Here is a 129,506-nt window from a genome sequence, read left to right as displayed (position 1 = left end):
TACAATCGTTAAAACTTTCTTAGTGTTTCAATTTAGCCAATGAGCTTTTTAGGGGTGGCTTTTTAAGTAGTTGGGCAGTAACCACTAAGAACCCACGCAGGAAACACGCAATTGCCCATGAAGCGGAATCTCATCAAAAGGGCTGGATCACTGACCTGTATATATTAGATGTGAGATGAACGAATCAATGCTCATGCACTAACTTATACAGATCAGTGGCTTGAACACAAGCCAAGATCCCTATATACCAGCTTTGGGACGAGGCTTAGGGCACAATCTAAGCATCGCAAAATTTCGCTTTCTGTCGGACCGATTGGCAGCCGACAAGCGGAAGGCTTTTTGAGATGATTTTATTCTTTACCGTGGTTTAAAATGCTGCGAATGTTAAAAAAATAAACCCCAAGTTAAGGCAAAGAGTTATTGTAAGTCAGTTTAACTTCATTTTTATAAACCTTCTCATAAAATCATCTTATTTAAAGTACCATTCACGAGTAAAAAATCTGCTGACACACATGATAAAATGATCATCTTTCAGTGTGGTGAGATTTGTGCTGGTGATGAATGAATAATCTAATTTATATGACGTAATCCAGTGTGAAACAATTCAATATTAAGATCAGTCGTGCTTATATCTGCTAGGCTTGAAATATGTTTTAAATGCTTAATGTTTTCCTTGCAAAACTGGACAAAAATAACACATCAATTGTTGGATTATTGCTCAATTAATTTTTGTTTGGATTCATTCCCGACTGGTTTTTCTCCTCTGCGTTTTCATTTGATATTTGTAAACAATGGCTGGCAAGTCACGAGTCCCCCCCTGAGTCTTTCCAGCTGTTGAGAGCATGGCAACAAGTAGTCAAAACAACAAAGAATTGTTTTTGTAATAAATTAGCCGCATCCTGTCTATAAACACTTGTATTCATGCAAAAAATCACACATGCATGTGAGAAATAGTAAGAACTGAACTCTAGACGCTTGCTGCGTCTAAAACCATATGAAAAACGTTGGGAAATAACGAATTGAACGTCAAGTGTTATATAAAGTGCTTGGTTTTTTATTCATTCATATATTAATCCTGAGATAACTTTTCTTTTCAATCTTTCTTATTTGCTTTATCTCTTCCTGTGTCTGCCAAAACGACTTGACGGCGTATAAAACAGAAAACTGATAAATATTTTTTTCAGTTAAAGCGATTATATCTTTGCAAATGTTAACCCCCCTAGAAAACCGGGGTGGTGCCGTGGTGGGAATATCCTATCTTGAATTAGCGCTATACAAAACAAAACTTTGTGCTTTATACACACTGTACTGCATAGATCCGTTTACCCAATTTATTTGTTTACTGATAATTAAAATATGTACATCAGTTTTATTGTTAAACTTGCTGGAGAGTTATATTCCCTAACTCGGTATCATGATTAGTTTATTAGTACGTCAATTAGTAAACCAATTCTTCGTTATAATTAAACTTATTCAAAGCTATACAACCAGGACAAAACACTTTCTATTCATCTCCAAGTTCGGTACTTATCGCGTTACCTCAACGGACCCAGATCATGTAGATTCTCCTGTTGTTATGCCCACAGGAATGTGATAGCAAAGGTGCTGGAGTCGATGTAATTAGATCTCATTATTACCTAGACGTATATTTGCCTTGATAATTGCTAAACGACGTTATTAATCGTCATCGTATTGGCTATAACGTGGTTGCCGGCAGACACATACTTTACCTCTCTCGCACGACTCACGAAAAGCGTGCGAAAAATTGAAGTGTGAAGGACATTAAGATCACATCAAAAAAGACCGCTGTTTTGACAGGCAATAAAGGAGGGTCCGGAAAGAGTTGATAGAGGTTTTTCAAGTAAAGCTTCGTGCAGAAATATTCGCAATAAACCAAAGAAGAGTGAAGCAAATCTTGGAAGGGAAAAGTTGATTTTGGTGAAATTTAATGATGTTCTCGGCACGATATATTTTGATATTTTGTCTCCTGTTTGCACTTGTGTCACGCAACATCGCTCAAACCCGTTGTGGAGGTGCTTTTGGTTTTGGCTGCAAGACGGTAAGAACACGCTATTTTTTCTTCATTATGTAAAAATAAGATCTAGTAAATCTAGTTTAACAATCAAATACGAGTCGATTATATCCAAGTCTTTATATGCGAGTCTTTACATCTCTCTCAATTGATCTTATAAGTAATTCAGTCATAATCCAGCTGTGGATATGCAGCATTCGAAGGTGTAACCTTAGGCTACAGGCTTTTATTTCCCTTTCTTTGGTGGTGTGGGTGTTCTGGTACCGGCAGATGACCGCCGTTTTTAATTGCGTTCGAGACTCTGACCACGCATTATTAATCAAATCGAAAACACTCCTTTTTTCAAAACACCTGAAACGACTCGTACCTGCGCGAAAGGGAGGCGTGCACGCGGTTATCGATTCACCAAGTTCACCCGTTATATCGCAATAATAACATATTAAAGGCCTCCTAACCGCATTTTACCATCGTAAACAGACCAACAATAACAGGAATGTTTCCATGTTTAATAACAACGATTTCCTGTACATGTCGATGAGAATTATACATCAGCAATTGCCTGTGTAAGATAGTAACTTCTAGAATAGTCCTGGTGTGGTCATCAAGCCCTCAATCATTGGAATTATCTATTACGTTAAAGCGGAATCTTCAGCGTATGTTGTCAAAGTTGGCTGGTGCAGATCTAGAAAACTTGATGCCTTTTATATGGATTTAGATATAATTATATTTGATATAGTTTGCCTTCACGTTTATTTATTTTCTCTAAAAACATAGCCCAAATTTTTATCTTTCCTTGCCTACCTTCGCGGGACTGTGACATAATTAAATAAAAAATGTAGACAAAGCATCGCTCATTTTTTTTACCTCGAAATCATTATCATAGATTGCGCAAAATGATTCTCCCCCTACGCGCTTTAAAAAGGGAATCACTCATTCGCATAGGGTTTTATTTACCCAGTAAACGATGCATATAATGGGATCATTCATTGCCATTGCTTCATGTAGATCTCAAGAGGCCAACGCCCAGTTTTAAGAAAAGTATTTGAAAGTTTCAACGTAGCTCTTGACGAATAGCGTAGTAATAAATCCAGTTATCGCCGCTTTGGTTCGCGATTACCATTAAGACTTCATAATTTTAATCTTTCCTGTGAGAAAAATGCTGAATAGTTCTGGACGTGGATTATCAAGCTGGCCCGTGAAATATCTGCACGTGCGATTAACGTTGTTATAGCTCAGACGCAGACGTGATCTTTGCGTCAATGACAGACGACATTTTTACTTAAAACACATTCCGTCTTCACAACAAGCACAATTTTTTCAAAATTTCAAAACCTCGCAGGAAAGACATTTACAGCAAATAATGCTTTATACTGGATTTCGGCTTGAAGCCTATTAGATGGGTATGACCTAATCCTATGTCTAGTGGGGTGTATATTCACTGGACATTAGTTGTGATCTAAGAGCCAAACTTTGCGTTTCAGTGCCAAAAACATCACTCAGAGAACGTGCAAAATAGCACAAAGCTTGCGATGTCAATCATACGTCCGCCACTCGGCCCTCCCCGAGTTCAACTCCGTCAAATCCTAGACGATTTTACTCATCGACTGAAGAGCCTCACGGTGTTTGCTTCTTTAATAAACTCAGTCATAATTCATAAAATGAAAATTCTATCATCTCTCATTCTATTTCTTTTGCTAATCTTAACTGACCACCTACTCATGAGACACATTGACTACCTCTCAGTCGAAAGAAATGTCTTGATTACGAACAAAATCGTCTAGCACTTCGTACTGAAACCTTTCGGATCACTATAGCCATTATAGCATGTGTGAGGGAAACAATTTGTGTGGGGTGGGGGTGGGGGAACACTGATAAGAAACAGACGCAACCTGGTGCCTCCTCAAGATATCCAGCAGATCCTTGTGCATCACTGACAAGATGAATTAATTGTAACCTCACTGAATGTTCTTTTTCCATTCTTAAAAGCCTGAATGGCACTTTCCACAGAGGAAGTTGAGATGATTTTGCAAAATGTCTGATGAAGAACTTTCATTTATAAGCATCATTTATAAAGGAACTGTTTTCATTTTTCAATATGGTCTTTACTATTTTCCAACCACTCTCCGTCGAATCCATAGTTTTTCTGTATATTACAGTAAGCATTCGCTATATAGCGCCTGGTTCCTGGTTATTTTGGAATATAACGATATTATCGGTCATTTGCCACTCCTTTACATGTGTAGAATAATTCGGTATAAAAATGACGGATTAGTGCAAAAAATGAAACAAGTCTGTGTAATCCATGGCAAAGAAATGTTCTATCTAAGTAATCTGATCCGAAATACAATACCAATATCCCATATACTGGATCAATAAGGAGAGTGGATTTTGATATACCTCTCAAAGTTAGATATAAGAAACATAATGCATGCATAATGAATCAATAGTGTTATATATAGTTTGGTTTGCTTTACTGCCAGCCAATAAAATTTTCAAGAGTCGTAAGAAATACGATGTAACTTTTATCATGCTGTGTTTTGCGCCCGAGTATTTGGGACCTCTCCAACAAATGAATTGCATGTACCGATGACATTGGTTTCGGGGCCAACGCGTGCGTAAAGTATCATAAAAAAATACAAGAATTACGCGTTGTTCTCAACATACCTTTCAACGAATCTTTCGGGTCTCCCATGCAGTTGCTTTTCAATTAAGATCTTTCAAGGAGACGGGCAATTGCATTGATGAAAATTAAATAGTAAATACATTAAATGCTTAATTTTATATCTGTGGTTTTTAATCAACTATTTCCGTAAACAAGGTATTTACTCGATTGTGTTTGGTGAAAAAAAAATAAATGGTAGCATCTCCTTGAAGTAACGAGATAATATAACGGAAATGGAACATAGAGAGAATGAGGCATTCATGTGAGCTTGTAGATCTTATTTAACTGCTTATTGCAACCGCGCATTTGAATTTTTGAAAAATATTTTTCGTGATTGCTGATTTTGATGGTTTGCACATGCAGGAAGAACGGCGGAAGAAATAACAGTCCCACATGCTGAAAACATTGTTTATTCTCACGTGAACCCGCGTGCTTTGTTTTGATTAACAAACAAAGGAAGCAAAGAGTTGATGATTTCTTCCAATCAATGGCAGTATTGCTTGCCAACATTTTCTTCGATTTTTGATCTTCTGCTCAAGTGTTAAGTACGTTAAGAAGCTTTTCCAATCAACGTCCGGACTTGAAACTAATGGCCCTTTTCATTTTTTTCTAGGGAATTTCTAGAAGTAAATTACTGAAACGTTTGGCAAGCCAGAAAATCTTCTCAACAAACAACAAAAAGCATCGAATGAGCACTTTCCGATTGTTACGACGAAATTCTTTTGTTATCTAAAAGAACTCAATTGTATAAGATTGAAGTCTGGATTCTGAAGCTTTGGTCTTTGCAGATATTAAGATACAAAGAGTGGGTTTAAGTCTTAAAACTGATTTAAGTCCTATACTATAATAATATATTACTAATGAAACAAATAAGTAGATATATTAACCATATATATAGATGGAAAATGGTATCTTTGGTAGCTATATTATATATAGCAGTTATATATAGCCAGGTAAAAAACTGCACTGAAGAATTTGCATGATTAAGCCTTGTCGATACAAAGAGGCTATATCATTGTTATTAATTCAAGCTGAGTATACCTTTGGCCATATAATTATTTTTTAGTGACAAGTCTTCTTAATTTAGTATGTAGATAAGGAAAAATATATATACGTTGTTTGAAAGTAGTGTTAATTATTAATCTGCTGTTGAACTGGGATATTTTTTACAGTATATGTAGCTAGTATAGTTTAGAGCTTCAACGAATGATCAAACATAGATTTTTCATGAATATTATTACTTCCATTTCATCATTGCTTTTTGATCCACCAACAATAGGGCGCTTTACACAAACCCAACTCTTGGATAGAAAGTAATTTTACTGAAACGTTCTATATATGCTTCATTACCAATTCTTTGATGTTTTATTTAACAATACTTTAAGTTGAAGCATGAGAGGTAATTTTAAAAATTGAACCGACTTTTTGGCGGCCCGCGTTTGTTTGTTACATTATTAAACAAAGCTATAAAGGCATACGTTTGTCGCCTGTTAACAGCTACATACAATGCGTTTTAAAAAAAATAAATATACATTTTGAAACATGTTCTACACAAGGGCTTTTAGCATAGTCGATAATGTGGAAATTTTAGTTTCCTCTCTTCCAGCGTATATAGTTAACTGTTTCTCGTTCATTTCCATGACGTCCATCGAGCCTATGGCTATGATATGCATCCTAAAAATTCCATACATTTTAAGTGAGTGAGTGGCCATTTGCAGTGATGAGTTAGAGACTAGTGACGTCTGCTGCTCAGTATAATTTGAAAGAAGATTGTCATTGTGTTGAATTCAATGGAATCAACCTCCGTCATATATGTATAATTATAATAATTCGTTTTCAACCTATCTCGTCTGAAAGGGCTGTGTTTATTTGAATTAAATTTACTGGGAAGTTACCCAGGTCGTAGTTTTAACTAGGTTTTAACTAGCGAAACAGATTGGTAAACATATAATCAAATGAAAAACAAACTGACATATGAAAGGGATATGTTTATTTGTTTATATGCATGAATCAGTCTCACTGCTGGCTATACAAGTGTGTATATGAATTAAAATTAATCAGTTTTTTATCGTGCATGTGAGATGTACCAAATGTGTATGCTAAAAGCTCTACAGCTTTATATAACTAGCCACGTACGGTAACGGTTCGTTCTTTTGTATATATGTTAGTAAAGTTGAAAACATATTCGTCCATGCATATTGTAATAGAGTGTATTGACTTATATAGTCACTTAGGTTTAATAATAGGCTTATAATTAGCCCTGCAGTCGCATGCATGTAAAAATTACACATTCATGGATTTGATGCTCGACTGTACGTATGGATTAAAATAAATGTCAATCTTATATCTCAAGCTTGCTTCACGAGCTTCTTCGAGTATCACACTGGGTAATATATGGCTATATACACTTCTCTGGATGTGCTGTATACGCACGTTTTAACTAAACAGTCAATATTAAATATTAACGGAAATCTCATTTAGCTCCTCCTTGCTTGTTAACTCGTTAAGCCGACAATTTTCAAATGCTATATGTCTGTTTTAATGGAATTAAAACATAGAACTCAACAATTAGATAGATTACTCGAACCCCCTTTTTTTCTAGTAACCTGTCAGAAGCTTAAATTAGTCAGTTAAAAGTCAATATTTTACTCCCCTTATCTTTTTACTCTGATCTTAAATGTTCCGGATTGGCCAGTTAAATTCGTTTTGAAAACAGTGAAAACTTAATTTAGGCTGGAATTTAGAAGGGAATGCACGAACTCGTTCTCAGGGCCTTTTCTGTTAGCTAACTATATAGTGTATATTGAATGCCTATACTATTGACGTTGAAAAGCCAATATAACTTTTTGAAACAATATACAGTCAGTTTTCCCCGTGAATATACTCAAATACAAACATCAAACTTTCACTTGAAATGTGTTTAAACGTATGTGCTGATAAATTACTAATGAGCATAGTGCTTTCTAATTATTAGTTGCTTTCAAAAAACATCTTAAGCAAATGAGTGTACATTGCATCAGCAGAGAAATTAAACTTTCATATGAACAGGCATAAAAGGCCAGAAAATAATTTCAAACCTTTAAAGTGTGCCAGGCCAAGTCTTCGAAAGAGCTGCAGAAATTCACTTTTCAAAGTCGTCGAAAAGCAATTTTCCCAAAGGAAAGAGAAATGAATAAGACACTCATTGTTATAACCGTGTTGATGTGTGGAATGCTTGTGGCTGTCAAAGGTGGACAAAAAAAAGGATGGTGCAGCGTTAGGCCAAAACAATGTGCCGGAAAACGAGCTTGGGTAAGATAAACTTAATTTCTATGTAAGGCAATGCTTAGATAATGCCGATAAACACTTTTAATACCCGACTTCAATAAGAATGCGGCATGCATCACGGGTACTAGTTATGTCAAAAAGCCTGCGTGCGTTTTTGTATGGGGGAAAATGAGCACATTTAAAAAGTCATAAATAAGTTTCTGCATGTATATTGCTATTGCATTTATCATTTTTATCTGTGCATGTGTCGTCCCTCGCGGAAGACAACTGTAACTTAGTGAACAAGGTCAGCGGTTTTACATGAAGTTTTACATTGTCACTTAGCTTCTACAGTTCAAAAGAGCATGCAGTCAGACTAGCTATTGTGACTTTCTTCTCTGGCTGTAACCTGCTTGGATAATTAAATAAATTATTATCCACATCGTAATTAACACAACCCATGTGCATGCAGGAAACTTGGAAGAATGCGATGAGAGCAGAGAACAAGGAATTCTATCCAAATGACGAAGAATTCAAGAAAGCCGTGGAGTTCTATGAAAATAATTTCGAGGAGTTTCCGAATAGAAAGTAAACTTCATTTGTTAAAAAATAACGTGAATTATCTGTAGTACCGAATAGAATATGTGGCGTTTTTAATTTTAGAATGTATGGTGTTTAGAATATGTGGTGTTTCTAAAATACTTTGTGTGGTTACATGTCTGTAAAATCATCATATTACATTATGAGCTATGACAAATTCTTCAACTATATACCCGCGTATGTTTCCTGTTCTTTAATTGTCGTGAAACTAGAGTTTTAAAACTAATCCAGGCCGATTTTCTTCGCGAAATTCATTGGGGAAGCTAAATAACATCGGGATATATTTGTCGTTGGGCAAAAATAATGAAATCCTGCCAGAACCAGCCGAGTTTTCCGGTTGGAACTAAGTCCCACGCGGCCAATTGTGATTCTGACGAAGACGTACACGTACACGTCTGGCCCCCTCCCAGAAAAGCTGTCGCCATGTTTGTTCCAATATTTTTCTGGTAGTCATGATAATAGCATGCGTGGGTTTTTTAAGGACTCGCCGGTTTCATAGTCGACAGGATATATCATGCTGGGTTTTCTTCCTGTTTTTATCCACAATACTGAATAGGAATTTAAAACCAAATTTAAGAGCATTCTTTATGTTAATGCATGCATGCTTTATTCTTACATAACAGCATTTAACAATTAGTACAAATTTGAAACCGTAAGAGGTCTGTAAAATATGCTATATGCATGCTCTTACGTTATTGAAAGGGTAATAAATAGTTCAGTTCCATAGTTCGTAATTTACAGAGCAAAAGTGATTAAGATGTGGATGGCTTTATGGCAAGATATGGCGGACCTCCAACAGGCCAATAAAATATTGTTTGGTCACTGATTTCATGCTAGTGTCAACTTAAATTCCCGGAGTCACGCCACCTCTTCCAAAGTATGATAAGAGACAGATTGCGTAAAATAATTTCATTTATACGAGCTATGCTGAGACCTCAAGCTAGGCGCTAATGTGTATTAAAAACGTAAAATACATCAATGCAGTGACCAGGGACTTATCACTATGTGGACAATTCGTTAAAATTGAGCCTGAACTATATCCGTGTTCGGCAGCAGAGACTGGGACACTGGATATGACCTTTGTATATCTGAGGCATCAGTTTACCATCTTCTTCTTTAATATGCCTATACTTGCGTTTGTCGTTCAATTGACCGAATCATTCACAATCATGAAACATATAACAGGACTATACATTTTTCGACAAAACATTGCGAAAATAACCACTTTTCCGACAGCAATGCATTCTGGTAAAACTAGTATATAACCGCCCATGGGCAATTCAAAATTTCAAATGGAACATATTCTTTAGTTCTTGCAATGTTGGATTATCCTGACAAAAATATCGGTTTAAAACTTCCGTGTTTTTGGTGCTTGATGCTGGTCAAACAATTCCCAGGAAGATTTGACTGACGTACCAGCAGTGAAAGCTATCATATACACGTCTGCTTCACCTAATATGGTAAAGTTTAATCACCCACGGGTCCGCCAATCAGGTTTTATTACACGCACTTTAGTCCATGCACCAACATTAAAATGAGCCAATTCATTCATTGTTGTTTTTATACATTTGGTTCTATTCAAATAACACATAACACATGCGCGGGCATGAACTATAGAGTGTGATTGATCAACCCCATATTTGAACACATGGAGACTTGTCAAAAATAGCCAATAGTTTCATGTTCCCACGCACTTTATTAAATTTTTCATGAAAGCAAAGCGTTTTGAATCGATTCAGGTCCTATGTAAATATAGCAGATCCTTCCAATCTCAGCAACGTTGTTGTATATAAATAGCTGTCAGATAATCACAAGCGACAAGTTATTAAAATTCAAATTCTCTTTCCACTAAACAATTTGATGAAATGAAGGCAACAAGTTGTACAGTGGCGAAGCTAGAGCGTGTTGAACGACGCGTACTGAACACTGCTCTTACGGTTGTTATGCAACGAGAGTTTTTACGACGGGAAAATAGAGGTTTTGTATAAGACCAGCACTCACAAATCATTGAGTTTTATAGTTGATGATATGCAAGACAACCAGTGCACAGATTATATAGACATTTGCATAATTCTTTTATTTTTGACAGTTTATTATCGACGGTCTGCGTTAAAAATGTTTGTGTCATCATTATATAATTTGACTTCTCTAATTTAATTTTTTTGTCAGAGTGACATGTTTTGTCTTGACCCAATAACAACAAACACAAAACGGATCCATCTCACTCACTTGTCCGGAATTTCCTCGACAGAAATGTTTAAATTTCGTGTAAGCAGTGAGCTAAATTGTCCAGAAATTATATATAGATAATGCATATAGGCACTAGCTGTTATCAACGACTTCATATAGTTCAAATGAAAAACATAATTAACGTATTGCGTATTAAATTGTCAAATGGATGATTGTTGCTTGGTTTTGATCCCTTTAAAAAGCAAACACAACGCAACTTTTAATACAAGATTATGTTTTGAAAGATCAATCACAGCTGTAGTTCGCGACAATGTGACAATATTTTTTGTCTTGCAACAAACGTTTTTGTTTAACTGTGGTTTAAGGAAGGCTTTAAATCTTATAACTTAGTGAGACGCCTTTATTGTATGCATGATACCCGAGAGATATATCGTAGACAAGTTAGAAATTAGACCATGCAAATCTTTCATCTTCGTAGATTACCATCAGGATAGGATGTTCATCAAATCTTCGTGACGCATTACAGCACCAGTCTTGATATTATCAGCGTACAGTACAATCGAGAATATATAGCAAGTAGAAAAGTACACTAAATGCGGATGAAGAGTGTCTGACATGCTTCTGCTGATAAAAGAGATTATTCTTTCTGGCATGCTTTACACGCGATATTTGCATCAGAATTTTGCAATGAATTTCGTCTTTTGCCTAAAGAAATCTTACGTCATATTTTGTAACGTTTCGGCATTTTTAAAACGATGACCTTTTCCATAAACTGCTCGAAATATATTTTTAAAACTTTCAACCCTGTGGCAGAAATTAACGTATAACTAAAGATTAAAAACATTAAATGATTGCACGTGTGTTAATATTGTGCTGAAGGCGACCAAATGGTGATTTTCGAATGTGGTATAAGAAGCTAGCTAGTTACGTAATTCAGATAGCATTCGATGGGAAAGAACCCACGCTGGCAGGAACGGAAGAAAATTCGACTTTTAGTACTTTTCAACAAAAAAACATGTAGGCAGGTGTATATAAAACAAAATCCTCTTCATTCTCGAGATAAAAATGTTTTTCACTTTGAGAGGATGATAATTTGAAGATTACTTTCACAAGTAGCGTCAACAATCCATTCCACCCCGGGGTACAAATATGCACATTACTAATTCAACATCCAACGCAGTTAAATTGCCGAATATGCAGAAACAGCATATATCTAAATCCTCGCAAAATTTATCAAATGTTGATTGAGATCAATTCATAGGTTATAATCGCTCTAAGATTGAGTATATATATTGACCAAAACCGGCCTCTCAATCGAGAAATCGCGCTCAGTGTTTTTTTACCAAATCATGCATGCATTAGCCTTTTTTAGAGCTAACTGTTTGAAAAAAACATTAATATATACTAAAACATGCCATTAAATTGTATAGAAAAATCAATCACAGACTTGTACCTGTAGTAAATATTTTTCGCAGACTCATATGATCATATATGGGGTGAATGCAGAATGCATAATTATGGTTTGCATGGCGATGTCTCAAAATGCAAAGTCAGCATATAGCTACTGTATTAAATATGCTAAATACAAGGAGCATGTATACGCAGCTGATTGTGAGAGGTATATTGTTAGGCTGGCGGTTCTTTTTAGCACGTCTCAGTATATTCCAACGGCAAATTGTTCAATCAAACTCGATTTGCATATGAAACACCACGCCGTGTCGTGTGGGTTTGCTGGATTACCGATACTAGCAAACTGCAAAACACCCCGAGGAAGGAGCCATGCTGAGAAAAAATGTTATCAGGGAGAATCAACATTTCTGTCGGGGTTCTAGGTGCGAAACGGAGTGATTTTTGTTAACAATATGCTATGCTCTTACAAGGATATTGGGAGAGTGCAATCATTCAGTTGCATCGCACTCAAACAACATAACGAGAGCTTTTTTTGCAGTTGGAGAATACCGCCAATGTCAATTAATCAGACACAATTGAGTCTTTCGTGTGTAATCCAAGTCTGTTCTGTTAAACACATAATCATTTCAAATTTCGTAGGAAAATTCTTTTCTCAGTCAGCCAATTTTCACCGCTCATTCATCCTGTTCCGACAAATTAAAGAGAAGGTATAGATATTATATTCATCAAGCCATGCATCTGCTTTCAGTTATATTCTGGCAAAAACTCAAGATTTTTTTCTTATAATCTCCGTGTCTATAGAATAGGAAACAATGCTGGCACTGCAGGAAAATTAACTTCTCTCTTGAATCACAGCTATTCATCTTATCTCGGATATGTCTAAAGAAACTAGCTCTCAATAGAAATAGACAAAGTATATCTCTCGTTATTCTATTGAAGATTGACAGGCGCCTTTATCAAAATATTTGAGAAACAGTTTTGGGTATATAGTCAAATGCAGCAGAACACATGAGCACGTTTTCCTCAAGTGGTCTGGTATTTTGAGGTTACTGATGTAAAGTAGGAAAAACAAAATACTTAGAATACTTATAAAACGGGTAATTACTTTTCATTTCAAATTTCAAAAGACATTATCGGAGACAGGAGCTATTTGCAGACAGAAATATTCTGTTATTAATATCCCACTTGAATTAATGATGTTTTTGAAATATATGGAGATAAAATAGAATGCAATAATTGCCTTGTTTTCCGCGTCAGACAGTGTTTGTCATTCAGCTGGCTGTAATATCATTTCAGCTTTCAGCTTCATTTCTGAATTTTATGCGTCGAGAATTTCAATACTTCATGCGTCGAGGATTACTAAGACATTTTATATCAACTAAAATTTATAATTGTTTAACATTTTCCAACCATATATACACATATACAGGAGGTTTGTATTCATGCTGTAGTAATTTATTTACAATCATAGAATCTATAAGATTCCTTTTTCTACACATATAACTTACAAATTGACTGGTTCAGAGAATATTTCTTCTCTATCTTTCAAATTATTATTACATTAATAATAAATAGTTTAAGTGTGTTCAAATCTTTGAAGTGGCAAGTCATACACTTATTCAGTATTCCTTATTGAAATTAATCCTGGCTCAATAAGGCATACGCTATAGCCTATAAGGTTGTCTTGTACGGTGTACAAGACTAATATTTATCTAACTAGTTTAATTTTATTGTTTTTATGCCCATGACAGTGCAATATACAAACGTCTTCTAGAAAGGTAGTCATATTGACTGTATGAAAGAACGAATCTTCACTAATATATCGCAAGGACACTCAGCCAAACTGAAAGATGATTCTTTTAGAGGTTTTACCATCACATATATGGTCGGCCAAACACGCTTTTCTGCACAATTGTTTTCCATCTTTTGCACAAAACGAAAAGCATAATACTATTCATAAAAACTTAAATCGTCAAGTATAAAAAAAATGCTGATGAGGTGACTTGTGAACGTGACATAGCAAAAATTAGAGTAAAATATTCTGACCTCTTTCTTCCGATAATTAAAACCTCAAACATGCATCTAGACTTATTTCAGTTTCATGAATCTAAAAGCCAGCGTTTTAAACAATCCTACTCGTATATCACAGGCCGAGAGAGGGAAATTTCTGCTGACTCTCTCATGTATTCTACTTGGGGGTCCGGTGTGGGAAACTAAGAATGACATTGGCTTGTTTTGTGGTGATAATAATTACCAAAACAAATTAAAAGTAAGCTTGTGTCTCAAAGATCTGAAACGATAGAGTTACGCTCCCATTTTTGGGCATCGCTTCAAATCGTCGTGTGTTTTATGAAAACGCACTTTTAAAGTAATCCCAGTACCCTACGTTCAACCCACTTACCTATGCAATCTTTATCGGAAGGCTTTGGCAAAATTTAATGAATTTCAAGTATATGTAGTTTATCTAATATATGAGGGATTTGTTACTACGAGACATAAACATGCATCAGCCATGGAACATCTGCTACCAAAACACATTTCGTTATGTTAAATGCATGGCAGAACTCCCAGAATCAACTTATCAATAATTCCAAAAACAATAAATTGACGAATGATGTTCCTTTTGGAACAAAACCATATTTTGGCTTTTAGCCCAGTAAAGGCATATGTTTTGGTGCGAGATTTTTAGTTACGAGCATTTTCAAATCCCACTTCATATATAAATATATATATATAAGGCATGCCTCACTATGTAAGTGTATGAGTTTCAGGTGATAATATATAAGTGGGATTACAAAATTCTTCAGATATGTTCTGAGCTATTGAATAATCGTGCTGTCAATCAGTTGAGTCATGTATCATCTGCGTGTAAACATAATAATATTTTTGCTCGGGCCACCGTATATTCTACTGTCATGCATGCATTAATCTCACTCTCGTCACTGCCGTTAGACTTTAATCTGATATAGGAATTTCCCTTGCAGTCACAATATTCCCACCTTCATAGGAAAACAACTTTCTCTTTCACTTGCAGTATCCCGGCGGACTAGAATAGCAGTAATGCTGTTTTTCTCACTTCTTTTTTCCTGAGTGCTGGTTTTTGGGAGTATTCTTCTACACTAGCTCTCACTTTCGTAGTATTAAAATTAATAGGGTCCGATCTCCTTTTACCGGCTCTCCATACGGTCAAAGCTACGTTTCAAAGATGTAAATAAGTCCAAATTTTTGCGTGATTCTCCTGTATCAAAGAAATAAATAAAATATCGCATGAAGAAACTTCATAGACTCTTTTGTCAGACGTTACTTGGGAGTTCGTAAATTCTGTAGTAATCTGACGTCTCATTACAAAGTAGGCAGACGGTAATCTCCAGTATTATTAGGTCTACTCCCGTAGTTCTTCCGCATAGTTTCTTAATAATTCCCAGGGCAATTACATGCAGTGTCTCTTAAACATTCGCGAGTCCATCTTCCCCCGAGTGCACTCCGGAGCCAGCTACAGATCCTTCATCGTATCTATGCGCAGCAATCGGGCTACGCAAATTCACACCAGATGAAATCCGTCTTGAGCGTTCGGTCATAGAGGTCGATCTTGCGTAGCGCCAATCTCGCGGTCTGATGATTCTCTTTGCACCTTCCCTTAGCTCCTTAATCCTTGCAAAGTACAGAAATGGATTGATCACGCCACTTGTATATTGAAAAAACAAGCTTAGGAAATCAAGCCAAAATGATCTGTAGTTCTGAGAGCGAAGTAATGTCACGACCATGTATAGGATCCATAGGAAGACATAAGCAGCGACGGTAATCGCAGTTGTCTTTGCCGTGTGTATTTCAAGCTTTCTCACCCTCTCTTCGACTCGATGTGAATTTTCTGCACTGACAAATTGTATCCTGCGCTTCGCTAGTTCCCGTACGCTATTAAAGAGCAAAGCGTATAAAACAATAAGAGCAAACAGCGAGACAATAAATATGGTAAGAGAAACAGCAGTGGTTGTTGTGTTCGCTAGAAATTCAGCTCTATAACGCGTACATGTCTCCTCTCCAATGTTCACGTCGATGTGAGACCCGATGTATATCGGAAACACCACAATCGCTGCGATTAGCCATGGGGAAAGTACAAATAAGCTTCGAATACTTGTCTTGCTTTTCCAGCTTTGCTTGTAAGCGACAGGATGAACAATTGCGATGTAACGATCCAAACATATTGTAACGTAGGCTAATACCGTCACCGTGCTTGCGAAAGCACTAAACGACAAAAGTATTAAACAAGCTACTTGCCCTTTAAGTGGGGAGTCAGATGGATGCGTTACGATCGTTGCAGTTAGTAAAGGAATGAGAACACCGCTTTTGAGCAAATCAATACAAGCGAGATTCGCCAACAAAATATTTGACAATGATCGCAGTCTCTGTTGTAGAATAACAATAAACGCGACAATGCCATTGCCAGCCAGACTTGCTATAGCGAGGGCAACCATTAGACTCGCTTGTATAATTCGTTCTTCTTTTGAACTGTTATAAAATGCATTTGAAGTGTTATCATATTCGCTGTTGTTTCCATTCTGGGCTGCCATAATTTACACAATGTATAATTAATCTATATCTGTTCTTCTTCAATTCGCCTTAGCGCGTCTCTTTGAACGGTTTAAGGTTCGAAGACGACTGAAAAACACTCCGTAGACAATGATTCCACTTCACCAGAGTTGAAGAGTCAACTTGAAGCAGATGTTTGACATTGTTTAGTTGAAGCCTAAGCCTTTCCGAAGTTGTTATGACAAAATGAAACGATGTTCACCACCCGCTGTCGGCAATAATGCTTGCTCAGTGAAAGTATTTAGCGCGTCCAAAATATACGCGATAATATATGCAATCTGCATTAAATCCTCCTCAACGTTGCCGTTAAACTCGCACTATTCCGACGCACGGACTAGAATGGGAAACGAGTGCTATGCCTCGGTCTTCGTGTAATGTCACGTTAACAGAAGCTCAATATTTCGAGTCTGTGTCAATTGATAGGTCGCATGAGCTATACGACAAGTGACGTTGTTGTTGATGCTTAAATGCTGATCACTAGCAAATATATATTATAGTCTCCCGAAACGACCTATAAAGTCATTTGGCAACACTTCACACATTGATAACTCATTCCTGTCTTCCCCTTATCGTACACCGCAACAATGGACACGCGAGGTATTTATATCTGGTGCCAACTCGTAAACAACATACTTCGAATACGATAAAGACTAAACCTTAAGCCTTATCCAAACACGCCAACTTATGTGCACTTTAAGAACATGACATGCAAGGCTTAAATTTAATAAAAAATATGCTTGAAAACGTAAGGAAATTTCAGCTGCGAATTGCAAAACATTGGCGGTTTCAAAATACGTTTTCCAGATCTTGAATTCCTTGCATGCCTAGACGGTGTCACGTTTCCGCTTGCTGCGGGAAAACAACAATTTTTGTTTAGAAATTTTTTGCATGAAGCGGTTAGCTTTTTCTCGAGGATAGCGAGTCGTGGGAAAATTTTTAAGGAATGATGCTATATGTGGGGGAATCTCGTTCATATTAGACGAACTATATAAAAAAATGGAAATAAAAAAGAAAAAAATTGTAAAAAGTTTTATTAAAAACAAGCAGCTGGTGATATTGGCTGTCCAGTTCGATAGACTGACATATATATCCCCTATGCACTCAGTTGCATACAGGGATGCAAAACATTTTGTTTAGAAACACTTCTGAAACTATCGTTCCAATCTAAAATTGTCAAATCTCATGACAAACTGCAACAAAAATCCCAACACAATTCACAAGTATATAACACAGAAAATCTTTCATATTCAAACATAAATCTTTCATATCACAATCTTTCTTATTTAAACTAGTTTTTAATATTGAACAGATCAATATTTAAGCCTAGAACCATGTAATTTTACGACTTTCACTAAGTTCCATAGAATGAAGTCTTGTTTTTCCACCGCCTCTATATGACCATTATTCCTTGCCATCTTCCACGCTTTCGTTTCCTTCATGTTACAGAATCATGATCCTCGATCCTCCAGCCACGATCTAGTTAGTGTTGTCGAGGAAACGAGTTTTCATTTTGGATCTGGCTAAATTAAATTCAGATTGCTGTTTATTTAGTCGCTTTGCGGCAAAATTCATTTTGCCATTGACCCTTGCCTGGTCCGTGGTTGCATCCCATGGACAAGCCTAACCACATCCAAGGGAGTGAAACCCGCTAAAATATAACAATATTGTGGCAAATATTTCTGGAAATCCCCACATTTCGATGTTTTAAGGCTCGTTATCCCTCGTAAACGATAGAATATATTGTATTCTTCATTGAGATTAAAATGCGGTGAATATATTCATTTCTGTAAAGCAATAAATATGAAGCCAAGGAACTGCGTGGGTTTGTATATATATGTACACATTATACATAATATATATAATATATATAAATGTACATACGCCCCCAAGGATACTTATAGCCTTGGTATTAAACCTATATAGTATATTACAGAAGGAATGAATGTTTACACTTTAAAATTTTAAATGCATGGAACCCGTGATGGAACGAGCTCTGTTATTGAAACAGTTGCACGATTGTTTCAGCATGCAACAGCCATATATTGAGATGCGTGGAGCCTTAATTTGTTAAAATGGTCGCGCCCAAAAAACTCTCTGCTTATCTTTTCAATAATATAAAAATATTTTCTTATCACTTTATTTATACCCAAATTATGCTTAAGAAAAATGAAGCTGTGCACAAGATCTTTAATTGCAATAGTCCGGCACCAATGCCAGACACATGCATCCAGGATGGCAAAAAGCCAAAACGCTTTCTCTAATTGCCAAAAACACTTTCGTTATAAATATCTTTACCATAGAGATGTAGATTGGTAAATAATAATAATAACAATAATAAAGGTTTGTCAGACTATAAACAAAGCACTTGTACTCGATCGGACTTATCTCACAAATATTATCCCAATTTTACCGCAACTTAGCGACCGTTTGATTCTCGTTATTGTTGAAGACCCACGAAGCTCGTCTTAGACGGGAAACTCGTCTAATGCGAATCCGGTCACAGACGGGTTTCTCGTCCGAATTTACCCGTGTAACTTAGACGGGTAAATTGGGCGGGAATCCCGTCTGGACGAGAAACTCGTCTTAAATTCGCATTTAGACGGATAAATGGGACGAGTTTCTGAAATGGAACGGAACAAGGCTAAGTAAGAGAAAACGAACAAAATTTTTATCGTAATAATTACGATACCCTTTTTGTATTACCCGACCCATCACATGCACGTATACATTTATCCACTCCTATTCATATTTAGACGGGTTTTCACCATCAGCTTTCCCGTCTTGAGGTTCAAGTCTTACAATGACTTACCTTGCACGTAAGTAAGGAAATGGGATGTTGTGCATGGTCATGGGTCGTATATATATATAAATTCATGAGTTTTGTCCATAGTGCAAAAGAAAAACGACCGAACCTATGCAAAAAAAAGTCATAAAATTCTAGAAATGGTCAAATGGACCCGGGTCGTCGACTTTACTGCATGACGTTCATAAAGTCACGTACCTGGTATAAGTTTTGAGACAAACAGTTCGTGACTAATGATTCGAGCTCCCTACAATATTGGTATGATTTTGGTTAATTAAATACTCAAATTAAGTTCTCAGTCTATAGTTTATGATGTGATTGTTATCTTTCCTCGGAACTGCGAACTCAAAATGACGCGCTCTTCAAATTGATAATTAGGTACCACTCGAAATATTGTCCAAGTGAGCCCTACTCAGAATTATGTTATTATATCCATGCAATGTTTGTTCAACACTTTGCTTGGATAACCAGCTTGCACTTGCATACCAAGTCAAATCTTCATACAATGACATTACTGTATTTTTGTTAGCTAATGGGATATGCTAGCAGCTCGGAAATGATTATGGAATGCCAGCAACTTGCAAGTATTCCATTGTTATTAAATTAGCCACACAGCGGGCTGCAAAATCACTCGTTCAATTTAGCTGTCTGGTTGTATGCTATAATTGGGACATATGAGGTACGCTCTTGGGTAAAATCACAGCGGTTTGACGTCAATGGTAGATTGTATGTCAATGCTGGTATTGTGTGTCAAGCTATTGCTACAAACACGGTCATAATGATACAGTCTCGACTAGATTGACAGCGTTAAGTCGTCACGAAAACCCAGTTGGCTCAATATAACTCATTTATTAGTAGAGTGCATGGCTGATTAGACGTCGAAGTTAAGTTAATGTTTTTGACTTTTTGTTGTTTTTGATCAGCTTTGAAAATGTACAGATATAGATTTATTTGAAGCATGAAGTTTGATAAGTTAGTTACTTGACAATGAAAGTGTTACAATGTGTTCATTTAACGTACATCGCGATTTATCGCGATTCGTTTTTGATGAACGTTGATATACATCATCTACAAAATCGATCTGACAAATTTTAATGTCCACAGAGTACCAGGAATCGCACACGCAGTTTCATTTCGGTAAAACAGTTTCAAAAAGGATGATTCATTCCAATAACCTCAGCCTTATAACTAGGAATAGATGCATGTCAGGATCTGATAAAAACAAGAAACGAAATGAAAGGTTGACGATTGATTTTATGAAGGAAAGGACATTTTTCTAAACTTGCTTGAAGCACCGTACAACATATATTAATACTAAAATACCAACGTTTTTGACACAAGCAATCAAACGTATATCCCTCATTACCATCACATAAAATGAATCTATCTTTGACGAGATTCAAACAATTTGAAAAATGGCCGAGGGATATGTTTTGATCACAGAGTGAGCGCAGTCATATGTGTTCGTTATTCGACACCAATTGACATTCATTCATCGGTATTATTTCTTCCATATCATGCATATATTTATTAGCTAAGTATTTTTTAAGATGGATATATTAAATTTATAAATAGGAAGGATCTTAAAATATGTAGACTCATGCAAGAAAGCCATTATGATAGATCAGTTCCAACCTAATGTATGCTATGAGACGAAGATGAAGAAGAAGAACTGTAGGTAGTGTAAGTCTATTCTACGACCATTTTAATTTGTAGAATTGTCAATTGTGGATGCCGTTTGCATGCGAAATACTTTTCACATGACACATGCAGTTCAGATATGTATTATGATAAATTGGGAACATTATGATATTGTGGATCATTACAGACAAGCTGTATGACTGCATGATTGATCTAATAGCGAGATAGTACTGATCTTAGCCCAAGTGTTATAATTGACCATTCAAAATTCAAATTATGTCTTGGTATAGAGGACTTAAGGCCCGGTCATGGTGCAATTTTTCCTGCAACTTGCAAGTCTTCTTTTGAGAGCTTTAAATTTGGCAACTACCAAACTTCTGTCTTTATTACACTCCATGCATGGCGTTTCTTACACTTACATTTTGAAGACTCTTCACTAATTTACATCTCGTAAAAGTAGAATTGTATTGCAAGTTGCAAGAAAAATTGCACCGTGTAACGTGGCCTTTAGTGTAAGAAGACAGAAACAATAAATAATGCGAACAATGTTTATTTTGCAGTGAGGTTTTACACGAATCTAATAGCAATTTTTTTTTCTCGCCACGTGCACTAAGTTGTGTGCATTTAAATGCAGATATAATTGAAAGATAACGTGTTGTTTTTGTCAGTTTATATCGCTGAGTTTTGAAATTGATCGAATTATTTTATGATCATTTATTGTGAGAGGTGTATTGACACATGTGGCTTTGGTATGAACGATCAACTATGCCAAGTAAACTGATCATGGAAGATAAACTATATTAATAGACACACACACACACATGTGAGTCCATGTGAGTGCTAGTGCAAGTCCGTTATCATCCTTTCGGATAATATCTGAAGAAATATTTTGTGAATTGTGATTAAACATACGCGAAAAGAAATATCTTAATAACCGTTTTGCCTAAATTAAACCAGATCCCGTGCCATTGCTGAAGCTACGTACGTAGCTTGAATCATGAATATCAGTGGAACGAAGTGAGGAAAATTCAGCCAAAGCGGGTTAGTCAAACACTTTGTTTAACGCCAACTGCCAAATTAGTCCGATAAGAGAAAAAATAAATCATCAACTTTTACGGAGTAAACAGTAGATATGAAAATTTAATTCCACGAAAGCTGTGCATGGCTTTCTTTTTGTTCATTTTTGACAATTTGGCACCAATTTATTCGCAATCGAATGATCATATATGTGACTAAAGGAGGTTTATTGACTTATTGTTACTAGATTTAAAACTTTCAAAATTTCGCACATTTCTCAGTATATGTAGTTTTTTCACCTACAGGTAAAATCGCAATCTTGAAGATTTTGAACGAGCCGAGTCTACTCCCCCCCCCCCAACAGGACGACTCGAGTGCCCCCTCGAATACACCCCTGGCTGATACACCTCTTGCATAAAATTTTACCGTAATTTTAGTTATTTTACCTAATTTACAAGGAAGAAATTGCTACCCAGCTTTCCCTCCAGTTTTCTCAATTTCGCAGACTCGAAGTGTAGAAATTTCGCGCTCGTTTTCGATCACGTGACGGGACTCGAGTGCAAAAGAAGTCGGCCATTTTTAAATGTAGAAACAACGGGAATAACAATAGATTAAAAACTCTTGTTTTACAAGGATACCTTGGCAATGTGTGAGTACATTCGAGTGGCTGAGGACGAACACGTTCCTGAGGATGCTATCGAACTACCCAGCGACGAAGATGGTAGTATATTATTGTCCACAATTCAAGCGCAGTTTCCCGGAAGCACCGGACTAAGATTTCGAAACGAAGAAACTCAGACATGGCGAGGTGTTAGAATCGCTGATGGCGTCTTATTTCCGCCCGTGACCGGCTGGGGAAACAATCTGTATATTGTTGTTGCAAATAAATCTGGTGGTGTGTACTGTTTTAAAACAATAATGCGCAAAAGACTTTATATTATTTGAATACTAAACATTAAATGTTGACATAAGTTATTGTGTTATAATAAAATTTAAATATTATAAAGCCAACCACTTATTATGCTTGAATATACCATATTTGTATTGATATTCATGACTGTCTTTATATTAGATTTATTTTAAAACTTCAGTTGACAGTTCATCAAAGAGAAAGTACGAGGAATCACCTACTGGACGAGAGCTTCATACCAAAATCATGAAAAACTACTCAATGGAAACAGATGAAGAATTGCTGAGTGATATGATTATCCTAGGACTCTCTTGGAAGGCTAAAGATGAAGATATCCGAGATTATTTTTCACGTTTTGGAGAACTTGATTACTATGAAGTATGTTCAACGATGGTACCATTGTAATCCATTCCTTTCTGTCGACTGGAAGAATACCATGCACTGAAAATGATTCTACATTGTTTAGGTGAAGCGTAATATACAGACTGGCCAGTCCCGTGGATTTGGTTTCATTCGTTTTAAAGAAGCAGAGGTTGCAAAGGCAGTGTTATCTCGTAGTCATACTATTTTGGATCGAAGAGTCGACATAAGGTTATCAAAGGGAAAGGTTTGTTTCAGTGTTCTTCCTGTGAATAGCAACACATTTTAGTACTTTCTTCTTCATTACCATACTCCAAAAAATCTTTTTTCCAGGATGAGTCACCAAGAAAGATTTTCATTGGTCGACTTCCAACCAATTGTACAGTGTCAGATGTTCAAAATTACTTTGAGAAATATGGTAGACTGTCAGATGTATACCTACCCCAGCCCTATCGGCAATTTGGTTTTGTTACATTTACATCATGTGAAGCTGCTCGCAATGTACTTTCACGTGTGCATATAATTAATGGATCTCGTATCAATTGTACACCGGCAGAGCCAAAATCACAAAGTAAGGGTCATGGACACATGACACGTTCCCATGAAAGCCCTGCATCCCCACGTGAAATGAGAGGGTTTTGGAATGGAAACATGGTACCATATGGGAGCTTCCCTGAGCGTGGTGGATCAACTTCCTTGGCGAATCAGATGAATGCAATGTGGAATATGGCAGCACTAGCCCAAGGAATGGCAGCTGGAATGGCTGGTGGTATGGGAGGTAGTATGGGATCACCAATGACTATGAGTGGTATGAATGGTATGGGTAGTACAGGTGGTGGAATGCCATCATCGCATATGGTTAGCAGCATGAGTGGAGGGAATGGGATGGGAATGAGCCATGCAGGATCAAGTGGGATGGATGGAAGTACCAGTGAAAGGTGGTAGATAGTAAGTGGAGAGGAGAAGGTCATGTGAAAAACCAAGACTGCGTCAGATAATGAAAGCAGACTGACGTTTTATATGTTTTTCAGTGTTGTGAATAAAGTAAGGAAAGTAGATAATAGATTATATTATTTGGAGTTTTACTTTTTTTTCAATTTTTCTTGTGAATAAGAAACAACTACATATATCACCCATCACTAAGATCCATTCAGAAAATATTGGTGTGTTCTAAATCCCGATTACTCAGTAAATTCTTTGTGGTGTAAGGTTGAAATGTGGGAATAGAATTCTTTACGAGGAAAGAGAAAAGATACAAAGAAAAGTGAGCATTTTGCATTGATTGAGGAAATGATTTTGAAAGGAAATTGTATGAAATTGTGAAGGGAAAGTTTGAGGAAAGAACGGCAGAAATGTGAGCACTCTGTATGAAAGGTGTTAAAAGAGAATTTTTAATTTTGTCAATATTAAGATAAAATAGGCAACAAAAGATGTATGTACAGATTAAAGCTCATAAGGAGATAAAGGTGAGTGGATCTCTAGCTTTGTTGAAAAAATTTACTTACAGATGTAATGTTTTTAACTAAAGATGTTTTAACAAAAACTCCAGCTATTGCAATTATATATTTCTAGAATCAGGTAATTTTGATGGTGGAGCAAAAAAGGAGTGAAAATTAAACTAATTGTACAAGGTAACAGTGAAATTTTGGAGTTTATTGCTTCATGTTTCAGTATAAACAACCACCATACCTAACATTGTACTAGGCAGTTAATCATGTTGAAAAACATATCATTTTTAATGGGCACAAGCAATGTTTGGAATACATTTCTAATGATTTTACATACAAACTAAATCAGATATCAATAATATACATCAATTTCTATATTACTTATCTGGTTTGTATTTTTTTACAAGAAATAACATAGCATAAAGTATACATCTACTATGCTGCTGTCTTTCATTGGTAAATAATCAAACCAGTCAATTTAAATAAAATATGTCACACTTTTGCCTCCTCTGCAGGTTTCTCATAACTGGCCATCATTGTCTTGATTTTTCCAACAGCTTCTCCTGGATTCAGGCCCTGAAGGAAGAAGAAGGAATGAGATGCCATTAATCTTCTAATGTGTACATCATTTGGTCTCCTTGTTTTTTTCTGAAACCCAGGTAAAGCTAGGATATGGCAATACAAACCTTAGGGCATGTCATTGTACAGTTCATAATTGTGTGACAAGGGTAAACACTATGATGATTATCCAGCATTGCTAATCTCTCATTCTGGTAGTGATCCTGAAGAAGAGATATAAATATGGTAGCTTTTGATTGCTGTGTTTTTTATAAGCTAGAAGATTTCTCATATACAGACAATGTATTTTACATACCCTGCTGTCAATCATCCATCGATAAGCCTGCATTAGTACAGCAGGTCCCAGATATTTCTCACCATGCCACCAATAGCTTGGACAGGACGTTGTACAACAGGCACACAAAATGCATTCATACAGGCCATCCTAAGTAAGAAACCCAATATATTTGTTGACAGCATACATCTTTGTTGACAGCTATTGTCACTAATATCTTTCCTTCGAAATGTCATTTTCCCGTACCATATAGTACCGTTTTGTGTCGTATTGTTGTGTGTCAAATGATGTAGTTATACTATTGTTGTCATTGTGTCTAAATTTGTCAACACAATAACATTAAATGTAAATCATGTTTAGTGGAATAAGATTTTCATTGCATTAAACCTTCAGGAATAGCATGAAATGTTTTTAAACTCATTTTTTATTATTTAATTCTAATCTGTGTTTTGTTTATCGTGATGATTTTACTTGCCAGTTTCGCACGATCTTCTTGTGTTTGTAATAGTTGTTCTTTTCCTGCTACCATGTCATCTTTGCGCATAAGGTATGGTTTTATTGAACGATATTGGTCATAGAAATGAGTCATATCCTACGTAAAATAACAAATAGAAAAGGATAAAAAAGCCAGGGTATAATAGGATAACAAATTTCTAATAAAAAAATTAAGCCTACTTACTGGAACAAGATCTTTAATGACGTACATATGAGGTAAAGGATATATTTTTTCCTTTTTATTTGATGCACCGTCAATGCGACTTTTAAAACACAAACAGACAAAAATTAAATTGTTTTTTGACATGTTGTATTGACGCAAAAAAATTGTATCTTACCAGATACAAGCTAATGTATTCTTTCCACCAATGTTCATTGCGCATGATCCACAAATGCCTAAACAAGAATTGCGTCATCTCGTTTTGCACCCAAATGTGAAACGATGTTCTTTAATTTTCTTATTAATATCCCTTAACTCTTTTTACCTTCACGACATGATCTTCGAAATGTTAGCGTCGGATCAATTTCGTTTTTTATCTTAATCAAAGCATCGAGTACCATAGGACCACAGCTATAAACATGCACAAAAAAGCGATATTTAAAAATATTGTAATCGTAATTATGCGTTTGTATGATAGCGTTCTGGTAGTAGTAATATAGACCTATCTAAGTCCACTTCATAATCTTGCATTCGTGGTTTATCTCCAGCCTTTTCGGGGTCCTAAAAATGGGATAAGTAAAAACGATGTTGTATAAAGTATAATATTGTATACAATGCGTTTTAAAAATCAATTTATAGTTACCCAGCGATAAATCGAAAATGTTTTTGTCCTTTTTGCTGTACTTGCTGCTGTGGAAGCTGCTGCAGTTGCCTGTAGGTAGAAAAGTAGAAATTTCTATGTTAATCTTCATTTCTACCGCATTTTAAATTCATAAAATCTTTACAAAACAGTACAATCAAATCGATACACATACGTCATTAAAATTGCAATAAAATATATGCTTTGCAAGATAACTAATGCTATGCACAACAATATCCTTCAATAATACGTATACTCAAATAAAAATGTACCTGGATTAAAGGTAGGGTATTGTTTTTAATCAAGTTTCGACCAAAATATAGTCCTCTCAGCGTCGCCATTTTGGACGTGCGTTATGTCATCAGTTATGTCATCGTCTCATTGATTGCTTAATCACTGAGCCAGCGATATATATGGTGTACTTGATGTAGGCTTGTTCTTGTGTCTAAATAAGGTAAGTTCAGATTTTGGAATTAAACAGGTTTGAGAACTTCACTCGTTTAAATTAAATAAAATTAATAGAGTAATAGCATAGGTTGAAAAATTTGAAATATTTCCATTGATAAAACTAAATGTTTTAAAGAAAGTCCGAAACAAGTTAACAATGACCTATATTTAGACCAATGTAATATAAAATGTAAATAGTAGCGTTTTTAGAAAATATACTAAACACAAATCAACAAATAAAAAGCTCTTTTATTCTTAAATCATTCTTTCATCATAAGTAATTGCTGACGAATCTATTATAAATGCGCAGTCACGTCCTTTTTATGAGAATAATATTTATGGGAATTGTGGAAAACACTCAAGTCAATCCTGCCGCCGCCATTTTGCCATAGTAACCAGGCAAATATTTCACGCGTGGAGCTGTGTAAAAAGTGCGTGGGATAAATTTATTATCCTCGGCGCGTTGTGCTTTTGTCAACATTTATCTCATCGTATTACTTGATCTTGGCACTTGATTTGAAAATATGGGACTTAAGACTAACAAAGCAACAAAAACCACCAAATTGAATTGTCAGGTATGTCTTAACATTGTAAAATATCCCACAATATAGGACAGAATATCGTCTGTATTCATGTGATTGACTGAAGTTCGTATTCGCAGTTGGCAGACATTGTAATTTGGTCTTATTATATATTTATCCATTCATATTATCTGTTTCCAAGTTGACTATCCATTAACTTTGTATACTAGAAACGTATAGTTTATTTATTCTTATGTTATTTGTATTATTTTTTGAAATAGCGTACATATATTTTGAAATAATTTTAAAAATGTCTCAATTATGCAATGAATGAATTTTGTAATACCGACTTGGCGTTTGTATGAGAATAAACACTATTGTTGGCTTTATGCTTCATTGTAAATAGCTAGCTGTGTATAATTACGTGATCATATAAGACCTACACACCTTAAAATGTAAATTTGTCATAACATGTCCAAGGCAAAGCTATAAGTAGTGCTGAATATGGGCTAAGAGCGGAGATCCGGAGCCTACTTTGGCTTACGGTTACATCCGACAATAATTAACTGTCTATAAAATATTTACATTTTCTAGTTCGAATGCCATAGTTCTCCTGTTCCGAGCGCAATAATAACAGATTTAAGTCGATAATTAGGCTTCTAAACTTTGATATTATGCTTAATGCATTCTCGGGATATGGGGAGTACGGCAATTATAAGTATCATGATGCAGTTGATCTATAAGATACCGATTAAAAAATGCAGTATTCTGTTTTAGTATGTTGGGTCTTTCGCTGTCAGAGATGGAGATAAACAATTGCCTTCTTCGGAGCAAAGCAAATTTGTTGATGAAAAACTAAAGAAATGCACCAAAGTAAGTAAGATATATCTTAAATTCCAAGTAAGAAACATTAACTATAGATTACAGTCATTTTATAAACATTAACTAGATTATAATACGTTGTTTTGAAAATAATCTTCTATATAGTTTATTGTGTTTTATTGTTATCATCAACCAATAGCAAAGCTTGTTCATATAGGTAGCTACCGATCCCCTAAATCCGATCCAATGTATGGGGAAGATATAAACCTCTTTTTTTTTTTTAGAAACTTCTGGATGGATCGCCAGTTTGCTTGCAGGTTTCCCCCGATGGCATCCAAGTCTTGACTTCTGATGAGAAGGTTCGTTTAGTGATATCTTTTGGAGTCATACGCTTCAACGATTTTTGTTGATTAAAAGTTTATAAAAGATATATTTTACCTATTCTTACACTAGACGGTCAAAATGGCGCACACTTTACGGCGTGTCTCCTACGCCACAGCGGAACCCACGAACAAGTTATTTGCCTACGTCACTCATCAACCTGGGACTGACATGGAAATCGTATGTCACACCTTCGTCACAAAGAGAAAAGATTATGCCGAAGGATTGAGTGCAGCTCTTGGAAAACTTTTTAAACAGAGTTTCGCCTATACTCTTAAACGAAGGGATAAACTAGAAGAGGCAGCCCAGAAAAGAGGGGGGAATCGACGCTGGGCAAAACACCAGGTGGGTTGTATTTGCTAAGTTTCTGCATTCTTAGGAAGAAGCAGATAAGCGCTTCTCGCTAATTGATCAGTGTTCTTTTGCTAGGTCGCCGCAGGACACGGCGTTAGAGCAGTGCAGCCACGTAACGAAACCACGAGGTCTGCCAATACCGGTGAGGTGAAGAATGAAAATGGTGCTACATCTAGAACTCCAGCGCAGCAAAGACCAAACCAAAATGCATCTCCTGTGACTAAAAGTGAGGAAACTCGGCCAAAAAGGAGAACCCCACCTGGAATTCCAAATAGGTCACCTTCCAGTGAATTAGATGATCCATTCTCGACCCCTCCTCAGGCTGATACTGTTCCTTCAACTCAAAGTGTTCTTTCAACTCCTGATGCTCATCAAACTTCTGATGTTCACCAAGCTCCTAATTTTTATCCAACTTCTAATGTTCATCAAACTTCTAACTTTTATCCAACTTCTAATGTACATCCAACTCCTAATTTTTATCCAACTTCTAATGTGCACCCAACTCCTACTGTTCATGAAACTCCTAATTTTTATCCAACTTCTAATGTGCATCAAACTCCTAATGTTCATCCAACTCCTAATGTTCACCCAACTTCTAATGTTCATCCAACTCCTAATGTTCATGAAACTCCTCATTTTTATCCAACTTCTAATGTGCATCAAACCCCTAATGTTCATCAAATTCCTGGGCAGACACAGCAAGTAGGGAGTCTAACCTCTCCTAACCAACAAGAAACCTCATTTACTCCTCCAGTCCCCTCTCGCTCTATGCAGCAATCATCCTCTTTTGAGGACCAAGCTCCTCCTTTACCCTCGCGATCGCAACCTGGCAGACGTCGACTTTCTTCTCCCTCTAGTCAAGAAGCGGACATTCCCCCAGAATTGCCTAGCCGTAGTCTCCCAAGAAGATCAAGTGCCCCAAATTCACCTGAAAGTGTTTATCCACCTTCCTCACTGAAACACTTCACATCAGATTCAAGCGTTGGTTTTCAGGCATTAGGTCATTCTCAAGTGCCTCCTAGTCATGTTTCTAACGGCGAGCGTAAGTTTAGTGCCCCACCAAACCTTATGCCACCCTCACCAAGACACCCCCCATCAAGTATGCTTCGCAGATCATCCTCAAGTGGGGATGAATACCCCACCCATCAACCTAAAGATATGGAGAACGCCGCTGCCGTGGCGTTACCTGGATTAGGCAATATGCCGCCGCCGTTACCACGTAAATCAAGACAGCAAACTCCCCCAGAAATTCCTGAAGAAGTTATAACACCGGAAGAGGATGACAGACTGAGACAAGGGGTGGGTCAAGAAGCAAGAATCTCACTTACATTGGAAGACGAGGATTGGTATATTCCAAATGTTTCAAGGTACGACAAGGCGTAAAATTTTCTTCTATACTTCCAGTGAATCTATGTACGATATAATCATTCTATGTCTTTCAGGGATGCCATTACTGAGATGCTAGAATGTTCCGATATTGGATCATTCTTTGTCCGGGACAGTCAAAGTTGTCCAGGATGTTACGCATTGACTATGAAAGTCGTCAAAAGTAAAAATAACCCTACAGGTTTTGGCCATTATTTGATCACTCCTAGTGGAGGTGGATTTTCACTACAGGTAAGGTTATGCCCTTCAAATCATCTCTGGTATTTTAGGCCCTCACGCGATGAATTGGATAGTAAAATACTTTGGGGATGTCTTTAGACAGATTGTCTTGAGCTTCCATCCTTTGATCTACCCAGATGGAAGTTCTTCTCTTATATATATATTTCTTCTTTTCTTCTCCACTTCCATCATTCAGGGATTTGACAAAAGTTTTCCTGACATTTCAACTTTAATCCGTCACTACTCCTCCTGTGACGATGGTCTACCGTGTCAGTTGATACTTGCTGGTTCGAATCCTCTATTTCATGACGCCAACGGTTACCTGGTAGAATTTATGGATGACGAAGAAGATATGTATGGCAATCTATCCGACTGTTCGTCAATGTTTCGGGAACTCAACATGAATGATCCATGGTAAACCAGCAAGCTGCCAGTTTTATATGGGCACTCCGTAATCATAAAGTTCAACGTTTGAGGTCAATTGATTCACATGATTCAATTTCTTTTAAATGTTTTATACAGATTTTGCCACGAATTCTAATGTGAACCTCTGTACAGATTTGTAATCATTTGTACAGAGTTGTCCCCGTATATTTTATTGTACGTTATAAAATCTACTAATTTGGAGGGTAATGTCATGGGAAGTTAATATTGTTTTTATAAGTCATTTTAATCTAACCATATAAATAAGGTAACCATACGACTTAGGGATGATAATTAGAATAACCATTTGTATAATTATTATATATATAATGGGTATATTTTTCATTCTCTCTATCAGTTCTCAAGCAGACGGCAATTTTATGTCCATAGCAAAATAACATTGAATTTATGTAGGATATCACAACCGATTTCTAGGAAATTGTACACCAAGACTGTCTAGCTGTTGATCCCGCACTTTCGTTTTCGTCTTCGTCATCCGACGATTCATCTCGGTTTTCGTCGTCAGACTCGTCGCTTGATTCTGTGTCGATCTGCTCTGTGCTGCTGTATCGTTTTATGTGCTTGGACGTTATGAAGGATGAATCGCCATCCGACCTAATAAGAACAAGCTTTTCGTAACTCTTGATCTGTATACTTAGTTGATCTGTAATGGGATTGCATGCAACACAGAGAAATACCAACTCATACAATACCATCTATCTACTTCTCTCTTTTTGGTGACATATTTACCTTGTTCTCTTTCTAACTTTACTTTTGGCCATCTGGTCCCATATTTTCAATTCGTTTCCGCCAGTGCACAATCTTTGGCACAGTGTACCGTCCTTTTGAACTTCAGCGCAACATAAACACGAGATGTAACTCGTGATTTCGTCGTCTAAAGTCGCCAAATATTCTTCGTCTGGTAATGTGCGGACTAGAGGCAATGGTAGAAAACAAAAATCAACTTGTTTTCCAGCTGTTCACCTTGAACTTTATGCAAAATTTTACACTTACCGTTTAAATAACCAGTTCCCTTATCAAGATCGTAACCAGAGCTTACGAGTAACGAATCTTGGACTGTTAAGGCACTGGTTGTACCAAATTCAGTGAGATGATTCCTCAGCTTTCGAACTTTACCTGCGTTTCAATAGAGAGTGGTGTTATCATATCGGATGAGTATAAAAAGAAATTTTGGCACAACCAAACTTTTCTACCTGCTCTAATATCCAATGCTTTGACATTGGCGCCATCGTCACCCCAGTAAACGACGTCATCTGTTGTTGCTAGGCAACGAATACGCCGCCTTTTAACGAAACCTGTACTCTGATCATGAGAAGATAATGATGGAGATAGGGATTTCTGTCTGACGTCCCAAACTTTAACTGTCCCAGTACTTGATCCACTTACAACTCTCTCTCCCTGAAACTGAGATACGAAAGAGACATGTTCACGTTCAAACTGAGACATATTTGGAGGAACTCGCCTGTGTATAAGCTCACCTTTACACAACTAACAGCATCGTCATCAGTGTTTCGTGTCGAAGAAAGGTTTCCACCTACTTCAATATCCCATAACTCTATCTTTCCTCCTTCTGAGCATCAAAAAATAAAGAAAAACAGGAACTTCTCTCAATATATGTAATATTCTGAGCCAATTCTATTACTGTCACTCATATGGCACATCCACTCACCAGATCCGGAAACCAGGGTGCCTTTCCTTCTGTCCAATGACAGTACCGGTGAATAGGCGTAAATTGATCGGAGAGACGTGCCTGAAAGAATGTGGAATATTACCATGCGACCGTCTATAACTCATTATATTCATTACGAGTCTCACAAAGATGTATAAAGGAAATAAATCAATCACCATCAGCTAGCGACCAAATCCTGATAGAGCAATCATGAGAGCCAGTCACACCAATATATTCTCCATCACCTTGTATGAAAAATAATTTGTTTATTTCTTGAACTATTTCCTCTTGCTGCGCACATTACTGCTTACACATTCACAGATTTACCATGTATTATTCTGACATTATGGGTAATGGTTTTACTAACCCTGGTCATCTTTTTTTACCAAAACTACTGAAGTTATTCCACCAGTATGACCTCCAATGCTACGAACTTCTTCTCCGGCGTCTGTGTCCCAGACCTTTAGCATCGTGTCGCGACTGTTTAAACAAACGTTTAAAATCATGAAATGCCTTTTAAATAAGTTGATTTAAAAACAAACGGATTGAAACGATTGTTAAGTTTATGTGCTACAGACAAGTGTTCCTGCAGAGCTCCATCTTTATAAAAGATATCCAAAGTTGTGCTTACACAGTGAGCATTTCTCTACTCTCACAGAGAGACTCGTGTCTTCAAAGTGGTTTTTAATCATTGCATTCTATATACCAGAGCAACTAGGCCACACCAAAATTTCGTATGCCACAACCAATTCCCCATGAAGCAACAAATATTCAAACCTTTTATGTTTGCATGGCAAGTAAACAATCATGATATGACATCTACTATACGCTACGGTTTGAATTTGAAAAATATATTTATCCCGAAAGAGGTTAACCACTACCTGCTGTGATTTTGAAGTGTCACGATTAATTATACAACCTCGGTCCCTTATTTGCCTAGTATAAGTCTCGTAAGAAAAATCTCTTTTAAGTGTAAAATTCGGTTTACACTTTCACTTCAAAAAAACGGAAAGTATTAAGAGTGTAAATTCCAACACAGATTTCGTTCATGATAATTTACATATTGTCACTGATCACCGGGTCGAGGCTGACATGCCCAAAGTTGAACGTTATAGTTATACTTATTATTTTCTCATTGCTTAGAAACTTTGGTGTTTCAGATCATTAAACTTCACGAACCTGCCAGTTAACAGAACCGAACCATCCATTGCAACAGAGGAGATGAAATCGTTATGCCCCTCAAGGCATTTTATGGTAAATTTCTTATCTTCCCAATCAGTGAATTGTGCTGCCTTGTCGCGGGAGTTTTTATTGCCTTTCATATCCTCGAAATGACCGAATGTAGTCTGTGGCTTTGAAGTCACACTTTTCTGGGATGTAGTGCTTGCAGTTGCGGGCATTGCTTCTGTCTTCTTGAGAGAAACATCGCGTGTCTCAGTGGAAGAACTTTCTGAATGGTTGCCATTTTTCTTCGTAGGCAGCTTTTTCTCCCCATCTTGCAAATTTCCATCAAAAGCCTCGTTATGCGAAGCAGGTACCCGTTGTTGTGGCTGGTCATTTAACACCGTGGTAATGTTTCCCGCATTTTGAATACTTTCTCTGTTTATCTTAAGATTTTTCTCATTATCTTTAGCCATTGTCATGACATCATCTACTTGGATTTCTTGAAGTTTCTGTTTCAAAATTTCTCGTATATTTGATTTCTTGGAAACCTAAGAAAATCGAAAAGTTGCAATTTTGCTAGCTTCTTACAAATAGCCCAGTAAGCCACGTGTTTGTATTTTTTTTACTACATCTCATCTCTACACTCTATTTAACCTTTTCGCGTTCCTCTTGGGTTAAATCTCTTTCCAATCTCTCTAAATTCTCTATTTGTCGTAATTTTTTCCTGAGTTTTCGAATATCTCCTTGACTCCCGGCATCCGCCATCTTGAATTACTCAGACGGCATCTTTTTCTACGGAGGGAGCAATGAACAGTGAATTGTAAATAATACGTACATATCCCCACCCACCCCTACATAAATTGATTTTGGTAACTTGTGTTTCCACTTAAATATTTTGGAATTCAAAACATAAGTTGTCAACAACGGTGATGCATGACTATTTCGTTTTAAATTCTCTTGAATTTCTTGCCCAAAACTTACAAATCGTACGATCTAGAAATTTGCTGTGGTCCGTACAACCTTCTTTTAAAGTTTGAAGTAAGTTAAAGCTGAGAAAAACTGCAGAATTTGGACGAATTTAGACGAGTATATTTCACATGGCAACAACATCAAAGGATTCAACTGGCACGACATAGATGTCTGCTCAAAATAATCGTTCAACTGTTCGATATTTATCGGATTTTGAGAAATCTGTCCTTCTAAACAATTTTGAAAAGCGAGGATGGATATCATGTGATGCAGAAGATGACTGGAATTTTTACTGGGCCAGTGTCCATAGTGTCCGCAGTATCTTCAATGTTGAAACTGGTTACAGGCTGAATGATGACCAGATTGTGAATCATTTTCCCAATCATTATGAGCTCACTCGCAAAGACCTGATGGTAAAGAATATTAAAAGATATCGGAAAGCTTTGGAAAGAGAAGGCAACTTGATAGGTCTGTTAATAGCTCAATCCTTGTAGTATAATCTTGGTAAACTACTGTTCAGAGTGGTATAATCTGTTTACTCTAGGTCAAAGCACCATTAAGACATTTGCTTAGGCAAAGTTGCACTACCCTGCAGCCTGACTTGCCTGCCTGATTTACCTGCCTGACTTTCCTGCCCTGCCTGCCTGCCTTCCATATTTATTCACATGCAATGATTTGTCAATGTCCAATTTCTCTAAAAATGCTTCAGTGTCATGAAATTGTTAGTCTATCTCATCAACTGCTCACATATGTTGATAGCTCTTGGCAAAGGGCTACCTATGTTCTTTTTCTTTATTTTTGATTGAAAGAATGAAAGATGTTCATCATCTCAAAATCCTCTTTAAATCTTTCATCACTTCCTTCAGTTCAATGATGATCGCAAAGACACAAACTGCTGCATCCATCTTTTCTAAATTTCTCTGTGCTGTAATGTCCAATGAAAAAAGTCTAATTCCTTTACAGCGGAAAAAGATGAACTTGGTCGTTACATTTACTTGGACTTCATCCCAATCACTTTTCTACTCCCAGCAGACTATAACCTTTTTGTCGAAGAGTTCCGTAAGAACCCCTCAAGTACATGGATTATGAAACCAGCGGCCAGATCACAAGGCTCTGGAATATTTCTAATCAACAGGCTGTCCCAAATCAAAAGATGGTCTCGTGATGGTCGTTCTGGCGTACCATCCTACTCCATGTCTAGGGACACCTATGTTATTTCGAGGTACATTGATAATCCGCTTTTGATTGGTGGAAAAAAGTTCGATCTCAGAATTTATGTTTTGGTCACGTCTTATCGACCACTCAAGTGTTACCTTTATAAACTTGGCTTTTGTCGATTTTGTACGGTGAAGTACAACGCTAATGTCAATGAGCTTGATAATATGTTTGTTCATCTCACTAATGTTAGCATTCAAAAACACGGAGACGAATATAATCCCACCCACGGAGGTAAGTGGACGGTGGAGAACCTGCGACGGTATCTTGAAGGAACTCGAGGTCATGAAAAGGCAAGAAAGCTATTTGATGATATCCATTGGCAAATTGTTCATTCGTTGAAGTCTGTCCAACATGTAATGAACAGCGATCGCCATTGTTTTGAGTGCTACGGGTATGATGTGATCATTGATGATAACCTCAAGCCTTGGTTAATAGAGGTAAGAATTAAGAATTATATATTTTTGAGCTGTTTCAAGAATGCGTATTTATTTTATGCTTTACAACGCAGGTTAACGCTTCACCATCAATGACAGCAACCACTACTTCAGATCGGATCATGAAGTACAATCTTATCAATGACGTGATCAATATCGTCATGCCAACTGGCGAAGTCCCGGATATACGGTGGAATAAGGTCCCACCGAGTGAAAATTATGGCAATTTTGAATTGTTGTATGATGAGGAATTGGCAACACAAGAAACTGGAGATGGCCGCGACCTCAAGTCCAAGGGATCTGGGACTAACATTGGCAAACAGGGCAAGGATGCAAAACAGAGGCCGACAACATGGCGTTAGCTACTGTAGCTACAAACATTTTATTTGGCTGGAAAACCTTGTTAATATGTTAAATGAGACATAATGTTCAGTTCAAAGAGTTCATTAATTTGTTTGTATTATACTTTGTTTTCAATAGTCTATAAGATCTATTGAGTTAGTAAATAATATATAGCCTACATCGCATTTCACATTGTAAACCAGTTTAGATAATAACTAAACTAATAAAAACTAAGGCATTGTAATTGCAGTATTTGATTTTCGCCTCACTTGCTTTGAAACCTAATTTAACTGGATGAAAACCAGCTTGGTATAGACGCTTATTGATTTTTCAAAATCCTGTTATTTGCCAACAGCTTATACCTACTTATTAACCACTGTTCTGCGTTTGTCTTTCTTTACAACTAACAAGAAAACCTTTCGTAACTCGGGACAACCGCCAAGACATACCTGTGAGCACATTGAGCTCCGTATTTGAAAGCAGAATATGATTTTTATCGTTTGTACATCACAGCTTGCTCGTCGTTTTGAAGGTTAACCACCATGGACAAATCTTGTCCAAAGAAGATAAAGAAAGTAAGATTCAACGAAAAGGTGCAAGTTTACATTATCCAAACCGAGGACAGAAAATCCACGTATCTTCGCAGTTTGCCAACCGATTGGATTCGGTTCACTCAGGCGAAACCGCTCTCTGAAAAACCGAAGGAAACTTTTAAACCGGATTTTGGAGCAGGACACCTTACACCAAGACAATACCGAGCATCAGACGGCTTGATCGATTTCTATTTACAAAGAAAGGAGAAGCAACCGTTTACTTATTGGGATGTTATGAAGGCCAACTCCTCTTTGACGTTTTCACCAAACACACGATTTCCCAGAGTGGAATTAACAACACCAAAGAACCGGTTATTTCCGAACACACCTTTTCAAAATCAACGACGGTTCTCCGCTCTCATTAGCCAACCGCCAACTCCCTCTTTTCAAAGGAGAACGTTAGACAACAAACAGGGTCAGTTTTCTGAAATTTTAGCGATTTATGGTAACAATCCGTGTCTAAGAACTGCCAAAACGTCTCAGCCAGAATTTTCAATTGAAAACATGAAAAACACTCAAGTGGCTGCCATACATGGCAAAATTCATCACGGGAATGCTGCAAAGGAAAGACGCTAAAGAACGGACAGTTTAATATTTTAACATTTCTTGGGATCGCGACGATTAGACATATCTCGCATGCACCGCTTTCCAGTTTAGAACTTAATTTATATGGGATACATGATATTCTTGTACATCTGTGGATAATGTGGGATTTGATTATGCCATAGTATACAAGTTGCATTATTTGCAACCAAGCGTTGTGTATTCAAAAGGGCAAATGTTGAGGCTGGTTGGACATGAAGTCATGAAGAAGTTTAATCAATTATTTATGATCCTCGTCAGAGAATAACAAGGCCTCAATGGCACCCAGGAGTCTCAGCTCAAGGATAAATATTCGATTAGCGAAAGCACTGAGACATAACAAAGTAGCAGATATCAGCGGATATAGATTAAATTTGGGGTTCTAAAAGTCAAAAGGCCATGTGAATGTTCACGTTTTTAGTTCCTCCACAAACCAGCAATTCCTCAATCGGTTCATACATAGGCTAACGAAAAGTGTGTCAATGAACCATCCCACGGGAAAGCTATATTTCAGCGATTATCAAACAGCAGAATATCTAATATTCATTTGAGCATATCCAAATGTGAATGTACATGGATGAAACCTTAAAAACTTTTTTTTTAATACCAAAAAAATCATTTAGGCCATGAAACTTCTTTCACAAAAGCCTTACGGCTAAATTGATGAAGTTAGGATATGGTTGTCATAGTGATTGAATCTCTTTCCATATTAGAAATAACATGATTGCTTTTAATATGTTTTGTTGGTATTCATATTATATTAATGATTTGATAACAGAGAGCTGTTTATTATATTAAGGACATAATTGTTTCAGTCCAACTAAGGGACCTTAATTTTGATTCAGCTGACATATGCCAATTAATCTCTAGTGCAGACTATATCACTAGTGGTTATCAGTAGATCATGTCTCGAGATTCATTCGATCTACAGTGATGTGCATGGGTAAGCATTAACCAGTAGACGTTTCGTCTACCTCAAAAGACTTCAAATATATTCAAACAAACTGATGACGTGCGTGTATAGCAGGTCAAAAGACCAGTTAAAGAACTTTGTCTCATCGTGTTTGTTGACATGTCCTACGTTTAAGACAGAAAAAAGACATCTTAAACGAATCATAAATTAATTCTCACAAATATATTTTTTTATATCTTCGATCATACCATATGTATCATATAATTTGTACATTTGTTTTGCCAGAAAATATATATAAATGTCTGCTTTCTTATTTATTTGTCCATATCTTTCACAACAAGGGCATTATATTCATGTTATATTAGACAAAAATAATTTTTATCAATGTCAGGTGAAACTTGCACCCACTGAGATCTCATGTGGTATATTTCAGAATGTAGATTTCACGCGAGAGAACGCTGGAATCACGGGAGGGTTGAAAAGGCACGTATTTAATTTCCAGTCAGGTTTTTAAGCGCTTTAAAGAAATTGGAAAAACGTGAGATGCCAAAACGGTTCTCGGCAAAGAACGGGTTGAAAGAAATATAATCTCGTGCATATTTTGAAGAGCTTTATTATTCGATAAAAGTGGTATCTGCGCCCCTACACACCATTATCTTAAAAAACACAAACGCTTCTTTCATTATTATATTTAATAATATAATGACTTAATGTTATCGAAAAATATACAACATTTAACCACGGTTTAAATTATATATATACATATATATTAATCCATGCAAATTATCAAAGACAGTGTCATTTGTGCTATATCATATAGTATAAATTATTATACAAGTATTTCAAGTATAATTAAGTTAGGCGGAGTTGGACTAAATTGCATGCATAGTCATCTTTGATAAAAAGATTAAAGGAAATCGATTAAATATTTTGATAAAGTTTTTCAAAAAAATTGTTGCCAGAACTGCTCGAAGTCAAAGAACTTTGAAAGCGCAGGAAATGAGATGTGTATCACTAACGCTGGTTTTGTTGAGTGTCACGAAAATTATTCCTATTTTTAACACTGCATCTCTCATTTTTCAAGGATTAGAGAAATTGAGAAAGGCAGATCTGCGTTGAATTTTGTCATTTTAAAGTGTTTTAATCAAGTTTTGAATTTCTCAATGGAAAGACGTGGGAGAGAGGTATATTGTATTCAAAATTCCTTGTCAATGAGCAGGTTTTGCAAAGTGAGCACTTAAAGTCTTATACTTCTGCCATTTCTCACGGCAACTGTCAGAATAAGATTTAATTTTATTTACACTTGCGAAACTTGACGCGACGCGGGACGTCTTGTATCGCTACCGAGCCGTTGACGTTGCAATGTTTCCTCATAGCTTGGCAAACCTTGTGAATATCCTTGATCGTAATAATAATCATTATTACCATTTATATCGACATAGTTCTCATAACTCTGCATAAGTCTGCGATGATAGTTTGCAATGGTTGTGTCCGAACACGTTGAGCCACTTCTCTTTAGAGTGACATTAAAAAGATCTTCATCAAAATCGCGTGAATTAAACCTATTATTCTCTGGTATCATACGGCTTCGTGGTACTTCCCGCTGGGCATAGTTATGCACTACTTCATTATTCGAGCACGCATGGCTCCAATCTCCTGTAGGTACAAATCCATCTTCTACACTTGAAGTTGGACATATCTCGAATGTCTGTCTATGTAAACAACGTGAATCTCTGGGTTGTGCTCTACGATAAAGATCGACATCGTTGCGAAAATGCATTCCATTTGATTCATCCGTGCTTTGTACGAACTGCGGCAAACCACAAACGCGCTCCTCCCTTTTCCCCTCCCCTAAAACCTTATCGTGGGTAGGGTAAAATTCTTTTCTCCTACAATGGTTCCTTGGCAAAGTCCTCGAGCCGCTGTCGTAGTATATCCGAGTCGAGCTACGCCCAAATTCATCAAAATCATTTGAAATCTCACCTCCGTATCCCAAGTCCTCGTTAGGGCTTTGCGGTTCAGGTATACTAGCCAAATTCCTGCCTCGAATATCGTGTCGATTGTTGAGGTCCTCGTAATAATAATTATTTTGAGGTGCGATTGTACGCGATAGATTCAGAGCAGAGAGTTCCTCAGATATATCTCGTCTTGGAATTATCCGTTTCCGTTGACGTGGAGGTAGCCTTTCGGACATACTTCGCCGTAATTTTGGTTGAGGGTTTGCATTATGACCCATTTTCATGCTCGTTTGAACATTCAAGTGGGTTTCATGCTGACTCGGGTTCACTGCATTTAAATGGCTTAAATGTTCATACGGACTCCTCTCATTTGATATCCCCCCGTTGGAATGATCCCCAAATGTGTACTGGTTTCTTTCAAACGATCCTCTGGCATTATTTGCAAATGTATTACTTCTTCCACGGTTTTGATCGTAAATATTGTCAGTATTTACTGTGTTTCCTATTTCATGTACTGTTCGAGCTCTTTCTCGACCGCCGCTATCCTGTGTATTCTCGTCCGACTCGTTCAAAACATCCATCACACCGCGACCATCGCTTACAGTTCCACGGCTAGAAATATAACCATTTGCTCTCGTAAGCTTAAATTCACCGTTTCTTACGCTTGAACTCTCCTCTGTAAACACTCCTGAATCAGAGGAGGAATTCGAAACCAACGAATTTCGGGATCCCGCGGGTAAACTTGTTACATTTTGACTCCAATCTTCAGTCATACTCTTTTTCCCTTTTTCTGGACTCTTAGCTTGCTTTTCTTCCGCGGTTTTCTGTAGTAGCTCTGTGATTTCTTTGCTCTTAGCAACGTCAACTGCCAACTTGCCATCGCTGTCCTTTGTACTGATATCCGCACAAGAGGCGATCAAAAGTTTAACGATATCGAAGTATCCTCCCGACGAGGCAAGGTGTAGAGCAGTTCGTCCTTGTTTATCGGTCGCAGCGATATTCGCGCCGTGACTCAACAAAACGTCGGCGACTTCGTAGCGACCATCTTTACAACTCTGCTGTAAAGAGGTGAATCCTTTTTTGTTGCGCTGGTTCACTCTCGCTTGCTGGCCAAGGTTGATCAAAAATTTTACTCTAGTCGCATCACCGTCGGCAACAGCTTGATGAAATACTGCCGCGTTCATGGTATAAATCGCGTTCGACGAAAACCAAGGTCTTTCTTCACATACGCGTGAACTGTGTTTACAGTTCTGACTAAGAAATCAATGTTGATTCGTTGCTAACTTGATGTAGGCGATCTCACCGCACAGCCATTAATATAATACCCTCGGTGTCATGACAAATATGATAGCAAAATACTATGAGATACTGTGAATGTTTTCAAACAATAGTCTGTATCATCTGACGGAAACCGCTTGGCCAAGTTAGGAGCTTTTGAGCCAAGGAAGTCGCACTCTCACACCGGCGCTGTACGTTAAAAATATCTGCATTTAACAAGGATGGAATGTTTACATTAAGGGCTGATCACTCATGCAGGAAATGCCCCTAGGGTATGGGGGACGGGAAGATTTTGGCTTGCATGATGTGGCCGCCTGCTGTCATGTGTTTATAACCTGTGATTGTCACTCGCATGTGTCTGTGGATTATACTAGAGCATGCAATATTGAAGACGTGTCATTATAAATAAAGAATGATGTAGCTGTCCATTGGTATAGAAATCGGCATTCAGAACGATTTTGATAGACGTGCGTTGTCTCAACCAATCTCTGCAAGCAGGCTGAATGATGTCTGCCCGTCTGTTTGTAAAAATCATTACGAAAATGCAGTGTATAGACTATACTCGTATATATATAATATATTATACATATATAAATAGTCACAAAACGTTAATTTAACATCGTCAACACAACTCTTTCAGGCTTCCTCACCAACCGCTAGGTTGCAGAATAACTTTTTTCAGACAATATTAGGATCTGCTTTGTCAATATTTCAAATGTTTTGTAACTTGTATGTCTATCAGGATTTTCTGTGGACAAGCTAGGAGTTCCTTTTCAAAACTGGGAAAACATATTAGTAAATTTCAACGGGCTTTTTGACTTTCGAAACAACTACAATACAGGACTATGTGTTACTGACCAAGATTGTATGCTGATTTTCAAGCTGGTACCGTTTAAGGGAAACAATTGTTTAAGTTGGGATAAGAAAAATGTCTTGTGTAGTTTGTTTCAAACCGATTTCCGTTCTCAGTAGGGCATCTTATTTGAGCCTGTTGCACTAGGATATCACACGACCATTTTTGTATATATAACATTATGATTGTCACGAGAGTGGAGCTGGACAATTGAAGTACAAAACAGCTGGAACAACTCCCGAGATATTACAATTCCACAAAAACACTCGATCAGGCATGAAAACAATATAACTCCTACACAAAATCATTATCAACAAATATGTAGTTCCTGCGCATGTTAAATGAAAACAGTATAAGTTTATACATTTAGTCGAAATTTACTCGAAGATACCTGCCTATACTATGCGCCTGTCTTACTCTAACTGAAAGTCATTTCACGTATTTTCCACTTGAATTTTTTAAGCTCTACTTTATGTAAAGCGGTGTCATAATTTAAAATAGAGTTTAAGTTATTAGCAAAATAGTATATTTCACTTTCGATCTAATCTTAAAAAAGTCAATTGCATCTGTGGGCGGTAGTATATACTATCTTTGATCTCCATTCTTATCTTTCGTTTTCCTCAGCTGTACTTTATCAATTTCTATGTGAAATATTTCCATGGTTGCATAACAATTAAGAAGTCCATGCTTGGTTGCTACTCACGCAGTATAGCAGCATCTTAGTTCGTTTATCGCGACAGGCAAATCTTTTTTACATTTGTTTCATTTTCAGAATGTATGCATCAAAGTCCGCATCACGTTATTTCAATAGGACTGTTTTCTCCGTCTTCTTTGAGAGCCGGAATTGAGTGGAAATAAGGAATTCTTTCTGTTTTTGACTATTGTGATGGTGAATTCATTGTCTTGTGCTCGCGGCGACAATACCCAGGATTATGGCAATGGGGCGCCTTTTTCGCGGAAGCACTAGTATGAAAGAATGGGTAATAGCTAGTGGGTTGAGAATATTTTCACAAACGTTTAAATTTGCTGGGAAAACGACGCCATATTAATGATATTATACTTGGAATTTATTCAGAGAATGCAGAGTATTTAGGAATCAGACTTCTACTTGAAGTATTTGTGAGACTGTATTCTATCCTTTTGATTAATTATTGCCGCAAGCCCGGATTATATGCAGTGATAATATTGTTTTTTATTGTTCTGCAATGATAATTAAAAATATCGAATGCCACTAAAAACATGTAATATGAGACGAGTTATAAAGCTCGTCAATTGTCAGACATGATTTACGACTGAATTTTGACACAGTGATAAAAGACCAAATCGACCTAATATTGAGTCGCGATGGTCTCCCTTATAATTGTTAAACCGAACATCTTCAAACCTACTGAAGACAGAGCCCATGAAATGGATGGATTGGTTGGATCTCTTTCGGCAAAGTCTTGAAACCAACCGTGCCGACTGAATTGGGGCCAAGAACATTAGTTAGCTAAAATTATCCTAATAAGCCGATCCTTTCCGCTGTTATTGCACACACAGTTTACTTAGTACCAGATTAAAAATAACTATTTTAAAATCCCTATTTTAATAACTTTAATCGCTTGCAGCTGGGCTAGCTTAGACTTAGTGGAGAAATTTTTTTTGTATTGATTTTCCTAAAAACTTATTCCTTTACACATGTATGTAATGTAGAACTTACTGGTATCAAACTCTATAAACAATTCTACATTATTGTGGCGAGACTATCGGGTCTTGTCTGATTTGTACGTAAATTGCATCTTAATTTATTGTCCATCAAAGCTTGAAGGCGATAATGATTTCTACCGAAATATTCGTGTATTATAACTATGTGGACATATTAAAATTTTGATTCCATTTAACTTTTTGAAAGACGAGTTTCTCGGGTGAATGTTTTGTATTATGTGATCACTAAAATTTATTTACATTTAAAATGATTTATTGTAATGTTTCCTGTTTGCGGCTCGCTTTAATCAACGTGTTCATTCTCAATCTTCGAATGAAGAAATCTTTCTTCCGCCCATATCGAATTAGCTGTTATTGATTTTTTTCATTCCTATATATTATAAACACTTTCACACCTATAAAAAAAATTCACAGCAAAGTCACGGGATATAGCGTTGTACGTATATCATGATTGTTTTTTTGCATATATATATTTCATGAATTACAACATTCCGTTTCGCCCACTCTCTGTAATTGAGGATTCTTAAGAATAGAATTACATCATCGGTATAGTATAGTACAGACAATGTCAAATAGATCCGGTTTGAAGTTTTTAAGATCATGCAACTATAATACAGTCTTTATATGTGATGATGAAATATTCAACGTTATATTAAATTCTCCTGTACAATATTCCCCATATGCATTGCAACAATTCATCATTCATGAAAAGTAAACAATGTAAATGCGAAAATGGTCAACCACGAATTTCACGATTTAAATGATTTAGCTTTTCTTGGAATCAATCGTTTATGTCAGTGTTTTGCTTTTCATTTTCGTCCATGGCCATTCGTTTGCCATGTAATTAAGCCGACATCAAAAAGATCTTATATTTTCATCTCAGTCTTAAATGAAAATACTGTTATTTCCTGCAGTGTAACTCGAAATTAGTAAATTAGGTTTGCATATAAATCAGGACCTCCTCATGTGATGTTTTGTGTTTAGAGGAAGACTGATAATTACCCAGCTGACATCCTGTCGCTCTCGACAACAAATTCACTCGCCACGGCACCGCCCTTTGCGGCAAACCTTTGCGTGCATGACATCTGGAAGACATTCTCAGGTGGTACCTTGGCAGTTTAGCATAAATTTATAATCACAACGTGTCAATTTGTTCAGGTCCACAGAATAGATCGAGTATATTACTTAGAATTGTAAGGGCTCGAAATAGCTGGAAATCAATATCTTAAACGATTGCTTTCCATTCTAGATATATAATTATATGCTTCTTTGTAATTGTTTCGTTTGTCGATAGATTACATAACTCCCTGACGTTTACTGTTGGACGTGCCAAGCCGAGGTCCTTCTTTGTCTTAAATTTGATGGTAAATACTGTATATATATAAATTATAAAATAGAATATAACATATCTATGAGGTATATCTATAAAACTCTCTGTGGTTCTGACAAATATTTATATGAAATACTTCTCTGTGGCAGGATTCAGGCGTGAAGTTTATCTTGTGGTATAGCTATAGCTCAAAGATTTTGGCCAAAGCGGAAGATTTGCATCATATAAAGCTTGCGGAGTTAAATATTCCGATCCTTAAAAGTACAGCAAGGCACTCTTTATAATAGAATACAATATAATATGAAAACTAGTAATTTATTCTTTTTCTCAATACCATTGGTGGCTAATGATGGTGGTATTTTAAACAAGGACAAGGTCGTCTTGAAGATTTGCCAAGACCGCAACGACTAACCCTAAAATTTACCCCCTGTGCAGATAAATGTCACCTTGGCCAGGACGTATGTCATACTGTGAAGCAACCAGCCGTAGTATACCACGTGTTTGTGACATCATCTCATTTATTTATAGCAATGATACATCGAGAAAACAAATGAACAAATTAAACTTTTCTACATGCATGCTAGCTGGATAAAAATATAATATTTGAACAAGCATTCTCGCGCAAATTATTAACAGGAAACAGAATTGACTATATTGCTATTTAATTTTCAAAAAATACACTTTTTTCCCGATAGTCACGATGATAAAAAGCAATCTACATATGCTGATCGTGATCTCTGGAATCACACGACCATATAAGCGTGCGTGCATGCAAAATGCGTTTGTCTAAGATGTCTTGCAGGTCCTAAAGTGTAAAGAACAATGCAGTCTTAAAACACAGCACGGGAATTTCCTGACCCACTTCAATTTTATTGAGTGTTTTCATTCATATTGTCTTAAAACGATCTAGAAGAAGCCGAAATGACTTGCTTTATCTGCTGCCGAATCCATGTTTATGAACAGACTTGTCGGTTTGATAAACGATTTATCCTGATTACTATATCGGAACGATAAAGTATAATTTACGATATTTTTTCAGTCTGGCTCCGACCTTTCTGCTTCAGGTTTTTATGCCTTTGCAGGTTCCGTTTTTTTCAAATATTTCTCAGTCCTAAATTTAATTTTTAAAACAAGAAATTATGTTTGAATACTGAAGTTAACGACAGAAGATTGTTGCAAAACATCCGGATGAGATTATCAAGAGTTGACAAGAATCATCATTTTTTATGTCAACTTGGTTTATTTTTTATTTCATTTCGACTGAAATATCGAAGCATATCGTATCGATATTACTTTGATTAAAAAGAAATGCGTAAGATTCTGCATGATAAAAGAAATACACTCGACTGTGTTGCTAAAATTTGCGATGATCAGCAAATGATATATGTTATACAAAATTTTAATTAATTTAGATCACAATTTGGAAAAAATAAACCCCATTTACTATACAAAAAGGATCAAGTGCCGTAACATATTATGTTTAAAATTATTCAACGCAGTTGACACGTAAACACTAAAAATATCCTATGACTGTTCGTTCTATCTCGAACCTTTCTATATCATTTCTACTCTAGATAAAATTTAGACAAGTTTGAAATTTAATAACCTGTTTTTACGTTTTAGTTGTATTTATAATATAGTGTGCAATAATATTAATACATAGATTTTAAATTCTCACTCGCTTGATCTAGAAGCTCAGTTTAATTGCTGCCGCAGCGAGCGAGCCTGAAGCGAACGAGGAAGGCAGCAGCCCCTAATTTACAATTGGGGGCGCAAATTAAATTTGCCTTTAGCGCATTGCATGACGGTACCAGTGGTAGGAATGGTTGAACATATTTTATTTGGGGGGGAGGGGATTAAAAACAAAACTGCCATAAAAATTATGATAATTCGCTAACCATGCAAACCAGCAATATGTATGTAGTCCATATTGTCTATACTCCAGTTTGACACACAGGAAACTTACGAGTGACGCGCATGAAAGAAAATCAGTTTACTTTGGCGGGTGAGCATCATTTTAGCCAAATCGTTGTTACATGTTTGTGTAACTGATTTTTTCATGTGTTTTGGGGGTTCATACCATTCCATGTTTACGCAATCTTATTTTTATTATGAGTAAAAACAATAGTTAATCAAATGAGACGCCTCATTATCTATTGTTGTTAATGCGCTCGTCACATGAGAAGCATGACGTTTGTAACAGGCCTTGCTGCTTAGTTTCATCGATGCATAAAGTGCATTGTCCGTTGGAATGTTCTTCGGGTAATAAAAGGTGTTTGAATTCGTGAAGAACTAAACTTGATATACTCTCGAAGAGAAAAGGATCACTCGAAGAAGTGTAGAGAAAAGTTGGAAGAATCTTTGCTCAGGTACATTGTCATATGGTTGCTTTAAAGAAACTCCTGGCTCGATCTTTGGCTTTGCAAATTAATTCATCGGCGTGTTAATTTGAATAGCCAAAAGACATTAGCGACTTGAGGCATATTCTTGCCGCGATTTTCACTGCTATGTCTTGTATATTTCGATTAAAAATGTCAAATGCAAGTGAGCTGTTAACTTGATTTTGTTTTTCCTTCCTTATTTCATTCCAGAACGAACTACGGCGCCGAAAGATGGAAAAGACGAAACACAAACGCTTGCTTGCGGCGAATAAAAGGTATTGTTCTATTAATACATGTATTTTGCATTTGTGACTTGAAATAACACGTTTGTACACAGTGGGCGAGACTAGAATAAGTCCTTTGCTGCCCATGTCGAGTCTAACTAGGCTTTATATATGTCTGTGAATCTTTTGCTTTATCGAGGTTTTCTTTTTTTAGAAAGAAAGAATGGTCGGGGTGGAGAGATGTCGGAGCTGCCTTGGGCGACATTTATGCACGCAAATACAAAACTCGATTTCGATGAAATTTGCATGAGTAAAATATGCATGGGATTTGGCTTTTTGGCTGAGAATATGCTGAATACTCTTCTGTTTACCTCCTTGATTTTTAACTTTTCGGATTTCGGTTTTTGCATGGGTCTGGTCGTATCAAGTGCATGCGGAGTGAATACAAGTGATTCTGGGGCCCCAATCACTTGTGTTTTCTCCATCTTGACGACTATATAGTCCGGACAAAAATATCGCTCGCAGAGCACCTAAAACATAAAAACATGAAATATGTATTTCTAGAAGGAGATGATAGTCCAGTGTTCTTGCTTTCTTGTACAAAAACGTACATGACATTTTGTACCAAAACGTGCATGACATTTTGTATTAAAACGTGCATGACATTTTGTACCAAAACGTGCATGACATTTTGTATTAAAACGTGCATGACATTTTGTATTTAAACGTGCATGACATTTTGTACCAAAACGTGCATGACATTTTGTACCAAAACGTGCATGACATTTTGTGTATTAAAACGTGCATGACAGTTTGTGTTAAAACGTGCATGACATTTTGTGTATTAAAACGTGCATGACATTTTGTATTAAAACGTGCATGACATTTTGTATTAAAACGTGCATGACATTTTGTATTAAAACGTGCATGACATTTCGTATTCGCGTGCGCAATGCGAAGGCCACGAGTGACTGACGTTGGAGTGTTGGAGGTTCGGTATAATATATCCTGAGTGCTTTATACATAAGTGACATTTCTCTCTTGGAAATTATTCATATCATACTTTTGTTGTCAGATGATGAAGGATCGTCGCAGGATCAGATGATGAAGGATCGTCGCAGGATCAGATGATGAAGGATCGTCGCAGGATCAGATGATGAAGGATCGTCGCAGGATCAGATGATGAAGGATCGTCGCAGGATCAGATGTTGAAGGATCGTCGCAGGATCAGATGATGAAGGATCGTCGCAGGATCAGATGATGAAGGATCGTCGCAGGATCAGATGATGAAGGATTGTCGCAGAATCAGATGATGAAGGATCGTCGCAGGATCAGATGACGAACGACGAGACGGGTGTACAAGTAGAAGCTGGTTGAGGTACATACTATAGGTATACTAATTATAGTAATGCATGATTAATATAGGTGCATGATTTATTCTAGGATTGATTCTTCCTGGTGGTCTAACCTAGTTCACACATCAAGTGACATTTCACCCTTTTCGATAGTGCATGAAAATAAAAAATTTCTCACAGCTCTTATGAGGGCGTTTTCAACGTTTCTCGATGAAATATTCCCAGTTTTGTCACTCGTGTGTGAACGACGTAACAGCTGCGGAAGATGCATGATGGCTTTAAAGCGATGAAATGAAAGTGAAACATGTATTAGCATGGCTGAAACGCGCGCAACGAGAAAATATTATCTAATTCGTATTAGCCTATAAATTTTAGATTAATACGAAAATAATCGCGAGTACTTATATGATTATATAAGTTTCTCTGTTCAGCCTTTAGCATAGTTGACGCGCGCGCAACGAGAAAATATTACTGAATTCGTATTGGCCTAATTTTTGCAAATAATTCGAAAGTAATGGCGAGTATTTTATATCTTTAAATACGTTCTTCTGTTCAGCCTTAGCAAGCGCGACACGCGCGCAGCGAGAAAATATAAAATATTATCGAGTTCGTATTGGCCTGATTTTTGAAATAATTCGAAAGTAATGGCGAGTGCCGGTTTTTATATCTTTAAATACGTTCTTCTGTTCAGCCTTAGCAAGCGCGACACGCAACGAGAAAATATGAAATATTATCGAGTTCGTATTGGCCTAATTTTTGCAAATAATTCGAAAGTAATCGCGAGTGTTTTATATCTTTAAATATGTTCTTCTGTTCAGCCTTAGCAAAGCGCGACACGCAACGAGAAAATATTATCGAATTCGTATTGGCCTAATTTTAGATTAATACGAATATAATCGCGAGTACTTATATGATTATATAAGTTCTCTGTTCAGCCTGTTGTAATGCGACTCTCTCGAAGGACGTCCGTCAGTGGCATCAAAAATTATACTTTAGTCTTTGAACGTTTAAATTCGAATTATTGAATTTTGAAATGAAGAAAAAATTATTGATTGAATGATGTTTTGACACTAGCACTCTTCTGTTTCCCTTGGTCATATTTAATTTTTCGCTGTTTTCGATTTCGTTTTTTTTGGTAATCTCAAACATGAGGAAAATAGACGTAATATAATTATTTTAACATGATGAATTTTTTTATAAGAATAAAATAGACCTCCTGTATTACATCATATACTATTACACTGCATGATAACTACACTTGTATCATGGGGGGTATCTGGGGGAGTACTGTTTAACTGCGGGTTAATACCCTTTTGCCTTAAAAGTGAACCCTTTGCATTTTGACACACTTACTATGTTGTTTTAATTCCTTGCACGCCCCACCGTCGAGATGTTGTTAAAGAAGAACCGCAACTTTGGAATGAAGCAGTTAGCGGCAGAGAAGCAAGTGAAATTGGTTTGGTACTCTGTTTACCGAAGGTGATTATACGGTGCGAAAGGTAAGAGACATTATTGATTAGCCATATTGAGTAAGTTGCATGTTGAGCCCGATTACGTTTATTTCCCCCATTTTCAATCAACCTTAATCCAGAACGTATAAAAAAGCCGATAAAAAGTGCATGATGAAGTGCATGTCTTTAAAAAGGGATAGTAGAAGAGTGTTGTTGTCTGCATCGATTTCAGATGAAAAAGCATGCAAGTCGTGAATATGAAACATTTCCTTTCCAAAACGCTTTCCAAAAAAAGCATGATCATAAAATGAACATTTGAATAAATGAAATAATTTTTGTTGCCATTGTCGGACAAAGCGCAGTTTGATTGAAATTTTTAACAGCCTGTCGCAGTGTTTTGCAACGGGCGATATGCGAGCTACGCACGTTAGACCACCACCAGGATTCAATTCAGACAGCTCAAGAATTACATACCAATATGAAATTCCTGGGACTGAACTCAGATGAGCGAAACTAAAACGGTCAATCATATAAATAAAACCTGAACTGTCATTACGGACGATTTCTAAATCCAAAATACCAAATTCGGACCGCCGGTCAGGTAACCTGAAATTCAGGTTACCTTGGAGGGTTTTTCTCCGGGCACTCCGGTTTCCCTCCTTTTCGTTTGACTTTAAAAAACAGTGTCCATGTCTGGGGCCAAACGCGTACTCGTTAATTTGTGAAAAGATTTCTTGCGCATTTTACAAAAACGAGAAACCCTATTCGTACATGCATGAACTATTTTTACTGAATGCGAGTGTTTGGCTTCTGGGTTGGACTCCCAGAACACTGGCGTGAAAGAAATAAATATGTAGAGACTGGTGGTGGAGACTTAACCATAGGCGTATACATCATAATAATAATGATCAAATAATGATTATGAAAATTAGTGATGTTCAAAAAAGACGCATTCTCGTCGTTCCTTAGGCATTACTTTTTATAAATAATTCCAGTTAGAAACGAGATTCGTAAGCTGAACACTGAAAGCAAATCCATGGAGAACAGGAAGCTGGTTTAGGATCAGCACGATTATGAGGCTGTCTATGTTGTCTAGAGTTAGTTTGCAATTTGCATGGGTGTACTTCGGATCAACTCGTTTTAACGCTGCGTGTCCTCTTTAATCCCGAAATGTCCCCATTTTCCTCAAAGGTTCTTGACCGTGACAGGTCATCACCCATGGTAACAACAGATCTCGCAGTCGAGTCATCCGGTAAAGCACCCCTTCGTTTCTTCCCAATATCTCTATGTCTCCATGAATAGAATTTTGTGTAGACCGTGTACTCCTCGTTCGGGTTCACACAAGTTTTGTCGCTGAACTGTAACGGTTTTATAACCCAAGATGGCCGAGGTTCCGTCTCATTTGCAGCTTTGAAGCCGGACTTCATTATCACTTTAGTATCGTGCAAAGGTCGTGTCGTTACCGTAGGTCTTCGACGGATTTCAACTGTATTGAAATGCTCTGAATTGTAGTTAAATGGACTCACTTTATATAAATATCCCAACTTCGCTTGAGATGTTTGAATATCGGGTAAAAACTGCCGCATTAGTCTTTCCCTACTTTTCATACTTAAGGATTTAATATCCATGGCGTAAGTATTATTTGCAGAAGCCATCTTTGTCGCTTTCGTCTAGAACCACATTTCAACAAACCTACAATTGTATATGCAGTTTTTAGATAAAATCATATGGTATGATCCAGATCACATATGCAGACGCATGTATTTAGATGATCGTCAACTTGTTACAAGATCCAACCTCGTTTGTATAGTCCTGCACACAGCTACACAAGAATATACGTTCAGTAAATATTTGATTTAGAAATCTAAAACATGTATAATTGTTATTCTACGTGTGGCGGGTTGCCAGGCAACAGGAGTTTGAGGGGATTTAGTCAATATTTAAAGTATTACGTTCAACAACTCAAGTGATAAATCATATGCTTGTCTGAATTGGTATCGTTGTTTTAATTTTGGATGGATTAACGGAGGCATAAACTATTGATACATAACTACTAGTGAGGGGAGGGAGGGGACAGTAAACCCCAGTAACTGAAGAGCCTGAAACTGTTGGTTGGTACTAGTGGAATTTTAATAACTGAAAATGGCCCATTCAGATGTACTTATAGGCGTATTGCTGAACTTTTCTTTGATATTACAAATACCTTTCTGACTGGCAGAGATTAACGAACATAAAAGGCTAAAATAATCAGCAGCAATATAAAGCAATTTTCAAGCAATTATCAAATGATCACGTGCAGATTAATGATCAAGAAAGCGAGTTCAATGCACGAATGTACAAAACACGTTCTTCGAGCTTCAACTAGGTACAATACTCCATAGAAGTATACCTTAAACGTGACAGCTAGTTACTGCATCAACCATGGATAAATCGTTTCATGAAATTCAAGTAAGGGTTGCCAAACGTCTTATCCACAGTGATCGACACAGACGACGAAAATCAATCACTCCTGATATCGTTTCGTGCAAAAGCAAAAATCACGACCTGTCGACACTGATGGTAAAAAACGAAGTTCTTTTTAAAAACCTAGAAGAGAAAATGTCTTCTCTTCAACAGGAGCAAAAAAGACGTCAGAATGAACTAATGCGAACTGAGAGAGCATTAACAAAATCAATCCGAAGCAAAAGTTTGCCACATTTGATGAACAAGACATCATCCGCTCAACAACGATCACCAACTCGAGATAAATCACCCGTCAGCTTGGAACAGCCGAAACGAAATTCTTTAATAAATGATGAACTATCGTCCTCCACTACCAACCAGCTTGTTCAAAAATGGCTTAAAAGTTTTGATACAAAGAATACAGGAAACACATTGCAAGTTCCTTCTTTCTTTGACGATGAGCCAGAGTCAGTAGAACCACGAAGTGCGTCGGCTTCACAAATTGAAAGTTTAGAAATCAGATTGGAAAATACCACCAGCAGTGTAAAGTGTGAAGAACGCACAAGAAATGGTGGTTTGGAAATTGAAGCTGAGAGTGGAAAGGTTGAGTCAAAGAGCTATAAGAGGAGATTGTCGTCCGAAGGAGTTTCATCGGCTTCGCGTCTGAGCAACAGAAGTTTATGTACTTTGGCTAAAATAAAAATATCGGAGCCAGACGAGCATGAAAAATACATATAACGAGGGACAATAAAGTGAGAAGATGGTTTGGTTTTTTCACGGATACTCTTTCTGCATGTATAAATCAAAACGGATATGCTCAGTTGAAGTTTGAATAATGAAGATTAATGATAATAATTGTAATAATGATTAGGACTCCTTCTTGTATAGTATGAGTGTGTATTATTGTATGTATGTATTTTGTAATTTTGTATTATTAATTTCATTAATGTGCAGTTTTTTATGGTGACAATGTGAGACTTAAGCCCAGGTCAAAAAGTGCAACGTTGGACCCAGGCCTCTGCCATTAAAGATCCAAACTGGGACACAATTAATCTGTGTAAAACCTCCTCGTTCACAGATAAACATTCAACTAATACGAGTTTTTAGTGTATTATTTTCAAGTGTCGGTTGGTCCTATCAGAAGCCAATCGCATATTGTTTCTTTATGAAACGTTTTGGTAGATAATCATTGAATATTTACATAGGATCACAGGCAACAATAACGACTGATACTATAATACATGTTTACAAATGAAAAGTTTGGCTTCTTAATCTCTCGGGATCTTTGTCACGAGTAGTTTCACCAGAAGATACCTTTTTTTCTTTCTTGTCTTCGCTAAGGCATAAAATTTCCTGCAATCTTAAGAATCTTGGGTCTTTCATACAATTCTTGGTGTCTTCCGTAGTTGATGATTTAATCCGTGGTAAAAGTAAATTATTGTCGTTAACTTGTTTACGAGGGACCCCAGGACTGGAATTCGGTTTGGCTTGTACAATCCTAGGAAGAAACGTTCCTGCGCCCGTCTTTGCTCCAAATTTTTTCTCAGCTTTGCTCTGTACTGCAAAACGGACGACTGTAATTGCCTTCTGCCATTTCACTTTAGCGTTAAAGTTTCTTTTATGCGATACTCGTCCGTGCTTCAAGTGCACGTCTCCGTCAGAAAAGCTTCGTTGCCTCTGGAAATAAAATTGTGATTCCTTCTTCTCAGCCAGGGATTTCTCTCTTCTTTTTGCAAATTGAAGACGTTTGTTTATCAAATGTCTCTCCTCTTTACTCTGATGTTTGTTTAGACTACCTAAAGTGGAATCAAGAGATCTTTCTTCATGCAAATTTTCCCGTAGGATTGTATCTTTGATCTTGTTTTTGATCACAAGATCGCCGTTCTTACACCAGTGCATCAGTTGCTGCCCATCCCGTCTTCTTTTGCTCATGGTAATGGTACTATGCTGTCCTGTTTTATACTGTTCACTTCTCGATGTGGATTCCCAATGTTTGTATAGAAATTTAGATTGAGAGTGGTAATCGTCCGCGAAGACCTTGAAACAATTCTACCGTTGCGAGTAATTATTTACGGCATGACAATCCCTGTTTCCAATTTCGTGAACGTATCCAGTTATGGCACCTTGTTTAAGTAAAACAATTGTAATTTAGCTCCAGCAAAGATCTTATGATGAATCTTATCATGAAAGTCGTTCCCTTGGCTTAGCCGTCGATTGAAAGAATTTTACCCAAACAAACACTTTAACTGCATGAACACGTCCGAACTTCTAATGGATGCAGAATACAACTTTCGTCAGAAATGTTATTCAATCTTCTTTTCCAATCAGAATTCCACTAGAAAAGTTTATTATAAGCTTTATAATTTTTACCTTGGGTTGCTTGTAATGTAAATATACTGAGTTGACACAGTTATTAGCCCAGATCCGTTACCGCTTCAGTCTAAACAGTAAATCGCTGCATATTCAACCATGCATGCAAAGCCTTGTTCTGTCCGAATCTAATGTCGTTAGCCAGAATTTAAACTCATCATTCATTTCATGAAGAAAAGTCTAACAAGTCACTCCCTGTGCTGAAGCACTTTTTGTGCATAGGATTGCGGCAAATTGATGTATAAGACTGTGTCAAAATTGCATTTTGTCATTTATTTTGAGTTAGTAAGATAAAACTGATGAATAAACGTGCTCGTTAATTGCATCATTTAAACTTGAGAATTTGTTAGTTTTGTTGTCATGCAAATTATTAAAAGACTGCATTCAAAGCTAGCTTTGTGACAAGGTTCACTTCGAAAGCGGATTTCCTTTATCCAGAATCGTGGAAGAGACAAAACATGAATACAAGAGATTCACACAATATAAGAATAAAGTCAATAAACTGTAGGGCCTTGACTGCATGGCCGAAGTAATAGTAGACTCAGTAAACAGTTCATTCGCCCTGTTGATTTGCCAGAAAGTCAATTAAAATCTCAATGACTGGACAGAGTAATGGCTGACAACGATGCGCAATGCAATATGCGTGGAAACAGGTTCCGACATGAGTGGGCTGGCGCTGCTGTATGATTTTTTCCCGTTGCAAGCTTATTTACAGTCAACCAGTGTAATTTAAGAAATATTCAATCTATTTTAACAAAATTGAATATTATTCATTTAAACGACTTTCAATAACCGTTTCCAATAAAACTAATCTATTTTGTTACTAGATCAACTCTTTGTGATGGCCGAAAAAAATGATTTATATCGCGGCAGATAAATTGAACATAATTTGTAAAATATTATGTGCATTATCACCGACGTGCAAGCAGATACATCATTGGACATGGAAATCTATATGCAATAATTAAAAACAGATTTGCTTTCAGAATTTTTGAAATGTGAATTAAAAATTGTGCAGCAGTAATTTATTTTGACGACGAGACTTTGACTTGGAACCTATCTTTTTTTAACTGGAATGGAAAAAACTGAAATGCTTGATTTGGACCTAATGCGGCCAGGGGGAGTTTATATATAGGAGGTTATATACGATTAATTAGATTTCCGTTTTTATGCGACAACCAATATTTTTTAAGAAATATATAATCTATACTACAAACGAAAGTAAATATTTCTAATTTGAACTAGTTTCTATATCCTCCCAAAATCTAATCTATTTTTACAACCAATTTTATACTAAATCACCTCTTTGTGATGGCCGACAGTTCATTGTGTGGGTGATAAATAGAACATATAACTTGTAAAATTGCTATGTAAGAATCAACCGTCTATCTCCATGCCCTTAGTAAAACTATTGGACATAAAAATCTATGCAATAATTACTAATAGATTGGTTACGAGCCTTTTAAAAGGCACGGCAGCTTCGCAAACAACCAGACACACAAGACGACGGTCTGGTAACATTTCAAGGAAAATATTTAACTGTGAACCTCGAAGAAAAATGAAGAGATCTGGTTGTTTATACATCGCAATACTTTGCTTGTGTTTTGTATCTGTTCAAAGCAAGAGCTGCGTTAACTCTGGAGAAGATAACGGGAAAACTGGTCAATTGAAGGCGAGTACTGGATTGTTCGTAACTAGTCCTTAGTTTGAAAAGTGTTTATCAAACGTATAAGTAAATTATATTATTCTTAGTTTTCAATTTCATAATTTATTATATATTTCTCTATCACATCAAATACTGTTCGCTTTTGCATTCAATTTTTTCAGAAATTCTTCGCTAAGTATGGATATACAGAAACGGACGGCAAGACTAGTCGACATAAGTTCAAACAAGCCGTGAACAAACTGAAGATTTTGAATGAATTTGACGGCACAACGACAAATGATGATTTATATAAATTTATTAAGAAACCTCGGTGTGGCAACGGAGAGATGTATAAGAAGTTAAAGAATCCGGGAGAAAAAGGAAAACGCCGCGTTCGTCGTTACGAATTAAACCCTGCTTGGTCGAAAAAGAGTCTCAAATACGCAATTAAAAAATACAGTTCTCATTCTCGTCTCACAAAACAACAGCAAGACAACATTGCCGCCCAAGCATTTCAATTGTGGAAAGATTCCGTTCCTCAGCTGAATTTTACTCCTTCAGACCCCGACGTAGCTGACATAAAAATCCGGCAAGTATTCAGTGAATTACGTTTTTCAAAAATAAAATGAATTTACAAGAAATAAATTATTTTCAGGCAATTAAATACGAAAATAGAACGTCCTTAATTGCCAGTATTTTTACCAATTAAGAATACTATAAAATAATTACCTTAATTAGATTACTTTAAAACTGAATTATTAACCCCAAGATATCAATTCAGGGAGCTTTTAAATTATAGCAGGATTAGTCGAATTATGAATAAAATAGATGAAATAAGCGTTTATTTGCAGGTTCGAAAAAGGAAATCATGACGACTGTAATCAAGACTTTGATGGCCCAGGTCGAATCCTTGCGCATGCGTACTATCCACAAAAAGGCCAAATACATTTAGACGACGATGAGCCGTTTACTGACCAACGTGGTAATGGCAAGAGTCTGTACTTGGTGTTAGTTCACGAGATTGGTCATGCCCTAGGTCTGGGCCACTCCTTTGTCCATGGAGCGATGATGCATCCTGTCTACCATGAAAACAATTCAGGAGGAATTTTGCATGAAGATGATATAAATGGAATGCGGAAGTTGTATGGTACGAACTGTAGATACCAGTCTATAAGATTTGTTTCTCGTTATTTCATTAATAAGCAATAGTCACTGTAAATGATTCGCCCTGATTATTCCTTCATTTGAAGCCATTTTATTCAGTATCAACGATTTCGGGAATTTTTTTTTCAGCCCCGGAAACTACTGCTCCGGAACCAAGTGAGTGTATCAAACTTTATAAAAGAAAAACTGCTTCAAAACTGCAACAGCCGATTGAAAAGGACTTGACTCTTAACCTGCAATCCAGCCAAGCCTACCTGTCATGATCACAACTTGAAACGCTGACGTGGCAAACTGCTGATGGCTAAAAACAGTATCAGACCAACTTAACTTCTAAGTAACTACTACCCAGGCGCCATTTCCTCCCGAATAAATAATGTTTTGTTGAAAAAAAACATCACAACAAAACTGTTAAACATTTTCTATTTCCAGACTGTGCTGATCAAGACTCCTCACTCTGCGCTCGCTACAAAGAGGCAGGTTACTGCACTGAAGACTACGAAGACGTCATGATTGAAAAGTGTCGTCGAACATGCGAACTGTGCTAAATATATAAGACAGCAAAGATTTTGTGCATTAAGATGCGATTAGATTTATGTAGTTATTTTGAAGAAAACTCAGAAGTACCTGTCGAACTCAATCCGGAGAGCATTTATTGAAAAATAATATTCTGACATATATTAAGACATATATAAACATGTAGAAAATTTTGAATTTGCTGAGTAATATATACAACGTCTTACTTACGCCTCAATGTTTCATTGTAAGATTAATTTATATTAAAAAATAGGTAAATTTATCTTTGACGTTTTTATTCGAAGTAATGACAGACGATGATGCGTAGTGCGATATCTGTGGAGACTGGGTCTCAAACATAAAACTTTTCGCGACCTGATGATCTTGCTGTAGCCTTTTTTATTCTGTGTCTTTGTTAACGAACTTTCAAATTGGTTCTTCCTTTCATTTTTTGTAACTGGTTGTTAATCTTAAGATAAACCAAAAACAAAAAGGCCATTTAAGCTTTTTTTAATTTCACTTGAAAGAATATATAAGATACTTTTCTTTACATGATCTTTTATGATTGTGTGTGCATGTCCGCTAATCATTTCGCAACCAAATCTATTCATTAGAGATCTAACCTCGACTCTATTCCAAGGTGATGAAGCGAATTTTTCAGCTTTCCTGGTCTGTAACTGAAAGTAATACTGATACCATCACAATATTAATTCATACATATAATCATATTAGGGGGGTAATCAATTACTGACTTAGGATAATTGAAAAGAGATTACAACCGCTCATATCCGCCAATATATTAGCCTATAAAAAGCCGCTTGAAAATAAACCAATTTAAAATATCAAAAAAATACTGATTGTTACTTACTTGAGTTTTAAAATATTCTTTAGAAATTCAGGACTAGCAGTATCGTTATTCAGGTACCTTGAATTTAAAATTGTGCTGCAGTAATTTGTCTAACGTTGGATCCGCGATTAGTTTGAACTAATACTCGTTGCGAGTTGCGATTTGTGCTTGTAGTTTATTGGAAAATGTCTTTCGTTTAGAACTGGCTGGCAAAAGTTGAAATGCTCGATTTGTTTCTATAAATCTTCTTTTTTCTTTTGGTTATATCGCCTCACTAAACAAATATAATTTCAAGTCCAACTTTAATGCGGCCGAGGGGAGTTTGTAGGAGGTTATATATAATGAATTCAATCTCTGTTTTTACGTAACAACCACTTTTGTTTAAGAAATATTTAATCTGCTGCAAACGAAAGTAAATATTTCTAATTTAAACGAGTTTTTATTACCCCCAATACCTACTCTATTTTTACAACCAGCTTTATGCTAGATCACCTCTTTGTAATAGCCGACAAAATTGATTTATTATCGTGGGTGATAAATTGAACATAATTTGTGAATTGCCATATTAATAGTAAACCGTCTATCTCCATGCACGCAGAAAAACCATTGGGCATAAAAACCTATGCAATAATTAGAAATAAATTGATTTCGAGCTTTTTAAACGGCACGGCAGCTTCGCAAACAACCAGACACACAAGACGACGGTCTGGTAACATTTCAAGGAAAGATTTAACTGTGAACTTCGAAGAAAAATGAAGAGATCTGGTTGTTTATACATCGCAATACTTTGCTTGTGTTTTGTATCTGTTCAAAGCAAGAGCTGGAAAAATAAAGATAAAGCAGATAAAGGAGACAATGGAAAAGGTTGGAAAGTTGGTCACTGGAAGGCGAGTACTGAATTATACACGACCTTCTAGTCGCATTTCTTTGAATGCTATTGCACTTACAAAAGAACCTGTCGGGCAGAAATGAATATTTTTCTATTACATTAAACATAGTTCGCTGTTGAATTGCATTTATTTTTTCAGAAATTCCTTAAGCAATATGGATATACGACATCGGAAAAGATTAGTCCACATGAGATCAAGAATGCCATCGTCAAATTCAGGATTTTGTATCAATTTGACAACACAGTCACAGATGATGATTTAGTGAAATTTATAACTATTAATCGTCGATGTGGCAACAAAGATAGGACAGGAAAGAAATCGAAAAAGAATAAAGGAAAACGCCGTGTTCGTCGTTATGATTTAAACCCGGCTTGGACGACAAAAAGCATCAAGTACGCGATTGAAAAATACAGCAGTTCTGGTCTCACCGTACAACAGCAAAACGATATTGCCGCTGAAGCATTTCAATTGTGGGAAGATTCTGTTCCTCAGCTGGATTTTACTCAGTCCTCAGAGTCTGAAGCTCACATCAAAATTCGGTGAGAATTTATATCACGTCTTCAATTATCTAAAAAAATATACCTTGGCGGGAATTCAATTACTTAAAATTGAAGTACAATCCCCAGAAAAATTATATTAGGAAGCTTTGGCGTTAACTACGACATAATACGTTTTTTCCCAGCAAATTCCCTCACAGAGTAAGTAAAAGATATCTATTACTCTGTGATCGATGCTGTTTGCTTGCGTCATCTGATGAAACCGTGTTGGACTTTTGATAGTCTAGGAAAGATAATGAAGAATATCAAAGGATAAATAAGGCGAGAATGCGCGGGAATGACAAATGACATTGAGTTGGGTTGTGAGTAGAGTGGATCGTATAATTTTATTTCTAGATTCGAAAAAGGAAGCCATGGCTGTGCCCAGGATTTTGATGGCAAGGACGGGATCATTGCACACGCGTACCTTCCAGAAGATGGCCGAATACATTTAGACGATGCTGAGCCGTTTACTGTCCAAAGTGACAAAGACGTGAGCCTGAAATTGGTGTTAGTTCATGAGATTGGTCATGCCCTAGGCCTGGGCCACTCCTTTGTTAAAGGAGCGATGATGCATCCTGTCTACCGTGAAAACACTTCTGAAGGAACTTTGCATGAAGATGATATAAATGGAATGCGAATGTTGTATGGTACGAACTATAGATCAGTGTATAAGATTCGTTTCTCGTTTTATGATTAATCACCCGAATAATCACTGTCAGTGATTCGTCCTGATTATCCCTACATTAAAAACAACTTTATTCGTCAAAGATAACTGACCACGGGCGGGAATTAATGTGTACTTTTATTTTTCTAGCTCCGGAAACTGCTGCGGATCCAAGTGAGTTATATCATACTTTGTTTTTTTTGCTGTAAAAATTTCACCAGTACCGGAAACTTCACCAGTAAACTGCAACAAAGCCGCCTGCCCACCTGCATGTCTGCCTAGCTGCATGTCTGCCCACCTGCATGTCTGCCTACCTGCATGTCTGCCTACCTGCATGTCTGCCCACCTGCATTTCTGCCTACCTGCATGTCTGCCTACCTGCATGTCTGCCTACCTGCATTTCTGCCTACCTGCATGTCTGCCTACCTGCCTACCTGCATGTCTGCCCACCTGCATGTCTGCCTACCTGCATGTCTGCCTACCTGCCCACCTGCATGTCTGCCTACCTGCCCACCTGCATGCCTGCCTACCTGCATGTCTGCCTACCTGCCTACCTGCGCACAAGGGCACACATCCTAGTAACTCCCCCTTTTTCCCAAGTTATAACCGGTTAAAATCTGAACAAATCTCCAACAAAACTGTATTAAATATCTTTCAATTGCAGACTGCGTTGATCAGGACCCGTCACTCTGTGCTTTCTATAAAAACCAAGGTTACTGCGTACCAGACTTCGCAGACGTCATGATTGAAACCTGTCCTTACACATGCAATCTATGTCAGTAATGTTTCATACAGCAATGCATAGCAAGAGATTTTAAATACGTATATTTAGATCTAGTAAGTACATTGCATAATAATAATATACATGCATAAACACGAACGTGTACAAAATGTAATTTAGTGGTATACAGAAAATGTCTTAGTTTGCCTCATTATTTTCAATGTAAAATTAGTTCAAATAATAAAAATGGTGAAATTTAACTTCGAGTTGAAGTAAGTTCTTAAACTATTATTAAAATTATTGAATCAACATTGTTTCAGCTTTCTAGATCTATAACTGAATACGTGTGTGCGTTCAGGCAATAGATTCAAATGCAAAATACTATTTGCCAACTTTTAGTTTAATTAAAATATGAAATAAATGATTATTACAATAATTAAAATGTCTTCCTATCCAGACATTCAATCCGGTAAAACATATATTGAAGCCTTTGAAAAGGTTTAGAGTTTAAAGTAAAGTTAAGCGGAAAAATTAAAAAACAAAAATTTTAAAAAAATTATGAAGTAAAGTATAATTATCCCAAGAAAGATGGAACTGTCCTCTAAATTACGGGTAAATTTTAACATAACTTGTGTCTTCGACTCTTGGGGCAACCAAAATAATTGTTATACATTATACGTGTTAAATGTTTAATCAGTTTTAACAGTTGTGTAAACTCGCAAGGGTAACTGAGGCTTTGTGCTAAGTACAGAACATATGCAACAAAGTTTGCATCAAAATAATATTCATGAAACCCGTGCAGCTTTCTAAATAAGCAGGACGAATTCGAGTGAGTTCAGGTGGGCAACTGTTTACATCATTTGAACAAATGCTGGATTATAAAAGAACTTTAAGAGGTGATGTTTTCCACTTTGCTGCTGCCGCCGATCATTTGAAAAGAAACCATGTTGAAAATTGTTGGTGTCGTTTTGTTCTTTGCAGTATTCTGCTGGGCCGAAGATACTGAACAACCTTCGGAAGGAGGTGTGAATTTACATGGGATGCTTTTACTTTCTGGACCTTTTAACAAAAACCGTCTATAGTCTAGAATTCGATATAGAATCCCCTAAACTTCACTTTGTAGTGGTGCATTGAATTTTAAACGTTTTCTTGTATTTTACAGAGTTCAATGGCGAGCTTTTTGAAGGAGATCTCATTCTTCCGCCAAGCTTATCAAGAGCGGGAAGAAAGACGAACAGATGGCCCGGGGGAATCTTTTACTACACATTGACAAGCGGAATTAGTACGTAGCAATGTTGCAAGGATGATAATTTGAATTTGATTTGAGCTGATCTTCAACCATCAATTCTTACATTCTCCTTAAAGCTTCTCAGTCAAAAGCAATGACTGCCTTCCGTGCTGCCGTGAGTGAGTGGGAATCAAAGACCTGTATCCGTTTCAAACAACGAACCAGAGAACCGGCATATGTGGAATTTGTCACTGGACGCGGAGGGTAAGGTTTCTTTTATCTTTAGTAGGAGAATTATAATACTAACTCTTCATTTTGTTCTTTCTGCAAAACATAACTGAACGTCTGTAGTCTGGATTAACTAAAATATTACATTATAATTGTATCAAAGCGATTTTTGGAGTGGGATGGAGGAAGATGGCCCATTCCTCCAAATACTCAGTCCTGTCCGTGAGTTTTTAAATATAGCGGTAAACTTACATGCAGTGATTCCCTCACAGATGCTGGTCGAATGGTATTGGAAGGAATGGTAATCAAAAACAGACAATTAACTTGGACCCCGGATGCTGGGGAAAAGGAACAGTCGTGCATGAAATCGGTTAGATCTTCAAATTCACTAATTGTAGACCATAAATTAATGTAGCAACTGTTTAGGCAACAAGATTGTTATGATTTGGAATATTTTCTTATCCTTACTATCATCTTTAGCATCAGCACTATATAGCATTATCAAAAAGCAAACACCATGCATAGACTTAGTATGATCTACCACAAAACTCGCGACAGCTGACGTTATATGTTATTTCTACTTCCTAGGTCATGCCTTGGGTTTCTGGCACGAGCAATCCAGACCTGACAGAGATGATTTTATCGAAATCCTTTGGAACAATATTAAACAAGGTAAAGTAGTTTACTAAATTTAGGTGTTTATATCACGACGGGTATTAAATACTAATCACCGAGACACTTTTCCTTTCGACAGGCATGGATAGTCAATTTCGTAAAGTTCCTCACCATAATGTTGACAACCAGGGTTCCCGCTATGATTTTGCCAGCGTTATGCATTATCCCAAATGGGCGTTCCAGAAGTCTCGTGGACTAGATACGATCAGACCAAGACCAAAATATGCAGGCCAAGTGAGTAGTGAAAAGACATATTACGCAAGCCTCTCCTGGAGCTATCCCTTTACTATATATAGAACAGTGGCTAATACTGCATGGAAATAATCACTGGAAACAAATCAGACAAACGTAACTGGAAACGAATATGACTCACGAGTGTCACGTATTCTTTTGGCTGAACAACTATTGGGTCTATATAGCTTGACTGGATGTGTTATCCAGATTTATCGTAGCGTGGAGCTTCCCTACTGATACAAAAATAATAGTATAGACTTCAAAATTAAAAAGGGCTGACGTGGTATTTTTTGTTCTTCTAAGACCTTTGGGCAGAGGAATGGGCTGAGTACGGAGGATGCAAATCAAATGAATAAAATGTATGCCAAGGAATGTCGCGCAAATCCAGGTGATTGTCATTGTAAACTTTATTTAAAAAACTATGGATTTACTTTACTGATAGCTCAGTGACCTTCTATATTCCACATGATGCATGCAAGGAATATGTCGAACCTGGTCGAACAAACAAACCAACATTCTGTGATTGGACGTTTTCTGTTCATTCCAAACTGGCCATGTAAATCTCCGAGCCAGCCAGGGACCCCTTATTTCTTCTAGTGAGATGCTCTAGTTTTGTATAGTACATGCAGCAATGGCCTTGCCTTCGGCTCAGTTCAGTTACTGACATAAATGTATGACGACGTATATTAGAATACCTGATAACACCCTACCCACCCTCGCACATATGACTGAATAATATGTATGTAGTAACAACGGTGATAATCATGAAAGAACCAGTATTCGTCAACCAAGTAATAAATCATCTTACGTTCGCTTTTAGCGACCCCTCGACCAACAAGTGGTGGTGGTAAGTCTGAAATGTTTTCCTTCAAGTTTCAGAATGCATCGTGGCTTGGTTCGTTTTCTACGGATCGATCAGATATAACACCTCTTTACTGAAGAGTTTGGAGTTTTCTAGAATTAATAGATCAACGTGATATTTTTTTGAAACACTTAATTCGATGACCAATTATTCTATTTCTTAGGATCATCGTGTAAAGACAACAACACAAATTGTCCACGCTGGACAAGTTATTGTGCAAATAACGACTATGTCAAGAGAAACTGCAAGAAGACTTGCAATTTATGCGGTATGCAAGCTTGCTCATCATAGTGATGATATACGTGAAACTAGAAAACAACTTTTGACTCAGAACTTTCTCAGTTTAACAGTTGGTATTTTCGAGTATTTTCTATTCTTATTTATGATATTCTTGCATTTCATTTTTACATTTTCTATCTTTAACTTTAACAATTTTTACATGACCAAATTAAATGGCGTGATGTAACTTTAAGAATACGATTTTATTTACGTAAAGCGCTGTGCAGTCTTTTAGTAAAGGTCATTTATATTTTTACAGGATCGTCGTCGTGTCAGGACAAAAACACAAGTTGCCCGAAGTGGACAAGATTATGCAAGAGCCACCAATATGTCATTAAAAATTGCTTGAAGACTTGTGGAAGATGTTAGACTTAACAGAAGATGATCTTTATCAGAAAAATAAGCTTGACAGTTGTTACATTATAAAGCATTTAAATGATTTAATGAAATAAACGCATTACTGAAATCTCAAGCCGTTTTGCTCATTACTCTAATAAAAAATACTATACAAGGAAAGTACAAGCACACTATTCAAGGAAAGCTGCAAGGAAAGTTGCATTGTTTTGTTAGATCCAATTCACTTCTGACGGATGTTTTATAGTCTGTTGACTTGCAATGTATGTGGGCAGCAAATTAACCTGAACAAATGCAGTACTGCTTTATTAATAAATGACTTCATTCCATCCATCAGAAGTGAATTGGATCCAACAAAATTGGCAACCTCGTACCCAGGGTCTTTTCTCCCCACGAGTAAAGACCCTGGGTACGAGGTTGCAAAATTGGATCGTGTGAACAGACCTTTAGAGTCATATAATTATGAAGTATTGGCGTATACGTAAGAGTGATATATGAAGTATTTCAAAAATAATCACAAAAGGCGCTGGCCAGCAGGCTATTGATGACACTTCCGCTTGGCCATGGCGCTTTCATTTTAGTGTTGTGCATAGATTTCATGAAATACAATTGAAAAGAAAGAATGTTTTATCGTTTCTGTTGACATTTTTACTTCATTTAAACCGAAAGTACAATGAGAGAGATACATAGGCAACTACTGATTGGAAATAGGACTAAAATCGTCGATGATCTGCTTGTGGAGGATGTTTTGATCGAGTTGCGAAGCAAGTTCATTCTTGACCAGGAAGACTGTGAATTGATAAAATCAGAAAAAACCAATCGACAGAAAGCCGGAAAACTCTTAGATTTGTTGCCCGCTAAGGGATTTGGAGCATTCGAAGCTTTCTATGAGAGTCTGTTCGATAAATACCCGCACCTAGCCAGTTTACTTAAGAGCGGAATTGGTAACGAAGGAATCCCGGAGGACCATGATAGTCCTTTCGTCGTAAACAATAATGTACCAAGTGAAGGTAGGTAATCTTGTGTTCATATCCTCTATATCAAGCCTTGTTTCTATATTGTTGTAAATGTGCTGTAATGATTAATGATTGGTTTCACCCAATCTATGGATTCATTGATTTTTAACAGAAGCTCTTTCCCAACCTATTTGAATTATCACTTTGTAAACTGCTTAAGCTCACCTGAGCTGTCTAACATGTAAGGACATGTGTAACTTAGGCAAATAATTTGTGTATATCAATGACAATTGTAATATTCTTTTTAATTACTTAGGTCCAATGACTGAAGACCACAAAGCCTTGCTTGAATCCAACAGAGTTGCCATTGTTGAAGATCTTCTTGTGGATGACGTTTTGAGCCAGCTTCTTTCACAATTTGTCTTTGATGATGACGATGTTGAGCTAATTCGATTTGAGAAAACAGCAAAACGACGAGCAGATAAGCTCTTAGATATATTAGTAAAGAGAGGAGATAGCGCATTTCAGCATTTTTTGTCAGCTCTGAAAGATCCTTATCCTCACCTAGCAGAATTACTGCTAGCGGAAAATCAGCAAGAAAGATCAAGGTTTCCTTCTGTTAATGCTGATGCCCAAGCAATTGGTATGGCAAGACTTTTATAAACTAGTGAATATGAATCCCAGTCTAAGACAATATTTAAGGCAGTTTTTATACCACATTTGATGCGAGAGTGTTAAAAGATGCTGCCATGCTGTTCCTAGGTTGTACTGAAGATTTGAAATGTGTTTTATATTTTCTAGTGGAATCAAAACTTTTAGCAGGAGGTGTCCCACAGCAACCACAAGTGTTCACCGAACGAAGACGGGAAAGAAATAACTTGCGCACAGCGTTACGCTCTTTGAAAAACCGAGATGCATGGGTAGTGCTTCATGGCATGGCGGGATGTGGCAAGACCGTCCTTGCAGCTGATGCACTAAGAGATGCCTTGCTGTTAGATACGATTTTCCCTGGGGGAGTGGTGTGGGCAGAAGTAGGACGTGTAGATCGTCAAAGGTTATTGATGAAAATGCAAAATCTCTGCATGCGACTTGATAAGGACAAACACAGCCCTAAACCACAAAATCTTGAAGAAGCTCGTGAGCGTCTTCGGAGTCTATTTTCAGAGCAGCACCCACGTGCGCTGTTGGTTCTGGATAACCTCTGGAGCGCTCACGATGCACGTTTGTTTGACATCCGGGCACGAGTGTTGGTCACCACTCGCGATGTCAGCATTGCAGATTGCATTGAAGTCACAAGATGTCCTGTGCGTGTACCTGATAAGTTCAGCTCCGAGCAATGCATGGATATTTTCTCCAAATGGACCAACAAGCACGTGACAGCATTACCATTGGAAGCGGATAAGATCATCGCGGAGTGCAACGGCCACCCATTGATGATTAGCATAATTGGCGCGCTTCTACGGGATCACCCGAGTCGATGGGTTTATTATTTCACGCAACTGCGCAAACACAAGCTGGACAAGTTTAAGGCGACGACATACCAATATGCAAACCCAAGTGAAGCTATTGCAATAAGCATTGATAACCTCGACAAGGAAATACGGAAGATGTTTTATGATTTTGTCATATTTGACTCCTCCATTAAAGTTCCTATCTCCGTGTTTTGCTTGCTTTGGAGTGAAAAAGATGTGCGTTGTTGAGTTCAGATTCATCTAGTTTGATTATATACTGATAATGCTTGATTTACTGCCCCTGCTGACTGACAGCACATTCAGAATTCGGATTAATTAATAAGCGTCTTTGATAAAGCGCTGATACTAATACAGCGCCTCTCTTCTAAATCGAGCATTTTTGGCTGCTCTATTTTACCCTATGAGATTATAGTAATTCGATTATTTTGATGCTCTTATATCTTGTGATAATACAGTACATCTTTTTGATACAGGAAGTGGAAGTGGAGGACATCCTGGCTGACTTGGTCAAAAAATCTTTGGTGAACACAACACAAGGTTCAGATCCTAATGGCGAGAGCGCTGGCTTTGGCATACCCAATATTCAATTCGCTTACATGTTGGAAAACTGTGATGATATTGAGGCTCGTCACAGGCGATTGGTTGAATGCTACGAGGCGAAATGCAAAGGTGAATAATGGTTTATTCATTGATGTTTTTCATGAAAAACAACAGATGATCAGTCAAAGAGCGCCTTTATTACCAAGTATTGTTAATATCGCCGGCATTCATTACGAGTGAAAGGGTCTTACATTTTTTAGATAAAGTTGCAAAAGCATTGCACCGGCATCGCAGAAGCGTAGGTTCAATTCCAGCCGGAAGACCTATAGTTGACTCATTTTTCCTTCAACTGTCCCTGGCTTGAATTTGAAGTGTGTATAATTTCACTCGAAATTAAGACCCTTTAAAACCTCTATCTTTTAGTTAATATTAGCCATAAAATCCAATTAATTTTTAGGTAATTTTGCAAGCCTAGCGGACGACGGGTACATCTACTGGAATCTCGTTCATCACATGTTAGAGGCAAAACTGGAAGGGAAAGCAATACAACTACTCACAAATCTAGCTTGGGTTATAAGAAAACTTCAAGTCACTGGACCAGCAGATATTATTGATGATTACATAAAAGTTCATAAACTTATCCAGGAAGAAGAGGTAACGAGGAATGATTATCATTAATAGTCCCAAATGAACTATTTTCATACTAAATAATCTCTTTTCTACCTCGATTTTTTCCTCTTAAAAACGTTTAATCTTTTAGAGACAATCTAAAGTGTGTCATAATTTTACTACAACACATACAGAACCATAAACTAAACTTGGCAAATTCCTTTGCAGAAGGACGAATTCAAGAATCTGAATGATTTTTATAATTTTGTACGAACCAACGCGCACATTTTTGCAAGTCGCCCGATGCCTGATGTCGTTCAAACAGCCCTGAATGAATCCACGAATAATGATGTTTACAAGCAAGCGAAAGAAGAAGCTCTGAAACGATCGAAGAAAGGAAAACTTTACTTGGATTGGTGGTAGGTCATTCATGTGCATATAACAGAGAAAATATTACATTGAGATTATAGTTTATGATGGTAACTGTAATGAGAACTGTAAATCTTTTAGCAACAAAGAGAGTTTAAACGCTCAGTCTTTTGAAACTTTCGAAACGACATTTAAACCTCACGGAAGTGGGACCATTCACTGTTGTGTTTTTTCTTCGGATGGCAAAACTATCCTCTCTTCATCCTCAGATGGAACAGCAAAGGTAACTTTTTCTTTTTGCCAGTTTAAAACGATCAGGGGCCGGTTGTATAAAGCCCGTTTAGCTTAAACGGTGGTTAAGTTCCAAATAGAAAGCAAGTTCATCGTTTTGTTCAACAAGCAAACTAAATGTTTTTAACCTTAATACAAAGATACTGTTTAAAACTACATATTCAGTGCATAATATTCAAGTTGACTCATTCAAAAGAGATGTAAGAGTGTTATTTAATTTTGACTTATCCACCGTTTAAGCTAAACGCCTTTCGAACAACCGGCCCCAGATCTTCTTCATATAATACCCTATATGTCCAACAAGTCAACAACACGAGTAAATTGCACCGTCGTGTAGGTTTGGGATGCGATGTCTGGAAAATTACATCATTGTCTGGGTGGTCACGATGATGTGGTCATTTGTTGTGCTTTTAATAACGACAACACTAAAGTCTTAACGGTATCCCATGACAGATCTGTTAAGGTATGACTACATCATGAATACTTTCTTGAATATCATCCATTTTTATATGTTTATGCTCATGGTTTCTGTTTTCATGATCATTATAATTTATACGTTTATGTTCACTGAATATAATTTACTCGCTTCCTTAGATATGGCGGCTTTCTGGTGCCCAGAACGAGCTGAAACTCACGTACAAAGATCACAAACAGGACATACACTGCGCTGCATTTTCACCAGTGGGAAAGGAGGTCATTTCCTGCTCATCTGACGGCGCAATTCGGGTAGGTTTTCCCCTTGACTAAATTAGACATAACCTAACATTATTGTTGACTGATCGATTTCAAATACAGTAATTAAGTAAGACAGTTTACAGCATAAAATTCTCATATTTTATATATCAGGTTTGGGACTGTGAGACAGGAGTCACCAATGCTGTATGCATGGGTCATTTGGGTGTTGTACGATGGTGTTGTTTTTCTTCTGATGGTGAAAAAATTGCGTCAGGCTCTGATGACCAAACCGTCAAGGTTAGTATTGTTATATAATTGATTATGATTACTGATTATGCTCTACGTACGTTATCATCAATATTATACCCACTGTCACCTCATTTCACGACCATCGTAAATTTCAAGTCTGGATTGTTTGTACTCCTTTTCAAATGCATGAGAGCATTTTCTCACGACGATAACATAACCTATATGCACTGTCTTGTATCTAGATTTGGGAAGCTACCACACGCGTCTGTTTGATTACCACTGACAAACATAATGATTTCGTGTCTTACTGCTGCTTCAGTCGTGACAATAGTTTGGTTTATGCTAGTTCATCATCGTATATTTGGGTAGGTATACCTCCAGCATGAGCACTTCCAGAGGGCACCATGGAAGTGCTTACTCAATATTTTTTCATTCCAATTTCATTTAACTGTTGGTCTATGATAGTCGTCGATAATCCGTAATTACGTATATTGTTAGATATGGGATAGCACATCTGGGGAAAAAACAGGATGCATTGATATTAAAGGCCATGTCTTGGCGTTTGCATTATCACCCGCTGGAGACAAGTTAGCCGTAGCTTTATCAGATGCGGTTGTTCAGGTATTTTTATAATCATTCGGATATTCGTTCTGGCTAAAGTGTAGTTATACAAAAATCTTGTACGTCCACTCTTAAAGTGTCTTTCGTGAAGCATTCATTTCACAACAGATACTGGTATAACGAGAAATGGTAAATGGAGAATCTCTTTAGTACAGTCTTTTGCTCCTAAACTTGACCTCCTTTGTGTTCTATTTTAAAGCTTTGGGACATTGACACCAAGAAACAGTTAAACGTTTATAGTGGCCATAAAAACTGGGTTCATTCTGTTGATTTTTCTCTTGACGGTACTCAACTGGTTAGCGGTTCTGCCGATGAAACCGTCAAGGTTTGTTTTTTAAGTTGTATACCAGAGTATGCTTACATTTTGTTTGTAGAATGATAGCTAAATGTTGAATAATGGTCTTCGATAATTTCAGGTTTGGCCAGTTGACACGACCGCCTTTGCAAAAAAAGTTCGACTGAAGAAAGTATTTGATGTGTTCTTTAAAGACGATCAAATACTTATTGCAATCGCAGATAATCAAAACACAGTCAGGGTAATAACAAGGTTCATTATGTGTCAGTTTGAATATTAAAGTCTCTACAATATGCTAATTTATCTAATGTTCTATTTTCAGATTTTCACGGGATTACATGGAAAGGAATCGTGCTCTAGTGAGGCGTTCGACGCCATTATCACTTGTCTGGTATTTTTACTGGATGGAAACCGAGTTGCAATTGGTTTAGAGTTCGGAAAAATTGTGGTAGAGCATTTTGATACTTTTTTAGTAGGATTTCATATGTACGACAGTCATAAACCTCAGTCGCAGAACTCGCTAATGATTCTTTCACAAATACGCTATTTTAGCCGTCAATGGTTTTTTCATTGGGAACTTAGTTTGTTGCTGGTAGATTTATTCCCTTACACTTCATTTTCTAATTCACATGCAGATCCTAGACGTAGAGAGTGGCAGATCATTGCGTACACTCTCTGGACATAGTGGAAGAGTGTATTCATTAACCAAAAACAATTCCGGTTCCATATTACTGTCTTGCTCTGAAGACAAGACATTCATGGTAGGAGCAACTTTTCAAGCCTTGAAAGTTTCTTTTAGATTTCTTCTTTGTAGCATTCATGAGTTTAGGAATACGAGATAGGCTTTAACGTGTCTTTCATTACGTAATTTAGACGTGGGATGCCGAGTCAGGAGAAGCATTGTTGAGTAAAGAACAGAGACATGAAGAGGATGTGACTTTGGCTTCGTTCATTGATCAAGATAGACGTATTGTAACTGCTTCCAAAGATGGTACAGTTCAGGTGGGAGCTAGGAAATGCTTAAGATCTACTTAACCTATAAGATTTTGAAGGGATTAAGGTTTCCACATTTTCCTCTATATTTCAAAAATACATATATCAATATTGTGTTTGTGTGTTCTAGGTGTGGGACAGTGCGCTCGGAAGTCGTCTGTTTACATGTGTTCATGAAAGCAGATCTTGGGTACTGGCGTGTGTAGTATCACCGGATGATACGAAAATTGTGACTAGCTCTGTTAATTCTGTTGTCAAGGTACACTAGAGTTGGATTTGTTTTCTTTCATTCTATCTATAGTTGGGGGTTTAACCACTACTGTCTTTCAATATCCACCCAGGCTTGGGATGCTTCAACTGGTCGAGAACTATTCACGTTATCTCCCGACAGAGATGTGTTAAGATCTTTGGCTGTCAGCGATGATAATAAAATATTTGCAAGTGGAAGTGATGATGGAACAGTTGAGGTCCGTACTACATCTATAATTTATTAATTTAACATGTTTCTTGAAGAATACCCTCAAATTATCTCAGAATTTATTACAAAAAGAAAACGTGCCGATTATTTTATGTGTATTTTTCTTTTTAAAGATTTCCAGTCTTGTCGATGGACATAAATTAGCCTCGTGTACATCTCACAAAGGGGCTTGGGTGACCGATATCGTTTTTGGAAAGAATAGTAATCAGTTGGTCACAGTTGGTAATAATGTACAGGTGAGTGTGTTACACTATACATATATCTTGAACAACATGCATGTGAATAAATATTATATTCATTCTATCGATATTGTTCACATCCGATAGAAGGCAATCCTTTGTCATTGATGAATATTGATTAATTTTTTATACAATGAAATACTCAGAAAGTTTTAAAAAAGAGAAACGATAAAAGAGTTTGTTGATCTTGTTTCAGTGGCATCAGAGAGATGGAAAGTTGCTTCAACAATTCTTCATCAAAGGCAGCCACTTACGTCGTATAAAATGTTCTCCGGATTTTAAAACATTTATTACCGTCGACAACGTGGGAGTTTTATACATACTAAAAGTCATCGCTTAAAAGTATAACCAAATCAATTTGAATCTTTATAATTAATGAGCACAAAATGCCTGCAAATGATATCTGGTGCTATAGATAGGTTAGCTAGTTTTTTAATAATTCAATAGATCACACCGATTCAGGTCTTTAAGTTCAATGTTTTATCTTCATTTATAACCCAAACATCACTAATCAATTTAAACACCTACTAATTACCAACGAACTATAATCCTGGATATAACCAGGCTATGGATAATTACTATCCAGCTATTATTAGTGTAGGGAATTAATTGGTGACTATTTTTTAAGATTAATTCCACAATCCCTTTTTTGAATGATGAAAATGATAGAAATTACGCACGCGAAACCGCTGTACTGCAAGACCAGATGTGAGGACGCGGTCCAGTAGTTCCCAATCTTCCCCGCCCCAGCCTTTTTTGTACTTCTTTGTACGTAATTTACCTAGTTTATCCCAATCAGATTTGTAGATTCCTGTAGAATTGAATAAAATAGATGTATATCTTGCAATATTTCCTTGTTGTTAGTATCTGAATTAGCCACGTTTCAACAGATACTTACCCATGATTCCATATCCAAATGTCTCCCAGAATCCTCTGGGTGGGTTTTTCGATGAAGCAGGACTGCCACAGTGCGATAAACGAAAGAGAACTGGGTTGAATACCATCTGACCTTGTATCGTATACTAAATATTAGAAACACTCTGTTTAAGATTCACCATGTTTGCTAATCGTAGCGAACGGTCATCTATCATATTTTCTTCTCTTTCACTTTATCACTCTCTCGTTTTCCTATTCGTTTCTCTCATCTATTCTACCACATGTCTGCAAACCTTCCTTTCTCATGAAGTGATTTTTTCCAATGCAATATTCTGATCATAGTTTTTCAATATTGCTCTTCTATTTTTGCTCTGTGCTCTCAGAACTGAGACGTCTTACCTTTCTCACAAGTTGGATGATTGTATCAGGAATAATTATATGAAGGTCCATTAGAAAGATGATGCTGTTTTTATCTTTGATCTTTTTTGTTGCTAAACGTATAGCCTTTCGTTTATCAAACGCACCACGGTGACGTACTGTACGAATGCTCGGTAATCGACTTCTGAATGAAGTTACATGAATTTTGGTTAGCTTAGGGCTATGACACTGACCTGTATATATATTAGTACTATATAATAAAGAAGGTACGTGTCTTAAATTGAGTGAATTAATAAATTTGGATTACAAAATCCAATGTTACCTTTTATATTCTTCCATAAGTTCTTCATCATCATGGCCATATTTCGCAATAATTACATTAATGTGCTTATCATTTGTCTTTACGTATATTCTCTCCATGTTGACGAGAAAGTGACGTAACCATCTTGTCTGTCGCTTGGCAACCACGATGATGTTAACGGTCACGTCACGACCTACTATGTATCCAGGCGGTTGGCATATCGTAGAAAGAGACTTGTCAAGGTAAAAGTATTGTGAGTCATAATATGTTGAATTTGTACCAGGACCTTTTATGATAGCATCCATTAATATCAACGAGCCGTTTCTTCTGTCGCGTTTCTCTTTGATGCTAACCAAACGATGCATCTTCAAGTCACCTTTGGTTCTAAGAAAACATCGATCTTTCAGATCATATGAGTATAGATCATATACTTATTACACATGTAAACATTACCTGATATTAGAGTCACGTAGTGCTTCACTGTAGTAAGTAAGAACCTTTGAGACAGTTTCATGTGACATCACTCTATTTCCTTGACAATCCACTGGATAACGATTCCCAATGCACATCATGTGTCCCGTTGTATCCCCTGGGAACACCGAAGAGAAGGACGTCTTCCACACGCCAGCGTGTTTGGATAACGTTTTGTTTCTCACAAACAAAGGCTTTTGGGAGCATTCCTTGAACGATAAACCGCTCTTGTTGTTTTTAAAGAAGAGATGGTCATCTTTGAAACTCATGTTAACAACAATTTGATTTCCTTGGCCATCCAAAAACGTGTAATTCGTCGTGAGATCAGTTTTCCCGCCAAGAATGGTAAAGTCATCGTCATCCTCACCACGTTCTTCAATGGACTCCAAATATGACGACAGCTTGACACTAGGCGAGTATGCATGGAGTTGAAGTACGCTGGTCATTGATTCAGGCTTCTTCTGAAATCCCATGAAGAATTCCTGTGTCATAGGTATAAACGTGTTTTTACTTGGTAGCTTCCACGATATCTCAAACGGTCGTTTCATATAACGATAAACTGTTAGTAAGAAATCCATGAAATATGCTCGACCAACCTCCAGTCGTACTTTGAAATATGGAGACCTGCTGTCTGAGTTGTTAGCTTTCATATCATGCCCCACTGGGATACCGCTGACAATTTTCTTTTTCAGTCTGGTGTAAAGCGGATATTCATTATCACTTAACCAAAATTCACACGTAGATAAACATTTTATGTAAATAGCGTAGCTCCCGCTCTCTGGCGGCATCAGCAGTCCTGTTATTCGTTGCCCGTACATTTTGCCGCTGTCTGAGAACTTCAATCTCCGTATGAACTTCTTCTTGCTTGGCAGGAGCGGAAAGAGCGGAAACTTTCGTAAACAGTTGATTGTCTGACAACATAAATGTTCCCACTTCATTGAGAGCAATCTTCCTGAGTAACGATGAACAAACTTCCGACGAGGTTGTTGTGGTGGCATAAACATGGGCCAAAGGTAAAAACTGTGTATCGGTTTTGGTAAAGTTGGCGGTCTCTTTGTCCGATGTTTCAACAAATCATTCTTCGTTTTTTTCCCTAAATATTTCTCGTTCTTAGACGACTTTCCACCAAGATTCTTTTTCGCATCAAAATATCCATTTTCTTTAATTTGCGAGCGAGCAATTCTTGTGGAAGTCGATGTTATCACCATTCGTCTCCACTGATCGTTGTTTCCAAGAAGTTTGTTGCCATGGAAAGCAAACCAGAGCGGAATAAGGACTCCATATACTGCAAACACGAATATGACCAGCGCTTTAAAATGAGACAATTCTGTCGATTTCACGCGGAATTTCGTGGGAGGTCTCATGTTTTGATAAATCTGATGAAGTACAAAGAATATGTTGCAATGGATATAACTGTAAACTGTAAATTGGCCATATTGACTGTACTGTTAACTCGCTATGGAGATGGATCATCGTCAGAGCACATCAATCTATCATCGACAATGGATAAATGTAGCTGTAGGATATATAATTTTGGGCTGTAAGAGTGTATATACACATTGCTATCTACCTGATAATAATCCATAATAAGTACAAGAATAAAAAATTACGTATAGGCCATATATCTGTTCCTTTAGTGCTATAGAAATATGACACAGTGATACCTACCGTTCGTCAGAGTTTCTCGCCATGATTTCTATTCATTATATTTCCATTCAATGCCATTAATTTAAAGTAGAGTAAATAGATGTTAAAAATCGGTTGCAATCGTCAACGTGCAAGTAACGGGTATTTTGCAATAGGACAATGAAACCCGTAGTGAAGCGCATTTCAAAACAAATTCATTTGTTATTGGCACAAAAAAAGTAAAATCAAAACATTTTGTTTTGCCTTTTTTTTATCGCAGGTACACAAAAGCATATGTACTAATTTAGAGGGTGAATTCACTTTTCCCATAATCCAGGTCTCGAGGGGGTGGTGGCTAGTCCAGCAGTAGCCAATCAAAACGATGCTCAAAGGCTCTTAACGAGGGCGTGATATGCAAATGTTCGGCGAAGTCAAAAATTCAACTTTGGGCCACAAACTTCTGGATGAAGTAATCAGTATATTGAAAACACTATGAAACCTTGCTTTAGAGCACAAAATTGAGTAAATTTGCCAGGAATGCGTTAGTTCTCTTGTTTTAACCTGTTTGAATCGAAATTGTTCAATCAACAACTTCAAAATAATCGATTTGCGACAGCATTCAGTAAATCGCCCACCAGATGACGCCACGAGGAACTACAACAAGGTGAGTCGTATTACATAATTACCCGTTATATATCAGTCTTATTTCTTATATTCGATCATGTACCACGCTTTTTAAAGAACGTTATGTCGTGGCTGTTTCTGCCTTCTAGTCTTTGCAGAAGATTTAGTTTAAATACGTCGAAAATCAGTCGGTTTTATGACAAGATTGGTTTTATGAGTGTTCGAATTTATTCATGCATTTCATGGATGAATAAATCAACTAATATTTCAAAACATTTCGGCAAGCATTGGAGAGAATCTTTTTAACATTTAAATCCATCTATCCCTGGCAGCGGGAGTTTAACGCACAAAATATTTCGTGGTGAAATTGCACTGATCATCTCTTAAGGAGTGGCAGTGTTTGGTCTACTTCAGAATCATACTCGTAGAGATGAATTATAAGATTCATAATGATCTGGTACTTGCAGACAGCAGCGAATTTGTTATCTTAACCATACTACCACTCCACCCTCGATGATTAAATCGTTGGTGTAGCGTAGGAGCCTCGCTCTCGTGAATCGTGAACCAATAGCCTTGTATATTTGCGGTTGTAATATTTTGCGATAAATATGCGAGCTTAGCTCGTACCCAGGGTCTTCAACACCAGCAGCGCTGCGAACTCTCAACTCTCAAAGCCACTTACAAGACATTCGAATTTAATAAAATTTACACAATTTTGACGATCGTTTAAGGATTTAAATCAAAATCGCCTTGAGGATAGGGTATTTCTACCTTAATCTGTGATTATATGTTGAATATAATGCGTGAAATATCTCAACGAGGTGGAAAATATTAAGTTGTTTATCGTGAACAGCAGCATATCATGAACAAAAAGGAGTACAGAAGAAATTACTCGTGGAGTTGGAAGAGATATATTTTACCATTACACAAGACTTTACAGCGTGTTGTTTTCGCCTTCTTTATGCTCAGTGTGATGTTCGTTTTTTACTATCTGTACAAGAACCATGAACTGGCCTGGCAATCTATGAAGAATCGTATTGTTATAACAGGAGGACTTTATCAGAATTTTCAAAATACGAGTCGTGCAGTTCGGCAATGATAGAATTTTGTATTGATTTGGTTTCCATGTGGTGTATTGATCTATGAATGTTAATTTATGGCTCTTGTAGCCATATATGCAAAGTATTGTATTAAGTATTATGTCATAATTCAATTCCATTTAGTATCCATAATTTGCTTATCAGATTACCACTGGCATTATAAAAACAGGCTTGGCCTGTGTTATTTTGACTTGCTATGGTTAACCTCTGCTTCGGCTCCTATTGCATCACAGAGTGAGAAGACTTTACCAATATTTAGAGTCTTGTTTAGTCTGTTTTGCGACATTAATTTGTTACGAAGCCTACTCTGAGATGCCAGCAGTGTTGATATATGCTATCACTTCTATCACTGGGGTTCTGGCTTTTGTAAAAGCTTGATGATCTGCAGGAATACCCAATGTGGATTCTAAATGGAATCTCCCTTCCTTGGGATCCAAAAAACAGCAGTGAAGTGAAGGAATGGTAATTGGACATTATAATAAGGAAAATGAGATATAAATATGTATAAAATTTAAAATTTTTCCAGAGAAATAATGATAATTTTTTCTATGATTCAGGCATTTTTATATGAAAAGTAGGTCCTTCAGAGTGTGTAGGGACTTGTTTTGTGAATGTTAAATAAATGAGATCTATTCGCTCTATTCTCCAAAGTGATTATTAAATTGTCCTTGTCAATGTGCCATAGAAAACATTTAGACATAAGATGTGTTGTTCTTGCGATGAAGTCAGAAACTTTTAAGAAGGTGCACCTTGATGTCTGTTCAACGATTTATAATACAATGAATTTGAAATTACCAGAGAGCAGTGTGGTTACTTCAGAAAAGTTACTTGCCACCAAATAAGATTCCACAATTCATCAAACAATAAAGAATTTTGGCCTAGTTTCAGGCAGTTGAACCATATTTGGTAACCAGTTATAAGGATATGAGTCATATGACCTATATAATTGTGTAATTTCCTATTGTGCTACAACCTGTCATGGTTGAAGTGTATTTAAGTTTGATTTAAGGCAGTTCACTATAAGCGTATTAAATTAAAGACAATCAGTCCAGCTTCCACGACAACCGCTAAAAGCATTTCTGCGTTGTTTGCACACATCAAAGAGAAGATATACCGAGCGCAACTTGCCCCCGGCCGCTTTGATGTCCGTGTATGAACCGCAGTTCTTGTACCGCACTGTATTCAAAGGACCTTGTGCAGTCCTAGTTATTATGGGTAGCTGCAGAGCAAGAGTAAATCCCTCAGCATGCATCTTCTATTGTAATATTTCATTAAAATATCCTCGCATTTCACATCAAATGACAAAAGTCAACCCCTAAAAGTCCCCTATAGATCCACGACTGTCAAGCTCTGATCTCGAGATCCAATGTTGCACTTGTCACGTGAGAAGTGGTCCATGAGAAGTGGATGGTTTTGACCAATGTGTAAAACAAGAACAACACACCGAGAATTAACAATTGACTTTTTTTAATATCTGTACAGTTAATACTTGTTACAAGTTTTTACTTGCATAAAATTTCTTCTATACTTAGAATTTTTTCATAAATAGAAAATATTACAAACTTCATAGACTCACGCTTATCCGACTTATTCTTCCTCGTTTTCATCAAAGTCCATTACCTCAGTTAAATTATACGTCTAATTTAAGTTCGACTCACATACAGAAGGTAATTACAGAGCCAATAGCAATCTCCAAAAGACTTCAATCAGCGTGTCCCATATCATTTCATACTAAATAGCATGGCTACCTTTTTAACGAGTTTAAACAAGACTCAATTTGTCATCTCTAATTTGCTTTAACTTGTGAATCAAACTTAGCCCTAGGTCTCATAAGTTTAACAATTTTTCATTTAGCAAGTCAATTGTTCACATCAAACATGCAATCGTTAATTGATATTTTAAATAGATAAATATATGTCTCTATTAATGTTGATTATTTCTTTAAAACCGGTTCAAAACAATATTGATTATACTGCAAAAATTTCACTTTTCAATCCAGTCTGGTAATCAAATGCTCGGATCAATCTCTTTATCGTATCTACATTTTCATGTGTTTAAAATTAGCGTTCACTTCTCAAATTTACTGGTTTAACTAACTGTCGTTTTCGAACTGAAATAGCGTTATGGCTTGAGTAGCACCGTTTTTCTGCACAAAATTACTTGTACTTGCATATAATACAGTATCTATTGTTCTCTTCCAAGAGATTTAGGTTCGCAATTAGCAATTACTGTATTAAGACGATGCTCAATATACTAAAACTAATGCAATTTAGAATCTAATTAGTTTATGAAGTGCATATGATGCCTATTCATCAGATTGTTAATAAAAAAGAGGTAGGAATGTTCAATTTATCTTGACACACGTTCAATATTACGCCTGCAACGTCAAAAGAATTAACATCAAATAGGGAATATACATGATTCGAAATGTTGCAAATTTTGGTCGCAGTACCACGCGTGGATTTCCAGGAATCTTTCACTCAGAACACTTTCTACGATTTGGAATCGTTCTTTGATATACGCAATATAAGCTACCGCGTTTCAATTAAGAATCGCTTCAGTCGTAGCATTGGATATATATATTGTTTATACTATGATTTCTTTCAGATGTAACTATTATACACCTTGCAAATCTACATCCCGCGAGTACACCGCACGCGGTTATATTGTGCCGCAAATAATGCTAATTACCATAGAGAAACGTGTTACGGTGTCGTTTCCATACTGATGGTTTTGCGCAACTGCGCGCACTTCATCGGCACGTTACTGGTGTGCACGCTAGGAGAGATAACACGCACGTTTAAAAAGATGCGTTCTCACGGTGTTTTCACCACACAATCTTTCGCCCACTGTGCTATATCGATTTGGGACAACTTGGTACCGGCTGAACAAGCAGTCTTTCAAGAACTCCAGCCGCGTCATCGCGGCCAATGTCTTTTAATATGAGATACAGTTTATACACAGTTGAATCCCGCTTCGTGCCCCAGCGTTGCAGCAGTTGCTGGGTGGCCGTGGTTGGACACAGAGCTAGATTATTAATAACGTTCCAAGGAAAATCCATCATGCTTGCGACTTTGCGCCAATTACTCGGCGGACTTATTGGATTCAAATAGTTCGCAAGTTCTTCGATAATGTTATGAGAAACATCCCGTAACAATAAACCGTTCTCTTGTATTCCTGGCTTTTTGTTTGGAACGTCGAGGAAATGATAGCGATCTTCGTCGGTTGGTACTACATTGTGAAGAAAAAACACATTTTTTGAAACAATGCAGAAGAATTACAAATAATAATGATACATCCTAGGATCTGAAATTGGTTGCGAAAAGTCATAAGGGAATAGACGATGTCAGTGATAGAGTCTTATAGTATTTTCACTAAATGTTCCTCTCTAATCTTTCACTTGGAATCAGAGATTCAGGGAAGGTGGTATGTATTTCAGGAAAGTGGCCAGATGGTAAATTGTCAATGGTCTAATCTCGTTAGATACAGTTCCTAACTCGTTGTTTCGTCCAATACATGTCATCGATCAGAAGAAAGAGAAAAATTTTATTCTCTTAGAACAAATTACTTCACATACTGCAAACGGATTCTTCCTCTTCCATAAGTTTTGTCAATCTCTGAACAAGCTGAGGATCCTCGGCCTGGACGATGACATTATGTTGTCTGTTCTTGGACTGTATGTGACACCATATTGTAACTCCAATAATCAACGCCAGAGAAAGAATGAGAACGATAACCATTGCTGCTATAAAGAATGGCATCACCCAGCTTTGATCTTTCTCACGACTAGCATGTGTTGGTAAAGGAGGCTTTGGAGTGGTCATAGCTGAGAATTTTGGAAAGAAATATAGACTATGTTACTAATGTTAGTATTCTTCAGGTGTATTTGTATGCGACTAACAGGAATCGACAGTTCATTTAATATGATTCAGTAGCAAAACACGTTCTCCAACGTAACCATAGTTACCATAGTCAATATATCACAATCTCACCAAGTGGTGTATTTTTAAAATACCGGCCGTGAAATGTAGGAGGAAAGGAAAAGTTCAAAGTTTTGGTATGGAAAGCTTACCTGTTATATGAAAGATCGTGCTTTTGCTTGTTGTTTCAGTCGGCGTTGCAGTGATCTTAGGCCGGCATTCATAGTTTCCATATGGCGTGCATTCTTTGTACATTTCTTCACCGTTTATACACGCTGTGCATTTTGTGCATTTTTGCGTCAGACTCTCCTCATCACTGTATGTGCCCTACAAGAGATAACTTTGTATTTTACTGCACTGATACGCTTGACACGGACGGTGATGGAGCCGCCCTAATTTGACCTCTGATCCCTTTACAGCCTTCACAGGCTTTACTGATATTGAACGCTCCATAAAATGTGCACAGACGCCCGTGAAAAAGGGTTATGCTCGGGTATATTGATCTAATGAGCTGAAAATCTATTCAGTTTATTCAATGCACAAGAATTACTAAAATGCTTCGTGCTTTCGTTTTAGAAAGTTTTCTAGTCATAATCATCTGCTGTCCACTTACCATACCACATTTTTCTTCATCACATAAGGTATTGGAATCTTTATTACATTCCCTTATAACTCCATAACCTTTCGCACACTTCTTGCATTCTTTACAAGTATCGAGTAAAATATCGTGGTAATATCCTTCATAACAATCACCATATTCCATATTAGTGAGCTTTGTGCATGGTGTTAAAAGCTTCCTGTATTGTTTTTCTTGTTTGGCACATTTGCGACAACTCATTTCACCATTTGGTGCCTCTTGATAAGTTCCTGTTTCACAAGCCTTGCATTTTGTGGTGTCGTTCTGTCCAACCAGACAATGTCGTTCCACTCTTTCTCCAGCTTCGCATTTTAAGCAACATCTTTCCTTTCCTCCATGATCGGTCGAATAATAAGAGTTTGGACAATGCAACGAATACACACGGAAATCCAGAAAGTCCTAAATAAAACGATGGTCAGTAAATAAATAAATAAACAAGGGTAATGGAAAGAGTTGTCGAAAATTAGGCATATCATCTTTAGTATCCGGTTTTGAGACTCATATTTGTAGTGAATTACGTGATTAAATAACGTCGTGAATTCGGGTTAAATAATATGGATGAAAAGTAGTCAAAAATGAATGCGCTATATATCACGATATCCAGCGATTTTTGAAGGCTAAAACTATGAAACATCGGTTACTAGGTTGATATTTTTTACTAAAATACTGATTAAAACGTACACACACATGAGTCATGCGCTTTACGCTGTGATTTACGGAGATGAAACATGTAGCAGATAACTATAAGAGCCAGCTGAGAAGGGCAGATTGATAGATGATTATTTCCTATTCTCTGTGACATGATTTCAATTATTGTCAGAAAAATCTTTTGAAAGTTGCATGGTCATAATTAATCAAGAGCCTACTTGTCTAGTAGCCCGCCTCGTAGACCCGAGGGAGAGAACTGCGTTAGAATATGAGATTACTAAGCAACGCTTGTTTAACACTGTTTGTTCATTAGATATTTTATATAAACACGGTCATCCATCATGCTCAACTTGTAGACTGGAAGTGAATGTAACCATTTTAGAAATGCATGTCAGAGATATCTTCCAAGACTTCTGGTGCCTTGAAATCATGAATTTGGTCAATTCGCTAGTGAAACAATCGCTTTGCCAACTAAGCTGCAAGGATAATTCAAACGATTTATTCTTTCCTTCAAACGAATATAAACGAATCGAACTATTTCGCAATATCCACATTAAAATATAACAAACTTCAACCTTCACTGCTCCAGCCCTAAGTGTGTTCAATGGCCTATAAATTGACCATATATACGATGCATTAGGTCAACTGATGTATTCTACACTATATTTTTTCCCCAAATTTCCTGTATAACTATTCGCTTTCTATTTTCCTAAAACTTCATAAGGTTCACATGACGTCCTATAACCTCGCAGAAATTAGCACTCGGCTAGTGTACAAATTTGAAAAAGGGTCAAAGCTTTTTAACTGCACGCAACTATCTTACAAAAGAAGAGTGACAAAGAAATGTCGACATATTGCGAAACCAGAGGAATTTTAAAATATGCTCACAGAAAAGTGCATGCAACCTGATAATAGAGAGAGATAGGCATCGGTATGCACGCCCAAAACGCAAATACATGAATGACCCATAGAAAAGGTTATTTTTATTAGCAGACAAAATTGGCAGTCCAAAATAATCTCTTTGTGGCGGCAAACTGACCACTTAAAGAGACATAAAACAAGGCAAGGCTTATGACGTACATAAAGGCAACCTTTAGTTCAAGACCGGCCGACTATAATGCAGTCATTTGCATTAATTTTGTTCTTAGTGAGGCAAATTACAATTTTATGCTTCATTTTAGTATATAGTACTCGCATAATAAGTTCACGTTTGTGGTCTGACTTTGAAAGAAAGGTATGCATGTGTATGTGTATGCGTGTATGCATGCGTGAGAGCTAGGGCAGAGTTATTGTAAACATTCTTTGAGTCGCAATTCTATACAAAGTCATTCCCAGGACTGATATATGGATATTCAATAGGTCAATAATAGGTTGATAAAACCAGCATTTTTTTTACAGTTCTTAAGCTTTGGATAATAAATTTTCACAAAGATTAAGGTCGCACTAATCTGCTTGTTCTTTATAGTTGATGGTTCCCTATATCTTCTTCTTCCTTCTAAACTTGTTTGCGATAATCCGTATATAAAATTATATGCAAGCTTTGCGTGGAGAACATTCCTTGAATAACATTCTGCAGAAATGAAACTGACTTTTGAACCGCATGTTTGTAAACATTTCACATTTTAACGGATAATCAAGTGCATGTAAATTTGTTGAGCTATTTATAGATCGATAATCCTAATTTATAGCAACGTTTTCGCTTCCCCATTAACGTAAAACTGTTTGGCTGTATGCAGCAACGTTAAGCTAAACTTGCAGGAAACCTAGCAATGTTTTGTCGGGGAATTTTGGAGACCAGCTTAAAAAGATTCATAAGCTGCATGTGGACAAAATATCACGAACGTGGCTAACAGTTTTAAACGGTCTTTTCAGGCAAATATTCTAAATTTTACAGCATATGTAAATAACTCGCAGCAAGTCATGACAAAGGCAATAGAAATGAAAGGAAAACATGCATTATGTACTTGAAAGATTGATTGTGCCCGACCACAAAGTGACCAACCATGCGTTCAAAGGAAATATGATTAACGAGGATAGTCAACAGGCAATGTCAACATAGGAATGGTTCATACATCGCTAGTAAGTTGTCCTAGGAATATGGTTAGGCCATGAAATCATAATTTTGCCATGAAATAACGACATTTAAGACGTTTTCAAAGAACATGCATGCTAGCATTTGAAGACGAACACAAGAGAGGAAGACCAGTGTGTTCTACACAATGCAAATATTTAAGCTCTATAATTAGCGAACAATTTGTTCAAAGGAGCTTAGCACGTTTTGACCCGAAAAATCCGCATTGCTGATAAGAATATGTTATACTTTTCAAAGTGACCTGTGATGTTATCTCTCTCTTCCCGGCATTAAAAATTCTGTTTCTCAAATTGCTAAGTTTCCAACACCTTAAGATCTTCTCTAAATATTTTCACTTTAGCAACGAACTATTCGAAATGCTTATCCTAAACTAACTCCAGATATAACCACAGCCAAGTTGAGGCCTTCAATGGCGTCTGAGGTCGGGCTAGGGTGGTTTTGTCTTCACGAAAATAATTAAATGTTAGGTATCTATTTGCATTCTCTGCTGCATGTAACGCAAGTTTGCCGACTGTAAGCGAAGGTTTCCTACAGAGCGCAAATCTTTCAATAGGAGCGCAAATTATAAAGATGGGAATATAATGTTGTCATAAATGTCACTAAATGTATGTTGACGGTCATGTTGTGTACATATATGTTTTGAATTGTGTACTGCAGAGTCTTAAACAGAACACGATATTTGGTAAACCTTGCAAACTTGTTTTGCCTGCATGACATTTTAGTGTTTGAACTTCTTTAATCAACGGTTTAACCTTCGTCCTTTTAAAGTTAAACTTTCCGCGTGGGTCGTACAAGGTCGTTATAAAAAAATACGCAGATAAGGTGGAATTGTATCGTACGCTGTGTCCTCCCCCATGTCTGCCTGGAATGGAATAGTTTAATGTTCAATTTTTTACTAAAACCTTTCGATGTGCCCAAATGCGTGCATTCCAGCAAAATGTCTGATGATGTATAATTGCAGGGTTTCTGCCAAAATCAGAGCCCGTCATAGATTTAAGGAACAACCAAAAGAAGTTTCTGAAGTTTTAGAGAACAATGATGTTTACAACGATATATTTACTGAATAGTATCCAAGTTAGTTCTTCTGCATGAAAAGCTATAAGAGTATCATTTAATTTTGACTTATCAGTCGCTTTATCCGTCGTTTAAGATGGATTGATTCGGGAAACAATGTCTGCAAAATCACAGACAACTATGAAAACACTTCAAGAGCTGAGGTAAACAGTCGCTACTGTTTATGAATTATTGGATCGTAATCATGCGGTGTATTTGAGTTGAATGGATAGGATTAAAATCAGGGATTTTGCATTGAAATAATTCAATTACTCTGAAACATGTACTGACCGATAACATCGTTAAATGCATTTTCTATTGTCCTGATTGTCAACTCAACGATTTCTATTATTTTTTATTTTATACAAAATCATTGAAATAACCACTTGGTTTTCGTATTTAAAGTATTGTTAAAAAACGAATCGGAAACATATGGGTGACGAACAATCGTGAAACAATCTACAAAGATTTATCGCAGCTGGTGGGAAATCCTTATACAAATAAACACAACACTATCTACTCTTTTTATTGTAATACACCTTCTTCATGAAATTGAAAAAGATTTTGCCTTGGAATACGAGCTTAGAATAACACATTGTGCCGAAGCTAGCATCATCATTGTAAGAAATCTCTCTTATTCCCTGCGAGGAAGGTAGAACTGTTATAAACTAATGGTACCCAACATGTGTACCACGTCTATAAGCCACTAGTTGATTCTGTTCGATTAGTATTTAATCGTTGGGGACGCACGCAGAAACAGTATTAAATCACAGAGGTGTGGTACAAGGCCAGTATGCATGTGGTTAGCTCGCTGTCAGAGCCTTGAAACAGCACTGTGTAGCAAAGATCTTCACAAGAGCGTTAAGCTCATCTCGCTAATACGTGTCCAAAGTTGTTATTTCTAAAAGCCAGGTCGAAGAGGTCACAAGCTAACAGGTTGACTGCAAAATTTTTAAGCATCGACAAACCTTTGAAGGGTTCTATAGAGCGATCACACGTATTATTGACTCAATGCCTTTTCTATCACACAGACCATTCACTTTTCTTCAGAGTACAAAAATACGGTACTTAAATCGATGTGTTTAACCTGTACGATTCAAAAATTAACTTTGAGACAACGCAATTTAAACAGTCTTTGAAGCAATGCCGCCCTCTTCAAATGCAATGCTATTAAATTGCTATAATACACAGGATTTCCGCGATATTGAGTTTATCAACTGCGTGCGATTCTCATCTTCAGGTTTCAGATATTCAAACGAATGTTATTTTATCAAATTTGACAGATTCGTACGAATAGCTGCGTATAAAACATCGTGAATAGTGTATACGTGGTGTTTGTCAACATACCTGTAATGCTGAGACAATACAGAGGACTTCAATCCATCGACGTAACTCCATAAGCCTAACATGGGTAGAATTTAAGAATGATCAATACACCATATGTATGAACTAAGCTGTATCACACTATCGAGAAACAGGAATTAGAAGTCCGCAGGTCAGAGGAATGTCAACTACGCAAGCTCTTCGCGTTGTGATTGGTCACCTTGGACACTGCCAACACTTACAAAACCAATTAGATTTCTGAAACGTGTTTGGGCAGCGACACTTCAGGAATACTTCTCGAATCCAATATTACGTGTTGAGAATAACATGCTTTCTTCAAGGGATATCACGATTCGACTCTATCAATATAGTCATGATTACGTACATTGCATAGTCAACACATGTTAACATCACTTAAGCTCCCAATCACGCTTGTATGTATACCAAGGAATCCCCTGCGAGATCATTTGTTTTCACGGTTCGACGCGCGTTTTACAGAGTCGCGTTTGATTCTAATTCGCTACTTCTCGTTTGAAAACGAGCGGGTTGCATGCTTCTCTCGAAAAACGCGTGTCAATCATATTCAGTGTAAAGGAACTATATTTAGAGATATAGATTGCCAACGCTTTTGTTAAATATGTATTATATTCGAGTCATCGAGTGGGAGTCGGAAATTGCTCGTTCCTATCAGTTCTCAATAACAGATAGTATACAGTGGTTTAGATTGGATCGCGATTTACGGATCCTTCGTATCAAGTGAAGATGAGAGAAAGTTCGCTTCCCCTCATGAGGCATAATATATTGCGCTTAAGTTTATGAAATGTCAGGTGTCCTAGGTTTTGCAAAATATATAAAATGACAGCAATAATACACTTAGCTATTTTAACTTTGCTGAAACCATTTTCAAGTTTTTGGTTATATATACTCGTTGATTCGTCCACTCATGCACACATGCCATCTCAGTATCGTTTTAAATATCTTCCTATATGGGTTATTTGCAGCGTTCTCACTTCTAAGGAAATTTCCTCAGAAAAATTTGACTCTTTCGAGGGGAGGGAGGGAAATTTAATCTATTCTTTTCAAATGCTCTTTGTCTAGGGTTATTCAAAGCATCCTTCCCCATAGTAAAAGTATGCATATTTGAATTCTGAGAAGCATCATGGTTATTTGGTAAAATAACATCCAGTTGACTCAGGTTTTACATCATATTTATAGCCAATTATGACAGCAAATCAATGCTACTCTGCTCAAAAAAATGTCAACATGGAATCCACTCATTCTAATATAGCTACAGTGCCTACACTCACTACAATTATTTTTACGTAAGTCGTCTATAGCATGCATGCAGTGTTCATGAAATGATGAAACATGATTATTAGAAGCGAGTTGCTATAAATAGATATATATTATATAACCTAATGTATTTATTCGGCGATGTAATTTTACTGAAATGTATAAAAATTATGTTTAAGACATAGATAAGCCATCAAAACAATAAAGAAGTAAAAAATTCGACTATGAATATCGATGAAGCTGCTTGTTTCATATTACAACAAACTGAAGCTCTGACTAGTATTAACAGTAAAGAATCCTGATATACAATTAATTAGCCAATTAAAATTTCTGAAAAAAAATTAAAAAGAATTAGGATGCCACGAATTCCATCGTCTCTTTAATGTTAATGATGTCTTGAAGGCGGGCTGTTTGGCGTTTAAGAAAAAAATATATATTGATCTAGATATACTTATACTTTTCTTTAATACTTATATTTTCGCTTTTGAAGGCGCTCGATCATTTTAACTCGCGTGATAGAAAAGACAGCTTTCCAATACGTTAAAGTTGTTTTGCATGTTGTATTATATCTTCTGGTTAACATAAGCCCTTCAGAAGTTGATTGAAACAGTGCACAATATATATGCAGTGCTCTAATGTCTGCAACGCTAGCTTTTAAATACATGCATGACTTAAGTATCTTCATTAAATAGGAGAAACTAAATTTTCTTCGGCCAATCTGTCTTCACTGAAAAAATTGAAGCATTTGGCCATTTTTCTAATCGCTTCAGATAAAGTTCTTCAAGTATGAATACTTCAGTAAACTTATCTAACTGAGTCAATACTACAACGGATAAGAATCGAAAATTTTACTCCCTATTTTGAATACGTAGTTCATCATACATTTACACTACATTGTTCCAAGTTGTATTCCAGTATGCAAAACATCTCTCAAACTGATTTTCTCAGGGATATTATATTTCTCATATCAAGAGCTTTGGGGCAAGAGGTAGAATTCGACATACGTAAAATACCTTCTGAAGATTGACATTGTCGGCGTTTGTCACATCGATCATTGATGATAAAATTTATAATTAAATTTTGCCTACAGGATGTTTGCATACGTACAATAATTTTCCCATGTCAATAAGGGATTATGCACAATATTCATTCTAATTTTACAAAAGAGGCGCCATAGTCTACAGTTCTTCGGTAATCTGTTTGGCCTATCAGTATCTTGAATGGCTCCGTAGTTGTTCATCGAGATTGTAACATCCTGGGGGGCTTCACGTCGGGTGATTAATGACCATTTGCTGTATGTAATCTTACACCTCAGTATTAAGTGTATGGGTAAATTTAGTAAATCCAACATCAAAATAAAGTTGGTTGAGTGTAGTTACGCGCTACAAGCCTACAACCGTGTTTTAGACCAGGTGTCTCTGTCGTAGTCTTTACTGCATAACACGGAAATGTTCGGTAAACTTAAACTGAGTAAAACTCAGATAGCTCGAAGCTGATTTGATAGGGCCCGAAGATGCACGAGAAAATCCTGCTCAAGGCGATTAATCATAAATTTAACAAATATTACTGATCAGAAATCATTAAATAAAGCTATGAACTATAGAATTCAATTGCAATCTTCTTTTGTATAAATGCAGGCAGAGAAAAATCACAAACCTTGCTAAATAATTTCATCGACTCTCATCTGGACTCTGGAGATCTGATAAGTGCCACTGCAGATTAAGTTTAAAATAACTTCGTGCTGTCGCGATTTCAAAGAAGATGCGAGGTATGTGAATTAAAGTCGGCTACATTTTTCTGAATAATGACGAATACTTAGACAAACATGCAGGAAACTAGGTACTATAAACAAATTCAATGATTATTGCAATTTACCCCAAACAATAACCGACAAAAATTTATATTATTTGGGTACTTCAAAAGCGTGGCTTATATACGTGAGCGTTTGCACTTCATCTTAACATTATCAGCTAAATATCACAATGAATATTATTTGAGGTATCTAATTTTTTATCTATATATAAACTCGTGTATTCAGTTGCCTGAGATTTACACTATTTCTGAAAAATGCGAGATTCGCATGTTGAAAATTGGGCACTTTAAAGAGCCGGAAAGGTTTAAATCAGATTAGATTCTTCTGATGGTTTATCCGGTACAATTTGTATGGAGATGAACGACGAAGATCTTGAACAGTATACTGGCCAATAATCTGAAGTATGTAGGCGGTATATAATGGCCTGGAGCCATATGTAAGCCTTGGTGGAAATAAATATAGGATATATAGGACTGGATAGTATATCATTTTGAAAGGCGCGTGTCGAACTAAACTGGTACAAGGTAGTGTGTTTGTATAACGGTGGAAAGTGGCCAACCAATGTAAAAGGTAGTCTAAATTATGTTAACCATCAGTTCTTTGCTATATTTCAATAATGCATGTGGTGATTAGACGCCTTTCTAAGATAAAAAATATTTGTGCTTGCGCACTCTATCAAAATCAGTCATTCAACGCATCCTTGCGCACTCTATGCAAATCAGTTAATCAAAGCATCCGTGCAAATTGTACGTCATCAGTATATTGGCCTACCTGGCCTCAGGTCAATTTTCGCAGCCCGGATCAGCGTTAACTCTGGGTTGAATTTTAGCCATTCGCCTGTGTCTATGTATTACGACATGACAATTCTGTTCAAAGATTCAGAAAATTACCTCTTTTAAATCGGTAAATTATTCTGGAGGACATGTTACCTCCGAATTAGGCTGACTGATCGTGGATCGTACAACTAACTCGTGAGCTCATGGTTTTCTAAATTAGGCTATAAAAAAAGTTTACCCAGCGAAAACTGAGAATATCGGTGACGTAATTTCTGAAGAGCTGAGTTTATCTCGACCATATTGAGTTGACAATATTCAGTACACTTCATCTTCTCGAGAACAAATCAAGAGATATCCTGACTCATGTCAAAAATGTCAAACTTTGATTGAAAGAAATGTTGATAAATTACTTCAGTGCTCCGGTCGTGTGTGGCCACCCATTTCTGTTAAAGGCTGATGACTTTGTCTGCCAGTTTAGTAAACACTTAACAGTATTTTATAGAAAAGAGCGTTTAAAATTAGCTCCTTGTAATGCAAAGGTTTGTTTCCATGTAATCTGCTGCTAATTTTAGACGAGAAATATTAACGTAAATTTACTAGCCAACACTATAAGCAGAGCTTCCACTGTATTGTTTACGTCTTGAGAACCTCGTAGTTTAACGATATATATTGCTCATACGGAAAACTTTTTCTCGGCTGAGTACACTTTAAACCTCATTTATGCAGCTTTCACTAACATTTAACCTTTTCACAAATTCCTGTTACCTGCCGTAGTAACTGCAAAGAACTATAAAGATCTATGCATGCATTCTCTGAAATTCTATATACGAACATTTAAACATGTGAGGTTTTTGAAGTTAAGTACTTTTATATGCAAGGACTAAGGTGTAGTTCCTGAAGTTACATAGAAATAATTTTAAAACGTACACATGTATCTGAAAACTTTATTAATCGCCCATAATCCGGACCAATATAGGCATACTCAACTAGTTCTACTTGAAGTATATTAAAAAGTCGCATGATTTGAAAATTTGATGCTAATTGCAAACGTAATCATGCATATACAAGTTTACATAAATTCGTGGGTTTTAATCTCAAATAAAAGAGCTTCGGTAAATAAAGATTTTGTTTAGTGCGATGGCGGTTATACGCGGTCAGTTCTACGCCTCCTTCCCTCCCACATCACACACTAAGGTCAATATATATTACGCACAGAAAGTTTCATGTCCTAGAAGACAAATATAGATGCCACTTTCGTGCAAAGATATTTTGTTATCCTGGACTCCCTGTTGTTTTAGGATATACTCAGACAGCGTCCTCCTAAAGATGTAAAGTTATGCATGATGCTGATGCATTAGCCCCAGCCGTCTTCGCAACACTTTTCCAACGAATTCTCTACGTGTTTTTTTTCTGTATTCTAATCATTGGTATCCAAAAACCAGACAGTTCTCTAATTCGATACGAAATGAATTTGCGACTTGCATTTTTCAAATAAGTGCGTACGCATGCATGTTGCATGTACTGAAACGCTTTAGTACAACAAGTCGCAGCTAGAAGCATTCTATATTACATGCTGCAACACGTTTTCATTCGTTTTAAAACCTGTCATAACATGATATTCGTAAAATAACACAGTCCTTACTTGTTTTTCATCATAAAGCACGTTTAAAACGCATCGGGAAACAACACAAGCTGTCCAGTCCATGACAACAATAAAAGTCGGATTGTATTTCACGAAACATCGAGTTGAAAGCGACGCAAACAAATTTATCCGTTTATTAAAAGCCGTTGCAACTGCAGCACTGGAGAGTTACGACACACTTGGTACACCTGACGGGGCAGCGCAACCTTTCCTTTGGCGTGTTTACAATTCTGAGTATCATACGCGCACAAGTGTACCAGTAAAAAAATACAACACAGATCTAATATATACGAGTACCGTTTTAAGAGATGTCCCCAAAGGCGTTACGTGGATTCATATTGTATAAACGGTTCGTGGCAAATCTTTCGTCGAGGGACCATCAAAATCATCCAAAAGTTCACAGACTTTGTAACAGACATGAGCGCCAAAAATGTGATAGATAAAGATTGTTTTAATATGAGAAGGTCATGTCTACGATGGGAAAAGTCCGGGCATGTTCGGACATGTCAAAGCCTGTTCAAGTTTGATTAAATCTTAATACTAGGATAGCCGAAGGGGTATAAGGTAACACAAGATAGCTGAAATACCTTGTTTAACCAGCTATTTTCCAAGTTGTGTATCCTCACACCGGTGTGACCGGTTGAAACCAGCATGCTCTCTAGAAAGCCTTTGAAAATGCTTAATTTTCAAACACCATACGCAGCAAACATTCCAGCTTATCGTTAGTGCTTGCAGGATTAACGTACGAGAAGTTAATAAAAATATCGCTTTACCTAAACAAGTAATGATTCTTTAATGGAACAAACACGGTCTAAAATTACATTGACATAGTAATATAGTACCTGTAATTAAAGGCACTTGACAGGTGGTGATAACAGCTTAGATATATCTGTAAGCCTATACGCTACAAATTGCTGTTCTTACAGACAGGATCATAATCAACTTGTGCTCAAAATGAGCGGGAAACAAACAGGATTTCCTCTAAAAATACTTCTTGTTCGCATGGCTCATAAATTTGCAAACCTAACTTTTAATATACTTCAAAAAGTATGGCTTATATAGTATTAAAATAGGACACATTTCTGCGTGTGACAAATGATATTTGAATTCATCGATATTACACCAAAATTCATAGAATATACGGTTGGCGTGTGTACCATTTGAACAGTTTGAATTGATCGCTATTTACACAGCAGAACAAACGACCGAAATTTCTGAAATTCCCATCTTTCAACGAAATCTACACGCGGCTAATCAAACGCTTTGCCGAATCATTAAATGGGAGGTCCAAGGCTTGCGGAAGGAAGCTTAATCTGCATGGGAGGGGAGGGGATTGAAAAATTATCGATAACGATTTGTTATAGGATATAATGTTTCCGTGAACCTCTAAGTCCTCTATAACGTAATTGTGCTGATATTCAATGACGGGGAAAATTTGAAATTAAAATAATAGAACAGTGGGTTGCGAGGTTAAATTTAAGCCCTCCTCTTTTTATGATAAATGCATAAAACATTCTCAATTTTGTTTACATTTTAGAGACAAATAAAACTGACAGCGCCTGGGATTCTCTGGTGCGGGTCTCACATTTCAAAGGTGTATATAGATTCGCGTTGATATCGAGATTTCTGGGAAAAAATGATTGGAGGGGTTGGTGTTTGGGGTAGTATAGCGAAGATTCGTGCCGTATATGGAAGATGAACGATTCGATGCCAAAATTGATAAAATAAAAGGATGAAAGGTACGAAAAATTTTATCAAATATGGGCGTGTCGTATATATGGCTTTGGGTGACATTGTTTATTAAAAAAGGCAGGGCCCGTCCGAAGCAGAATCTTTTTAAGAAAACGTTAGTAAGAAGGTGGGTATGAACAAAATGTTCCTAACTAGAAATTGGTACTAAAGATTAGAGTTATATATAAGGGTCTGGGGGAATTGTCCGAGAAATGTTTTTGTCACTGGGGCCTGGGGGGCTCGAGGCAAAAGCTGTCACTATGGTCCAAAGGGGGAGGCTGGGGGAAAGAAAGATCAGTTTTGAAGAACTGACATATTGACTGGGATAAGTAGGGGTTTTTAGGAGTATTTATGAAGATAGTATCATTGTAAACACGTTGTAATTTTGTTAAATTTTATTCCAAATTTACTTACAAAATATCGTGCCAAAATCATTTACATTGTCGTATTTTAAAAAATAAATCAAATTGCGTCAAAAACGCCCTAATACAATTATTACAGTACAATGTAATATACACCATATAATATTGCATCTTCGTAGGTGATGAGTCGTGTCATTTTTAGCAGGAAAATGTACTGTTATGTAAACAGCTGTCCTTTTAGTTTTATCCACTGGTTTTGCCTGCTTCTGAAACGAGGTTAATATTTGGAAAATATAGAAAATGTTTAAAAACCTGCATGAAATGACCCGACACTTCATCCTAAACTCCGAGATATAGCGATTAAAAAAATACATACTGTATTCAAGATTAGTCAATTTTCGCATTGAAAAAACGTAAAAAACATGGATATGTTTTACAAAGATTAAACTGATGTTGGTCATTTTTATAAAAAATATTTAAGCCTAACAATTCGGCGTTCGGTATGACTATAAGTCTATTGTTACAGAAATAGTGAAATTTAATCTATCGACTATATTTACTGGTGCAAGGTAATTCATGTTCATAGCATTAAAGGGGTGTTTATAAAACAGTACAAAAATCTATAAAAAGCTAAAAGTTAATAGTAGAAAAAATTAATTGTAGAAAAAGCTAAAAGTTAATAGTAACATGCTACAATAATTGATCTAAAAATGCGATCAAAATTTCTGTCTTTTTTCAAACAAATGGCGGTTATATTTTAGCACCATCTTGGACATCTTAGACTTAGGAAAGAGTTACTTCGATATCAAAACGTCACGAACTGACGAACTACTCAGTATATACCTTTGCTCAATCACCTCTAGTCTAAAATTTCGACATGAATCGTCAATAATAAGCTCTATTGTGCCTTCCTCGTGAAAATTATGTCATTTAAGATTTCATCTAACTTTAAGCGCTCTTTTCTCTACTTGCGAAGTAACACGGTATTTTAAAAAACTAAAAGTAAACTATCTTATATACCTGAGCAGATATACTTATTTTTTTACTGAAAAATAGTTGAAGTATAAACTTAAAATTTATCCGATACGAGTTCAATTTCATTCGAGTTCAACTGAAATTAAACATTTTCCATCTGATTTAACCAGGAATGACTCCTCTAAGAAATCATGAAAATTTTTAAACTGGCCAAGACCTTACAGGACCCTAATTTTTCATTACTACTGCAAATGATTGAGCAGTTTATAAACTAATACGACCTTGAATGTTGTGATAGGAAGTGCCCCCACCTTAGTCACAATCATTGATGAAAACGATTGCACTTTTATCATCATTTCGTTCTTTCTTCATAAAATTTACAAATTCCAGGCAGGCATCATCACGTTTGATGGCTTTCAAACCTCTCCAGAGTCTTTCAACTGTTGTGTTTTTAGATCCCAAAAGATACAACAATTCTTGGGTGCAGTTGGGAGAGGAGATCTTGATGTTATTGACTTCGTTCTGGGTAAGTTTAAAATGATAAGCCAAAATAATCCAATTATTAGGGACAGTTGGATTCAAAAGTTCTCCTAGTTTTTCTACATATCCTCCAGGAAGAACATTTATCGCGGTCTCTCGTTCTGTCAAAAATTAATTTTGATATTAATTAAGCTGATAGATGTTGACAGCAATGATCTGGAAACAAAAAATGTAGTGATGGAAATAGGGATAATGACAATATTCCTCTTTTACCTTCCTCTGTTAAGCATGTGATATCAGGCCACTTTGATTCTAAAATGAAACAGCTATTTTAGAACTGAGCAGGAAAACATAAGGATAACCACAATCCATAGATGATGACTCAAGAGTATTTTTTAACACCCCTTTAAATTTTCCATGAAAATCCAATACTCACTCGGGTTTAACATCAGACTTGATAAACTAGTCGCCAAACTTGAAGTGTCAGTGAGGCCATAAAGCCTGGAATTGTTGCAATTGCGACAGAACAGCCATACAACAATAACAAAAATTATTATGGATTCCACAATGACAAGAATTATCCAAATTTTATTTTGCTTACAGTCATGGTTATTTTCTAAATGAAAATTTACAATGTTCAGGGATAGAAATCATACTATTTAATGAAAATAACTTTTGATATTATGAAATTGTTCAAAAATTTTGGCAAATAAAAACACTGCTTACCTCTGGTATCTCTATAACCATCACTTTCATTTGAAACAGTGGTAGAAATCTTCTGCAAGATTGTAGTTGGTGGCATAGTGATCTGGGGGGCACAGACTGTATCTTGCTTTGATCCACAAGGCTCGAGAACACCATGCTCACATTCCTGGCATTTTTTACACCCAGTTTCTGTGTAGAAGTGAGTCTTAAAAGACATTTGCTCTTGTTATATTTTCATACAACACAATTTACTATAACAAATGATATATATTTCAAGCTTACCTTTGGGCAATGATCACATACTGTGTCAATTGATGCAGTACAATTTTTTACAATAGCACGTGGATATTTACAAACACTACATGGACGGCAGCCACCCAGGTTAACATCCTGGGTAAATCCTTTGCGACAAACACATATTGTACAATTACCAACTGTGATCAACTCTTTATACAAACTTTTATTACAATCGTTTATTGTAGAGTTCTGACATTCTCCCCAAACCAAATGAAAGCAATTTACAAACAACAACTAGTAACAAAAAAAGTTTAAAATCAACAACCTTCGACTTCACTCAAACATAATTTATGCAAATGTACCAGAAATGTGTAAAGTAGGGAATAATCGTTTGAACGGTGATCAATTACATTCAAATGAAATATATGAAGTGATATACGTTATATCAAGAGAGAAAGTGTATAAAATACTCGATAGTAGTTTAGTAACCGAGAGATTTTCTCTTTCTTTCAATGCCTCGCGGTTGTCGGCATGTCAATAGACAGTTGTCGGTATAATGTACTAGTTATAAGATTATTATCAAAACAGTTCATAAATCTATATGTACACTACAAAATATCGTAAACTAATGATAACTGTACTCATTTAACATCGTGTGTAGAACTTACCAAAAGAGACGGACCCTTCATCCTCTTCAAATATCTAAATATCAGACGAAATATTTGAACACTATCAAATTGCTACAATTATAATTGCTCTTGAAACTATCAATTACCAAAATACGGCGAGCGACAGCCGGAAAAATTGTCGCTAATCACTCCAGGCGCAAAATCGTGACAACAAAGGACGGACCAGCTATTATTATTATTATCATATTATTATCATTATTATTATCTTTATTATTATTGATTATAATTTTGATCGAATGATCGATTGATCGTTCTCTAATGCTTCACGTTTACAACGTCAGCGCACGGGAGGAGAAACAGTTAGAGAAATGTGATCTGGAAAAGTTGATTTCGTTTCAAAAAGGCTCAGGAATTCAGAATTTTAAACCATTGTTTGGTATTTAATTATTCTGTATTTTTCCACAAGAGGGGAGGGACAACCTCTTGCCCCCCCTCCTCCGCATCTCTCTTTCTCTCTCTCAGTTCTCTAGTTCTAGATTCCTACTCCTTAGCCATTTTTTAGCCACAACATTGCACAAAGCAATTCCATGACATCAACGTTCATTAAATGTAGATGGTTCAAGTTCGTTAGTGTGGAAGCCTCAATTAAATCCACCAGTTTTATCCAATGAGGCAGCAACTCTGAATGAGAACAAGTCTGCCAAAAACAACATTAAGCCAAAAGTTAAGAAAACAAAAGAATGTAAACAAAGTGTATCGCCAGTTTTACAAAACTATTTAAAAAATGATACTCAAAACAATGACAGAGAACATCCATTGACAAAAATCAAGGTAAGCACTTTCACTGTCTTGTAAAAATACTAAAATCAGAGCAGCCATCCATGACCTACTTTTCACATATTTAAATGCAAAAATCTTTTATTTAATGGTAACCTACTTTTTAACTTCTTTATAGTGGCATTCTTCACCTACAAATATCCAAAGGGGTTTAAAAAGTGAAAACAGGCTTTATGAGAATGATCAGAAGATGATTGAATGTTTAAGTGAAAGGGCAAGGTCCTCTTTCAATCCAAATTGTCGTGGAAAGTGGATCATTCTTGTTTCCTCCATGATCAATGGTACATACTGAGAAATATACCATTTAGGATTGATATGGTTGCATTTTTTGCCAAATCTGGAGATCAAGCCACTGGTTCCCATATTTGTTAATTTCTCTTTCCAATTTTAAATCTAATTCAGATTTTACATTGGAAGATCTTTGGATGAAACTTTCAGATTATTTGCATCAAAATTATTATAAAAATTGTACCATAACATTCCAGGTGAGGTGAACATTGGTCGTAAATTAAGATTGACATTTGTTCTTATTTTATAAAACAAAAATTGAGAAAACATTTCTGTTTATAGACATGCCCTGATTGTATCTTGATATATACAGATTTCCTGTCAAGTGCAATGGTAATCCATTTTGTATTGTATTTGTAAGACTTTTTTGATTTTTGAATTCCATGATTATTAGAAAAAAGGTGAATGTGTATTTTATAAGAACATGTGTGGTTGGAAAAAGATAGGATTTTAATATCACCTAACCAGGCTAATCTATTTCATATTAATAGGTTCCTAAAGCATTTTCTTGCATTAAAAGAATGGTTAGGCAAATGACCTATACAGTTCATCCTTGTGGTCCAATATTGTCCTACTCTTGGACCAGAGGAGTTGAAATCCTGTAGAAATCTTTCATAATCACTCGTATTTTTGTTGGTTTTGTGGTTTTTTATATTGCTAGGTAAGTCATTTCATCTTTTGACTTTAAATTATCCTGCTAGATAACGCTAGTAGAGGTTCATTAACCGCGTTGACTGCCCCAGTTTATTGATTGCAGCACAGTGATTACACTTATTTTCGGAAGTATATTTGCCTGGAGGTTTCGAGAAAGTACGAGAGAAGTCTTTATTGTCTCTAGGCAGTATTAAGCCACACCTGCCAGACAGAAAATTGTGTTTGAGGCTTCCAACTAACCGCGATTGTTTAGCGAAATGCGGGTGGGACACGTATACAAGCATTATATTTTGAACTAATATTTTTTCTCACGCGTAAACTCCTCATCAAGTTAATTTCTTCCATATGAACTCATCAGGCAGTTAACTGTGTCTGATTGGATTTTGATTGTAATCGTCCAATTACTATTGCCATTCGACATATTCCTGGCGTGGGAGGTTTGATATAAATATAACATTAGGTTTTTTGTCATATAAGAATTGATAAAGTTAAAAGGCTTTTTAAAGCCTTTTCGGTGCCAGGTTCTTCAATGCATGTGTTAGCGGCGGATTCTTTGTCGTCGGTCTTCTAATGTTTTTGCTTCAAAGGAGCTTGAATGGCGATTAAACTGTCTCTCACTTGCCAACTCTCTTGACCGAAGACTTGAGTGGGATTGGCGTGAAAATTCAAATAAAGCGAACCCGGAACTTGCATTATTTCGTGCGTCAAACTACTGACTGCTGACATCCATAGAAGGGCAAGTAAGTCAAGGATTTGTTACAGGTCCTGCGCTATGTCTTAGCCCTTTTGAACTCTCCGTACCAACATGAAAATATGGCCAAAAAAAACAATCAGTGAATTGTTTTAAAGAAATTAAATAAAAAGGCCTAAAAAGTTGATATACTACAAGGGTAAGATAATTTCATTGCATTTGTGAATCTCCAGATTTTTGCCGGATCACCATAATATTGATCGGCATTAATCTCAGTATTTTATCTTCGAGATTTAGTCTGGTTTGTTTACTCGGTGTTCAAGGTCAGATAGGATCTGTTTTTTCAATAAAATTTCATAATCTTCGAAGTTCGAACTGTATTTTATATTATATTTATTTAGTAAAATATACGAACATAAGCTTTGGATAATCCAATCTTTCCGCCCATATCATGCTGTGTCAAACTGTGTTTCCTGCGTTTGTCCTGCGCGAGGAAATGGTTGACACAGCAGTGGTGTTAAATGCATCTGGAGCTTTTCCCTGATTAGTTTTTGATTATGGCTTGTCGCAATTTATCCCCCTCTGTAAGCTAAAGAACGCGCTCGTCCCGGGGGGAAAAGGGAGTTCTGTTTGAGAAGCGATAAGGAAAAACAAGTTCATGTTGCATTCATGAATAACAGACCCTAAAAAAACAATTTAGAATTGTACCATCAAACAAGAAATATTCATCATGACCAAAATATTCTAAAAAAGTGTTTATCCTTAAAAGATGATCCCCAATTGTTAGATTAAACCACGCCCTTTAGTGTTGGTCTTCCTAATCTAATATAAGTGTTTTACGTGCATTGTCACAGGTATTCTAAAATCAATTGTATTCGGACGTATGAAGTTTCTCCCCTCCACCAAGACGTGTTTAGTAAAATTGAAATAAACCGAGAGCGCTAGAATATTGTAGAACAAGCTATGTTGAAAAAACCCGTTGATTGTTACGTTTCAGAGTCAAAAACACTGTGAGGTGGGATGGGGTAGTGATTTAGATAAATAGAAAATCGATATTTCGTGGAACTGCCAGACACCGCAGGAAGGGGAGGTTTCTTTCCCTTTCATTGTATTCAATTTGGCACTGAATTTGTGGTAAACTATAACCGGTGCCCTCCCCCCAAGGAGGACCCTTCTTCAGCCCTCTAAATTCCGAAGGTATATATAGCTCCATGGTCATGATTACAGCCGTTTAATATCCACAAGTATGATTAATTCCACGGTAGTTTGCAATCCACGTGCTTCAACACTTGTTAATTGTTCATCGTCTTTTCTCATCCATCAACAGGCAGCTCATTTTACTCGCGTCAATCGTGACCGCTCTTGAACCATGTATGACTTTGTGATCGCATTAAATAACAAGATTTAATTAACACCCGGGGGAGGTTGTATTTGAATTAGCAACTCGAGCCCTGTGCTGTGTGTTGGGTCTGGCTTACCATCATTTGATATTTAACATCGCTGTTATGCCTAAATAATTTACACTATTCTCTTTAATAAAGGTTGTTGGTCGTCGCTAAGTGAATATTGTGTATTTCAGATTATCCGTGGTTGGTTTATTCATAGGATGTTCCCAAACTATCTTTGAATAACCGTTATCATCACGTGACGAATATCATGTGATAACCATCGTTGGTCATGTGACCGAAATGCAGTGTGGTATAAGTGGTTAAAATTTCACGAAAAGAAGAATTAAAAGAAGTGAGGAAACGATGCAAAAAAAGATGAAACAACTTGATATGAATTGATATAATATTTCATGGTGTAATTGGTTTTAGTTAACTCCTTGTTTAAGATTATAATCTTTAGATTTATTGTTAATAATCCTGCATAAATATTTAATGGAAGAGTTCATCTGTTTAAATCCGTCCGATTAGGCTCATCTTGCTGGATTAATAAAATAACTGAAATGTTTTTGCAGTTAAATAATCCTAGCAAACTAGCATTGTATACCAAGCATGGGGGGGGGAGTCTCGCAATTGACTTCGTTGCGAAAATCAGTAAAAATACAAATCGGAAAATAAATACTCTTACAAACATTTTTGTGAAGCAATTTTATGTGCCTGTATATTCTCGTGCCACCCCCCGTCTTACAGTTATCACTAATTGCTGCGTCACGTGTAATAGGACTTGGCTACCCAACGCGCGCATAATAATTTATTAATTTCCTTTTAATTATACGGCAATTGGATATGAATGTCATAAGCGATTCAGCCCATTACGTGCGAACTCCGCATTCGCGTCGATGAAAACACAACCGGCGAAGCAAACAGCTGAGAAAAATTTTTCGATGTTTCATGGTATAAATGGTTCTGAAGATTAAATCCGTGTTGATTTAATATACAGTACATTATCGTCACAATCGGACACAGAGCTTGCTGATTGCTTGCGTTTTATTGGTCAGATGAAGACAGCCCACAATGTTATAACCTTTCATCACAACAGCGATTAATCTATCTTAGCACGGACTATTGTGGTTCTACAGTCGGGTCGAAACGAGATTTTGTCTACTTGGCTCTTGCGAATACGCACTTCCCTCGAGGCTTGAGGTTATGAAACGACCATGGCGCGTCTTATGCACACAAGGTAAGGAAGTGATCGTTTGTTTTCTTTTCTTCAACCCTGTTCGCGTGCGCGGTTCTCAAACGCTAATTTAATCTATTGCCTTATCACGATATATCTGTGCACGAGTCAAGTTATCAAATTTTCCCGTGCTATGATAAAATAAGGTTGTTGTGTGAAGTGAAGCGAGCCTCTGAATGACATGGTTAATGAATGCTAAATTGACTATGGCCAAACATTAATAGTCGACGTATGTTGAACCTGAATAAAATTGCTATTTGGTCATCTACCTAATTAATTATATAAGGTTGATATCCTCTTGCAAACATACCTTATATACGATACGAAACTCTAAATAAACAGTTTCCATCCAAAATATTACTCATTCATATTTAAATTAGTGTACTAGATATTCTCTAAAATTTAGTATCGCGGTTACTACGTTCGCTAAATACTTTGCAAACATTTCGCGTTGTCGTTAACATACGATGCTGTTATTATTATATATCATTAAAGAATTCGAAACATTTTCAGAACTATTCATAATGATTCCTAGTGTGTCTCTGTTTCCCTCACATACAGATCAGGTTATCCAATAAAAGAAATGAAATCATTTACGAACGAAGCCATGAAAGGTGACGAAGAAATAAAGACATCAAACGGTGAGATTTGATTCTTTAAATTCTTATTTTTTTGTCACTCGTTTTCACTTTTAACACACACAGAAAGGATTAGCTTCTGAAGTCCCTAGCAAATGACATGACATAGCTATAGACGCTCAGAACGACGCTGAATAACCCATCTTTTTGTATGTTTATTTCGTAGCTACATATGATAGGATTATAGAAACCTGATAAAACTGTTTAGAGCTTAAAAGGTTGCGGATTGAATGACGTGTAATCTCGAATGTAGCCTAAGTAAGATCTTTCGCAGGCCAAACTTGGTCATATACCACACCAGGTTTTACCTCATTCTGCCTATGTCCATGTGCGGTCGAGCAATATATTTTGATTTGGCCCAGAAAATGCTTTCCATGTAGCCACCATCAATAATGCAAAGAATATGCCTATTATGTGATGTGCAAGAATTAGATTAAGTTGTCATGATCACGATTACGGTTTAATATTTATGAAATCATTGCTGGCTTGCTGCTTGAGCTTTTCTTGAAGTAAAAATGTATATTTGAATGAGCCTCACAAGTGTCTCGTGTCCAAAGTAAATATAATTTGAGAAATCATCCCAACCGCATTTTGTGCTAATGGTAAAATAAATACAGCGCACAACGGGATATTGCATTCGCGCAAAAACACGACTGATATCGATAGTTTAAAATATCTGTATCCAAGTGGGGATTATTGCAACGTAAAGCGTCTGTCTGTGTTGTGAGACTGTTCGATTTTATTCTGATGTAAAACATTAAATTTGAAACCATTACGCAAGTCAAAATATGTTGGGTCATTGGTATATGCCCAGTAGAGAGTGTAAAAGCCGGTGTTTTAATTGTGCTTTCAAGCTTCAAAACTGATAATTAAATTTTTGGTATAATTAAATTGGGGAAACTATTTTTCTTCATGGTACCCACAATTTGCGTATTCTCTAATTTTCATCTCCTTATTTTGATTAAGCGAAATAGCTTGAGGCAATCATTTCAAATTCTTGTTGTTCTTTTTTTTCAGTCCTGTTGTATTCATAAGAAAACATAAAGGTTTATATAAACCATATTTCTTTCGCGTTCATTCGGTTTTAATGATTTTGCGCGGATTTTGTTTTATAATTGCGAGTTTTTGAGCGACCGTCTCGTGTTTCAGGGGCATTGCGTGAAGCGAGGTACCATGCCAGATATGTTCTATTTTTGGATTGTTTTTTGAGTTCAAGTAACTTGTTTGTTTGCATTAGATCTTGTTTCGCGTGTGGTAGACTCTAGGATACTGGCAAATCGTTTTCGCTTGGCTGAACGACTTGATTTCGCTATATATCGTTAGCTGTAACGTAGACTTCGTTTCCAATTCCTCTCTGCGTTCGCGGAATTGTATTATCACAAAAGAAATAAAAATTCACCTGTATTCAGACTCGATACAAGATATCTAAATCATCAACAAATTGTATTCATTAAATCGGAAGGAAGTGGGTGCATGATATTTTTACTTTTTGAATAGCATTCCCTCTGAGCATTTCCGCACCACTTCTCATTTAAGAACAATTACTGCGGCTGCGTAGCTTATTTCAAATCGTCAGACAGCGTTAGAGTTTGTATGGATTCTTGGGACAAATATCGTCGGAAAGATGTCTGTTCAAATGTTGTTATGTGTGGATGGTATGTCATCTCACTATGCCATATATTTAATTGTATAACGCTTGGTATTTGATGAATGTAAATGATCTAGCAAAAAAAAAATGCTTAATTCAACTTTATATATAAGTATGATAGTTATTGGGACGTCGTTACGTATAAGTATAAAAGTATTTATTTTATACTCTCCTGTTTTAAATATCAAACATGTCTTCATTATTCTTCCATGGAGTTCTATGACTTCTATCCTAAGTCAGCACCTTTATTGTTTGTAAATATGTGGTAAAAAAACACTCGTCTACGACAGCTTGGATAAAACACGCTCGTTATGTTAATTGCATCACCAAATCAACATTAATTAGTAATATTTATCATATTTTATTGTGCGTCTTGGCATTACCGTGGATATTTACACGTAAATGATCGTAAAAATGTGCGACCTCAGAGTGTGGAATTCTTTGATAAACTGCGCGGTGTTTCGTTCCATCTGTTTTAAAATGATCTTCTTACAATTCATGGAGAATGCTTCATGTGGTTTTCTAGCGATATCTCATCGCACCTTTGCCATCACGCGCAAACAAGATTAAGTAACGTGCACCGTGGACATTTTAAAAAGCGAATAACTCAGTGATATACTTTAGTATCTTTCTATTTTGATATTATATAATTGACCCTGATTTCTCATGATCGGCATTCTTATTGTCAGATTGACTAATATGTTTGTTTTTGACAGTGATCTGTGATTGTCTGGCAACCGCACCCGGAAAACCATTAGGTAACTTATTTCCAAGCGAAAAATAGAACATTAAGATCAGAGACACGATGGCACTGTTTCACCCTACAGTCGTCTGTCGTTTGAAAAATTGAGACTTTGTTTCTTTGCTGCAAACCATTCGAAAGGGTACTGGGTACTTATGCATGCATAACTGTGGCTCAATAAAAAGCATGGGAAACACACTTTGCTCATTGTATTATAATCGTTACAATGTATGGTAGATAAGCAATTATTTTAGACGTGAGAAACAAATATAATTAAGATAGAATGATAAAAAAAAAGCACTCGCCTAGTGTATAACAGCAGACTGGAATTCGAAACAACTAATTGCAACAATTAGAAAAATTAGTTACCATAGCGAGGATATGATATACGCTCTTAGTCAGTAAAATGTAAGGGAACATGAGCTCTCTGTATCATGTATATCAATGCATATTTAGTCGTAAAAAGCAGATGGTGCTTAACAAAGTTTAAACACTTAACAAAATGAGAGATTTAGTCCAGTTTTTATTGTTGCTATAATTGTCAACAGTTCCGTTGGAGCTGGTCGCCATCTGTTCTTCCTCTAGAACTAAGTGAAACCCAGCACTTACTCAGAATTGCTTGTGTTTGTTTATAGCATGCTCATAGATTCTGCAAAGTTACGAAGTTGTAAGACGAGTCAGAGTGTGTTGTGACATCTATACAACAATACTAAGGCGTGTTGCGCGACCTTTAAACTGCTGGGTCATCTTTTTTAATTCTAGTGTAAGAAGAGAGCTGATTTTAATGAGATTATTTTCACTGAAATCGAAACTGGAATTCTTAAACACCTTGATCGCATTGTTCCTAGAGATTAACTAGTTCTAGATGGGCTTCCTTTCGAAAACTTGAAGGCCATTTGAACGACTTAACAATGTTTAGGAATTTATGTCTAATTTCATAATATTGTCATTGTAGGTGAGACAAAAGTAAAAACAAGCCAAGCTGCGTGTGTTTCTAACTTGAAACAGAGCATCGTCCGAAGAACCGAATGCCTTCTCAATGATATTCAAACGAACATTCAACGCGGTGATATTCAGTCAGCAGCTGTGTCTCTGTGCCATGCGTACTCGCTTGCTCCACGTCGTACTAAAAAGCAACTAAGAAGAATCGAAAGAGGGGCTTTGAAAGATCTTGTTAAAGTTTTAGAGAAACTCTGCACAGAAAACAATAAGGATTCTTCTTTGTCAGTCAAGAAAATATCCGAGCTGATTCTTTTGCCCGAAGTTGATCCGAATAATTCCGTCGCTTGGCGAGTTAGACTATGGGCGTTACTCGAGTCGGAAGAATACGAAGAGGTGGTCCTGAACACCGATAGACTGCAAAACATACCGAAGTCTGATGAAACCGCAGACCTTTATTTTATGTGTTCGCTCGCTCACATGAAAGTTGGAGTCAAGGAAACTGGGGTAGAATTATATCTGAAGGCCTTCCACATTGATACAACCCGAGCGAATAAATGTCTTTCTGCTATTAGTGAGGAGAGTAAAGATGTCATTTATGCTACATTCTTGGAGAAGGCAGCCAAACTTCATAGAAATATGACGTCGCTGAGCGCGAAGGATAACGTTGATATGTTGAATTATTACGCAGAAGTTTTGAGACTTCATCCAAACGATGTAAATGCTTCGGAAATCTATGGTCAGCTTCTGATGAAGGTGAGTAAATTATTGTATTTAATATCGCAATATAAATACTGTAATATTTCCACCCTGTTACTAATCACTTGTAAATAATCCTCTAATCCCACATAATCTGGGCAACGCCCTTTTTTTGTATGTACACTATATTCTCACCGTCTACAGTGACATTGACAAATGTTAGCCGTGCGTTCTTGGACCATTGCCAGCACTTGAAGGATCGTAATATGCTATGTCTTCTTGCCCTCAGGTGTTTCGATACGAAGATGCTAAAGTTCTCTTTGGTCGTGTAATTGACCATCTGGAGTCCCAAGGAAATCTTGCTGATGCTGTTCACTTCAGACTCTATCATGCCGAGTGCCTGGTTAACATTGGAAACTTTGACGAAGCAGTGTTAGACTACTTGGAAACAATGCTTCACGACTCGTGTCTGACACAGATCACACTGCAGTCTCTCTCTAATGCTCACGTTACGAAATTAACTTCGTGTATTATCGACCAAGCTTCGGCGCTTGTCAATCACATTTCGTGTCCCGAAGAGTCGGATCCGAACGCCTCCGACGGCGCCCTTCAACTGTATCACCGCCTGTATAAATTGCTGTACGCTATCGACAGTGAAAATACAGATGCACTGCGAAAATGTGCTGAGTCGTTACAGGTTGGTTTCACTTTATAAGAATATTATGAAATTGCACGTTGCAAAGCTTTCGGTCTGTTAGTTCTGACCATATTGTCGTACAACCAGGAGATGGTTTGGATTAATGGGTCGAAGCTGCTTTCCAGCCACTATAAATTTACATAGTGTGCAGTCCTCCAACAAATATTTGTGTTTTATGAATTGCAACCCTCGTTACTGTTGTAGGTCGCAGGAAAACACGAAGACGCCGTCGCCTTGTTAACGGAAGCTATTCGGAAGACGCCGTCAGTTCATTTGCTATGTGAGCGAGCTATGTCATACCTGGGAATGAGAAATTTCACGATGGCACAAACGGATCTGGAGTGTGCATCCCACTTGCAGGCGAATTCAATCGAGCTTCTCTGTTGCAAGAGTTACTTAAATTTTTTAATCGAAAAACCGGAAAAAGCGGTCCGGGATGTGAGCTTGGCATGCGAGATCAGTTCATCACGCACTACGAAAGTGCTGCAGAAGTTCACTGAAGAACAATTCAAATTGATCTCGCACGGAACAGAGAAATACATTCATGAATGCATCAAGAAGACAAAACCTAGAATTAAAGAGAAATCGAAACTTTTGATAGCATTATGTGATCTGCTCGTTGGCCTCTCACCTACAAGACTTGAATGTTATCTGCAGTATAGTGACGTGCTTGTTGCCATGGATATGCAACAGGAGGCCCAAGCAATAATGTTACGAATGGTAAAGACGACGCCAAACGAATGTCTTCCAATAATACATCTTGCTGCGCTTCGTATGAAACTTGGTAATACTGAGCTGGCGCTGGAAGGTTTGTGTAGCGTTCTACGTGACGTGGATGAGGAGAGCTTAGCAGCCGAACTTTCTGAGTTTCCGAAAAAAGAACGTGCGCAGATATCTCGCGAGGCCAACACGCGGGGGTTAACTCTGTTTCGCGAGGAGAAATACTGCGAAGCCATTGATTGTTTTGGCGTTGCCATAGCAGCAGCGTCATGTCACGCTCCGGACGCCTTTTTAGCCAGAGCAAGATGTCTGGTGCAGTTAAAACATTATTTCAAAGCGATCAGTGATTTCACGGCAGTATTGAAACGTACGCCTTCGTGTGTGGAAGCACGATGTGGTCGCGCATGCGTGTATGTAATACTTCAAGAAGATCTTGAAGCAAGTCGTGACATTCTCTTCAGTCTTCATACAAACATTCCAGCAACAACGAGGTTTTTATCCGCACTTCCTGAACTAAGGCTCCGGATGATGCTGTTCACTTTGGAGAAGTACCTTCAAGTGGCTTTTGCATATTGCGGAAAAAATGGCGATGTTGCATCAACAATTCAAGAGGATAGTTTCATGACGTGTGGAGAATCCCTCTTGCTTCTCTCTGATCTTCTTGTCAGCTTATGTCCAGAAAATTCCAAGTATCTTAGCGTCTTGGGCGATGCTTTGATCGTACACAAACGCTATCCCGAAGCAATCACGAAGCTTAAATCAGCACAGGAGTTATCACCCCTTGACGTATCCATTACAGCAAGGATTTCTTTACTACACACGAAGGTGGACGACCACGAGGCGGCGATGAACGAGCTCACGAAACTCGTGGACGACTGGGAAACGTTGGCGTTTTGTGTTCAAGCGATGGATGAAGGAGCCAAGTGTAAAATTGCACAATCTTCATTTAAACAAGGGGAACTCTTAAAGAGTAGGGAGAAAAATGGCGAAGCATTGAAGTTTTATTCAATAGCTGTGGCCGCGTCGTGCTGTCGTGATGCCGGAATTCTTCGCGCACGTGGAAAATGTTTGGAAGTCCTTCAGGAATACACGCGCGCAATTCGTGATTTCAGTATGGTGCTTGCGCTGCCGAACCCACTGATTAGTGATTATTGCGCACGCGCTGTGGCATACATGATGGATGACGACGATGAGAAGGCATGTCGGGATTTCATTTCAGCGCTCGAACGTGATGCGAATATCGCACGAAATATGATTGCCTCTCGTCCTGGAAACGCCTCCGCTCTCGGGATCTTTCTCACGTCAGCTCGTATAGCACATGCGCGAAAAAACTACGAAAAGGGTCACAGTATTTGTGAGTTTGGTCTAATGTTGGACGAAAATGACTCAGATCTTCTAGCAATCAAAGAAAAGTGCGAGAATCACATGCAGAAGTGTATTTTAATGTAAACTTAAAAGAAGCGTAAAAATTTGAACTTGTTTTATTATGTAAATATGAAGATGTTGAACAACACCAGTGTGTGTTGTGTTGTGTGTGGAAGGAAAGATTTATTTTAATTTATTGTCTAATTTTTGAAAAAGAAATAAAAGCACGGTAACCCACATTGATGTGAATTTCCCTTTCTGGTGGTTGAGACTTGTAAGTTATGATGGCACTGAGAACTTCCCAAAAACAAAGGATCTAATTGAGACTGTGACATTTCACAATTATTCAAAAATCTTTATTGATTACAAAACATTATCTGGAAAATAACAAACTGTGAGGAATGGTGTGTGTGTTTCGTGCTTCCGTATTGCATAATTCACATCCCTATTAAAATACATCTATACTGAATCTATATTACATGCACTTATAATTAACTAATTGTGCGCTTTTAGAAGTAAAACAATCCTTTTTAATTCGACTGCATGACCTAGCTACAATGACGACAAGATTTCGCACAATTCTCTTTCATGTAATTTTCATATATTCCTTGACAAAAGCCTCTGCCTGACCACCTTTGACAATTTCTGTTTTTGTCCATACATGGTTCTAGAAAAAAATCGATTGTTAAAAATTTGAAAAACTGACGTAGGTTCGTTTTTCTGCCTATAAGGTGGCTGAATATGAATATTCTGCTTATATTTATTAACCGAAAAAAGAAGCCTGGGAAACAAGATTAAACTGCTATTCATAATTATCCATGTAAAATTTCAAGCACTTGTTTCCTTACCGGGACAATTGTCACAAGATTTCGCACAATTCTCTTTCATGTAGTTTTCAAATCTTCCTTCACAAAACCCTCTTCCTGCCCAACTTTCACAACTTCTGTTTTTATCCATACATGTTTCTATAGAAAAATATCAGTCGTTGAAACTTTGGTGCAGTTTCGTTCAAGACTACATGGACAATGATTGTCTTATCGGTGGGTTGGCAAGGAAGATTGGGTTTAGATGTTGAGAACGTTTGTTCTATGTTTATTTAAGCAGTTGGTTGAACTACATTTGATGACAAGATGTATGTGGAAACTATGTACATTATCTTTATCACGATGGGCAATTTGTATTTTTATCACAACAAGAAGCTGGAAATAGGGAAAGATTTCTGTAAGTGCGTATATTTCTTTGCGGAAATAATGAATTGATTGGAACGTTGGATTTTCTAGTCGAGAATCGGGACGAGCTTTTATAGACGACGGACTGGTATTGATAATTACCTCCTGTTCCAGTACCACCGCCGTCTGTACCACTGCCTAAAATAAGAAAATAAATGATAACTTTGAGCATGAGTTATTTATATTAACGTTTAATAATTTGGTGAAGTGTTTCAAACAATGAATTCGTTACAAACAGCAGCGTTGAACAAGCAAACTACTAGAAGTAATATTTAGTCACAGCCACAGAAGAAATTTAAACTGCATCCCTCCCAAAGCCTCCTTAAAGCAGAAGTACCGGTGCAGTATATTTACATACCATACAAGGATTGGATGCCTTCGATATCATCTCTATGTAATCTAAGGTTTGGATCATATCCATTATAACTGGGCCACATGATCGCGCCCCTGACATTGGAATGATAAAGACCCAGAGCGTGGCCAATCTCGTGAACAGCCACGGCTAGAAGATCAATTCCAGATGCTCCATTCACTGTATACCTTTCATCTTCGTCAAAATGCACCCGGCCGTTTTCAGGCAAAAATGCGTGTGCTAAAACTCTGCCTGGCCCATCGAAGGCTGCGCCATCTCCGTGTTCTCCTCTGGCAAACCTAACAAGATTGAAATTAAATATATGTTTAGTTTAAAAAATTTCTTTTTATATCCATATTTGGTATTTAAAGAATAACTTCTAATGCAAAATGGCCCCCAATGGGGCACACCCACAACCCGCCTACACTCGGTTGCCATGGTTAGCGTCAAATCAACCTAATTCAGTAAAATCACACACTTACACGATTGTAAAATCGCTCCTTCCTGATGTTACTTCGCTGAATCTAAGAGGGGTGACATTACTCCAAAATCTAAAAGCCCTAACAAAGGTTGCCTTCATTGTTGCCACAGACACGTCACCTGAGTTACGAAGAAAACGATAGGTCAGTCTTGTTTTGCGCCACTTGGAACCAGTCCTAAATGCGATTGCACGTCTTCCTGTGTCATCCACCTCGTCCGAATTACCACATCGAGGTTTCTCCATTTCCTTGTCAGTCTCTTCATCCATTTTCCCGGTTACTTTCAAATGGAAAAACCTTTGAAATCTGGCAATTGCTTTGCTGAAATCTCTGTTACCAGATCTACCAGGATCAGCATAACCAAATTTTTGCATATATTTCTGTTGGAGGTAAAGCAGAATTATCATATAAACTTCTATTCATTTCAAGTTGGTTTCTGAATTGGTCTCGAAACCATAGTCTTTACTCGGTGACCTTGAGCAAACTACTTTTATCATTGTTTCAAGGCTTGCGATGTGACCGCGGCGGAACCAAGCGCGTTGAGTGTCATTTCCTGACGCTTTTTTATTGTGTTAATATATATATTTATTTCTACTTTGACGAAAGCGCGCGATTTCACAAAGAGGTGTGAAAAATTGGTTGACGCAATTAGAATCCATATTTACAGAGTCAAAGTCTATTTCTATTTCTCATTTGACTACACGCAACATGAATATCAATTCAGAAATAACAAAAACCTTTAATTAAAGTAATATTCTCCAGTCTGTTTTTTTTTTACGCCTAAATCGGTCAGGATTCATGGCTGATTAGGGCAGTGTCGGGCCTGTCGGCAATGATTGCATTTCTTTTCATAGTTTGACCTTTGTCCAGCGCAAAGTATGATGAAAAAAACTACTGTTATCATCTTTGTGCTTGCGAAAGATCCAGACAAAGACAGTGGCATTCCGATAATGCTGTGCTGCATCAATTGTGAGAATGCATCGCTACATCATATATGAAAATAAACCATTGAAAATTCCGTTTTTTAAAGTTACACTATACGTCTCTGGTATAAGCCCATAAAACATGAAACCTGGAAACTAGTGTATATACGGCAGAATGATGCTCAATCTCGGATCGGATTATAGAAGCTTTAAAGTTGTTTTGCCTTTATTGCTTAAAATTTTCCTCACATTTGTTCGCCAGGAGATTTGTGGCATGGACATGCCGAACCTTTAAACACGTTATAATAATATAATACGCAGCTGATACATACCATTGCTTCGTCTTTACTCATCTTAGACGCATTTCCATTCGAAGAAAGATAAACAAGACACAACGTTAAGATCAATTTGAAAAACATCTTGATGTGCGCTAAATGAATCTCCCAACTTCTTCTGTCTTGTATCAGAGCCACGCTGGGTTTTTATTACCAGCAGTCCAGCACCTGGGACTGTGCCTACGTAATTCAATTACGCCCAAATATGGTAGTTTCGTTCTCTTGAGGTATGAAAACCACTGCGTTGAGGGTGTATGACAATTAAGTTTTGCAAAATAGGACGTGTTTTTCCTTGAGACCCCGTGGAATCGGAAAAGCAGTACAAGAACTTCCGATGCGCCATACATTGTGCAACCTTATCATGAAATTAGTTCCGGAATTGTGTGCTATTGCCAAACAAGGAACTCGTATAAACTGTTTTCAACAGTCTCGTTTATGAGGACGTTCACACTGCACGTAGAAATTATAAAAACGAAGCGTTTGATATAGTAGTTATATCACAAGTTGATAGAATCACATTAAATATAATACAAACCAAATCCTAAATATTTTTTTACATGTGCGGTTGTCTTACATACATTTAACATTTAGAATCAGCTTCATAACCTTCATTGTCATCACGAATGTAAAGAAATTGTGGATTTGAGACTATAATGAAGGTGTTTCAGGAAGGATTGCACTCGGCAATGGCTGTACTAAAAATTATACTCGTGTTTTTATTCATTAAATTATTCTCGGATACGATAAGTCGGTATAAAGTCTTCAAGGTCATTATACAAGTAAGAGAGAGAACACCATATATAGCTAGGCTAAAATTATCTGTTTAACTGACCCATGAATTATTAAGTTTTGCCTTTATTGTTGATGCAGTTCAAACCACCAAGGTGACTGGCTTGATTTCAAAAACACTTTTCTAGTTTTTACATAATTCTTGTTCTCAAAATAGTAACTACTAATTATGGATGGGTGTGAGACCACATTAATTAATTCTCTTGAAAAATTATATAATATTAGACTCATCACGTTGGTTCATACGGTACCATATAAGAAAAGTAGAAATAATATCACGCAAGAAGAAATGAATTTATTTATTGATATAAAAATAAACGTTAAAACAAGTTAAAACACTATGCGTTCGTTGGGTTTTTTCTCATACAGTGAAGGGTTTAGATTTCGCTAGCGATGATGACCTTACGAAAAGTATTTTTTTGAGAAGAGTTAAGTCAGTTTATGAAGGTAATTGCAGTGCTTTCCGCAGAAGACAAGATCCGTTTTTTTTTATCAGTAATAACAAATGCGTTCTAGACTTATACGGTGTAGTGTAAAGATCCGGTGATATTGTTCTTGGGAGTATCATCCTTGTCGTCTGATTCTATTTTCTTTCTATTTCCCGTCTTTTAAAGCATATATATAGCACCACAGATCTTTTTTAATGTTGGCAGTCTATAGACATAGTTATATCGCTACTTGAAAACACGTCACATGTTTTGTTGCATGTTTCCGCCTTCGCGAAGCTCATGCAACCAAACAGCGCGACCTATGAAAAAAGTTGACGCTTGCAACAGAACGTGAGCACGGTCTTTTGTTCTTCTCTTTACGGATAATGTAGACGTGCACTAAATGCTCTGTAAACGAGACGAAACCTGATACGTGTCGGGCGGCGGGCGTGTCAAGTTGTGAAACCGCACCAAAATGTTTGTTTGCGTGCATGTATCCGGATTCGTGCATGCGGAGGTAAACACTGTTGAATATTTCGAAGATGTCTGTTAGATACGATACAATTCTACCAAGATTCAATTGATCCTGGTTTCCTGGTATTCGTATTACCCTGACTCTTTTTTAAAAAACTTGTACAAACTGGTATGACATTGTCAAGACTCGCATGAATTAAGGAGGAAAGGATTAGCCACATTTTGTTCTGCTTCAGATTAGGCGCAAACGTTCCTTAGATTGATGTAAAACATTCATTTTTGGCAAAGGAAAGATTCTCTGACCTCTAGCTCTATCAACCCGCTCATGTTTACTGCCTGTCAATTATCTTTCGTCATTCCTTAAAACAGCTATTTCGTGGACCCTTTTAACGACTCTTAATCGCTACAAATCAATGAATTCATCAGCCTAACTGCCTAATCCATCCAGTAAGCCGAGTCATAATCCCGTCAGGATCGTAGCGGGCCACATAAAGTATTAATGACGTTTTGCGCAGGCAGTAGACAGCGTCTACGATAAAGCGCACTAGTCTAGAATAGCCTTCAAATAAAGAACGCCAAGTTTTTCAACTCGCTTTGTTCTCTATCTTTATCTGTAGGCTTTTTGGGATTGACATAAATTTTAATATTTACTAATTGCTCTTCACTGCGGAGAACTCCATAGCTGTCCCATTACGGGTTTAACTTAAATTCTGTTACAAATGAGTCGGTGAAATCTGCTTTGAAGCGCTATCATTTTGCGAATAACTTAGCATTACTTCTGATATCCAATACTAAAATGTTAACAAAGTAGTTTGCCCTTCTTGTTGGACGTTTCATATTTCTGTGTAGGTGTTTATAGGCTTGGTTGCCCGCAGCAGCATTTCACGAGAGAGAGAGAGGCGTTATTTATACACAACAAGATTAATTAGGTAAGATAACACGAGTATGATATTTCGTTCAATTAAAAAGTGGGCTGAATATTTTTAATCGTTTCATAACGTGATCTAAGACTTCCTAAGTCGATGGAACATGATGAGACTGATATATGTGTATATTGGTATGTTGACGGCAAGGCTTATCCATATGTTTATCCTTGTTTTGATTTCAATCATTTGCTTAAAGAACTATACTTGAGCGCATCGTGTGCGATAAGTGACTTTGGGTGGTAAACAGAAAAGAGGTTCCTGCTGCTCCGCTTCGTTCCCGCGATAACCTCCTGATTTCTGTTGCGCTGGCAACAAAATTGTCCAACAATGTAAAGTACCCTTGATTGAACTACCTATTAGACAACGCCGCTTCCCCCCCCCCCGCTTTAGGCGATCTTCCAACACGTCCTCCCCTCCTGCTCGGAGGAAGCGCGCTTTGTTTTTATAGAAGCCCGTCACGGTGACATAAGCAAATTTTGAAGGGGGCGCACACATTACAAAATGGCCCCCACCGTCAGTTTAGTCAATGTAAGATTTACACCCAGGTAGGCGAGGTTAACTTGAATGCTTATGCCGCAGCCCTACACCGGGGTACAGGCGCTCTACACCGCTGAATTTCAAACCGCAGGCGAGAATGTCAATATCGATACGTCATACGTTCCAGCAAAGTCTTTTACTTTGAGTTTAGCGACAAGAACTATGTTTTTTCTTTGATCTTGATCCGATATTTTTATTGCTGACCTTATTTTGCACAAAACGTGAGAAGAGTCTTATCGACTAGAACAATTAGAGAAGGTAAATCATACCTCTAGTATACATGCTCAGGACAGGATATATAAACTGGCTTGGACGCCACATGAGAGATATCAGTCCCAATATCAAACTTCTTTTTACAAGTGGCAAAAACGTTGACGTTTTGATTAAAAAATTATGGATAGTCATTTGAAGCATTTTTTTCGCCAGCCTTTCGGTTTTCTGATTCACTTAGTAACTCGCTGCTCTTCTTAGGTATGCAGCTAAAACGACGATTATCTTAAAATAAGGATTACTTCTTATTTGCGAATACAGAAGATAGGCTTGGGTTCACACACAATATTTTTTGTCGCTTCAGCATCGCTGTGGTTCCGTGTTCTTTAAACAGTGAATCAATTAACTATTTTTCTGCATCTTGGATATTGTCTTTGAGGACTGATCTAATTATAGTCAACCCACTCTAAACTGGACAATATAATGGCATTGATTCATAAAATCAGTTTTATCTTCAAGACACCTCAATCAGAAGTTACTGCGGTGCTCTCTTTCATTAAGGGCGGTCATACCATATTCGAATCAAAAGACTGTGTATGTCCAGCGGAATGTCTAAGACACACAAACATGTGCCAAACGCTTCCTGCGACCATCCCATGTTAAAAAAGCAAATCAATTTCCATCCTTAGCATTCTCGATCCATCTGTTCAAAACATCGTTATTCCGTACTCATAATCGAGTAAATCCCGCGAAAGAATCGTGCGCGTTACGTGACACCTAAGAGATTCATGTTATCCTACCAATATTTTTTAGAAACGTGACCATTTTATTGACAGCTGTGTGCGGAATGTTTTTAACATTTGATGCCGGATATAGAAATAAAACGATCAAACCAATGTTTACTCTTTGAAAACGATTTCAGAAGTGCTTGATGGTTGAAAGGCAACCTTAATATATACCGCGTGTATATGGACTAAATTTAAACAAAGTGATCGCTGAAAAGTCCTAACACTTAAACAATGAAAAATAAATCATTTTAACAATTTGATTGTCTCTCGGCTTATTTCTACTTGTTAAAAACTCATGATATTCTTTCAGAAAGAATTTGAGGCATTATATCATAATCTCTAAAACTATTACAACAACACATTAGCACACAAACAACTTTTGGCTATTTGTGAGCGATTTATTATACCTAGCTGTTGTCCATAATCTACCATTTTAAACTACGAACACGCATGCAGGTGGCACAAACAATTTAGCAGTAGAACTAACTGTTTATCACCTTTAAATTACATGAATCGCGAATGCTTTCATTAGCAATAACTCATTTTGATTTATAGTTATGCAGTTCCCTAGTTTCCGTTCCTGAATTCACTCGTCTGTTCAACTGTTCCGGCATTTTTGCTGTTTAATTTCTCTTTCAAATTATTGAAATTTGTTGCATTCTTTCTTTTAAAGTTACCTGGTTTTTACTGTAGTTTGGAATTCGTAAAACAGCGAAGAAAGCCATTTGTAAAAAATGCAAGATTCAGATCAAGTAATACTGATAATAATATGATTGTGTTGATAATAATAGGAACAGACTAAACAACAAAGTAACTGCGGATTCCCATGACATCAGCGTAAATGTTTTCAACATTCCAGACCTCTGAATGCTGCCTACAGTAATTGATTTTTGCTGTAGAAATGTGGGGAAAGCCTTTGAAAATGGATGGAGTTTTTCGAGGCGTTTTTCACTGCCATGCAGAATTTATTAAGCGATGAAATTTTGCTAAAAATCAACCCTAAATAAAACGGTGATTAATCTAGGAGAATTAGTCTTTAAAGGTGATACGGCTTTGGGTAGATTGCATTCAGTCATTAACCTTGAACCTGATGTATATTATGTCGTCTGGATTACGATAAAGCACATTCGAGAATCATTACAACTCCTTCTAGTATTAGAATGTAAGTCTATTTCCCATGTGTATTATTCCCAATTCCTTCGAAAGTAAAGACGAAATCCTGATTAGGTTGGCCATGTGTGAAGTTGAGTGCGAGTTGCCAAATATCTGTTTAGTGTAAATATATCTGTTTGTTCAAAGCACTCTGAGTGCGCGACTTCATTGGTCAACACACAACTCAATACTTGATCTCCCGTCAAGCGCATTGAAATCATATACGATTGCTTGTATCGAGGATTAACTTGCATAAATAGCATTCAAAGGAACGAAAGAGTCCTTGACGAATTTTTTTATGTTCCCTCGTTGGCTCAAGCGCTAGGAGCCCCAAACCAACGATTGCAGTTATTGTTTCCGTTCGTTGTTTGGCAGCTAATTAGCATTTCATGCGCGTGTTTAATTGGCGACGATATACGCGATAAGTGGGGCCCCGAAGCACATTTAAAACGCCTGTTTCCGACCGTAATCAATCATTATTGACTCTGCCTCTCGGACGTTGGAAGTTCAAGAAATTAGCTCTCCGAAGAAACATTTTTCTACGCAAAGGTTGGTGATAGCGTCATTGCTTATTATCAATTCATGTTCATTGGCATATCATGCGCTAATTCGAGTGGCGCGCTCTTGTGTCTATAGCCTTGAAGTGTCGTTCCCTGAGAGCGCTTGAGAACGACACCGTCAAGTTGCGGGAACTCATATACTTAGATCAACTCTCGAAATTATTGCGAATATGTCATTAATAGTTGTTTATTTCAACAGGTTAACAACAAGACGTCAAACTACGATGGCTTTAAAAACGATCATAGTTATCGCTGTTTTTTTGCTGTATTCTGTGGGTACTGTACACTCCAGGAAGCGAAGGAGTAGAAATAATTCTCCTGTAAGTTTCTCACAGTTATATATCATTTCTTGTTTATGCTGATTTTGGTAAAGTTTGCACTGAACGCGTAAGAATTGAACTTGATGACCTGTTAAGATTATTCGCTCTCCCAGTGTTTCCGTTGTTACTTTGTACGAGGTTGGCTTATCCTTGAACCAAAGTCACGGTTTATTCGTGGCGTTTTTCAAGCGTTTTTCTTCTTTAAGCCGATGTGAGCAAGCGAAAAGGCTCCACTGTCCATATTTCCCATGTTGAGCATTCATAAATTCTCCGCTCATTCTATTCAGTCTAAAATCTCCACTCTGTTACGCTTTCGTCAATTAAACTGTACCTGCTGGGCTATCGATCTCCTTGTGCGCAAATCATCTGTGATATGCAGCGGCTGTTTAGCAGAAAGAAAAATTTGTTTTCACATCACAGCGTAAAACTCTCAGTTCTAAAATAACATATTATCAAAGCAACTTTAGTCATGAAAGAAATGTTGTATAAATAGATTGATAACGTTTTGAGCTTTGTCCGAAATAGGACAAAAATGCATTGGTTATCTAATACCGTAATATATATTGACACTCAGTGTTAGAAGTAGGGCTAATGATATCCCCGATCGTATTTATTAGATGAGGTTTTTGCACTAATTTTGGCCTCAATCACCATTTGTGCTGACGGCGGCGGTTTCAGAGGTTATCTCGTACTAACCTTCGATAAATGCGAGTTGTAAAAGTGCTATAATCTATCACGAATATAATGTTTTAAACCGTAGGCTCTGCAACAACTATAGACGTTGCACTAATACGCTGTGGTAAATGGATTTCTTACAGATGGCCTTGTAATTTATTCCACGCGCACATCAGCGCGATTACGTTCCGGTTTTTTCCAAAATTTCAACTGCGGCTTCGAAATCATGACGGGCTGTTACAAGGCATTCAGTTTGTGTTCCAATGGTCAAGCGTTTTGAGGGCACCGCCCAAAAGTCAACTTAAAGTTTACAAGTATCTGTTGCATAAACTGTTATACCATCTTTGCATGATTCAGGACATTTATGTCTTCAAACAAATTGAAGTAACCTGTGTGAGGTTAGGCGTTATCAGTTTCATCGATCAGTCAACAAATGTTTTACAATATCCAAGCATGGCAAGCCATCACGACTGCAATCTTATCGCTATGTACATACATCATACACAGACGTCTGCCTGCCTGTCGAGGAAATCTCAGTGTTGCCACATCGTATCGTTGCCTTGGATCTTTTTATTAACATGACTTTATCACGTTAGGAAAATCTTTGACTCGGAGCAATAACCTACCTCTAGCGTCTGATTATCAGAGTCATTCGATCCTATCACACTATACCTTACTAAGGCTATATGTACAGCATGCACATACAACAGTTTCAGGTCGACTTATGGAAAATAACTGCAGTCGCTTAAAAGCACGACTCTTCTCCTGAATTTGCGTTTATACTAAAATTAATACGCCCCTGATGACGAGTTTGTAAGACGTTGAATACCCGAGGAAATTGACAAATTTTTTACATGCATCTTCATTACCGGTTCATATTAAGTTTTTACGTTGAGTACTACGGCGGAGTATATGCTAATTAGAAGTTGTGCAATGATGTGTTATGGCCATACTAGCTACATGCTGTTTATGCAAATTTACATGAACAATTTGAGTAAGAATATTTTTTCTCTCGTATATGTTTTAAATTTCTCCCTACGATTTCCGTGAAATGTGATTTCCCGAAATATGATTGATAACTCCCTCGACTCTCGAAATCACTCATTGCTTGCTTGCATACTTGTCACTATTAGCTACATTCCACGGCTAAAACCTCTTAAGAACTGACTGTAAAACAATACCAGCTAATTTCCGTGTTTATTTTCTCACTTTATTAAGTCTAAGATTCCTAAAACAGCAGTTTTGAACATTTATTTTAACACAATGAGTGCTACCACACACAAGCCTTTGTTTGCAGTTTATAACACTCCATTATGTCTTCCTATTACGCGATATTCAGACAGCTGCTCAGATTGCGTACAATGAATAAAATTGGTCTTTCCAACCGAAGTTATCGGTTTTTTTTCCTGCAATAAAAATGAGCAGGTTTCCTTTAAAGCCACAGAACGATCAGGAAACTCACGAGAGTGTGAAACAGATAAGGCCGCAATTGATCTCCACTTTGGTCTGTTTATACATGTGAATTTGACGAAAGTTCCTGTTAGATCAGTGTGAAAATCCAGCATGGTGTTTAGATTGTAACTTTCCGAGTGCACCTCCTGTCACACCAACTGTAAAACATATGTTCCTGACAATTTGTTTTTCGCGACCCCTTGCGAAGTTTCAAAAAGGTGTTGTGTTGTTAGATATTCCTCATTAAAAATTGATAAATTTCTGGCACGCAAGCTGTCTTCTCTGTTAATTTTAAGCTCTGCTCTCGAGTTTTTAAGATTTATTTGCTATGAACAAATCAACTATGATCAAATTTTACTTCTTCCTTTTGCGTATCAAACCAATACTAGTAGATCGTATAATCTGCAGCTTAAGTTCTCCCTGCTTTTTTGTACTGGGTAATTCTGTCCAGTTATTGTTTGAACTATGTTGTTCACTCGTAGCCTCTTTCTGTTCTTCTTTGGTAAATTTTGCGACAGATGGTTGAAGCGTGTACATAAAGTTTATATTTATATGAAAACAATATGACAGCTAAGACGTGTGAAAAAGGATTTCCCACCGAAAACATTTTAAAATTGTTTATTCACTTGTGTGACCAAAGGAAGGAAGCCTTACCTTAAAACTGCTAATATCTCGATAATTGGATTGTTGATCCAGTTTTTCTGGGACTAAAGCACCTCGTCAAGTGCATGCACGTACATGCAAATATTTTGTTCAATTCTTTTCTTTGAATTACCTGAACTGAAACATCGGTTTTAACGTTGTTGTATCAGTCAGCTGATTTTGTCTCTTCGTTTGTTTCAAAGGATGCAGTTAACCCACACAAGACTTGGTTGCAATTTCAAAATTTTGCAAGCACTTATGAAGGTGGTTCCTCGGAGAAACAAAATAATTTGTACAAGACGAAGGATGGAAAAGTGGTGGTAAGCTTAGTTTATACATATTTATTTGATGAAACAGAGTTCAGTCATATGACTGCAAGAGATCTTCGTTGTTTACTACACTATTCTAGCTTTCAGTCAACAGGACATAGAGTTAGAGACCCTATGCTATACATAGTCAGTCAATTTAAAACTGATTGGAAATGGAAGAGAACAAGTGTGCCACACTTTATGCAGTCATCATCTATCTCTTATTTAATGTTTTGACACAAATTAATCAAACTGAATATACACATGCATAATTGTTAGCGCGGTTTTGCACAAATATACCGACTGCGGAGTGCAGACTTTTAACAACTAGCGTTCCTTGTTTCAGTGCAAGTGCCCTCGGGGACCTCCAGGTCCATCTGGACCACGTGGCCCACCAGGAGCTGAAATGACTGAAGCTCATTTGATGGCGAAATTTAGAACCTTAATACGAGGTACGAAATCCCAGCACTTAACCTGGGAGCAGTGATGGTTGATACTGCCTTTATCATGGGATTTGTCTCCGTGAGGTATTCATGATCTGACATGCATATTTTTAAACTTTAACAACAGCGACAGCTCAGAGGAGATCAAGCCGAATAAGAGAGACTTCCGATCAGGTAATAAGGCGCACTTATTACATGTCCTGATTTGTGCCTGCATGTTGCTGCATTATCTAAACCTGAACCACAGTTCTGGCGATAAAGAGGTTCATAGAATCTTCCTGTTCACAAAATCACAAACCACAGCAATAAATAATTTTACCAATTTAATTTCTTTTTTACACAAAGAGTTACATGGATCCTTATTCGCCATTTGTTTTCTAGGCGATGACTTTAATGGCAACTGGAGCGGCTGATCTTGTTTCTGCGTTCCACATTGAGCTAAAAAATAACGTGCAGGTTCCAAGGAAAAGCATGTTGGAACTTAGAAACTATAAAAGCAATGTGAGTGGTACTTCTGTGTATTTCGATTTAGCCGATGGCTCAACTTTGGACTACTAATGCGTTTGTCAACATGATGATCGCTGTGTGTTTTTTCTTGATACAAAACTTGTTTCCTAAGTTTTGTTCCTTGAGATAGATTCATAGATTTATTTTCTGGTCTTATCAGGTTGGTCAGTATGGTACTTTTGTCCGAGGGGATGATATTGACTTCCGTACGGGTCAGTTCACCGTTCCTTACACGGCAATCTACCGATTTTCTGCGGGCATTAACATTGCCCGATTTAGAGAGGCCAGTCTCCGACCACGTGATCTTATCAAAGTCCTCATTTGCATTGATTTTCAATGTAACAGAAATACGTAAGTTATTAGTTATGTTTACTTCATTTAAACCTTAATATAAAGCCTCTGGCCACGACGGTTATGTTTCCAATATTACTTACCTAATATTTTACACGAAAAATTTGTGGCTGTTCAGGCTGCATTCATGGAATTAGTGGGTGGAATCATAATGTTTTAACAACCTTGGAAGCGTCTGATCGTCAATCTTTTCACATATTTTAAATCATTGATATATACGCCAATTACCTAAGACCTAAGCCAACCTGCCTACCGTTGTTTATCCTGTCAACTATCAATGAATTTTCTTTTATTTCTCCTCGAGAAAGTTTCATAAAATGTTTAGCCTTTAGTTCTAAACAGGTGATATGCGTCCTTTCATATAGCTCATTGATGACCGTGAGTGGACTATCGTCAAACAGCCGGGTGTTCACAGTTCGTGTGGAAGGACTGTTATCGTTGACGGTATGTATGTTCACAGAGAAGAACTGTCTTTTTTACTATCTTCATCTTTCTATTTCTTCCATGAGTTTTGTGTATGTGCGTTACTATGACAAACTATATGCCCAATATTCTAGAATGTTGCGTTTTAATCATAAAGTATAATTTTTCTTTTGTCAAGGCTGGCCAGCATGTCTCCGTTTATGTCGATAATAACTCCGGAAATCCTGTGGTTGTTCAAGCGAGATCTACGTTTACAGGAATGCTAATTGGAATATAATCAATGACATTCTGAGAAATCTTTGCGTAACACGGAATCAATGAACTATTATAGTAAAACTATAGCTATATCTAACTTATCTGATGTCGAGGACGGAGACAACACGTTATTCATCTTCAATTCTTCGTCATTTTTTTAATGTTAAAACGTAAAAGCCTCTGTGAAACACTGCTGACTATAGTGTTTGTAAAGTATAAGCTATTATTTGTAAAGTAGATTGGCATGCATGTAGCTATCCTTGATGACATGCGTATGGACGCTGTGCAAGACCTGTGGTGAAATATTCGAATGATTTGTGTTTTGCTCAGACGAAGTGAAGATGGGAGTTGAGTTGGGAAGACTTGATTGGAAATAAGAAGCGAAGAAAATGCTAAGATTCCTTTCAGAAACCAATCAAGGAATGCTTTAAGTTGCTGCCGAAAAGAAACGCCTCTCTCGTCCTTGTTGGATGGCCAAGAGAATAAGTGTGGATTGTGTTGGGATGGCTTGATGATTTCATTTTATTCTATGTCCCATCCTCAGCAATATTTCATATACAAGAATATATTTACTGATGCTAAAAGGTCACCGAAAAAAGTTTTCTTTTCAAGTTTTTGTGCATGATCTAGTGATATATACTTAACTATTATATCTAAATGTAAATAAGCGTATCTACTGTGTAAAATTACTCTTGTGATGTTATACATATATATTATAGAATATTTATACATAATTTGTCAGGATAAGTTGAAGGCAATCCAGGGAGATTCAGATGAATTCAAGTCTGCTTAGCAGATCAATTCAACCAACTCATTGAGCCTTTTTTATACCTTTGTCAATATTTTTAATAAAAGTATATACATGATAAATAAATAACTCCAACGAACGTTATGCAGTAATACTGAACGTTTATTGTTTACGAGGTTTACTAGTAGAAGTGTTTTAGACATCACTACATGAGTCAGCTTCTTCATCTGGGAATCAAATATCGAATTCAAAAATAAAGACGATATTGATCTTTTTCGCAGCATATTCATGCAGGAAAATGCTATAACCAGTTCTTTTTATCGTAGATCTCTTTAGCCTCAAATGTACACTTCACAGGATAAAATCCCCTCGGTAAACATAACGATGTAATATTTCATTATAAATTCTTCGATACCATCGATAGTTTTGATCAATTACGCTGATGTGTTTATTGACATAGTCATTTTCTACCACTTGTAC

At 37.0% G+C, this 129,506-nt stretch overlaps 17 protein-coding genes and 1 long non-coding RNA gene across 27 annotated transcripts; 10 read left to right on the top strand and 8 right to left on the bottom strand.

Annotated features, from left to right (window-relative positions):
* Window positions 1–13,528: 13,528 nt before the first annotated feature.
* Window positions 13,529–17,451, bottom strand: LOC114518282 (adenosine receptor A2a-like). The gene has a single exon (XM_028538245.1). It carries the CDS (start codon window positions 16,706–16,708, stop codon window positions 15,587–15,589), a length of 1,122 nt encoding a protein of 373 aa, XP_028394046.1. The 5' UTR covers window positions 16,709–17,451; the 3' UTR covers window positions 13,529–15,586.
* Window positions 17,452–22,741: 5,290 nt separating this feature from the next.
* Window positions 22,742–25,598, top strand: LOC114518423 (TAR DNA-binding protein 43-like). Of its 2 annotated transcripts, XR_003686482.1 has the most exons (6): window positions 22,742–23,083; window positions 23,280–23,476; window positions 23,565–23,705; window positions 23,792–24,924; window positions 25,031–25,089; window positions 25,422–25,598. XR_003686482.1 is itself a non-coding variant. In XM_028538411.1 (4 exons), exons 1-4 carry the CDS (start codon window positions 22,834–22,836, stop codon window positions 24,401–24,403), a joined length of 1,200 nt encoding a protein of 399 aa, XP_028394212.1. In that variant the 5' UTR covers window positions 22,742–22,833; the 3' UTR covers window positions 24,404–24,986. The 2 variants fall into 2 exon arrangements, 1 of the variants encoding a protein (XP_028394212.1); XM_028538411.1 differs by lacking the exons at window positions 25,031–25,089; window positions 25,422–25,598 and having other exon boundaries at window positions 23,792–24,986.
* Window positions 25,171–27,429, bottom strand: LOC114518424 (succinate dehydrogenase [ubiquinone] iron-sulfur subunit, mitochondrial-like). The gene is made up of 10 exons (XM_028538412.1): window positions 27,327–27,429; window positions 27,058–27,126; window positions 26,917–26,975; window positions 26,740–26,825; window positions 26,593–26,650; window positions 26,439–26,517; window positions 26,235–26,351; window positions 25,781–25,909; window positions 25,593–25,688; window positions 25,171–25,482 (listed from the first exon to the last, which is right to left on the bottom strand). Exons 1-10 carry the CDS (start codon window positions 27,393–27,395, stop codon window positions 25,399–25,401), a joined length of 846 nt encoding a protein of 281 aa, XP_028394213.1. The 5' UTR covers window positions 27,396–27,429; the 3' UTR covers window positions 25,171–25,398.
* Window positions 27,424–31,673, top strand: LOC114518419 (extensin-like). Its single transcript, XM_028538408.1, has 7 exons — window positions 27,424–28,076; window positions 28,800–28,895; window positions 29,129–29,203; window positions 29,298–29,570; window positions 29,655–30,946; window positions 31,022–31,196; window positions 31,381–31,673. Exons 1-7 carry the CDS (start codon window positions 28,026–28,028, stop codon window positions 31,600–31,602), a joined length of 2,184 nt encoding a protein of 727 aa, XP_028394209.1. The 5' UTR covers window positions 27,424–28,025; the 3' UTR covers window positions 31,603–31,673.
* A 219-nt stretch (window positions 31,674–31,892) lies between these two features.
* Window positions 31,893–35,253, bottom strand: LOC114518420 (F-box/WD repeat-containing protein 7-like). Its single transcript, XM_028538409.1, has 10 exons — window positions 35,116–35,253; window positions 34,477–35,009; window positions 33,665–33,777; window positions 33,474–33,542; window positions 33,298–33,378; window positions 33,107–33,198; window positions 32,822–33,032; window positions 32,622–32,744; window positions 32,358–32,541; window positions 31,893–32,222 (listed from the first exon to the last, which is right to left on the bottom strand). Exons 1-10 carry the CDS (start codon window positions 35,224–35,226, stop codon window positions 32,039–32,041), a joined length of 1,701 nt encoding a protein of 566 aa, XP_028394210.1. The 5' UTR covers window positions 35,227–35,253; the 3' UTR covers window positions 31,893–32,038.
* On the top strand, window positions 35,144–37,775 carry LOC114518421 (probable tubulin polyglutamylase TTLL1). Its single transcript, XM_028538410.1, has 3 exons — window positions 35,144–35,898; window positions 36,394–37,085; window positions 37,157–37,775. Exons 1-3 carry the CDS (start codon window positions 35,598–35,600, stop codon window positions 37,442–37,444), a joined length of 1,281 nt encoding a protein of 426 aa, XP_028394211.1. The 5' UTR covers window positions 35,144–35,597; the 3' UTR covers window positions 37,445–37,775.
* Window positions 37,776–48,897: 11,122 nt separating this feature from the next.
* LOC114518425 lies at window positions 48,898–49,871 on the top strand. Its single transcript, XR_003686483.1, has 3 exons — window positions 48,898–49,004; window positions 49,227–49,291; window positions 49,455–49,871. It is a non-coding gene; the product is annotated as an uncharacterized LOC114518425 (long non-coding RNA).
* A 668-nt stretch (window positions 49,872–50,539) lies between these two features.
* On the top strand, window positions 50,540–60,393 carry LOC114518202 (interstitial collagenase-like). Of its 2 annotated transcripts, XM_028538151.1 has the most exons (6): window positions 50,540–50,618; window positions 58,305–58,530; window positions 58,686–59,092; window positions 59,355–59,650; window positions 59,797–59,823; window positions 60,097–60,393. In XM_028538151.1, exons 2-6 carry the CDS (start codon window positions 58,417–58,419, stop codon window positions 60,210–60,212), a joined length of 960 nt encoding a protein of 319 aa, XP_028393952.1. In that variant the 5' UTR covers window positions 50,540–50,618; window positions 58,305–58,416; the 3' UTR covers window positions 60,213–60,393. The 2 variants fall into 2 exon arrangements, with proteins under 2 accessions (XP_028393952.1, XP_028393951.1); XM_028538150.1 differs by lacking the exon at window positions 50,540–50,618 and having other exon boundaries at window positions 57,115–58,530.
* On the bottom strand, window positions 55,707–57,115 carry LOC114518203. The gene is made up of 2 exons (XM_028538152.1): window positions 56,859–57,115; window positions 55,707–56,611 (listed from the first exon to the last, which is right to left on the bottom strand). Exon 2 carries the CDS (start codon window positions 56,418–56,420, stop codon window positions 55,734–55,736), a length of 687 nt encoding a protein of 228 aa, XP_028393953.1. The 5' UTR covers window positions 56,421–56,611; window positions 56,859–57,115; the 3' UTR covers window positions 55,707–55,733.
* Window positions 60,394–61,610: 1,217 nt separating the features above from the next.
* LOC114518429 (metalloendoproteinase 4-MMP-like) lies at window positions 61,611–64,087 on the top strand. The gene is made up of 5 exons (XM_028538422.1): window positions 61,611–61,914; window positions 62,056–62,456; window positions 62,811–63,103; window positions 63,271–63,294; window positions 63,785–64,087. The coding sequence occupies exons 1-5, from the start codon at window positions 61,780–61,782 to the stop codon at window positions 63,901–63,903; spliced, it is 972 nt and encodes a 323-aa protein (XP_028394223.1). The 5' UTR covers window positions 61,611–61,779; the 3' UTR covers window positions 63,904–64,087.
* A 661-nt stretch (window positions 64,088–64,748) lies between these two features.
* On the top strand, window positions 64,749–67,819 carry LOC114518335 (nematocyst expressed protein 6-like). The gene is made up of 10 exons (XM_028538311.1): window positions 64,749–64,864; window positions 65,004–65,123; window positions 65,207–65,333; window positions 65,570–65,667; window positions 65,886–65,969; window positions 66,052–66,206; window positions 66,510–66,594; window positions 67,027–67,053; window positions 67,232–67,336; window positions 67,607–67,819. The coding sequence occupies exons 1-10, from the start codon at window positions 64,786–64,788 to the stop codon at window positions 67,714–67,716; spliced, it is 990 nt and encodes a 329-aa protein (XP_028394112.1). The 5' UTR covers window positions 64,749–64,785; the 3' UTR covers window positions 67,717–67,819.
* Window positions 67,820–68,260: 441 nt separating this feature from the next.
* LOC114518196 (apoptotic protease-activating factor 1-like) lies at window positions 68,261–75,854 on the top strand. Its single transcript, XM_028538141.1, has 21 exons — window positions 68,261–68,711; window positions 68,974–69,300; window positions 69,459–70,345; window positions 70,603–70,798; window positions 71,127–71,323; window positions 71,507–71,697; window positions 71,789–71,930; window positions 72,276–72,401; window positions 72,533–72,664; window positions 72,785–72,910; window positions 73,105–73,227; window positions 73,361–73,483; window positions 73,683–73,808; window positions 73,900–74,019; window positions 74,101–74,226; window positions 74,414–74,539; window positions 74,652–74,780; window positions 74,902–75,030; window positions 75,113–75,238; window positions 75,363–75,485; window positions 75,685–75,854. The coding sequence occupies exons 1-21, from the start codon at window positions 68,375–68,377 to the stop codon at window positions 75,826–75,828; spliced, it is 4,056 nt and encodes a 1,351-aa protein (XP_028393942.1). The 5' UTR covers window positions 68,261–68,374; the 3' UTR covers window positions 75,829–75,854.
* A 238-nt stretch (window positions 75,855–76,092) lies between these two features.
* On the bottom strand, window positions 76,093–79,289 carry LOC114518197. Its single transcript, XM_028538142.1, has 6 exons — window positions 79,183–79,289; window positions 77,497–78,890; window positions 77,065–77,427; window positions 76,764–76,926; window positions 76,387–76,510; window positions 76,093–76,299 (listed from the first exon to the last, which is right to left on the bottom strand). The coding sequence occupies exons 2-6, from the start codon at window positions 78,876–78,878 to the stop codon at window positions 76,118–76,120; spliced, it is 2,214 nt and encodes a 737-aa protein (XP_028393943.1). The 5' UTR covers window positions 78,879–78,890; window positions 79,183–79,289; the 3' UTR covers window positions 76,093–76,117.
* Window positions 79,290–79,589: 300 nt separating this feature from the next.
* LOC114517993 lies at window positions 79,590–114,152 on the top strand. Of its 6 annotated transcripts, none has more exons than XM_028537859.1 (14): window positions 79,590–79,804; window positions 97,599–97,800; window positions 97,871–97,919; window positions 99,585–99,655; window positions 101,794–102,011; window positions 102,136–102,298; window positions 102,420–102,502; window positions 102,588–102,638; window positions 102,797–102,966; window positions 106,152–106,275; window positions 106,834–106,913; window positions 110,256–110,995; window positions 111,228–111,635; window positions 111,840–114,152. In XM_028537859.1, exons 10-14 carry the CDS (start codon window positions 106,253–106,255, stop codon window positions 113,802–113,804), a joined length of 3,216 nt encoding a protein of 1,071 aa, XP_028393660.1. In that variant the 5' UTR covers window positions 79,590–79,804; window positions 97,599–97,800; window positions 97,871–97,919; window positions 99,585–99,655; window positions 101,794–102,011; window positions 102,136–102,298; window positions 102,420–102,502; window positions 102,588–102,638; window positions 102,797–102,966; window positions 106,152–106,252; the 3' UTR covers window positions 113,805–114,152. The 6 variants fall into 6 exon arrangements, with proteins under 6 accessions (XP_028393660.1, XP_028393661.1, XP_028393657.1 ...); XM_028537860.1 differs by lacking the exon at window positions 97,871–97,919 and adding an exon at window positions 93,468–93,598; XM_028537856.1 differs by lacking the exon at window positions 97,871–97,919.
* LOC114517996 (tumor necrosis factor receptor superfamily member 16-like) lies at window positions 84,309–96,821 on the bottom strand. Of its 3 annotated transcripts, none has more exons than XM_028537865.1 (5): window positions 96,649–96,821; window positions 90,562–90,616; window positions 85,398–85,820; window positions 84,937–85,111; window positions 84,309–84,690 (listed from the first exon to the last, which is right to left on the bottom strand). In XM_028537865.1, the coding sequence occupies exons 2-5, from the start codon at window positions 90,610–90,612 to the stop codon at window positions 84,434–84,436; spliced, it is 906 nt and encodes a 301-aa protein (XP_028393666.1). In that variant the 5' UTR covers window positions 90,613–90,616; window positions 96,649–96,821; the 3' UTR covers window positions 84,309–84,433. The 3 variants fall into 3 exon arrangements, with proteins under 3 accessions (XP_028393666.1, XP_028393664.1, XP_028393665.1); XM_028537863.1 differs by lacking the exon at window positions 96,649–96,821 and adding an exon at window positions 96,062–96,262; XM_028537864.1 differs by lacking the exon at window positions 96,649–96,821 and adding an exon at window positions 96,359–96,588 and having other exon boundaries at window positions 84,310–84,690.
* LOC114517994 lies at window positions 98,208–101,308 on the bottom strand. Its single transcript, XM_028537862.1, has 6 exons — window positions 101,220–101,308; window positions 100,597–100,845; window positions 100,336–100,519; window positions 100,046–100,225; window positions 99,883–99,921; window positions 98,208–99,770 (listed from the first exon to the last, which is right to left on the bottom strand). Exons 1-6 carry the CDS (start codon window positions 101,238–101,240, stop codon window positions 99,442–99,444), a joined length of 1,002 nt encoding a protein of 333 aa, XP_028393663.1. The 5' UTR covers window positions 101,241–101,308; the 3' UTR covers window positions 98,208–99,441.
* Window positions 114,153–115,144: 992 nt separating the features above from the next.
* Window positions 115,145–117,857, bottom strand: LOC114517998 (stromelysin-2-like). Its single transcript, XM_028537868.1, has 3 exons — window positions 117,036–117,857; window positions 115,784–116,160; window positions 115,145–115,600 (listed from the first exon to the last, which is right to left on the bottom strand). The coding sequence occupies exons 1-3, from the start codon at window positions 117,120–117,122 to the stop codon at window positions 115,300–115,302; spliced, it is 765 nt and encodes a 254-aa protein (XP_028393669.1). The 5' UTR covers window positions 117,123–117,857; the 3' UTR covers window positions 115,145–115,299.
* Window positions 117,858–119,578: 1,721 nt separating this feature from the next.
* Window positions 119,579–129,170, top strand: LOC114517997 (adipolin-like). The gene is made up of 9 exons (XM_028537866.1): window positions 119,579–122,891; window positions 123,102–123,222; window positions 126,195–126,311; window positions 126,646–126,751; window positions 126,870–126,916; window positions 127,124–127,243; window positions 127,410–127,600; window positions 127,966–128,044; window positions 128,202–129,170. The coding sequence occupies exons 2-9, from the start codon at window positions 123,127–123,129 to the stop codon at window positions 128,298–128,300; spliced, it is 855 nt and encodes a 284-aa protein (XP_028393667.1). The 5' UTR covers window positions 119,579–122,891; window positions 123,102–123,126; the 3' UTR covers window positions 128,301–129,170.
* Window positions 129,171–129,506: the final 336 nt, after the last annotated feature.

The sequence above is a fragment of the Dendronephthya gigantea genome, unplaced genomic scaffold, assembly GCF_004324835.1.
Source record: "Dendronephthya gigantea isolate DGI-Jeju-01 unplaced genomic scaffold, DenGig_1.0 000010F, whole genome shotgun sequence".
In the NCBI taxonomy this organism is placed as follows: domain Eukaryota; kingdom Metazoa; phylum Cnidaria; class Anthozoa; order Malacalcyonacea; family Nephtheidae; genus Dendronephthya; species Dendronephthya gigantea.
Note: the sequence above shows the minus strand (reverse complement) of the source record. Positions and strands in the feature narration are given on the sequence as shown.

Excerpts from the sequence above, each read along its gene's own strand:
- LOC114518419 (XM_028538408.1), top strand. The coding sequence starts at position 28,026 with ATGGGACTTAAGACTAACAAAGCAACAAAAACCACCAAATTGAATTGT. Across the intron at positions 28,896-29,128 it reads AACTAAAGAAATGCACCAAA|AAACTTCTGGATGGATCGCC; the intron begins GTAAGTAAGATA and ends TTTTTTTTTTAG. Across the intron at positions 31,197-31,380 it reads GAGGTGGATTTTCACTACAG|GGATTTGACAAAAGTTTTCC; the intron begins GTAAGGTTATGC and ends TCCATCATTCAG.
- LOC114517996 (XM_028537863.1), bottom strand. Across the intron at positions 85,821-90,561 it reads GTATTGTCTCAGCATTACAG|GACTTTCTGGATTTCCGTGT; the intron begins GTATGTTGACAA and ends CGTTTTATTTAG. Across the intron at positions 84,691-84,936 it reads CACGATCTTTCATATAACAG|CTATGACCACTCCAAAGCCT; the intron begins GTAAGCTTTCCA and ends CAAAATTCTCAG.
- LOC114518335 (XM_028538311.1), top strand. The coding sequence starts at position 64,786 with ATGTTGAAAATTGTTGGTGTCGTTTTGTTCTTTGCAGTATTCTGCTGG. Across the intron at positions 65,334-65,569 it reads TTTGTCACTGGACGCGGAGG|ATGCTGGTCGAATGGTATTG; the intron begins GTAAGGTTTCTT and ends ATTCCCTCACAG. Across the intron at positions 65,668-65,885 it reads AACAGTCGTGCATGAAATCG|GTCATGCCTTGGGTTTCTGG; the intron begins GTTAGATCTTCA and ends TCTACTTCCTAG.
- LOC114518197 (XM_028538142.1), bottom strand. The coding sequence starts at position 78,878 with ATGAGACCTCCCACGAAATTCCGCGTGAAATCGACAGAATTGTCTCAT. Across the intron at positions 77,428-77,496 it reads CTACGTGACTCTAATATCAG|AACCAAAGGTGACTTGAAGA; the intron begins GTAATGTTTACA and ends ATGTTTTCTTAG. Across the intron at positions 76,927-77,064 it reads CTTATGGAAGAATATAAAAG|AAGTCGATTACCGAGCATTC; the intron begins GTAACATTGGAT and ends AACTTCATTCAG.
- LOC114518423 (XM_028538411.1), top strand. The coding sequence starts at position 22,834 with ATGTGTGAGTACATTCGAGTGGCTGAGGACGAACACGTTCCTGAGGAT. Across the intron at positions 23,084-23,279 it reads TGTTGCAAATAAATCTGGTG|TTGACAGTTCATCAAAGAGA; the intron begins GTGTGTACTGTT and ends TTAAAACTTCAG. Across the intron at positions 23,706-23,791 it reads TAAGGTTATCAAAGGGAAAG|GATGAGTCACCAAGAAAGAT; the intron begins GTTTGTTTCAGT and ends TCTTTTTTCCAG.
- LOC114517993 (XM_028537856.1), top strand. The coding sequence starts at position 106,253 with ATGGCGCGTCTTATGCACACAAG. Across the intron at positions 106,276-106,833 it reads GCGCGTCTTATGCACACAAG|ATCAGGTTATCCAATAAAAG; the intron begins GTAAGGAAGTGA and ends CCTCACATACAG. Across the intron at positions 110,996-111,227 it reads ATGGTCAGCTTCTGATGAAG|GTGTTTCGATACGAAGATGC; the intron begins GTGAGTAAATTA and ends TCTTGCCCTCAG.
- LOC114517998 (XM_028537868.1), bottom strand. The coding sequence starts at position 117,122 with ATGTTTTTCAAATTGATCTTAACGTTGTGTCTTGTTTATCTTTCTTCG. Across the intron at positions 116,161-117,035 it reads TGAGTAAAGACGAAGCAATG|AAATATATGCAAAAATTTGG; the intron begins GTATGTATCAGC and ends TACCTCCAACAG. Across the intron at positions 115,601-115,783 it reads AGGAGCGATTTTACAATCGT|GTTTGCCAGAGGAGAACACG; the intron begins GTAAGTGTGTGA and ends CAATCTTGTTAG.
- LOC114518424 (XM_028538412.1), bottom strand. The coding sequence starts at position 27,395 with ATGGCGACGCTGAGAGGACTATATTTTGGTCGAAACTTGATTAAAAAC. Across the intron at positions 27,127-27,326 it reads ATACCCTACCTTTAATCCAG|GCAACTGCAGCAGCTTCCAC; the intron begins GTACATTTTTAT and ends TTCTACCTACAG. Across the intron at positions 25,910-26,234 it reads AAGAAGATCGTGCGAAACTG|GATGGCCTGTATGAATGCAT; the intron begins GCAAGTAAAATC and ends TTTCTTACTTAG.
- LOC114517994 (XM_028537862.1), bottom strand. The coding sequence starts at position 101,240 with ATGAAGGGTCCGTCTCTTTTG. Across the intron at positions 100,520-100,596 it reads TATGTGATCATTGCCCAAAG|ACTCACTTCTACACAGAAAC; the intron begins GTAAGCTTGAAA and ends ATGTCTTTTAAG. Across the intron at positions 99,771-99,882 it reads CACATGCTTAACAGAGGAAG|AACGAGAGACCGCGATAAAT; the intron begins GTAAAAGAGGAA and ends AATTTTTGACAG.
- LOC114518420 (XM_028538409.1), bottom strand. The coding sequence starts at position 35,226 with ATGGCGGATGCCGGGAGTCAAGGAGATATTCGAAAACTCAGGAAAAAA. Across the intron at positions 33,379-33,473 it reads GATTTGGTCGCTAGCTGATG|GCACGTCTCTCCGATCAATT; the intron begins GTGATTGATTTA and ends ACATTCTTTCAG. Across the intron at positions 33,033-33,106 it reads ATGCTGTTAGTTGTGTAAAG|TTTCAGGGAGAGAGAGTTGT; the intron begins GTGAGCTTATAC and ends TTCGTATCTCAG.
- LOC114518196 (XM_028538141.1), top strand. The coding sequence starts at position 68,375 with ATGAGAGAGATACATAGGCAACTACTGATTGGAAATAGGACTAAAATC. Across the intron at positions 73,809-73,899 it reads CTGCCGATGAAACCGTCAAG|GTTTGGCCAGTTGACACGAC; the intron begins GTTTGTTTTTTA and ends CGATAATTTCAG. Across the intron at positions 74,020-74,100 it reads ATAATCAAAACACAGTCAGG|ATTTTCACGGGATTACATGG; the intron begins GTAATAACAAGG and ends TTCTATTTTCAG.
- LOC114518421 (XM_028538410.1), top strand. The coding sequence starts at position 35,598 with ATGTCTGCTCAAAATAATCGTTCAACTGTTCGATATTTATCGGATTTT. Across the intron at positions 35,899-36,393 it reads AAGAGAAGGCAACTTGATAG|CGGAAAAAGATGAACTTGGT; the intron begins GTCTGTTAATAG and ends ATTCCTTTACAG. Across the intron at positions 37,086-37,156 it reads TCAAGCCTTGGTTAATAGAG|GTTAACGCTTCACCATCAAT; the intron begins GTAAGAATTAAG and ends TTTACAACGCAG.
- LOC114517997 (XM_028537866.1), top strand. The coding sequence starts at position 123,127 with ATGGCTTTAAAAACGATCATAGTTATCGCTGTTTTTTTGCTGTATTCT. Across the intron at positions 127,601-127,965 it reads TTTCAATGTAACAGAAATAC|CTCATTGATGACCGTGAGTG; the intron begins GTAAGTTATTAG and ends CCTTTCATATAG. Across the intron at positions 128,045-128,201 it reads AAGGACTGTTATCGTTGACG|GCTGGCCAGCATGTCTCCGT; the intron begins GTATGTATGTTC and ends TCTTTTGTCAAG.
- LOC114518282 (XM_028538245.1), bottom strand. The coding sequence starts at position 16,708 with ATGGCAGCCCAGAATGGAAACAACAGCGAATATGATAACACTTCAAAT.
- LOC114518202 (XM_028538150.1), top strand. The coding sequence starts at position 58,252 with ATGCCCTTAGTAAAACTATTGGACATAAAAATCTATGCAATAATTACT. Across the intron at positions 59,093-59,354 it reads GTAGCTGACATAAAAATCCG|GTTCGAAAAAGGAAATCATG; the intron begins GCAAGTATTCAG and ends GTTTATTTGCAG. Across the intron at positions 59,651-59,796 it reads TGGAATGCGGAAGTTGTATG|CCCCGGAAACTACTGCTCCG; the intron begins GTACGAACTGTA and ends TTTTTTTTTCAG.
- LOC114518203 (XM_028538152.1), bottom strand. The coding sequence starts at position 56,420 with ATGAGCAAAAGAAGACGGGATGGGCAGCAACTGATGCACTGGTGTAAG.
- LOC114518429 (XM_028538422.1), top strand. The coding sequence starts at position 61,780 with ATGAAGAGATCTGGTTGTTTATACATCGCAATACTTTGCTTGTGTTTT. Across the intron at positions 61,915-62,055 it reads GGAAAGTTGGTCACTGGAAG|AAATTCCTTAAGCAATATGG; the intron begins GCGAGTACTGAA and ends TTATTTTTTCAG. Across the intron at positions 63,104-63,270 it reads TGGAATGCGAATGTTGTATG|CTCCGGAAACTGCTGCGGAT; the intron begins GTACGAACTATA and ends TTATTTTTCTAG.